The sequence below is a fragment of the Nematostella vectensis genome, chromosome 10 (assembly GCF_932526225.1).
Source record: "Nematostella vectensis chromosome 10, jaNemVect1.1, whole genome shotgun sequence".
NCBI lineage: Eukaryota > Metazoa > Cnidaria > Anthozoa > Actiniaria > Edwardsiidae > Nematostella > Nematostella vectensis.
The window spans coordinates 16,330,641-16,452,536 of NC_064043.1; the positions used below are offsets into that span (position 1 = coordinate 16,330,641).

The 121,896-nt window shown below is 41.7% G+C and overlaps 10 protein-coding genes across 14 annotated transcripts; 8 read left to right on the forward strand and 2 right to left on the reverse strand.

Moving 5' to 3' along the window:
* Positions 1–23,313: 23,313 nt before the first annotated feature.
* LOC116605169 lies at positions 23,314–28,831 on the forward strand. 2 transcript variants are annotated; one of them, XM_048733574.1, is made up of 6 exons: positions 23,317–23,775; positions 24,758–25,168; positions 25,346–25,537; positions 26,824–26,877; positions 27,342–27,458; positions 27,628–28,831. In XM_048733574.1, the coding sequence occupies exons 1-6, from the start codon at positions 23,697–23,699 to the stop codon at positions 27,657–27,659; spliced, it is 885 nt and encodes a 294-aa protein (XP_048589531.1). In that variant the 5' UTR covers positions 23,317–23,696; the 3' UTR covers positions 27,660–28,831. The 2 variants fall into 2 exon arrangements, with proteins under 2 accessions (XP_048589532.1, XP_048589531.1); XM_048733575.1 differs by lacking the exon at positions 26,824–26,877 and having other exon boundaries at positions 23,314–23,775.
* A 1,841-nt stretch (positions 28,832–30,672) lies between these two features.
* Positions 30,673–41,836, forward strand: LOC116607203. The gene is made up of 6 exons (XM_048733576.1): positions 30,673–31,165; positions 32,637–33,047; positions 33,225–33,416; positions 39,599–39,715; positions 39,885–39,910; positions 41,157–41,836. The coding sequence occupies exons 1-6, from the start codon at positions 31,087–31,089 to the stop codon at positions 41,427–41,429; spliced, it is 1,098 nt and encodes a 365-aa protein (XP_048589533.1). The 5' UTR covers positions 30,673–31,086; the 3' UTR covers positions 41,430–41,836.
* An 879-nt stretch (positions 41,837–42,715) lies between these two features.
* LOC125573320 (splicing factor 3A subunit 2-like) lies at positions 42,716–44,938 on the forward strand. Its single transcript, XM_048733877.1, has 2 exons — positions 42,716–43,732; positions 44,885–44,938. Exons 1-2 carry the CDS (start codon positions 42,716–42,718, stop codon positions 44,936–44,938), a joined length of 1,071 nt encoding a protein of 356 aa, XP_048589834.1.
* Positions 44,939–45,248: 310 nt separating this feature from the next.
* Positions 45,249–52,846, forward strand: LOC5501290. Of its 2 annotated transcripts, XM_048733578.1 has the most exons (8): positions 45,249–45,483; positions 46,192–46,602; positions 46,780–46,971; positions 48,717–48,770; positions 49,235–49,351; positions 49,649–49,673; positions 50,274–51,099; positions 51,463–52,846. In XM_048733578.1, exons 1-8 carry the CDS (start codon positions 45,405–45,407, stop codon positions 51,640–51,642), a joined length of 1,884 nt encoding a protein of 627 aa, XP_048589535.1. In that variant the 5' UTR covers positions 45,249–45,404; the 3' UTR covers positions 51,643–52,846. The 2 variants fall into 2 exon arrangements, with proteins under 2 accessions (XP_048589535.1, XP_048589534.1); XM_048733577.1 differs by lacking the exon at positions 48,717–48,770 and having other exon boundaries at positions 45,340–45,483.
* A 3,483-nt stretch (positions 52,847–56,329) lies between these two features.
* LOC5501288 (receptor-type tyrosine-protein phosphatase S) lies at positions 56,330–95,163 on the forward strand. Its single transcript, XM_048733373.1, has 34 exons — positions 56,330–56,516; positions 58,212–58,232; positions 58,530–58,828; positions 59,200–59,377; positions 60,317–60,496; positions 60,861–61,136; positions 61,311–61,607; positions 62,383–62,667; positions 63,094–63,399; positions 63,770–64,054; positions 65,042–65,350; positions 65,684–65,787; positions 66,471–66,666; positions 66,895–66,997; positions 67,249–67,519; positions 69,349–69,394; positions 70,329–70,446; positions 70,637–70,716; positions 71,942–72,081; positions 73,616–73,703; positions 80,222–80,298; positions 87,473–87,509; positions 88,492–88,589; positions 88,687–88,803; positions 90,095–90,249; positions 90,399–90,534; positions 90,646–90,795; positions 91,479–91,578; positions 91,678–91,754; positions 92,157–92,285; positions 92,679–92,834; positions 93,855–94,009; positions 94,132–94,267; positions 94,337–95,163. The coding sequence occupies exons 1-34, from the start codon at positions 56,438–56,440 to the stop codon at positions 94,409–94,411; spliced, it is 5,259 nt and encodes a 1,752-aa protein (XP_048589330.1). The 5' UTR covers positions 56,330–56,437; the 3' UTR covers positions 94,412–95,163.
* LOC116608369 lies at positions 76,028–78,109 on the forward strand. Its single transcript, XM_032369627.2, has 2 exons — positions 76,028–76,753; positions 77,009–78,109. Exons 1-2 carry the CDS (start codon positions 76,433–76,435, stop codon positions 77,060–77,062), a joined length of 375 nt encoding a protein of 124 aa, XP_032225518.1. The 5' UTR covers positions 76,028–76,432; the 3' UTR covers positions 77,063–78,109.
* A 1,239-nt stretch (positions 95,164–96,402) lies between the features above and the next one.
* On the forward strand, positions 96,403–99,599 carry LOC5505566 (substance-K receptor). The gene has a single exon (XM_032373896.2). The coding sequence runs from the start codon at positions 97,023–97,025 to the stop codon at positions 98,088–98,090; it is 1,068 nt and encodes a 355-aa protein (XP_032229787.1). The 5' UTR covers positions 96,403–97,022; the 3' UTR covers positions 98,091–99,599.
* On the reverse strand, positions 98,624–102,578 carry LOC125573321 (flocculation protein FLO11-like; the record flags this gene model as incomplete). Its single annotated transcript, XM_048733879.1, has 2 exons — positions 98,624–102,530; position 102,578. Coding segments are annotated over 2 exons (975 nt in total), but the record flags the coding sequence as incomplete, so codon positions are not given.
* LOC116613229 (golgin subfamily A member 6-like protein 2) lies at positions 99,715–101,070 on the forward strand. Its single transcript, XM_048733878.1, has 2 exons — positions 99,715–99,744; positions 100,159–101,070. Exons 1-2 carry the CDS (start codon positions 99,715–99,717, stop codon positions 101,068–101,070), a joined length of 942 nt encoding a protein of 313 aa, XP_048589835.1.
* A 2,043-nt stretch (positions 102,579–104,621) lies between the features above and the next one.
* Positions 104,622–121,234, reverse strand: LOC5505539 (putative ammonium transporter 3). 3 transcript variants are annotated; one of them, XM_048733257.1, is made up of 8 exons: positions 117,824–121,233; positions 116,666–116,722; positions 116,461–116,553; positions 113,450–113,794; positions 112,017–112,417; positions 106,760–106,819; positions 105,629–105,705; positions 104,622–105,413 (listed from the first exon to the last, which is right to left on the reverse strand). In XM_048733257.1, exons 4-8 carry the CDS (start codon positions 113,792–113,794, stop codon positions 104,704–104,706), a joined length of 1,593 nt encoding a protein of 530 aa, XP_048589214.1. In that variant the 5' UTR covers positions 116,461–116,553; positions 116,666–116,722; positions 117,824–121,233; the 3' UTR covers positions 104,622–104,703. The 3 variants fall into 3 exon arrangements, with proteins under 3 accessions (XP_048589214.1, XP_048589215.1, XP_001626321.2); XM_048733258.1 differs by lacking the exons at positions 116,461–116,553; positions 116,666–116,722 and having other exon boundaries at positions 117,824–121,234; XM_001626271.3 differs by lacking the exons at positions 116,666–116,722; positions 117,824–121,233 and having other exon boundaries at positions 116,461–116,645.
* Positions 121,235–121,896: the final 662 nt, after the last annotated feature.

Sequence of the window (121,896 nt, forward strand, 5' to 3'; positions counted from 1 at the left end):
CTACTGATAGAACAAACAAAAACTAATATCATCGTAATATCATTAGGCACTGCTTAAAGCTGTAGCCAGCATGATTGCATTTCAAATATTTATCACTGAATGCAGTTTATAATAATAAATATAATCAGTATAGTCAGTGTACTATCCTTGTAATTATGTAGATCTGGAAATCACTTTTTTATGTAAAAAATGTAAATAAGAAATATAGTGTAAGTGTAGGAAGATATATATGTATTTCAAAAACAAGGAAGAATGTTGAAATACAGAAAAAAAGGATGACATTACTTTTTTATAGATATCTATTTCCAACACTTATAAAGAAAAACAGCAAAGATGATTAGATGATTAGAATAGAAACATTTCACGTAAAAATCCTGTAACCTACACACAATGGCAAAATATGCAGTAATGTAATCGCAAAACTTGCCTTTCCATGTGACATAAACATGGATCTGAGAGGTGGAATCACAAAATCGAAGGTGGTGGCCTTGATACTCCATGTAAGAAAAAGGCCTGTGTACTGAAAGGTCACAGAGTCCACCAGGGCTTTCATTAACTTTCAGAGTAGGCGGTGGAGATTGATAAGTAGGGTTGGAAGTTATTTTATCTTTTTAGTTTTAAAAAAAAGCCGGCACTCCATGGAAAATAGATGGCACTTCTGCCAGCCACCGGGGCCTAATGAAACCCTGTTCACTAAAAAAAATTACACTCATTTCCTTCAACCAAATGTGCCAGGACTTATCTAAACTAAGACTTATCACAACTGCTTATACCCATTGCTTTAAACAAAAACTGATCAATGACACAACAGGTACAGCAACTTGCTTAGCTCCGACTTGACTTATGTTCATGTCTTTTCCACTCAGAAAAAAAGAGTTTACAATAATCAACCTTTACAGATCTTAGCAAACAAGAAACAAAGCTGGAGCTCCAAAGAAGACGTCAACTTTATACTTCAGTTGCATTTAGTACCAGATGAAGCAAAAATCACTGTCTCAGATAACAAGGACAAACAACTAGAGCAACAGTTGGGCTTAACCCAAACCAAATTGGTATCCACAATTGCCATGACTAGCATGATACTCCAAGGACAAAAAAAGAAAAGCGAGTGGATGTGGCCCTAAAAGAAAACCGATTTAAATAGACATGATCATGTAAGCAAAAGAAAGGGCAATTTTCATAGATATTTTTTGTTATTGAGATACATTTTCTCACCAAAGCTGTGTGAATTATTGTTATTATTATTATTAACATTATCTTTATTATTATTATATCACAGTGTTTTTTACCATAAATAATAAATTGCAATTATATTTCAATTATTCTCAATTTATAAAAGCACAGGATAATTGGAGGAGAGATGCTTGTTATTTTTGACATAACATTTTCAACCTTTCATCCTGTAACAGTGCGTAACAGTTCAACCACTATTTATCAAGAATAAAAAATAGAAATTGTTTACAAACATGTCAGCAAGGAAATTATTATGAGCATTGGAAAAAAAATGATTTGTGAGGCTGGAGCAAGCAGTGGTCACAATCTATGGAGTACATATAGAAAACTGGCCATTTGAGCAAAAATTGATAATTCATTATCAAAAACTACATTTCTGGTAAAATTTATAGAACAGACTGTACCTGTGAAGCAGATGATGTTTTGGAGATGAACCCTATGCAGGTTGATGCGAAGGGGGCTCTTGGTGTGTGAGTGTTGTGGACAGGCAGCGGAGAAAGGGTGACAGGTGGAGGCGGTGTGCCATGATGCAGTCTTTCAATCTGCAAAGAGTGTAATATATAGATTTAGTCAATGCCTAAAGGTGGAGCCAGCATGCATTCAATTTGAGCCATAACTTGTTTTGTTTGTTTAATCTGAAAAAAAACTTCTTTTGGGTGTTCAAAGGTATCATTCGATTAAGTAAAACTGAAGAATTGGAATTAAATTATAGATTCTTACAGCAAAATGTGTGCTTTTTTATTCTCTTTAACATTTAAAACAATATCACCGCACAACATGTTTCTATACATTTTAGCATATCAGGAGATAACACTATGTGTATATAGTATTCATCAGGTGAATATGCACCATACTTCCCTGTTCCCAATTTATTCTCTTTTATTCTCTTCTTTGATTTTTGGGCTAATACTGTACTCTTAACAAATATACACTTTGTCTGGGTGGTTCATACAAAACTTGAAGAGGTCCATGGACCCACTAGACCCCTATATGGAAGCATCAGGGCATTCAAGGGTTCAAGCAGAGCCAAAAAATGGCAAGTTTTCCCAAAATAAGGTCTGGTTAACTTTGGTTACCATGAATTTTTGCATAGAGGTTCCTTATGGTAGTGTGCGTTGGCCATGACGAAGAGACATCTTTATGCGAGCTCTCGCTTTATTTTACTGGTGCTCCTGCTTTCTAGCTTAAAATGGTTTGATAAACCAAATACATCCTTACTAAACCAAAGCTCATGGTTTTCTGCGTTCAATTTGGGTTGCAAAGTGTTCCCTTCTCGTAATTGTGGACTTCAAAGATCTTCTAGTGGACCAAGAATGCCGCCGTGTTTGAAACTGAGAGCAAGCATCTACATGACAAAAGTTGGCATTTGTGCTTTCTCACTCATAATTCTGAGTGGTGATATATCTCTCAATCCTGGTCCTTTTGGAAACAGTATGAATGTTTCTAGTTCAACGGCTTTTTCATATGCCTATACGGATGATAGTGATGTTCTCTCTGAGTCTTCAATCGCTGACTCAGATTTCTACGTTGATTCATCCACGTCAGATGTCTCTGACTCAGTGATTTCTGACTACTTTAATATTAATCTTGGAGAAAATGGTATTCGATTTGGAAGCTGGAATGTTGACTGTCTCACAATGCCTAAATTTGAACAGCTTAAACTATTAATGTTGGACAAGGACAGTCGACCGCAAGTTGATGTTTTATCCATCAATGAATCAGCTCTGAAGCCGTCGATCCCTGATTCTCTCTATTCGATACCTCACTTTGATATGTATCGTCGTGATCGTAAAGGAAGTAAGAAAAAGGGAGGAGTTTTGATGTATGTGAACACTGATTTAAAGCATAAAAGGAGAACTGATCTGGAGGACACAAATATCGAATCAATTTGGATGGAAATTTATCCCTTCAAATCTAACCGTCCAGTTTTATTCAATGGTTTATACCGTCCTCCGTCATATTGCAAAGAAGATGATATCGCCTTGGAGAATAACGTTGAAAGCGCGTATCTTTTAAATTTTGAAACGATCATTCTTGGTGATTTGAATATTAATTATCTGGCATCATCGAATTTCAAAAAACATCGACTTGTTCGTGCTTTCACAAGCATGAATTTCAAGCAACTGGTTACCCAGGTAACAAGACCTATTAGTGAAACTTGCCTTGATCATATTTTTAGTAATCGTCCCGAGAGAATTCATTCCATCGGTACCAGAGACTTTGCATTGTCAGATCATTTGCCTGTGTTTGCTGTCCGGCTATACTCCAAAACGAAAAATCCACGTGCAATTCCCGGTAAAATCACGTATCGTAGGATGAAAGACCTTGACGAGTCGCGATTCCTGAGCACTTTAAAAACGATCCCTTGGGATACCGCTTTTTTGTTTGACACCATAGATGACATTCTTGGCGCTTGGGAGCAGTTGTTTAATGGTGTTCTCGATAACCATTGTCCTTGGAGAGAGAAAAGGGTGGCACGTGTAAAACCGACGCCTTGGATAACTAAAGAGGTATTGCAATTAATTCAAAAACGTGATGCGCTGTTAAAGAAAGCTCGTCGTTCTTCCCTGGCTGATGACTGGGATTCTTATAGGTCAGTACGTAATAAAGCGTCTAATGCAATTAAATCTGCAAAGTATAAATTCTACAATAGCTGTTTTGAAGAAAATAAATCCAATCCTAAAGGAGTCTGGAAAATTATCAAATCGCTTATGGGTACTGATGAGAAAACAGAAAAACGCTCCACTTGTAATCTGAGTGCCAATGATTTTAATGTACATTTTACATCCATTGCTGATAGCTTGAGAAATCTACTACCAAGTGTACCGTTTGACATCTCAAAGCTGGAGCACTTTGTACTTTCCAGAAAGGACCCTGAAACTGTTTTCTCGATACCGCGAATCCCTATTGGTTTTACAATTAATTGTCTTCAAACTTTGAACTTAAGGAAAGCTATGGGTATCGATAAATTCAGTGCAAAGATTCTTAAGCTGGCGGCACCTATTATTGCACCCTCAATTTCAAAGCTGATGAACTACTCTATCGAAAGTTCCGAGTTTCCAAAACGATGGAAAACGGCCAAAGTTACCCCTTTATATAAATCTGGTGATCATATGGACAAGAGTAACTACCGCCCTATATCCGTCTTGCCCATCCTGTCTAAGCTTGTTGAGAGACATGTTCACAATCATTTTTATGATTATCTTGTCGAAAACAAATTATTATATGCAAGTCAATCTGGGTTCCGCAGGCATCATGGAACTGAGACAGCATTAATTAAAGTAGTAGATAATCTCCTCTTTCAATTGGATAAGAACTGTGTAAGTGGTATGCTCCTTATTGATTATCGAAAGGCTTTTGACATGGTTGACCATATTATCTTGATGTCAAAGCTGAAAGCCTATGGTTTAGACAAGAACACTACGTCATGGTTTGAATCCTATCTACGGGGAAGGCGACAATTTGTTTCTATTGACGGCGTGGACTCAGATCTTTCTGTTATACAACATGGAGTTCCTCAAGGAAGCATTCTTGGCCCTTTGCTTTTTGTTTTATTCATCAACGATCTTCCTTTTCATATTAGTTCACCTAAAGTGAAGATAGATCTTTATGCGGATGATACTACTATCTCGTTTTCAACCGATGTCAATAATACTTCCAATTTAGAGAACACTCTTAATTCAGTGATGAGGGATGTGGAAGTATGGACCAATTGCAACAAACTTCCAATAAATGAGACGAAGTCAAAATCACTACTTGTAACTGGTAAACGCCTTGGAGAGAAAGCACCACACAGTAAATTATCCATTTCGACATCTAATGGAAACACCCTTGAATCAGTGGAATCAGTAAGACTCCTTGGACTGGATGTGGACAGTAAATTGACCTTTTCGGATCACGCTGAAAGGACATACAAGAAAATTGCAGGAAGAATCGGCGTACTAAATAAGATCAAAGGTTGTCTACCCCTCAAACAAAGAACAAATTTCTATAATGCCATGATCAAACCTTTGTTTAGCTATGCTGGGACTGTTTGGCAAACAGCATCAACTAAGGATTGTTTGTCAAGATTTCTAACTCTACAAAAAGAGCTGCACGTCTAATACTCAACGCTGAACCCAGAGCACCCTCAGTACCGTTGTTTAATAGACTTCAATGGCTGCCTTTCTATCTGGACAATCACATCTCAATGTGTTCTATTCTCTTTAAAAGGCTACAACTGATGGTGCCCGAATATCTAATTGAAACTCTTAAGCTGAACAATACACTTCATAATAGAAATACTCGTTTCTCAGGACTGAATTTTATAACTCCAAAGTATACTAGAAAAACCGAAGGTGGGAAAACGTTTACAGTAAATGCCATCCATAAATGGAACAATTTAGAAGCCAGCATAAAGAAACTGCCTAATATAAGCTCTTTTAAGAACGCTCTCCGTCATAAATATCTTAATGAACAATTACTTTTAAATCATTTTAATATTTCGAATTAACTCATATTTTATTTTTATTTTTTCTCCTTTTGGTCTGGGTGGGAATAGTATTTTTATAATTTGTATTGTAAATAGAGATTTTATATATATATATATATATATATATATATAATATTGTATTATTTGTATGTATGAGTTTTGAGGGCCACAAGTTTACTAGTGTATTACACTATTAAGTGCCACCCTCTGTAAATAAAGTTATTATTATTATTATGTTATGTAAACCAACATATCAAAAAGTGTTTTTTTTTTCTAATAAATTCGTCTTCGAGATATGAGGCTTCAAATGCTATTTTTAAATGATTAAAGTATGAATCCTCCTTGTTTTTAGGGAGAAGTCAGACTATGATCAGAAATTAAGCCAACTGCCCGCTAATATCTAAATTTCATATCTTCTAAATTTCTTTAAAATTTGGAATTAAGCTTTTGGTCAGAGGAACTCCTTGTACAGTATGCGGAATCTTGGGCTTATATATTGACAATTGGAAATTTCATGCAATTTTTTGGCTCTGTCGGGTTCATACACCTGTAGTTTTATTATAATTTCACATTATGATAGGTCAAATCGTGCATACTATAAAACCATTTATTATATGGGACTAATAATGAGAGCACAGTGCTAGATGTTGATATTTGCAAATATAATCTCAGTATTTAGCTGAATTTGCACTGTTAATATCTTTCTATCTATTAGAAAATAGCTTATCACAAAATCTGTGGAGTTAACTAGTATAAATATTAACTAGATTTTGTTTTAACCAAAAAGCCTTTTTTATATAGAAATCCTATTTTCTTGGCTAGCGGGAGGTGTGGCAAGGGGTGGGAATTTAAACAGTTGAACTCGCCTGTAGGTAAAGATTTTGATGTTCATGTTTATCCCCAGGGAGAGGTTTATTGAATTAATCTTTTCCAGAGGTAAGGATCTATCTAATGTCCACTAATATGATGCACAGACTTGTATGGTATTATATAGTTCATGATACCTCTATATTTCTTCTAAAATATGCCCTTGGGAAGGCATATTTGATCACGATAATATAGCTCAAACTATTCTCTTTTTTGTAACTATTATCTTTTTGTTATAGTACTTAAGTTGTGTTATTGTTTTGCTTTGCTGCATCAATGCAATGCCTTAGGTACATCCTGCCATAGCATCATGCCTCTTGGAGTTTCTCTAGTAGTTGGGACTGATTAAATTCTACTAAGAATACTGAGTTTATAAATTTTATGCTGCACAAAACCTAAAACCTATAAAAATAAAAAAAATTCTTACTAGCATTTCCATTTTAATGATTAGCCAAAGTCTGTTTGATCCTTTTTTCAAGCTTAAGGTTATTCCCTTGAAATAGTTCTAAAACACAGAACTTTTTTAAACTTGGCATAAACAATATTGAAGTTAAGCTTTCAAAAAATGTAATAAAAAATAGGGGTTCCAAACTCGTTTTCACAACAGGGGGGCGTGAAGTTGACGTGTTTTTACTGATCGCGCAAGGAAAAATCCCAACTCTTAGTTTTCAAAAGAGTGCCTATAGGTTTAAGAAAATTAAGTTCTGTTTGTCAAGCTGCCAAATCCGATCTCCTAAACAATAACCCGTAGTAGCTAATGTTCAAAACAAATCACATTTTAAGAGATCGCACGAAAAGGCATTGTTTTCGCCACTATTCATACAGTAAAAAGAGCCATTTCCAAGTATTTTTACGGCTTTTAAGAGAAATAACAAAACTTCTACAACCCAACTTTTTTTCTTTTTTCAGTATATCATTTTTACATATATATTTAACTATTTGAGCAAATAAAAAAATGGGGGTAACTCACGTTTTTAAGTAAAAAACGCGCGCCTTTTGCTGTGTTTTCTTGTACAACTGTGGGGCGCGCGCACTTCCGGAAAATTCGAACAAACAGCGCACGCCACTATGCGCAGAAGGGGTGCGCAGTGCAATTCAAGGGAATTACCTTAATGCTTCCTACACAATAGCTGTCTTTAGTTTCCTATGAAATTTGTATTACACTAGGGCCTATAGTGGTATATATTCTAACAATTATCATAGGTATAAAGGGAATTGTGGTAGTGTAGTGTAGGTAATAAGTACCTAGTGTACCCCTTATCAACATTTTTTTTTCTAGAGTCAAACCAGAATTATTCCTTGTATAAGCTTTTAATTATAATAGATTTAGGCAGTGCCTAAAAGCGGAGCCAGCATGACTTTTTTTCAGCATAAACTTGTGTAGAACCCCCCTTCTCTGCGCTTTCATTATGCATCATGTTCCACCACCCACAAAAATGGCACCATATGTAAAACATATAAAGATTGCATGTTCCATAAATACTGCAATTATTATTAAAATGTGTCCCCCCCAATCCTCCTGGGGAAAACCTAGAACAAATATGTTTTTTTGTTCTAGGTAAAAAAGTATTTGTTGACATTACTTAGGATATCATTAACTAAACCATACTTGATAGACAACTGATACAGCAAAATTAGCAAAATAAAGGCTTTCAGGTGTGAAGGGAGGTCATAATTATTTTAAAATGGAATCAATTAAAGTTCCTCAAAAAAAACTGGGTGCTATTTTATTCTCTTCAAAATTAAAAACAATAAACAAATACATATTAAATTCCACATTAATAAGTATATCAGCAAATCACACTATCATTGTGGATTTGAGGTAAAAGTACTCATTCCCTGCCTGTTTTATCCCAATTCCTTTTACTTCTTTAAATAACTTTACTTAACTTGCAAAGATAGGGCTTTATCATTTTCTTTCTCTTGTATAAGTTTTAAAGTAAGCAATTCAAATATTGGAAAAATATCTTTATTAACCTTCTCTCTTGTGCTTTAGAATGTAACTTTGCTAAGGGTGGATTAAAAGCACTCCAACATATTTGAAAAAATTCTGAGTACATTATTTTATTATACAGTTAAGAACCACATATAAGAACCTAGAATGAACCTGTTAACCTAAAATTATCAAATTAGAATCCTTGTTATAAGCATCTATTAGCCTATAATTTGAAATAGGTTGAATTAAAATTGATTTCCTAATAGTTTTAAATATGATCTTAAGGGACCATATAGTGTTATATATTCAGATTGCTATTGTCCTGCACAGTAGCCCCTCCGACTGCTCATGCGCAGTTAGGAGAGGGCGAGCATGTGCTTTTTAGTTCGGCCATGTTTACGTTCCCGAGTTAAAGTTTAACAGTGTTACATACTGTCTCTTTTATTGGATTATTAACTTCAACCCGACTTCCCAATACACTACAATTGGCGACGAGGGAAAATGGAAGGTGTGCAAAGGAATATTGGTGCTTTGGAGCCTTTCGATGGTGGTGATTTTGCAGATTATAGCGAGCATTTGAACTCGTTCTTCGTAGCGAATAATATTGGACAGTTAGCAGCAGGAGCAACAGAAGCCGAACAACTAGCGGCTGACAAGAAAAAGGTGGCAGTTGCGATCTCACTCATTGGAAAAAACAACATACAGTACGTTAAAAGACCTGTGCTTACCAGATTTACCAGCGGACAAGACATTCCATGAACTGACGACCATTTTAAGCTGTTTTTACAAACCGAAGGCCCTGGAGGTGGCCGAAACGTACAGATTCCACCACACAGCACAAATGGAAACAGTGACTGAATATGCAAACAAAATAAAACGCCTCGCAGTACATTGTAATTTTGGCGCCTACTTATTCAGAGACCAATTTGTGGGGGGCATGAGGAGCCAAGCTACACGGAAAAAAACTCCTTTCTGAAGATAGAACATTCGACCAAGCGTTGAAGGTAGCTCAAGCAGACGAACTGGCCGAAAAGGAATCACGACACCTAGTTGACAAGCCTGGTCTCCTTGAAAAGGAAGTTCGCTTTGTAAAAAAGAAGCCTGTTGGATCTGATACAGGCAAGAAGTCTTCTTTATGCTTCAGGTGTGGCTCTGACAAGCATTTGGCAGATGCTTGTAAACACAAGGATACCATTTGTGGTTATTGTAGCAAGCCCGGGCACCGGTTCGAGTTTGTTTCAAAAAGAAAAGAGATGAAAAGTCTAGGCAAACCCACCAGATCACAACAGAGGAACACTCCAGGGAGCCAGACGTTGTTTCTGATTCTGAGCTTGCAGCTGACTCAATTTATACAGTATACATGCATCATGTTGGGGGATCAGGAGAGGGAAACCCCCCTCTATACAAGTTAGCCGTGGTTATTGAGGGCAAGAAAGTCACCATGGAAGTCGATATGGGCAGTGCAGTTACACTCATAAATGTTCAAGATTTTAAGAGTGTTATAATACTAGTTTGTTACTACCCTCCCCCCCCCTTAGGAGCCCATCGTACCGCGGGCTCACGTGTTGTTGTTGAACAGTCACATGGAGTTTTGCATGGAGTTTGTGTCAGAGAATTAAGAGATTAAATGTGTTGAATTGGCCGACAACCGTCTTATAACAAAGAGCATTGGAGGCAGCATCCAAACATTGAAACCACCTACGATTCTACTTAAAGGGTACACGAGAAATACCATTAAGTGCCTTGGGGAGAGTGACATGTGATCTGAAGATTCGAATCGTTGAGGGGCCCTCCCTTCTGGGGAGAGACCTAATGTCCAAGTTTACACTACCTTGGCAGAACATTTTTAGTGTCGTACCGACTACTACGGAGGATATAATACATCAATACCCATCTCTTTTTGATACTACTACTGTTGGAAAACTCCAGGGAGTACAAGTCTCCTTGCAAGTAGATAATAGTAATCCGGTGTTTGTGAAGCCTAGAACTGTACCTTTCGCGGTGCGAGACAAATATGAACAGTCCTTAGAAAAGTTGGAGGCTGAGGATATTATTGAGAGAGTTGAACACTGACTGGGCCTCACCGACAGTACCAGTAGTCAAACCCAATGGAGATGTACGCATCTGTGGGGATTACTCTGTCACTATCAACAAGCACTCTACACTTGAACAATACCCAGTCCCTACACTGGAAGAATTGTTGGGTAAGTTAGCAGGGGGGAAAAAGTACACCAAACTGGACTTATCTCAGGCTTACCATCAACTGGACCTCTACCCAGAGTCCCGCAAGTTTACTACCGTCAATACTACTAAAGGATTGTACCAGTACAAACGGCTAACTTATGGAATTAACTGCGCTGTTTCTATTTTTCAGCGCACCATTGAGAATGTCTTAAAGGGTCTACCCGGCTGCTGCGTTTACATTGACATTTTGATCACCGGAGAGACAGATGAAATCCACCTTGAAAATTGACACCGAGTTCTACAGCGTCTACAAGAATGTGGTCTGAAGCTTAAAGAAAGCAAGTTTCATTTTATGCTCGATCAGATTGTTTACCTTGGCTTTTGCATTTCTGCAGCAGGGATTTCGCCAACACCTGAGAAAGTGCGAGCTATTAAGGATGCGGAACCACCCAGAAATGTTGCAGAACTACAGTCGTTCATCGGCTCTGCAAATTTCTTACGGAAGTTTGTACCTGCCTTTGCTGAGTTAGCTTCCCCACTATACAAGCTTCTACGCAAGGATACAACATGGAAATGGGAGAAAGTTGAACAAGAGGCTTTTGAGTGCCTTAAGTCTGCTATGTGTTCTGATACAGTGTTACAACATTATGATCCTGCAGCTGAACTAGTTCTACACTGTGACGCTTCCTCAGTCGGGGTAGGGGCAACTATTTTGCAACCCGGGCCTGATGGAACCTTACAGCCTGTGGCTTATGCTTCGAGGACACTTAGCTCTGCAGAACGGAACTATTCTCAAATTGAGCGGGAGTCCTTAGCTATTGTTTTTGGAGTGACCAAATTCAGACAATACCTATTAGGTAGACATTTTAAGTTACTAACTGATCACAAGCCCTTGATTACATTGCTGGGAGAACACAAACCTGTATCCCAGTTAGCATCGGCTCGCATTAAGCGATGGGCTTTACTCTTAGCGGCATACAATTACACCATAGAGTTTATCCCAGGCAAGGACAATGTTTTTGCAGATTTCTTATCACGAAAACCTGTGGAGTGTGAACCCTCTTTCGAGGAACAAGTGACAGTAAATGTTATGTTTATCGAAGAGGAACAAATTGTAACCGCTTCTATGGTTGCAATGGAAACAAAGAAAGATCATGTTTTAAGGAAAGTACTTGATTACACTAGGAACGGGTGGCCTAAAACCAGAAAAGGAACTCCTCCCTTACTACTACAAGCGGTTAGATTTATCCTGTGAGGATGGAGTATTGTTATGGGATTCTCGTGTTGTTATTCCAGAATCATTACAAGGATTTGTATTACATTTTGGAATAGTGAAGATGAAACAACTTGCTCATAAATATTTATGGTGGCCAAAACTGGACCAACAAATTGAGGAGACTGTGAAGGCTTGCATCGCCTGTCAGGAAGCTGCTAAGGCTCCGCCTTCATCAAAGCAAGCTGCATGGTCATGGCCAGGGGGTCCCTGGAAACGACTACACATAGATTTTGCAGGACTATATTTAGATAAAATGTTCTTAGTTGTTGTAGATGCCTACTCTAAGTATGTAGAAATTGTACCTATGACTACCGCCAATTCAGCTAACACCATTTCAGCACTGAGACATATTTTTAGTCATTTTGGGTTGCCAGAACACCTAGTTTCTGACAATGGCAGCCAATTTACAAGTGATGAGTTTCAGAAATTTTTAAGGAGTAATGACATTTTACATACAACCACAACAAGGGGACACCCCACCACAAATGGGCTGGCGGAACGGTATGTGGGGGACTTTAAAGACAAAATAGGTAAAATTGGCAGCACTGGTGAATCACTTCAGACTAAATTAGATAGATTCTTGTTGACCTATAGGGCTACACCCAATGCTACAGGAAAATCACCCTCTGAACTGTTATTAAGCAGACAGCCCCGGATACGGCTTAGTGCTTTGCGAACAAGAAGGATGAAACAGGAAGTTAAGATTTTTCAAGATAATTTGAACAACAAACCCAAGTACTCTCAAGATCAAGCTGTGTTCGCTAGGAATTTTGGGAAGGGGGCAAAGTGGCTACCAGGTTTAATAGTTGGGACATTCAGCCCCCGAAATTTTGATGTACAAGTTGGTAATGTAATAGACATGAGGAACAATTACGCCCTAGGTATATTCCTTCCAATCAGTTAGCTCCAAAGCCATTGTATTAAACAGCACTGGGCAATACTTACCGGAAGCCCAATGGCTTTCCTACAGAGATTAGTCAAGAAGGTGAAAGTACACCTCAGGTGCTTTTACCGGATTTACCTGAGATGGGGTCTCCATTAACAATGGATACTGAAGGATTTGAGACTACAGAAGCTACAGAGCCTGTGCCTAGGCCTTGTGGGACACTTGAGACACTAGGGAGTATGGGTTCAGAAGTCATGACCCCATCTGGGATTGCCTCCCCTGTCAAGAGATACCCATCTAGAGACCGGAAACCCCCTGATGGATTTTATTGAACTGCGTAGCCTAGATAAGTTACTATTTAACTTGAGAGAGGGCAGTTGTTATATATTCAGATTGCTATTGTCCTGTACAGTAACCCCTCCGACTGCTCATGCGCAGTTAGGAGAGGGCGAGCATGTGCTTTTTAGTTCTGCCATGTTTACTTTCCTGAGTTAAAGTTTAACAGTGTTACATACTGTCTCTTTTATTGGATTATTAACTTCAACCTGACTTCCCAATACACTACATATAGGAGACCTGTTTTTGTTTTTTTATGATTAACTTACTACCTCAGTGAGTCATTGTAATAGAAAGAGACTATTTATGAACCTAAATAGCCTAAATGTCACTAACCACACATTATACAAGAACCTGTCAGGCTAACTTGGAAAAAAAACTAGGTTTTTTACTTTTATAACGCTGGTTCATTTTTTAGAATTTTTCCATTAAAATATTATCTTACTTTTTGTTACTTTATATGGTGTTTATTTTTGGTGACCTACTTATAATACCAATGCCTTATATGTACATCCTACCCTGGGTCATGCCTCTTAGCCAGCAGCTTGTGTCTCAGCTTGATTTCAGAATCTCTGGCTGAGATTAACCTAAAGAAGTTGGAAGAAAAGCATTTAAGAAAAAACTGGTAATTTCCTTACAATACAAATATTATACCACAAAAACCTAATTCATAAAACCTAAAACTAAAAATAATCCCAACTAAAATTTTCTAAAATGATACCCATTACAGAAAATGAACATATAAACTTTGCTGTCTCATAAAGCTCTATGATCTGATGAGCCAGAGGTTGAAAGAGCTTTTATAGGAGAAGCTGCAGAGGGAAAAAAAAAACATTGCTTTTGAGCAAATTGCTCCTCTACAAAAAAAAGCTGTCTTGGCTTTCTATGAAACCTGAGTTTTACTTTTTGACCACATTATATTGTGACATGAGAAAAAAAAAAGTTTTTTAAGGTTTGTAAGAAAACAATGAGGTCCAGGGTTATTGAAAATATTGTAGGTGGCTAAAAACAAGGCATATTTTTTTAGGTAATAACAGATCCTCAAGGTCCTAATATGTATGTGCACCTTTTTTTAAAATCAAACCAGAATACCAGATTAGTCAATTTAAATTTCAAGTGTTTCTCAAATATATGTTGTTTTTCACAAATTACTAATACTTAGGGTTTTAGGAGACCAGCTCTCAATTTCTTTAAGGTTTTAGGAAACTAGTTCTCTATTTCTTTCTCCAAAGAAAGATGGAGTTTACCCAAGTAATTCATTTAAGCCTTGCTCATCTTTGTGAGAATTTGACCAATCATTCATTGAAATGAATTAAAAATAACTTTTGGTTTTATTTCTAGTATATCATAGCTGTCAACCCAACTTGGACAGAAATCTTGTGAAATTGAATGAAATACAGCAAATATGTGAAGAAAAAAAACAAGAGAGCCAATGCGGATGAATACAGAGAATGTATGAACATTCTCACAAAAATTAGGTTTATGATGAGGTCCAAAATCTTGTGACAGAGTTGACAGCTCTGGTAACTTATATTCAATTTATTCATGAAAAGTAGTAATAATTTTTTCTATGATAGATGGTGAATGGCAGATTTAGAGATCGAATTTGATAAATACAGCCTAGAATATTTATTCCCTGAGGTAAGTACTTAACCCATTGACTCCTGGCTTTTTTTCAGTCTGTTTTTTTTTTTACAAAAAACAGACTGAAAACAGATACCTCCCCCCCCCTTTTCTGAGTTTTATACAGCCCGTCAAAGTTAAATACAGCTGCACTTAGTCAGCGGTATCAAAGCTTTCCAACAAGTGCTTTGCGGTCCCCACTTTTAATCCCTCGTCGTTGTGCTGAAGCCAGCACAAGTTGATGGTTGCTTGTATTTTTCATCAAAAATACAGCTATGAGCATATTAGGAGAGTGTCTCAGGACATCATGAAGTCTTTTGGGGCATAATTGAGTGCTTTGCTTATGGATATTTGCAAGCAAAGGTGGATTCATGATGATTTTTTCTTGTTTGGCTTTGCCTGGATGAGAAAATAATTTTCTAATGATCACCACAGCTCTCCTAAATACTGTCTTTTCTGAAACCAAATTGATTCCAAAATTTTTTACACTGCTATTCTGGGCATTCATGATGATTCATGGATTCATGGATTCTGGATTCATGATGATTTTTTCTTGTTTGGCTTTGCCTGGATGAGAAAATAATTTTCTAATGAATCACCACAGCTCTCCTAAATGCTGTCTTTTCTGAAACCAAATTGATTCCAAAATTGTTTACACTGCTATTCTGGGTCTGTATGACCTGGAATTGATTTGTTTGGCTTCGGGGTGAAAAGACTTGTAAAAAACCATCTGACTTTGGGGAGAGGAGTGTTGACTGGCCCTCTCCTCGTGAATTTTCCCCTGTATCTCCCAGAATGCTTTGCAATATGTAAAGACATCTTTGTGGTTGTACAATCCTTCAAGGAGTGGACGTGTTTTTAGGCCATGGAAATGTACCTGGAGGATCAGAATAAAGGTATCTATTTGTGTCTTGAGCTGTGTTTGCTGATCTCTCTCCCTTGTGTGGTATTTTGAGCGTTTTATTGAGAGGGGTGATTCTGCTTTTCTCTCCTTGTTCGATTTGAGATTTGTCAAAGAACCTGTGCTATTATTTGGCTTAAGAGTAGATGCCAACACCTTGGTTGGATGCATATCTGCAAGACCATTTATCCCTTAGACTGATGCCTGAGTATCTTCATCTTGTCGAGTTTATTTTGCATTTATGAATTTTTTGGGTTGTGGGTACTTCCCAAAGCCGGTACAGGCCGGTTGAGGGGTCAATGTGTTAAAGTATAAATTAAATTCAACAATGAAAAAGGTGTTCAAAGCTTGAAAAGAAAACAACTCCGAAAGATCGTTCCGCTAAGTACTTTAATACAATACGCTAACTTACCTACGTCTTCCAGTGCAAGAACAAATACATAGGAGCACTTGTCGGAGAAGGTGTCTAAATTAGCTTGTTTTTTTCTTTCTTTAACTTGTGGCTTACTCTGACATTTCAGCTGCTCTTGACTCGAGCACAAGACTTGACTCTTCAAAACTTTCAACCATGCTTTTACACAGTCTTTTGCACATAATTGGACAAGTTCATATCCGTGGTTAGCATTCCCATGAATGATTGTTTTCAAGCACTTCTTTTTCGACAATTCTTGGCTTTTCTGCAGTCAGTTTTCGTGTGTTTCTGAGAGAAGCAGAAATACTCATCCGCTATATTGTTTTGCGCACTCTGGAGGCCTGTGCCGAGGCAGATTGCGGCTGGCTGGATGGCTGGCTGGCAGCTTGTGACAATGACGTCATTGACCACAAAAACTGAGTCGCCAAGTTATAGACCATTTCTATACCTATGGGGCCGCGCTGGCTCCGCTATAAGTAAGTAAGTAACTTATAAGTTTACTTAATTTAAAAGAGCAATAAGGTTCTTACTTAAATAAAAACATTTTCTTTGATTGAAAAAGGAGACGTTTGTGTATGGACAATCAATCGGAGAATGACAACATGATTTCCATATCCTTTTCAAGGGATAATGGATGAACAACCCAACGCAAGGTAAAATAAAGCATCCCCTCGTGGCTTCAAGTGTTTTGAAGTACTTAAAATTATAGAGTGCTAGAAAACAATAAGTTTTCATACTGTAGCTCCGACAAGCTAATGAAATTAAAGTCTTACTTACCTCCTTTTTCCAAACCCATCGTTTGTACGTCTTTATATTATATTATAAGTTAAATGTTTAAAGATTTTCTTAATTGGTTTAGACACGACGAAAGTAATGAAAAAAAAAAAAAACTCTCAATAATATTCACCGTGTTGGCCGCGGGTTGCAAGAGCAAAAACGCGTGAAAAAAGTTGACGCAGGGTTACCGTGAGTTTTTCATACAAAACACTAAAAGAACAAATTAAGTTATTGTTAGTTTTGCTGCAACTTTCGGGGTTTTATTAAGTATGAAGCATTCTCGGATAGTGCAAAAATGTATTCTTGCATAATTATTGCACTGAAGGGACGGTTTTCGAAGTTATCGTGATTTGTGTTGGCGACTTGCTTTCCCACTGGCTTGTGGGAAGGTTACAACGATACTTTACTAAGGAAGTTCGAGCTTTCATTCCCAAACAAATTCGGGCCTTTCATTTTAAAAGCACACCCACCTTGGACTGTTCAACGATATCAGCGTCTCCCAACGGCTTATTCAAATGACTCGCTCGAAATTGGCTTTGTCATTCAAAGTACGATTAAAAAGATGCCAGTCTTAATTCACTCATTTCTCCTTCACTTATTTCTGCGATAAACGAGAAGAAGCTGCTGAGTATTTGAAGGAATGAGAACTCGCTCGCACTTTGAAACTTTGAAGGATCGCGCGGAAACCTCCTGACCCCAGTGACTTATGGGTAGACCAAGACACCCTCGGGCACAGGAAGCCCGCCTGGGAAGATAACCGCTGTTTAGATAATCGCAGGCGCTACTTAACCAGAACAATCAATCAAGGTATTTTTCACGTCTATGCGTATCTGCCCTCGGATATACTACGATGGCCTGTATAAATAATGCCTGATTAATAAGGGCTTCAAAAACTTTGTAATGAGTATTTTAGCTCTATGATATTACCGCCATTGTAGTTATCACAGCCAAAACAAGTATAAAATATGACTTTCTTTTAGGGAAGGGCCAAAATCTTTGCGTGTGCATGTTGTTGAATTGCGGCAGGATGAGAATGCTAGACATCAATAAATCTCTCTATTTATTGTTAAACCATTATTTCACAGTACAAAATGTCCGTGTGTGTTTTTCTCATTTCAACGAGTAGTAAATTGAAATCTAGCTAAATCCTGTTTATATCCGTCATTCCAGTTCTATTACCCGGTTTTTTGAGCATTCCAAAGCGCCCTCGAAATATTTGTACGAAAAGTCCGCGGAAGAAATAAAGTCGTTCTTCGAATGCAAACTCACAACATAACTTACTCTCCGTAAAGATATGCTTTGCTTTGCTAAAAAATATTTGCTAGAGCCGTGATAAGAGCGTTGCAACAAGCAGAGCAAATCTCAGTGCACGGAGTATGATGTTATCTGTCCGTAACTGAAAGTCATGTATAAAAATACTATCAAAAAATAATGTGATCTGCCTTCTCCTTTAACCGTCATTTCCCCTGGGAAAAACTGTACAATCTATATACAGTAGTCTGTTTCTAAAACGTTCTCTGATTGGCTACTGAGCTACTATTATCCTGGTATATACAATTTTTCTATACATATGGGGCTTCGCTAATAGTCTAATATAGTCTTGTGTGCTTCTTAACATAAAAAGTATAAGAAAATCATTAGAAAAACCATCAATCATATTTGAATGTTAATCTTGTGAATGGGTCTTCTCAGATTGCGGGTGTAAAAGCAGATTTGCAAGTGTTTCTGAAAATAAAATTGCTTTTAAGCTCGTTTTATATACTAAAACAATTATACTATTTCCATTGAGGTCGATAGTGGCGAAATATCTACCAAGAGCCGGAAAATCGGCTTCAAACTCCCTGGGTTTTTTTTTTACAATTTCCCGCCGAAATTATTTTGCAACGCGCGCGAGAAATTCAAAGTTTGCTGAAATTTTATTTGCGATAAACAAATAAAGCCCATCGTCACTTTATACAAATAAAACGACAAGTAACTCATAGTTTAAACACGAGGTTCTGCTATAAAAGGGAAAGCTCCTTCCACCCCCGGGCTCAAGAACAACCAGTTATCAATCAGCCGTCAATGAGTCAACATTGCTCTCAGCGCTAAATTCAAATTTTATAATCTAAACCTAATTAAATATCATTCCCTGACTTGTCCACCTAAAATGGTTCTATTTATAGTAAAACAATGCTATACCAAGCTGTGTGCGCTCTGAAATGCGAGCATTTTCATCACATCACGATAATATTTTATGCAGATGCGTTAGATTATGAATAGCGCAAAATTTAAACTTTTGCACCGAAAACGTGAGTGGAGAGCAAATCACTAATTTATCAATCTCTTAACACAACTGTCTTGTTGTCTGTGCAAAAATAGTTTTATTCCAGCCAACTAAGGCTCAGAGATAAGGAATATACAAGAGACATAAGTTGTGTAATCCTCGGAAACCCAGGGGTATTTTCCTCTAACGTTTCACTCGTGAGAAAAATAACCCCTTGGGAACAGTAAAGAACGAACTTCTCAGGCTAATGTGAAGGCGCTTATACGCGGATATCAAAGCATTTTTCTAAAATACAAGACTGCGATAACCTAAAACAACCAAATTTGGCTTGATGAATATCCATAGCAGAAAAACATGATCTGTTGCCATGGAAGCATATGTGCATATATTAATTGCATATTGATTAGCTAAAAACGGAAATGGGGAAAACTTATACAGTATAAATTGGTGTTCTAAGCACATATATATATTCATAGTCAAAAGCCCCATAATAAATAGCCTTTGCATCTGGTCCATCGACCCCGTAACCATAACAACGGTTACCGTGGTAACATAAATTTCTATATTTCGCAAAAATTAATAGCTTGACCAGGTGCAAAGGCTATTTCAGATCTATATAATGTCAATAAACAAATATATGCCTTAAGATTTCTAAATTGTTTTGCCTAAATGTTCCCCATTTTTACTTGAATGATTCTAGCTATTTAAAATTCTAATTTATGCAATTAACGCGTTTCCATTGCAACCACAATTTCAAATGTTGTTAGTTACCACGATCTACCACTATGAAAAGCTTTATTGCCATACCATGTATACATCGCGAGATATTCAAGAAAATCATTTTGTTCCGCGTATAAGCCCATGGTCAAGCCTTTATTAGCCTGAGTTGGCAAAAAAGCCGTCGCGACAGACGACTGCGCCTGGGTCCCTTGGAGATCAAACATGTCAAAAGCTGTCATCGATCAATCTTTCTTGGAGGCAAATCACTGGGAAATCTTATGCCTTTCAGAAATATTTTGCCGTTTCGCCAGCTCGGTCTTTACGAAAGAAAAATGGGCTAGCCTTGTCTCTACTCGGAAATGTAAGGCAATCGGGACTTATTGCCGCGTTTGCGGGAAATAGTCCCGGTTATTAAAAAAAGGTACAGGCTATTCGGATCGCATTTGCTTGGAGAACAACTCTCCTCGATTACTGGAAGGAATGTACCACAAAATATGGTTTTACCGACTTTATTTGCACATTTTGCAAGTCAAGGATATACGACATCCTCTCTGTAAGCTTAAGCTTTGGTGCCAAGTAATAGCTTCACCGCTTCACTGCCGAATGACTTGGGACTACCGGGCACGATCCTCGCTTTTCCCTTGTCTAGAATGTTAGTGTCCTTTGGGTTGGAAATATCGGCGGAACGTATCCCGACTGAGTTCAGATAGGCCAACTGGTCTCGGATTACCGACTGGAGAAGACAAGTTACAACAACTATCGGGTTCCCTGCTGAAATTGTTTTTTTTGCTTTCAAAATGTAGTACATGTTCGACATGGCTTGAAAAATCAAACTCTTTCCACACCCTGTGGGTAGTTTAGCAAAAACATCCTTTCGTTTGTAAAACCCCTTTCTAAACGTGTATTTTACGGCTGAAATGATGTCGGGAATTAGCCCTTCGAATAAGTAGTTGTTTAAAGCGAAATAAATTATTTATACGATTAAATTCGTGAAAACGACGTGTCAAACGGGACTGTTGGTCAATATTCGTATATTGTCTTTATTGGAGGTTCTGTATTTCGTGGTGGTTAAAAGCATTGTGTGGAAAAACAGAGTGGATTTGATTCGATGCCATATCAATGTTCAGAGCGAGCAAAATCCTTTAAAAAGATACGAACATCAACAACTCTCAGAAGCGACACCTCGTTTCGCGCGACCATTATATTAAAGGTAACTAAACAAAGTTGGAAATTCGATAAAATAATAACAGCAAAACGGCTCTCGATATTTCCCCACTATCCACCTATAATTGCGACGTCTAACTAGTTAATTATCAAGATTGCTATCTTTCTCAGGAGCCGATTCCATTGATTGAAATGAAACAAGTGAACCGCACCCCATTTGGCGAACAAATGGTATCACCTCTAGAGTGTACAGTGACGTCGCGGGAGGGTCCGATAACCGGTCACCCTATAACGTCAAGGAAGAGTGTAGTTACCGGTCACCACATAACGTCACAGCGGTTGAAACCAGTCATTACACAGAGCTATTAAGCCAGACATCAGACTACGAGCCGCTATACGTGTATGGAAACGTTGGAAGACAGAGCGGGAAGAATGTGGAGTATAGTGTGTGTTAAAAAGAGTTTTACCAAAAAAACATCTTAGAAATAATAGAAGCCATCTTTGGGTTGCTTTTGCTAACATACGAACCAAAGAAGTGAATATTTGAAAGCACATCAATAGGAAAGATGCAAACATTTAAGAAGAGACTAGACCCAAACGTCACTACAGAACACCAATAAGATGCGATAATTTAAGTTGAGGCTACACCAAAACGTCACTACAGACGACACGGACAGTAAGAGTTCATGAGCGCGTATTTTGATTCATCACCTGTATCAAAGCAATATGTTCCTTATTTAGAATGGTTTTATCAAGAATAATGAAATTAAATCGTGCAATCGTTGTATTCTCTTTATTCATTTTATCAATGAAACACATTGAAATGATTGAAATGAAAATGAAATGAAGTGAACAAAATCACGCCTCTGTGAAGCAGAGTAGTTGCGCTGACGTTTCGAACTTTTTTTCTTTTGCTCCGACCACTCATTTCACAGAAAGGTACAACATGCCATTTTAACCCTGTGCTGGTTTATAGCCTGTCTACACCTCGCCTACGCAGACTTCCTAGTTATTCTAACTGGACCTTTTTTAGTTAGCAATGTAACCCAATGTCAGAAAGATCCTTTATATTACCCTCGGGACCGTATTTCTTTTCTGCCGAGAGCATGTTTTTTTTAATCCAGCGTACTTTGCGGGCGCTCCAAAAGGTCATTACCGCAAAAGAGCCGCTGGAAAAGTTTCCTAGTTCTGAGGGCGTGATAAGTCGGAAGCTCAAGCCAATTTAAAACAGCCGATAAAATCAACATTATTCTGACGGAATTAAATGCAGTTTCTTTCTTCGAGATACCATAATGGAACGTCAGAAAAAAGTCTTATCGTACAAAACAAAGTATAACTTGATCCTTGAAACAGGCAAACAAGGAAACACTGCTCTGCTGTGATTGGGCCTTTTCACACCTAAAAAAAGGCCCAATCATAGCACAGCAGCTCCCAGCGTTTTGGAACTCAAAATTGTTATAAACTTTTCTAGAGGCTCTTTTGCGGTAATGAACAATGAATTTCTCAGCGGTTGCTATGGCATCGCATTCTGTTGAAGGCCGGCATTGCTTCGAAGAGTCGAAGGTGTGTTTGCCAGGGCGTGGAGCATTTCTAGCCTGTTGTATTTTATTACGAGTGGGGAGGAGGTGAACCGAGATGAGGGAGAAAAATCGCCTCAAACTGTTATGAATCACGGCTAAAACGGATCTATCTATGACAACAGCTTTAGATATTGGCTTTATTACATATATATTCGGTGAACAAATTAAAGATAATATTCGATACACGAACATCGTCTGGTTTGCCCGTGGTGTGAATGTCAAGTTGTTTGCCATAGCATCACGGGATTTATAGAGAGAGAAGCCCCTGCTACTTAAAACCGCACCCCCCACTTATCCCCTCTATCCCCCGTCGACATCACAGCTGTGTTTATATGCCAACAAGTTCCCGATAGCGAACCGCAAATCATCTCCTCTACTTCACTTGCCTTTTTAAGACTAACGAAAAACAAAAACTTACGAATAGCTAAAAGTTCCTTCGAGTGAGACGCCACAATTGCAAAGACATCGATAAACCAATTTTCATAAGGCTCAAAATAAAGAATTGAAAAATATTAATAAGAATATCTGTTTGCATTTCTGATAAATAAATTAATTGTAAGTTTGTTTTATAACGATTTATTTTCGGAGTGCAATCATCGGTTCATTCCATTTCCTACTTCCTGGTGGAATCATAATTTAGCGGAAAAATGCAGACCTGTAAACTGTATATTCAGACGGTGTTGACTTTCGTGGTAAATCCGTGCGTTCTCGTAGACCAACACAAAAAGCACTAATTAATAACATGTCAGCTTTTGAACACCTTATTAGATCCAAAATGCGCGTCCAATTTTCCAATTCCTTTATACAAAATGTTCGAGCTTTGAAGATGCTTCCGCTATCGCTGACAGCATAATTCTCATGCGAGAGTCGCACTATTGCCATGAAAATTAATTGGAGATTAAGCGAGGTGAGAGTATGACATAAAAAACAGCGGTTTTCTCTACATCCGTTTAAGCTCCGATCACTCTATTATTGGAAGCTCAGATCGAAAACCGAAACTAATTTCATCTCACATGACAGCTTGCGCTCAACGCTACAAAAATTTGTGACTTTTTTACTTAATTATGAACGTTACTCGAGGAAAATCAAGTGTGATAATTCTCAGATTGATTATCATCCTACAAGGAGCCTCAAGCATTTCTGGTAAGCCGAACATTATTTGGATAGTCTCTCGTCGACGATTTATTTCGGTTTGTGCTTATACCATCGCGTGAAAGTACGAGTCATAAAACGCAGGCGATATACTACGACGAAACAAGCACATAATTTTACAGGGCACATTCACGAGTAAAAAAATTATAACTCTAGCGTCAAAGATAACCAGAAACTTACACAGTTACACAGTCGTAACACATAAAGTCATAACACCTTAACACGTGTAGTTATAACACAGTAACACATGTAATCATAACACAGTAACACATGTAGAACAACACAGTAACACACATACAATCTTAACAGAGTAATAACACAGTAACACATATGTCATTACACATTAACACCTGTAGATATAACACAGTAACACATGTAGATATAGCACAATAACACATGTAGATATTCCACAGTAACACATGTAGTCATAACACAGTAACACATGTAGATATAACACAGTAACACATGTAGATATAACACAGTAACACATGTAGATATTCCACAGTAACACATGTAGTCATAACACAGTAACACATGTAGATATAACACACTAACACATGTAGATATAACACAGTAACACATGTAGATATGCCACAGTAACATGTAGTCATAACACAGTAACACATGTAGATATAACACAGTAACACATGTAGATATAACACAGAAACACATGTAGTCAAAACACAGTAACATGTAGACATAACACAGTAACACATGTAGATATAACACAGTAACACATGTAGATATAACACAGTAACATGTAGTCATAACACAGTAACACATGTAGATATAACACAGAAACACATGTAGTCAAAACACAGTAACATGTAGACATAGTGCAATAACACACATACAGTCGTAGCACAGTAACACCTGTTATCATATCACAGTAACACATACAAAATCTTAATCCTATGCAATTACCCGGCTATACTATGTATTGTTAAGCCCGTATACCTCTTTTTTGGTTTAGGTGTCGATAAAGAGTGTGAATCATGCTATTCCTTCCATGATGACATCATGACATGGCTTCTCAGCCGACAACAATGCTCGGTTGCTGGTGGCGATTTGGTTGTAATGGAGACAAAGGAGGAGTGGGCGTTCATCACGGAGCAAATTCAAACCAAGACGGTCCCAGACGGGTCAAACGAGTCGTTCATTGGGATGGAGATTCCTGACAATTGGAAGAAAGGAGAGCCTTTGAAGTGGAAAAACGGAGCTAATTTTACCCTCACAGACAAATGGCAATCAGGCAAGCCAACAGCGAATGAAGGAGAGCAGCGTACTTCAAGCGTGTTGATATCACGAGATTACATGTTTAAAGGATCTCTGAATTCTATAAGATATGATTTACAGAGAGGTCGCATCTGTGAATATAAGAAAGGTAAGATATTATGTTATGCACCTATTTTACAAAAACCTCAGCACAAACAGCGCCAATAGCGACTGGCTAATGGCAGTTCTCCGTTTGCATTGACAAGGTTTTTGTGAAACAGGTGTATATCCTTTTGTCAATGATAAATGCCTCGAACGATAACAGCAACAATGTCATGATTATCAGACTGTAGCCAAGCAGGTCGTGTGTCGCGATGTATCAGCCCAACTACAGAAACCCTTACGACTGAAACAATAGCAGCTTCACAATTAACACCGTCATCTTCAGCAACAACAACAACTCTACGTACAAATACCAAGACGACGGAGTCAGCAATAACAACAAGTTTATCGACCTCACTGCCAGTTATTCTGCCGAGTAAGTGAACCTAAACAATAAAGAAGATATATTCTTTGAGGAAAAAAATTAGAATTGAAAATGTCTATCTAACTTTGCGTTGGGTTTATTTTATCTGATGTGCTGGAGAGTGGTTGAAAGGTAAACACATTGGCCGGGTTTTTTTATTTTATCTGATGTGCTGGAGAGTGGTTGAAAGGTAAACATATTGGACGGTTTTTTTTTATTTTATCTGATGTGCTGGAGAGTGATTCAAAGGTAAACATATTGGTCGGGGGGGCTTTATTTTATCTGATGTGCTGGAGAGTGATTCAAAGGTAAACATATTGGACGGGGGGCTTTATTTTATTTGATGTGCTGGAGAGGTGAAAGGTAAACATATTGGACGGGGGGCTTTATTTTATTTGATGTGCTGGAGAGTGATTCAAAGGTAAACATATTGGACGGGGGGCTTTATTTTATCTGATGTGCTGGAGAGTGGTTGAAAGGTAAACATATTGGACGGGGGGCTTTATTTTATCTGATGTGCTAAAGAGTGATTCAAAGGTAAACATATTGGACGGGGGGCTTTATTTTATCTGATGTGCTGGAGAGTGGTTGAAAGGTAAACATATTGGACGGGGGGCTTTATTTTATTTGATGTGCTGAAGAGTGATTCAAAGGTAAACATATTGGATGGGTTTTTTTATTTTATCTGATGTGCTGAAGAGTGATTCAAAGGTAAACATATTGGACGGGGGGCTTTATTTTATTTGATGTGCTGGAGAGTGGTTGAAAGGTAAACATATTGGACGGGGGGCTTTATTTTATCTGATGTGCTGGAGAGGTGAAAGGTAAACATATTGGACGGGGGGCTTTATTTTATTTGATGTGCTGGAGAGTGATTCAAAGGTAAACATATTGGACGGGGGGCTTTATTTTATCTGATGTGCTGGAGAGTGATTCAAAGGTAAACATATTGGACGGGGGGCTTTATTTTATCTGATGTGCTGAAGAGTGATTCAAAGGTAAACATATTGGTCGGGGGGCTTTATTTTATCTGATGTGCTGGAGAGTGATTCAAAGGTAAACATATTGGACGGGGGGCACGGCGCATGCGCTTATTATCAACAACGCTATTGTCTTTTCTTATTGCTTATTTCCTTCCTCTCTGTTCATTAATATCTCATGGTTAATCAAGGGGTCTTCGCTGCTGCCAAGAAGCTCTGTTTCCCCATGTTATAATGAATATCAGAAATAAATGAATGGGTTGATATTTGGTGCATTTACAATGCCATGTAGAGTAAATTATACTTTTTCTTATTCAGAGGAGTCGTCGACTATCCAATCTCTATCAACTCCAAGAGATGATGCACCTCACGGTACATTACCCAATACTACGTGACGAAAGAGACAGTGTGCAGCTCCCCTCCTCTAATTCCAGTCCGGGGGCGGGAATTTCAGCGTTTGACCATTTAACGGACCACTTAATTCCATGGATCAAGGGGTGGGGGATTTCTCCCAAGTCCCCTTGATAGCCTACCTCTTTACCTAATGACACTTCTTCACTTCTTCTGGATAAAAAATATATGAATATGTTTTATAAAATTGCCAAAAAACTACTATAAAATTGTGCCATGTAACACAGTTTGCCAGTGGAGTATGATGCTGGTCCAATCTGAGCTATTGCAACATGGGTGAAAAGCAGTCACCAACAAGCACAAAAAATACATAATATCCCGCTCCCGCTAGAAATGAAGCATTATTTGCGTCTTGTGAGAACTGACTGCTTGTCCCTGATGACTCCACTATAGTTTTCTGAATCCTGTACTATTGGTTATTTCAGCGTCTTCTAAGTCATCTAGCGCGCTGTCCTTGGAGGTGCTGGTGGTCCTAGTACTCCTCTCTGTGGCATGCATCATACTCATCATCATCGTGTGCGTGTGGAAACACCAGCACCGCGGTAAGCCTGTGGTGTCCTGATCCTCAACATGGCTCTAATAGGGGACTAAGAGAAATGGTTCAGCTTTATTTAGAAGACCTTGATTTCTAGCATCTTGATTTCAATCTTACCGTAGATGTTATTAACTGATTACACAGTAGTACAATTTTCAATTTGTTTATATCCGCAGAAAAAAAGCGTCCAAGAAATTTCAAGGCATGAGGGTCAAGGTCAAGGTCAAGGTCAACTCTAATACTTACAAGAGGATATGAGCAGACGGGAGCATACGGGATATGAGCAGACAGGCCGCTTATCCGAGGGAGGCGCTTATTTAAAAGGACTTTTTCTTGTCCAGAGTCTTTGAGCTCCATTGCTTTCTTAGAACATGTATAATAGTTATTTTACTTAGTTACAAAAAAATCTTGGGGGGATGGGGGGGCGCTTATTCGAGGGAGGCGCTAATTCCAGTAAATTTGATATATCTTTGTTTAGACAACGACACTGGTAAATCGCGCGCTCTGATTGGTCAAAGTCCCGGTTATTAAAAAAGGCACAAGCTATTCGGATCGCATTTGCTTGGAGAACAACTCTCCTCGATTACTGGAAGGAATGTACCACAAAATATAGTTTTACGGACTATTTGCACATTTTGCAATTCGATAAAATAATAACAGCAAAACGGCTCTCGATATTTCCCCACTATCCACCTCAATGGAAATGGTATAATTGTTATAATTGCGCAGTCTAACATTTTAATTATCAAGATTGCTATCTTTCTCAGGAGCCGATTCCATTGATTGAAATGAAACAAGTGAACCGCACCCCATTTGGCGAACAAATGGTATCACCTCTAGAGTGTACAGTGACGTCGCGGGAGGGTCCGATAACCGGTCACCCTATAACTATAAGAAAGAGTGTAATTACCGGTCACCACATAACGTCACAGCGGTTGAAACCAGTCATTACGCTGAGCTATTAAGCCAGACGTCAGACTACGAGCCGCTACACGTGTATGGAAACGTTGGAAGACAGAGCGAGAAGAGTGTGGAGTATTGTGTGTTTTAAAAAGAGTTTTACCAAAAAAACATCTTAGAAATAATAGAAGCCATCTTTGGGTTTCTTTTGCTAACATACGAACCAAAGAAGTGAATATTTGAAAGCACATCAATAGGAAAGATGCAAAAATTTAAGAAGAGACTAGACCCAAACGCCTATACAGAACACCAATAAGATGCGATAATTTAAGTTGAGGCTACACCAAAACGTCACTACAGACGACACGGACAGTAAGAGTTCATGAGCGTGTATTTTGATTCATCACCTGTATCATAGCAATATGTTCCTTATTTAGAATGGTTTTATCAAGAATAATGAAATTAAATCGTGCAATCGTATCGTATTTTCTTTATTCATTTTATCAATGAAACACATTGAAATGATTGAAATGAAAATGTAATGAACTGATAAAAATCACGCCTCTGTGAAACAGAGTAGTTGCGCTGACCTGCTGACGTTTCGAACTTTTTTCTTTTGCTCCGACCACTCATTTCACAGAAAGGTACAATATCCATTTTAACCCTGTGCTGGTTTATAGCCTGTCTACACCTCGCCTACCGCAGACCTCCTAGTTATTCTAACTGGACCTTTTTTAGTTAGCAATGTAACCCAATGTCAGAAAGATCCTTTACATGACCCTCGGGACCGTATTTCTATTCTGCCGAGAGCATGTTTTTTTTAAGAGGGACAGCATGTTCGAGGATCCAGCGTACTTTGCGGGCGCTCCCAAGGGTCATTACCGCAAAAGAGCCGCTGGAAAAGTTTCCTAGTTCTGAGGGCGTGATACGTCGGAAGCTCAAGCCAATTTAAAACAGCCGATAAAATCAACATTATTCTGAAGGAATTAAATACAGTTTCTTTCTTTGAGATACCATAATGGAACGTCAGAAATATGTTCCTTTAAGGTCAGTACACACTAAATCGTTGTCTTGTTTTTAAATAGTTTGAACTTTTTGGGAAGAAACGTTGTCGTAGACAAAATGTGGAAAACTTAGCCTTTGTTTACGTTTTTTTCATGCTGCAGGCCGGCGCTCCAGCATGCGAATTTTCACTCGTAAGTTTACTTAAACTCAAGAAAGACTTCCTGTCTCAATATAGATATGGTCTTCAAGCACTTGGAGTTTGTTCGCTTGCAGTTGGACGATCGACTTCAGCGGGCAAACTAGCCTACTTGTAGGCGTTGATAGTTTTTCCAGCCTTAAGCTCGCATACAAGAAGTTCGAAGGAAGATCCACGCCCTCGCAAACACACCTTCGACTCTTCGAAGCAATGCCGGCCTTCAACAGAATGCAATGCCATGGCAACCGCTGAAAAATTCATTGTATTTTCTATTGTGTCCAGGCCCCGACCGCGCTCAGTGGACCGACTGTTTGTCAGCACCCTGGAAGAGCAATAAATTTCGATTTTGCAGCGAAAAATTGCAGGGAAATTCTGGTCTTGCGGATTATTTTCTTCGAAAGATGTGTTTAGAAATTATTATTTTATGGCATAGGATTCTGAAGGAAAAAGCTGTCCGTTTTCTGGGCGTGGAGCTTCCTACCCTGTATTTTATTACGAGTGTGGAGGAGTTGAACCGAGTTGAGGGAGGAAAATCGCCTCAAACTGTTATTAATCACGGCTAAAACAGCTTTAGAAATTGGCTTTATCACATATATATTCGGTGAACAAATTAAAGATAAAATTCGATACACGAACATCGTCTGGTTTGCCCGTGGTGTGAATGTCAAGTTGTTTGCCGTGGCATCACGGGACTTAGAGTGAGAAGCCCCTGCTACTTAAAACCGCACCCCCCCACTTATCCCTTCTACCCCCCGTCGACATCACAGCTGTGTTTAGATGCCAATTAGTTCCCAATAGCGAACCGCAAATCATCTCCTCTACTTCACTTGCCTTTTTAAGACTAACGCAAAACAAAAACTTACGAATAGCTAAAAGTTCCTTCGAGTGAGACGCCACAATTTCAAAGACATCGATAAACCAATTTTCATAAGGCTCAAAATAAAGAATTGAAAAATATTAATAAGAATATCTGTTTGCATTTCTGATAAATCAATTAATTGTAAGTTTTTTTTAGAACGTTTTATTTTCAGAGTGCAATCATCGGTTCATTCCATTTCCTACTTCCTTATGGAATCATAATTTAGCGGAAAAATACAGACCTGTAAACTGTATATTCAGACGGTGTTGACTTTCGTGGTAAATCCGTGCGTTCTCGTAGACCAACACAAAAAGCACTAATTAATAACATGTCAGCTTTTGAACACCTTATTAGATCCAAAATGCGCGTCCAATTTTCCAATTCCTTTATACAAAATGTTCGAGCTTTGAAGATGCTTCCGCTATCGCTGACAGCATAATTCTCATGCGAGAGTCGCACTATTGCCATGAAAATTAATTGGAGAGTAAGCGAGGTGAGAGCGGTTTTCTCTACATCCGTTTGAGCTCCGATCACTCTATTATTGGAAGCTCAGATCGAAAACCGAAACTAATTTCATCTCACATGACAGCTTGCGCTCAACGCTGGTGGGTTTTTTTCCTGTGACTGCGTTAGGTACATTTGCTACAAAAATTTGTGACTTTTTTTTACTTAATTATGAACGTTACTCGAGGAAAATCAAGTGTGATAATTCTCAGATTGATTGTCATCCTACAAGGAACCTCAAGCATTTCTGGTAAGCCGAATATTATTTGGATAGTCTCTCGTCGACGATTTCTTTCGGTTTGTGTTTATACCATCGCGTGAAAGTACGAGTCATAAAACGCAGGCGATATACTACGACGAAACAAGCACATAATTTTACAGGGCACATTCACGAGTAAAAAATTTATAACTCTAGCGTCAAAGATAACCAGAAACTTACACAGTTACACAGTCGTAACACATAAAGTCATAACACCTTAACACATGTAGTTATAACACAGTAACACATGTAATCATAACACAGTAACACATGTAGAACAACACAGTAACACACATACAATCTTAACAGAGTAACACATGCAGTAATAACACAATAACAGATATGTCATTACACAGTAACACCTGTAGATATAACACAGTAACACATGTAGATATTCCACAGTAACACATGTAGTCATAACACAGTAACACATGTAGAATAACACACTAACACATGTAGATATAACACAGTAACACATGTAGATATTCCACAGTAACACATGTAGATATTCCACAGTAACACATGTAGTCATAACACAGTAACACATGTAGATATAACACAGTAACACATGTAGATATAACACAGTAACACATGTAGATATTCCACAGTAACACATGTAGTCATAACACAGTAACACATGTAGATATAACACACTAACACATGTAGATATAACACAGTAACACATGTAGATATGCCACAGTAACATGTAGTCATAACACAGTAACACATGTAGATATAACACAGTAACACATGTAGATATAACACAGAAACACATGTAGATATAACACAGTAACACATGTAGTCATAACACAGTAACACATGTAGATATAACACAGAAACACATGTAGATATAACACAGAAACAAATGTAGTCAAAACACAGTAACATGTAGACATAACACAGTAACACATGTAGATATAACACAGTAACACATGTAGATATAACACAGTAACATGTAGTCATAACACAGTAACACATGTAGATATAACACAGTAACACATGTAGATATAACACAGTAACACATGTAGATATAGCACAATAACACATATAGTCATTACACAGTAACACATATAGACATTACACAGTAACACATGTAGAATAACATCTAACACATGTAGATATAACACAGTAACACATGTAGTCATAACACAGTAACACATGTAGATATGCCACAGTAACATGTAGTCATAACACAGTAACACATGTAGATATGCCACAGTAACATGTAGTCATAACACAGTAACACAATGTAGATATAACACAGTAACACATGTAGATATAACACAGAAACACATGTAGTCAAAACACAGTAACATGTAGACATAGTGCAATAACACACATACAGTCGTAGCACAGTAACACCTGTTATCATATCACAGTAACACATACACAATCTTAATCCTATGCTATTACCCGGCTATACTATGTATTGTTAAGCCCGTATACCTCTTCTTTGGTTTAGGTGTCGATAAAGAGTGTGAATCATGCTATTCCTTCCATGATGACATCATGACATGGCTTCTCAGCCGACAACAATGCTCGGTTGCTGGTGGCGATTTGGTTGTAATGGAGACAAAGGAGGAGTGGGCGTTCATCACGGAGCAAATTCAAACCAAGACGGTCCCAGACGGGTCAAACGAGTCGTTCATTGGGATGGAGATTCCTGACAATTGGAAGAAAGGAGAGCCTTTGAAGTGGAAAAACGGAGCTAACTTTACCCTCACAGACAAATGGCAATCAGGCAAGCCAACAGCGAATGAAGGAGAGCAGCGTACTTCAAGCGTGTTGATATCACGAGATTACATGTTTAAAGGATCTCTGAATTCTATAGGATATGATTTACAGAGAGGTCGCATCTGTGAATATAAGAAAGGTAAGATATTATGTTATGCACCTATTTTACAAAAACCTCAGCACAAACAGCGCCAATAGCGACTGGCTAATGGCAGTTCTCCGTTTGCATTGACAAGGTTTTTGTGAAACAGGTGTATATCGTTTTGTCAATGATAAATGCCTCGAAAGATAACAGCAACAATGTCATGATTATCAGACTGTAGCCAAGCAGGTCGTGTGCCGCGATGTATCGGCCCAACTACAGCAACCCTTACGACTGAAACGATAGCAGCTTCACAATTAACACCGTCATCTTCAGCAACAACAACAACTATACGTACAAATACCAAGACGACGGAGTCAGCAATAACAACAAGTTTATCGACCTCACTGCCAGTTATTCTGCCGAGTAAGTGAACCTAAACAATAAAGAAGATATATTCTTTGAGGAAAAAAAATAGAATTGAAAATGTCTATCTAACTTTGCGTTGGGTTTATTTTATCTGATGTGCTGGAGAGTGGTTGAAAGGTAAACACATTGGCCGGGGTTTTTTATTTTATCTGATGTGCTGGAGAGTGGTTGAAAGGTAAACATATTGGACGGGGGGCTTTATTTTATCTGATGTGCTGGAGAGGTGAAAGGTAAACATATTGGTCGGGGGGGCTTTATTTTATCTGATGTGCTGAAGAGTGATTCAAAGGTAAACATATTGGTCGGGGGGGCTTTATTTTATCTGATGTGCTGGAGAGGTGAAAGGTAAACATATTGGACGGGGGGCTTTATTTTATCTGATGTGCTGGAGAGTGATTCAAAGGTAAACATATTGGTCGGGGGGGCTTTATTTTATCTGATGTGCTGGTGAGTGATTCAAAGGTAAACATATTGGTCGGGGGGCTTTATTTTATCTGATGTGCTAAAGAGTGATTCAAAGGTATACATATTGGACGGGGGGCTTTATTTTATCTGATGTGCTAAAGAGTGGTTGAAAGGTAAACATATTGGTCGGGGGGGCTTTATTTTATCTGATGTGCTGGAGAGTGATTCAAAGGTAAACATATTGGACGGGGGGCTTTATTTTATCTGATGTGCTAAAGAGTGGTTGAAAGGTAAACATATTGGTCGGGGGGCTTTATTTTATTTGATGTGCTGGAGAGTGATTCAAAGGTAAACATATTGGACGGGGGGCTTTATTTTATCTGATGTGCTAAAGAGTGGTTGAAAGGTAAACATATTGGTCGGGGGGCTTTATTTTATTTGATGTGCTGGAGAGTGATTCAAAGGTAAACATATTGGACGGGGGGCACGGCGCATGCGCTTATTATCAACAACGCTATTGTCTTTTCTTATTGCTTATTTCCTTCCTCTCTGTTCATTAATATCTCATGGTTAATCAAGGGGTCTTCGCTGCTGCCAAGAAGCTCTGTTTCCCCATGTTATAATGAATATCAGAAATAAATGAATGGGTTGATATTTGGTGCATTTACAATGCCATGTAGAGTAAATTATACTTTTTCTTATTCAGAGGAGTCGTCGACTATCCAATCTCTATTGTAATAAGTTGACTTGAAGGCTTTTTATTCACCTATTTTATTAACACAATACAAAACATGGCGGACTACACGAGGAACTCAATCCGGATGCGCATGTGCGAAAGATATGCTAATTAACCGGAAGTAAAACTACAACATCCCCTTCTCTAAGCTGAAAAGCTGAAAAATTACATGAGTACAAATGTGACTGGTAGTGTCCAATTAGGGATGTAAAAAAAAACAAAGAACTTTGCAGTACTAATAATAACATAGTTCAATATCTAATGTTTGTGTAGCAAATGCTACAAGTCCAGTCTGTCTGGGGGCTTCACTGTCCGTGTTGATCTGCGTAATGGTGGACCACTTTGGGTAGGTGTGGACTTCGCAGGGGTACCAGGTGTAGACGTCCTTGGCTCTGTTGGGGGTTGGTTGCCGTTAGGTGCTGGTTCTGCTACAGGCTCGTAGTCATCAGTAGCTGAGGTATTATTCAAGCTTAGTTTTTCACCTGTGGGACGAATGTGTCTGCGGTTTCTGGTGAGAGTACTGCCATTGGCCATGTCCACAATGTGCGAGCGTGGGGTTGGCGCAGCGGCTCGAACTATTCCTGGCTCCCATTTGGAGTTGAGGGGGTTGAAGACTCTGACAGCGTCCTGAGGGTAGACAGGCTGTAGACACTTGGAAGTCCTGTCGTAATATGATTTCTGTCGGTCTTGTCTGGCTTGCAGCTTGACATTGGCATCATAGTCAGGTTTGTTCAGTAGTGCATGCCTGGAAGTAGCTGGCAGGTTAGACTGATATATTCTGGAATTTAGCAACTCTGCTGGTGATGGCAGGGTGTGACCCAAAGGGGTTGTTCTCAGGCACAGCATGGCTAGATGTGGGTCTTGCCCTGATTCCTTGCACTTTTGAAGGAGATCCTTGACAGTTTGCACATTTCTCTCTATGAAGCCATTAGCCTCCTTGTAGTATGGGCTTGTAGTTGTATGAATAAATCCATAGGTGCTGCTGAAAACCTTGAATAGAGCAGACGTAAACTGGGTGTCATGTCCTGTGACAAGTTTGTCTGGTATGCCATGTTCCTCAAATATTCCTTTGAGGTGAGCGATGACAGTAGATGATTGGATGTTAGTTAGCTTGCGCACAATTGGGAACTTACTGTAGTAATCAGAGAGTAGTAAGTATGGTGAACCGTTCCAGGAGAACAAGTCAGATGCTAGGGTGTGCCAGGGCCTTGGTGGAACATCATGAGGCATTAGCGGCTCTTTAGTGTTCATGGACTGATTATGCTGACAGGGAGCACAACTCTTGACCATGTTGTCGATGTCGGCATTGATGTTCGCCCAAAAGACTGATCCCTTGGCTCTGAGCTTGCATTTTTCCGCACCCTGGTGTGCATAGTGTAGCTGCTGTAGAACATCTGGTTGCAGGGTCTTTGGAATTACAATTCGTCACGATAGTTCCAGTATGGGTGTAGTAACTCAGGGCATTCAGCTCTTTTGTTTGGCCAACCTTGGGCGATGACGGCACGAAGTGAGTGAAGTGTTGTGTCCTTCCTCGTCTCCTCTTGGATCTGCGTTATCCTAGTAGGGCTAGCATTGAGGTGCAAGTGTAGCTCATGTATAGAGACATCAAGTCCAGCGATAGTGTCACCGGGACTTGGGTTAAGTCGTGAGAGGGCGTCGGCCAGGGGTATGTCCTTCCCTGGGACATATCGAATGTCGATGTCGTATTTCTGTATCCGCAGCATCATCCTGGCAATGCGGGGTGGCGCGCTGGCCAGATGCTTTTTGAATATTGCCTCCAGTGGCTTGTGGTCCGTGTGGACCTGGACGTGGCGTCCATAAGCGTAGTAGTGGAATTTCTCGAGACCATGGACGACTGCAAGCATTTCCCTTTCTATGTTGGAGTACCTCCTCTCGGTTTCAGTGAGTAGCTTACTTCTGTACTCCACAGGGCCTTTATCTTGGATGAGTGTCGCGCCGAGGCCACGTTGAGATGCATCCACCTGGATTACGACAGGCTTGGTGCTGTCGAAATACTGCAGCGAGGCTGGCGATGTGATGAGTTTCTTGATGTCATCTACAGCTTTCTGGTGTTCTGGGCACCACTGGAATTGACTACTTTTCCTTGTCAAGTCCCAGAGGACCGCTGCTGTTGAAGCGAGGTTGGGTATGAAACGGCTAAGGTATTGCGTCATACCTAGGAAGACTTGGAGATCTGTGAGGCTCGTTGAAGGATCCATGTTGTTGATGGCTTCAACCTTAGCAGGGTCAAGTTTCAGACCATCTGCACTTAGGGTGTGTCCGAAGAAGACAAGTTCCTTGCTGGCAATTTTGCATTTGTCAGCATTGAATTTCAGACCAGTTTCACGGGCACGCTCCATTACTGCTTTCAGGTTATTGTCATGCTCCTTACGGTTGCGTCCGTAAACAACTATGTCGTCTGTGATGCCTGTCACCCCAGGTAAGTCACCAAAGGTTTCATCGACCTTCTTTTGGAAGATGTCCTGAGCACAAATCAGACCAAAGGGTAGTCGTAGGAATCTGAATCTTCCATGGGGAGAGTTGAATGTTGTATAGAGTGAGCTTTCCTGGTCAAGCTTTATGTTCCAATAACCGCTGCGGGCGTCAACTATGGAGAAGTACTCGGATCCACTTAGCTTTGATAAGACTTCATCAAGAGTGGGTGTACGATGATGTGGACGTTTGATGGCGCAGTTGAGGTCCTTTGGATCAAGGCAGAGTCGTATGGAGCCATTCCGCTTTGTGGAACAGACTAGCGAGTTGACCCAGTCAGTGGGTTCATCAACCTTGGTGATGATTCCTTGCTGTACGAGGGATTCCAACTCCTTGCGCAGAGGCTCCTGAAGTGCTTCAGGGACTCGTCGTGGCGGGTGGACCACAGCGGGTACTGTAGGGTCAAGTGTGATATGGAACTCTCCGCTGAAGCATCCGATGCCTTCGAAGCAGTCAGCATACTGTCTTAGTAGAGCTGCCTTTGCCTCAGGGTCATCCTTGGGTACTTGAGCTGGTCGTATTTCGGCTGGCTCAGCCTGGTCTTTGCTTAGACTGTGGTTAAGGGTTACAAGCTTCATTGCAGTACATGTGGGTAGTCCTAGGATTGTAGGTCCTGTCGTGTTTACAACATGAAATTCATGAGGGCTGGACTGACCGTTATGTAGTAAAGTGAGGTTGCAGGTACCGTAGTGTTGTACTTCATGGCCTCCATATGCTGTTATCCTTGTATCTGATGGGGCTAAGCTGAGGGGCTTGCCGTCTATGTCGCAGAGTGACTCTGGATAGATGTGCTTGTAGTTGCTTAATGGGATCACATTTCCTTCAGCACCAGTGTCAATCTTGCATAATAGTGGTAGTGTCCCGTTACTCGAGTTAACCTGTATGTTGACGAGCGCTTGAGTGATCTGTCGAGACATACTATCAATGGTCAGAGAGTGAAAATATAACTGTGGGGAATCTAGGGGTTCAGGTTCAGTGCTAGCATTCTCATTGCTGAGGGTGTTTATCTGTTGCTTTGATTTGTTCCGGTTTCCCCGCCTGCCTCTTCCCCTCGGGGTGGGACCTGGGGGTTTGGTGGAACGGCAAACCTTGGCCCAGTGGTTTGGTTTCCCACAGTTGCTGCATTTTGTTCCGTTTGCGGGGCACAGGGATTTTTGTGTCACATTATGGCTAGTGCCACAGTTCCCACAAGTTTGTATTTGTTTATTTTCACGTGAGTGTGTCTTGGGATGTGAAGAAGGGCTTTTGTGGGTTGTTGCGTGTACAGGTATAGTGTTTGTGCCTCTAATATCTTGTAACTGAGCCGAAGTGGCTTCCTCAGTCCTGGCTATGTCTATTGCCTTAGCGAGCGTTAGAGTTTTGTCTAACTCGAGGAGTTTAGCCTGGACACGTGGGCGGCGAGACCCGAAAATTAGAGCGTCAATAATGTGTTCGTCTACATTATCATACCTGCATTCGCTGGCTAGCAATCTTACTTTCTTTATAAATGAATCCACTGGTTCATCGTCCTTTTGCTTCAGAGTGCGTAGTTTAAATCGTGCTAAGCGAGAATTGCTCTTGGGGGCGACGTATTCTTCAAACTTCTCCCAGTAAGTTGACAGCTTTTTCTTCTCGTCTGAGGTTAGCGACCACGTAGAAACTAATTCAATTCCTTCTTCTCCCGTCCATATCAACAGATAACTGACCTTTTCTTCCTCCGATTTGGACTTAAGCGGGCCAGAAAAGTACAATTCGACGGTTGCCTTGAACTTTTTTAGCGCTTGTTGAAGATCGGTTGCATTCCAGTCCATACGAGGGCTAGTGAGTCCAGTGAGTTCGGCCATTTTCCTTGTGTAAACTTGCTAGATTTCTCGTAAAATACCGACCTGGTATGTTTGAGAGTGATTTTCCTTCAGTTTGCTTCTGACACCATGTAATAAGTTGACTTGAAGGCTTTTTATTCACCTATTTTATTAACACAATACAAAACATGGCGGACTACACGAGGAACTCAATCCGGGTGCGCATGTGCGAAAGATATGCTAATTAACCGGAAGTAAAACTACAACATCTATCAACTCCAAGAGATGATGCACCTCACGGTACATTACCCAATACTACGTGACGAAAGAGACAGTGTGCAGCTCCCCTCCTCTAATTCCAGTCCGGGGGCGGGAATTTCAGCGTTTGACCATTTAACGGACCACTTAATTCCATGGATCAAGGGGTGGGGGATTTCTCCCAAGTCCCCTTGATAGCCTACCTCTTTACCTAATGACACTTCTCCACTTCTTCTGGATAAAAAATATATGAATATGTTTTATAAAATTGCCAAAAAACTACTATAAAATTGTGCCATGTAACACAGTTTGCCAGTGGAGTATGACGCTGGTCCAATCTGAGCTATTGCAACATGGGTGAAAAGCAGTCACCAACAAGCACAAAAAATACATAATATCCCGCTCCCGCTAGAAATGAAGCATTATTTGCGTCTTGTGAGAACTGACTGCTTGTCCCTGATGACTCCACTATAGTTTTCTGAATCCTGTACTATTGGTTATTTCAGCGTCTTCTAAGTCATCTAGCGCGCTGTCCTTGGAGGTGCTGGTGGTCCTAGTACTCCTCTCTGTGGCATGCATCATACTCATCATCATCGTGTGCGTGTGGAAACACCAGCACCGCGGTAAGCCTGTGGTGTCCTGATCCTCAACATGGCTCTAATAGGGGACTAAGAGAAATGGTTTAGTTTTATTTAGAAGACCTTGATTTCTAGCATCTTGATTTCAATCTTACCGTAGATGTTATTAACTGATTAAACAGTAGTACAGTTTTCAATTTGTTTATATCCGCAGAAAAAAAGCGTCCAAGAAATTTCAAGGTATGAGGGTCAAGGTTAAGGTCAAGGTCAACTCTAATACTTACAAGAGGATATGAGCAGACAGGCCGCTTATTCGAGGGAGGCGCTTATTTAAAAGGACTTTTTCTTGTCCAGAGTCTTTGAGCTCCATTGCTTTCTTAGAACATGTATAATAGTTATTTTACTTAGTTACAAAAAAATCTTGGGGGGATGGGGGGGGGCGCTTATTCGAGGGAGGCGCTTATTCCAGTAAATTTGATATATTATCTTTGTTTAGACAACGACACTCGTAAATCGCGCGCTCTGATTGGTCAAAGTCCCGGTTATTAAAAAAGGCACAAGCTATTCGGATCGCATTTGCTTGGAGAACAACTCTCCTCGATTACTGGAAGAAATGTACCACAAAATATGGTTTTACGGACTATTTGCACATTTCGCAAGTCAAGGATATACGACATCCTCTCTGTAAGCTTAAGCTTTGGTGCCAAGTAATAGCTTCACCGCTTCACTGCCGAATGACTTAGGACTACCGGGCACGATCCTCGCTTTTCCCTTGACTAGAATGTCAGTGTCCTTTGGGTTGAAAATATCGGCGGTACGTATCCCGACTGAGTTCAGATAGGCCAAATGGTCTCGGATTATCGACTGGAGAAGACAAGTTACAAGAACTATCGGGTTCCCTGCTGAAATTGCTTTTTTGCTTTCAAAATGTAGTACATGTTCGGCATGGCTTAAAAAATCAAACTCTTTCCACACCCTGTAGGTAGTTGAGCAAAAACATCCTTTCGTTTGTAAAACCCCTTTCTAAACGTGTATTTTACGGCTGAAATGATGTCGGGAATTAGCCCTTCGAATAAGTAGTTGTTTAAAGCGAAATAAATTATTTATACGATTAAATTCGTGAAAACGACGTGTCAAACGGGACGTTTGGTCAACATTCGTATATTGTCTTTATTGGAGGTTCTGTATTTCGTGGTGGTTAAAAGCATTGTGTGGAAAAACAGAGTGGATTTGATTCGGTGCTCTCAATGTCCAGAGCGAGCAAAATCCTTTAAAAAGATACGAACATCAACAACTCTCAGAAGCGACACCTCGTTTTGCGCGACCATTATATTAAAGGTAACTAAAACAAAGTTTGAAATTCGATAAAATAATAACAGCAAAACGGCTCTCGATATTTCCCCACTATCCACCTCAATGGAAATGGTATAATTGTTATAATTGCGCAGTCTAACATGTTAATTATCAAGATTGCTATCTTTCTCAGGAGCCGATTCCATTGATTGAAATGAAACAAGTGAACCACACCCCATTTGGCGAACAAATGGTATCACCTATAGAGTGTACAGTGACGTCGCGGGAGGGTCCGATAACCGGTCACCCTATAACTATAAGAAAGAGTGTAATTACCGGTCACCACATAACTGAAACCAGTCATTACGCAGAGCTATTAGGCCAGACGTCAGACTACGAGCCGCTACACGTGTATGGAAACGTTGGAAGACAGAGCGGGAATAGTGTGGAGTATTGTGTGTGTTAAAAAGAGTTTTACCAAAAAAACATCTTAGAAATAATAGAAGCCATCTTTGGGTTGCTTTTGCTAACATACGAACCAAAGAAGTGAATATTTGAAAGCACATCAATAGGAAAAATGCAAACATTTAAGAAGAGACTAGACCCAAACGTCACTACAGAAAACCAATAAGATGCGATAATTTAAGTTGAGGCTACACCAAAACGTCACTAGAGACGACACGGACAGTAAGAGTTCATGAGCGCGTATTTTGATTCATCACCTGTATCAAAGCAATATGTTCCTTATTTAGAATGGTTTTATCGAGAATAATGAAAATAAATAGTGCAATCGTTGTGTTTTCTTTATTCATTTCATCAATGACAGACATTGAAATGATTGAAATGAAAATGAAATAAAGTGAACAAAATCACGCCTCTGTGAAGCAGAGTAGTTGCGCTGACGTTACGAACTTTTTTCTTTTGCCCCGACCACTCATTTCACAAAAAGGTACAATATCCATTTTAACCCTGTGCTGGTTTATAGCCTGTCTACACCTCGCCTACGCAGACCTCCTAGTTACTCTAACTTGTCTGGACCTTTTTTAGTTAGCAATATAACCCAATGTCAGAAAGATCCTTTACATGACCCTCGGGACCGTATTTCTATTCTGCCGAGAGCATGTTTTTTCAAAGAGGGACAGCATGTTCGAGGATCCAGCGTACTTTGCGGGCGCTCCCAAGGGTCATTACCGCAAAAGAGCCGCTGGAAAAGTGTCCTAGTTCTGAGGGCGTGATACGTCGGAAGCTCAAGCCAATTTAAAACAGCCGATAAAATCAACATTATTCTGAAGGAATTAAATACAGTTTCTTTCTTTGAGATACCATAATGGAACGTCAGAAATATGTTCCTTTAAGGTCAGTACACACTAAATCGTTGTCTTGTTTTTTAATAGTTTGAACTTTTTGGGAAGAAACTTTGTCGTAGACAAAATGTGAAAAACTTAGCCTTTGTTTACGTTTTTTTCATGCTGCAGGCCGGCGCTCCAGCATGCGAATTTTTACTCGTAAGTTTACTTAAACTCAAGAAAGAATTCCTGTCTCAATATAGATATGGTCTTCAAGCACTTGGAGTTTGTTCGCTTGCAGTTGGACGATCGACTTCAGCGGGCAAACTAGCCTACTTGTAGGCTTTGATAGTTTTTCCAGCACGGGATCCACCCCACTCATACCCCAGGAACACAGAAGAACGGTATGGACCCTTGCGTGGACGGGATCCACCCCACTCATACCCCATGAACACGGAAGAACGGTATGGACCCTGGCGTGGACGGTGTCCACCCCACTCATACCCCAGGAACACAGAAGAACGGTATGGACCCTGGCGTGGACGGTGTCCACCCCACTCATACCCCAGGAACACAGAAGAACGGTATGGACCCTGGCGTGCTAGGGGTTCACCCCACTAATACCCCAGGAACACAGAAGAACGGTATGGACCCTGGCGTGGACGGGGTCCACCCCACTCATACCCCAGGAACACAGAAGAACGGTATGGACCCTTGCGCGGACGGGGTCCACCCCACTCATACCCCAGGAACACAGAAGAACGGTATGGACCCTGGCGTGGTAGGGGTCCACCCCACCACTCATACCCCAGGAACACAGAAGAACGGTATGGACCCTGGCGTGGACGGGGTCCACCCCACTCATACCCCAGGAACACAGAAGAACGGTATGGACCCTGGCGTGGTAGGGGTCCACCCCACTCATACCCCAGGAACACAGAAGAACGGTATGGACCCTGGCGTGGTAGGGGTCCACCCCACTCATACCCCAGGAACACAGAAGAACGGTATGGACCCTGGCGTGGACGGGGTCCACCCCACTCATACCCCAGGAACACAGAAGAACGGTATGGACCCTTGCGCGGACGGGGTCCACCCCACTCATATCCCAGGAACACAGAAGAACGGTATGGACCCTTGCGCGGACGGGGTCCACCCCACTCATACCCCAGAAACACAGAAGAACGGTATGGACCCTGGCGTGGTAGGGGTCCACCCCACTCATACCCCAGGAACACAGAAGAACGGTATGGACCCTGGCGTGGTAGGGGTCCACCCCACTCATACCCCAGGAACACAGAAGAACGGTGTGGACCCTGGCGTGGACGGGGTCCACCCCACTCATACCCCAGAAACACAGAAGAATGGTATGGACCCTGGCGTGGTAGGGGTCCACCCCACTCATACCCCAGGAACACAGAAGAACGGTATGGACCCTGGCGTGGTAGGGGTCCACCCCACTCATACCCCAGGAACACAGAAGGTAGGTGTCACTTTCGTTTGTACGCCATCGAAGTTGCTTTTATTATTTACTATTTCCGATTAAAAAGTGTGAACACGGGCAAACCAGACGAAATGTTCGTGTATTGAATATTATATTTAATTTGTTCACCGATATATCTGTAATAAAGCCAATTTCTTGAAGCTGTTGCCATAGATAGATATGGTTCCGTTTTAGCCGTGATTCAAAACAGTTTAGGCGATTTTCCTTCCTCATCTCGGTTCACCGCCTCCCCACTCGTAATAAAATACAACAGGGTAGGAAGATCCACGCCCTCGCAAACACACCTTCGACTCTTCGAAGCAATGCCGGCCTTCAACAGAATGCAATGCCATGGCAACCGCTGAAAAATTCATTGTATTTTCTATTGTGTCCAGGCCCCGACCGCGCTCAGTGGACCGACTGTTTGTCAGCACCCTGGAAGAGCAATAAATTTCGATTTTGCGAAAAATTGCAGGGAAATTCTGGTCTTTTGGATTATTTTCTTCGAAAGATGTGTTTAGAAATTATTATTCTATGGCATAGGATTCTGAAGGAAAAAGCTGTCCGTTTTCTAGGCGTGGAGCTTCCTACCCTGTTGTATTTTATTACGAGTGTGGAGGAGGTGAACCGAGTTGAGGGAGGAAAATCGCCTCAAACTGTTATGAATCACGGCTAAAACAGCTTTAGAAATTGGCTTTATCACATATATATTCGGTGAACAAATTAAAGATAAAATTCGATACACGAACATCGTCTGGTTTGCCCGTGGTGTGAATGTCAAGTTGTTTGCCGTGGCATCACGGGATTTAGAGTGAGAAGCCCCTTCTACTTAAAACCGCACCCCCCCCCCCCCCCACTTATCCCTTCTACCCCCTGTCGACATCACAGCTGTGTTTAGATGCCAATTAGTTCCCAATAGCGAACCGCAAATCATCTCCTCTACTTCACTTGCCTTTTTATGACTAACGCAAAACAAAAACTTACGAATAGCTAAAAGTTCCTTCGAGTGAGACGCCACAATTGCAAAGACATCGATAAACCAATTTTCATAAGGCTCAAAATAAAGAATTGAAAAATATTAATAAGAATATCTGTTTGCATTTCTGATAAATAAATTAATTGTAATTTTTTTTTAGAACGTTTTATTTCCAGAGTGCAATCATCGGTTCATTCCATTTCCTACTTCCTTATGGAATCATAATTTAGCGGAAAAATACAGACCTGTAAACTGTATATTCAGACGGTGTTGACTTTCGTGGTAAATCCGTGCGTTCTCGTAGACCAACACAAAAAGCACTAATTAATAACATGTCAGCTTTTGAACACCTTATTAGATCCAAAATGCGCGTCCAATTTTCCAATTCCTTTATACAAAATGTTCGAGCTTTGAAGATGCTTCCGCTATCGCTGACAGCATAATTCTCATGCGAGAGTCGCACTATTGCCATGAAAATTAATTGGAGAGTAAGCGAGGTGAGAGCATGACATAAAAAAACAGCGGTTTTCTCTACATCCGTTTGAGCTCCGATCACTCTATTATTGGAAGCTCAGATCGAAAACCGAAACTAATTTCATCTCACATGACAGCTTGCGCTCAACGCTGGTGTTTTTTTTTTCTGTGGCCGCGTTAGGTACATTTGCTACAAAAATTTGTGACTTTTTTTACTTAATTATGAACGTTACTCGAGGAAAATCAAGTGTGATAATTCTCAGATTGATTGTCATCCTACAAGGAACCTCAAGCATTTCTGGTAAGCCGAATATTATTTGGATAGTCTCTCGTCGACGATTTCTTTCGGTTTGTGCTTATACCATCGCGTGAAAGTACGAGTCATAAAACGCAGGCGATATACTACGACGAAACAAGCACATAATTTTACAGGGCACATTCACGAGTAAAAAATTTATAACTCTAGCGTCAAAGATAACCAGAAACTTACACAGTTACACAGTCGTAACACATAAAGTCATAACACAGTAACACATGTAGAACAACACAGTAACACACATACAATCTTAACAGAGTAATAACACAGTAACACATATGTCATTACACATTAACACCTGTAGATATAACACAGTAACACATGTAGATATAGCACAATAACACATGTAGATATTCCACAGTAACACATGTAGTCATAACACAGTAACACATGTAGATATAACACAGTAACACATGTAGATATAACACAGTAACACATGTAGATATGCCACAGTAACATGTAGTCATAACACAGTAACATGTAGTCATAACACAGTAACACATGTAGATATAACACAGAAACACATGTAGTCAAAACACAGTAACATGTAGACATAGTGCAATAACACACATACAGTCGTAGCACAGTAACACCTGTTATCATATCACAGTAACACATACAAAATCTTAATCCTATGCAATTACCCGGCTATACTATGTATTGTTAAGCCCGTATACCTCTTCTTTGGTTTAGGTGTCGATAAAGAGTGTGAATCATGCTATTCCTTCCATGATGACATCATGTCATGGCTTCTCAGCCGACAACAATGCTCGGTTGCTGGTGGCGATTTGGTTGTAATGGAGACAAAGGAGGAGTGGGCGTTCATCACGGAGCAAATTCAAACCAAGACGGTCCCAGACGGGTCAAACGAGTCGTTCATTGGGATGGAGATTCCTGACAATTGGAAGAAAGGAGAGCCTTTGAAGTGGAAAAACGGAGCTAATTTTACCCTCACAGACAAATGGCAATCAGGCAAGCCAACAGCGAATGAAGGAGAGCAGCGTACTTCAAGCGTGTTGATATCACGAGATTACATGTTCAAAGGATCTCTGAATTCTATAAGATATGATTTACAGAGAGGTCGCATCTGTGAATATAAGAAAGGTAAGATATTATGTTATGCACCTATTATACAAAAACCTCAGCACAAACAGCGCCAATAGCGACTGGCTAATGGCAGTTCTCCGTTTGCATTGACAAGGTTTTTGTGAAACAGGTGTATATCCTTTTGTCAATGATAAATGCCTCGAACGATAACAGCAACAATGTCATGTTTATCAGACTGTAGCCAAGCAGGTCGTGTGCCGCGATGTATCAGCCCAACTACAGAAACCCTTACGACTGAAACAATAGCAGCTTCACAATTAACACCGTCATCTTCAGCGACAACAACAACTATACGTACAAATACCAAGACGACGGAGTCAGCAATAACAACAAGTTTATCGACCTCACTGCCAGTTATTCTGCCGAGTAAGTGAACCTAAACAATAAAGAAGATATATTCTTTGAGGAAAAAAATAGAATTGAAAATGTCTATCTAACTTTGCGTTGGGTTTATTTTATCTGATGTGCTGGAGAGTGGTTGAAAGGTAAACACATTGGCCGGGTTTTTTTATTTTATCTGATGTGCTGAAGAGTGATTCAAAGGTAAACATATTGGTCGGGGGGCTTTATTTTATCTGATGTGCTGGAGAGTGATTCAAAGGTAAACATATTGGACGGGGGGCTTTATTTTATTTGATGTGCTGGAGAGTGATTCAAAGGTAAACATATTGGACGGGGGGCTTTATTTTATCTGATGTGCTGGAGAGTGGTTGAAAGGTAAACATATTGGACGGGGGGCTTTATTTTATCTGATGTGCTGGAGAGTGGTTGAAAGGTAAACATATTGGTCGGGGGGGCTTTATTTTATCTGATGTGCTGGAGAGTGGTTGAAAGGTAAACATATTGGTCGGGGGGGCTTTATTTTATCTGATGTGCTGGAGAGTGATTCAAAGGTAAACATATTGGACGGGGGGCTTTATTTTATCTGATGTGCTGGAGAGTGATTCAAAGGTAAACATATTGGACGGGGGGCTTTATTTTATCTGATGTGCTGAAGAGTGGTTGAAAGGTAAACATATTGGACGGGGGGCTTTATTTTATTTGATGTGCTGGAGAGTGGTTGAAAGGTAAACATATTGGACGGGGGGCTTTATTTTATCTGATGTGCTGGAGAGTGATTCAAAGGTAAACATATTGGACGGGGGGCTTTATTTTATTTGATGTGCTGGAGAGTGGTTGAAAGGTAAACATATTGGACGGGGGGCTTTATTTTATCTGATGTGCTGGAGAGTGATTCAAAGGTAAACATATTGGACGGGGGGCTTTATTTTATTTGATGTGCTGAAGAGTGATTCAAAGGTAAACATATTGGACGGGGGGCTTTATTTTATCTGATGTGCTAAAGAGTGATTCAAAGGTATACATATTGGTCGGGGGGGCTTTATTTTATCTGATGTGCTGGAGAGGTGAAAGGTAAACATATTGGACGGGGGGCTTTATTTTATCTGATGTGCTGGAGAGGTGAAAGGTAAACATATTGGTCGGGGGGCTTTATTTTATCTGATGTGCTGGAGAGTGGTTGAAAGGTAAACATATTGGACGGGGGGCTTTATTTTATCTGATGTGCTGGAGAGTGATTAAAAGGTAAACATATTGGACGGGGGGCTTTATTTTATCTGATGTGCTGGAGAGTGATTCAAAGGTAAACATATTGGACGGGGGGCTTTATTTTATCTGATGTGCTGAAGAGTGATTCAAAGGTAAACATATTGGTCGGGGGGGCTTTATTTTATCTGATGTGCTGGAGAGGTGAAAGGTAAACATATTGGACGGGGGGCTTTATTTTATCTGATGTGCTGGAGAGGTGAAAGGTAAACATATTGGTCGGGGGGCTTTATTTTATCTGATGTGCTGGAGAGTGGTTGAAAGGTAAACATATTGGACGGGGGGCACGGCGCATGCGATTATTATCAACAACGCTATTGTCTTTTCTTATTGCTTATTTCCTTCCTCTCTGTTCATTTATATCTCATGGTTAATCAAGGGGTCTTCGCTGCTGCCAAGAAGCTCTGTTTCCCCATGTTATAATGAATATCAGAAATAAATGAATGGGTTGATATTTGGTGCATTTACAAAGCCATGTAGAGTAAATTATACTTTTTCTTATTCAGAGGAGTCGTCGACTATCCAATCTCTATCAACTCCAAGAGATGATGCACCTCACGGTACATTACCCAATACTACGTGACGAAAGAGACAGTTTGCAGCTCCCCTCCTCTAATTCCAGTCCGGGGGCGGGAATTTCAGCGTTTGACCATTTAACGGACCACTTAATTCCATGGATCAAGGGGTGGGGGATTTCTCCCAAGTCCCCTTGATAGCCTACCTCTTTACCTAATGACACTTCTTCACTTCTTCTGGATAAAAAATATATGAATATGTTTTATAAAATTGCCAAAAAACTACTATAAAATTGTGCCATGTAACACAGTTTGCCAGTGGAGTATGACGCTGGTCCAATCTGAGCTATTGCAACATGGGTGAAAAGCAGTCACCAACAAGCACAAAAAATACATAATATCCCGCTCCCGCTAGAAATGAAGCATTATTTGCGTCTTGTGAGAACTGACTGCTTGTCCCTGATGACTCCACTATAGTTTTCTGAATCCTGTACTATTGGTTATTTCAGCGTCTTCTAAGTCATCTAGCGCGCTGTCCTTGGAGGTGCTGGTGGTCCTAGTACTCCTCTCTGTGGCATGCATCATACTCATCATCATCGTGTGCGTGTGGAAACACCAGCACCGCGGTAAGCCTGTGGTATCCTGATCCTCAACATGGCTCTAATAGGGGACTTGCGATAAGAGATCACGTGACTGTTTGTTTGGCAAACTAGCGCGCGCTCAGGCTTTTAGCGGCAAAATAACAGTAACAAAAAGCAACTTATTCAGCACTTACAAAAAAGCCAGAATTCTTTTTTTAGAAACGGTTTAGCTTCATTTCAAAGACCTTGATTTTTAGCATCTTGATTTCAATCTTACCGTAGATGTTATTAACTAATTAAACAATAGTTAAATTTCAATTTTCAATTTGTTTATATCCGCAGAAAAAAAGCGTCCCAGAAAATCAAGGTATGAGGGTCAAAGTCAAGGTCAATACAGACCTCTAATACTTACAAGAGGATATGAGCATACCGGCGCTTTTTAAATTTGTCCACTCTCAGACGGGGCGCTTATTCGAGGGAGGCGCTTATTTAAAAGGACTCTTTCTTGTCCAGAGTCTATGAGCTCCATTGCTTTCTTATAATAACATGTATAATAGTTATATTACTTAGTTACAAAAACAATCTTGGGGGGGGGGGGCGCTTATTCGAGGGAGGCGCTTATTCGAGTAAATTTGGTATATTATCTTTGTTTAGACAACGATACTCGTAAATCGCGCGCTCTGATTGGTCAAGGGTCCATGTGTTATTTGAGGACACACAGACGCTTGGCGTTAGTATACACATATCTTATTGTTTTGTGCGTCTGTCTCGACTCCGTCTCGTTGCGTACTTTTTGTTCATGACACGCCGTGGCGTGATCTGTGCATTTATAAGAGGACAGACGCACGCAAAAATAGATCTATTTGTAAAGTATATCTTTTCTCAGGCTGTTTCCGAGAGTACCTAACATTTAATCGGATCCCCCACTGCATGGCATACTTTTAATTTACATTTGTTTTTGTTTAAGCACAAGTAGAAAAAACGCCATTCCAGTAACCATTATCCACCACGCGCATCGTGAGGCTTCTGAGGACGAGAACACGCGCGGCGCAGACTACATCGATACGCATGAGCATATGGAGCTAGCTGCTGACCCTGGAACGCAGCCTTGCGTGACAAATGCAGTGATTCACCCTGGGTCCTCCCCCGGAACCACTGATCAAAGTTATGAGGATATAGCTGATGCAAGCGGGGGTCACGTGTACGATGGTATCGCGGGCGCTTCCTGTGGCGTCGTGTATGATTCCGCGCCTGACCTGGAATCCCAGGGATCTTCCTACACTAATAGCTGCACTGCCTCGTATAGCTCGCTCAATGAGCTAGTTCACCGCGCCTTCGCCACAGGCGACCCAAGCAGCCGGGAGACCCCACCTGAACCAGTTTACGCTCGGGTAAATAAAAAACAAAAAATCGCTAGAAACCGCAATTACGGACAGTCTGGAGACTGCACAATGCATCAATCAAACGCCGTCACTGGACCTCGGCGTTATGTTAATCTGAACATCGACCCATCCATGTTTCCGAATTCCATTGAAATAGAACAAAATGCATCTGAGATCTGCAACCGGCTGCCTGTGGATATCTTAACCGCGCCAGGCTCTGAGAGACCTGTGTACGCGAGAGTGCATGTCGGCGAGGAGCCTCAGCTGATTACCGGGGAAGCAATTGTATCCAAGCAACAGCCAATGAAAATAGAGCATGCGCCCCAAGTGCTGGACAGCGGACCAAGCGACGACGAGCATGCGCTTTCGATCGGTGACTATCTGTATGCAGTTGTCGACAAGAGAAACAAGGTACTCCATCTGACGAAAATATGTCAAAGACTAGGAATTTGAAGTGGAATTGCACTTTTCTTTCTCTGTATAGAAATCTTTAATTCAAAAGAAGCATTATTCATGAGTAGGATTTTTAAACTAAAAGGTTTCCCAAACGTTATTTAGTTGCCGTTTTTTCTCCATCCAGAATATTCTCATAAAATATGGGACACAGTTTAATTAGTATTAGGTATTATGGTTTATTTTCAAAACGCTTTTCTTGCTCTTACACCGTCACAGTGATAAATTTCTATTGGATTCACTATTATCATAAAATTGGGGACATTATATAGCTCTGGGAGATTGGTTTAAGCGCACATTATGTTTGTGTTCTTATTGCAGACGCCTCGTGTCGATCCCGCGGGAAGTCCCGCGAATACTAACGGGTATTACGCGGATCTTGCCGACCTTGATGACGTGGATGATACGTCACGTGACGTCATCCTGCCACCGCGTTACGAGCCCACTGACTACGCCGAGATCGTGAGTTGCCAGGTGATGGATGAAGGACCTCATAAATAATGACAAGGCCCAAAAGGGGTGTGTGACGATGGCAGAAAAGCAAGCAAGTACCAAGTAGTAAATCAGGGAGAATGGAATAACTGTCCGTGGAAGGCTTTAAACCTTTAAATATGATAACTGCCATTAGCGAGCTAATCCGGCGATTGGGGTGTGGACCCCAACCACCAACACTTAAACAGTCACGCGACGAGGAAACTGACAGGTGAACGAAAGCAAAGAAAGCAAATAACAAGCACGCGTTTGACGTGTATAGGTTGGTAGTGGTGGAGGAGGTCATGCCGGACTAGCTCGCCAGCGACTGCTGCCTTGACATTTTTGAGCTGTTGATTAATGGAATGGGGGTTGTATGGGTGGATATTCAAGATGAGCGACTAAGTGAATATTGGGATAGGCGTGTGTGTATAGTAAAGACAAATGAAAAAGGAATAATATGTTAAATCCTGACAAGGACCAAAGATGTAAACATAGATGTTTAATCCGCCGTTTTAGTGATATCAAGTGGAGGAGCAAGAGACCCGAGAGCTTTGTTAATATCTTTGCAAGGGGTGTGTATATAAGAAGGATATAACCATAAAAGATAAACGAATGAGCGCTAGAGAGTAAAGGACGAATGAAATAGTAATTATGACCCTTCATCAAGGACGAATATACCGGGAATTAAACAAAAGGAGTAAAAAGACCAACACACCTCGGAAGTTTGCCACTCGTACTTACGATAATAGTAAAACCTTTAAAAGATAAAGTCGACAACAACCCAGATTTATCTTTTTTTTTAGAACGATATTTCGGCAGGCCAATACCTGCCTTCTTCAGATTATAAATGAGTTACAGTGGCATGTTACAGTTAGTATATGTACAAATTTCATTAGTGATTAACTAACAAAAGATAAAAATAGTAATTGAGTAAGGAGTAACTTAAGAAAGATGGGTGGTGTGGATTACTAAACGGTTTCTTCACGCCGGTTGAGGCCACCAGGTTTAAGAGTGCCAGCCAAGTAATAAAAATCGTAGTCTAAGGCTACGCAGTGTACGAGATCAACGCGCGCTCCCCTCTGGCTCTGGTATCGCTGGAGTTTATTAATAAAATTCATTCTTAGATATATTTTGTTGGCATGATGGCTGCTACAGCTATTTGCTTCACAAAGCTTGTAGAAAATGATAACGTTTTAAGGACTGGTGATAATAAAGAGGGTTGGTCAAAGTACCCAAGATTTCTCGCTCATTACCAAGGAGTCACATCAAAACTTTCCATCGGCTAGCTCGGGCGAAAACACTCTTTTTATAAGAATGTCTAATTTTCAGTTGAGGCTCTGGGGCTTTCTTATTTTTGGGACATTTTAAGGCTGAATATGTTCTTAATGATGTTCTTAAATTTTAGTGTATATAAGAATATAATACCAAATAAATTATTAGGAAGACACTAACGATCAATAGCAATGAGCACGTGTTACTATGAGCACAATTTGATTCTGATTTTTAGAACGCACCAGGACTAAAAAAGAAAAAAAAAATGCTATCTGAGCCTCGGCATGTTCTTAGCATGTTTTTAAAATTTGGTGAAATCTCAGGCTGGACGTTCTTATAAAAAAGGCTCTTATAAAAAAAAGAGTGTAATATTATTTTAGGATAGTAAGAGCGCCACCACAAAGACGAGAAAGGAACATTTTCAAACAATGATGCAGCACTAGTTTATAATGAAGATTAAACCCGCAATTTCAAACGTCAACACGAAAAAAGAAGATTTTATTAGTTTTTCTCAGCCCTCTAACGTAGTGCGTCTCTCTGAAATAAAGTTGTTTCGCTGATAACTTGAGCATTAACCCTCCGTCGGTGACAAAAAAAAAATGGAAAAGAAACGTCTTTAAAAGGACTGTTTTCATGAGACTCTGTGATGATTTGTTACCACAACGCCGACGCACGCCACTTTTAATAATTGTAATTACCAGGACTCCTAGACGGACAGTTGGAAGTACAGTGGTTAAACTTCACCAAAAGAGAACAAATTATACTATTTCAAACCCAATTATCTCAGAAGATTATCAGTTTTTTCTCCGTAATCTCTAATTTCGGTCGTCACAGTGACGTAAGGGAATTCCTCCGAAATTCCTAAATAACACGCGCCAAATGGAGCACTACTTCTGGAAAAACCTTTAAACGGGAAATATCACCTGTGTAAAATAGGGCAAGAAGGAAAACACCGAAAGCTATCACACAAAGATTTTTCGAATGAAAGATAGTCATTTCAGGATGACTAAGACAAGATTGGTCAAACGTGTCTAGTATTGAAATGATAAGAAGGTCGGGCGGCTTGTGGACAAACTGTGCCCCCCCTCCCCCTCCTATTCTTGGAGACCCAGCGCTCTTTGTGGGCGCTCCTAAGGATGGTTTCAGATTTCCAATGACGCCGGAAAAATAAGTGTACAAAATCTTCTAATCGACTGAGACCTTATAATGGCGGAAGGTGGGAGAGGGGCGGGCCGTAAAGCCGTTTTTGCAAAGCCATGGATCGGTTTGGTAAAATAAACCGTTTTGTTACTTGTTGATATTAATTTTTTTCGATCTGATCTTAGCAAAATAGCCAATATCAATATTTGAAGATCTTTTAATAAGAAATAGTAAATTTGTTGACAAACAAGGGGGAGGGGGTGCGCGCCCCCTGTGTGTAATAAGATGCTATGGTCTGGCTATAGAAGAACACGATAGAGTTTTAAGGTACTTTATTGAGTTGATGCTATAGAAGCACACGATAGAGTTTTAAGGTACTTTATTGAGTTGATGCTATAGAAGTACACGATAGAGTTTTAAGGTACTTTATTGAGTTGATGCCATAGAAGTACACGATATAGTTTTAAGGTACTTTATTAAGTTGATGCCATAGAAGTACACGATAGAGTTTTAAGGTACTTTATTGAGTTGGTGCTCCGGTCGTGCAGGGCTGTAGCAGGGGCACGTGCCCCCCCTTGATGTTTCTGTATTGTCCCTCCCCCCAATCTTTCGAGGTCTGCTACGGCTATGGTCCATGTCTATATTAAGCGGGGCTTAAGTCACGCAATGGTCGTGCCGTCAACGACGGCATCTCGTCACACTGTGCACCTCTAGTTACGCGCCTGGCGGCACAACACATACATGCATGCCGTCTATGAGTGGAGGATCTAGAGAGAAGCGTTTCAGAAACGCAAGTTCATATTAAGCCAATCAACTCGTAACATAATAAATCACACGCGTATTTACAAAATTACAGTACATGATATGATAGTGAATGCTGGTCAGTTTGTACACAGGAGTTGCTGAGTTCCCTAAATTCTGTAATTATCACGGTTTGCTTATCTATAGAAAGGTCTTTTATCTCTGTAGCGACGCAACACGTCACACTCTAACACAGCTCAAACCCCTAACCTGATAAACTCCGATAAGAAAAAAAAACCCGCTGTTGGTGCTGATTACGTCGCAGCCGAAAGAACAGACAGCTTAGTCGCTTGAGACTCATCTCTGACGAGATTTCCTCTAACGCGACCACCTTGGTTGTTATAATAATAATTTATTACATTTATATTGCGTAATTATCAATATATAAAAATTTTCAATTGCGCAATTACAGTAAGCCCTCAGAATTCCTTTTATAGATTTTAATAAAAATTCCTCTAAGTGTCGACCAAGGTCTGATGTATAATATCCTATAGCTTTTTTTGTGAAATACTTCCTTGTAGCGAACAGCACTTCGCGAATAGGGAATTTAACGGGCTCACCGTTCCGTTGCCATAGAAACAGCAATGTAAACACATGTTACATTTTTATAAAGTTCATCCCTAGCTAGATGGCGTGGCCAAATAGTTGGATGATCGGATCCCTGTAGCAAAAGATACGAGTTGTGATTGAAAGGATGGTTGGAAATTCGGGAAACTGTATCGAATCTCCGGCGTGACGGAATGGTGTGACGCTTCATCGTCATATCACACACGTAGGGCGTGGCAGGCGCGTGACACATCATCATCATAATATCATAACACTTAATGCGTGACAGAATAGCGTGACACAAGTAGGGCGTGGCGTATCATCATCATATTACACTTGAAGGCGTGACGGAATAGCGTGACACGAGTAGGGCGTGACGCATCATCATCATATTACATATCGGAACACTCTTGTAGAAAACGCTCGCTTACAGGCCCTAGCAGCTGTGTTGTTGATTGTGTCACACAAAGTCATGCGATGGTTATGCGTGGCTACTACGACTACTCGTGGGAACGAGGTTGTGATATGGCCATGACCACGCAGCGAGAAAGAAGTTGACGAAATTTACATCTAAATATTAAATGATTCAAAATTTCCATTCGATTGTAGTAATGCATTTGTATTCATTTCCTAACCCTGATGTCGCTTTTTTATCAGATCTTTGGTAAAAAAAATTATCTTTGGTAACATTCCATAGTTATTCAATAGAAAGACAATTCCTGTTTGTTTAAGCAAGAAACCAAATGTTTCCCAATTGAACTCGAACCCCTGTCGTTTCATTAGGAATTATACGCCTTGGCATATCATTGGATCAGACATTTTTTTCACGAAATTGCTAACATTGCACGACCTTTTTTTTGGCCGAATACATAGTCACTTCCGGTTTAACCGCGCCCGATGATTTCATCATATGACCTGATTGGTCGAGAAGGGGATGCTCATTTCAAGTCACGTGTCCAAATACAGCAAACATTCTCTCGGGAAAGATCATGCAGTTCAAAGGCCTCCAGATGGCTGGAAATCACTTAATTCGATAGCCTATTTCACCTCTATTTTCTACAACATGGGCTCCAGGGACAATTCTGTACTGTGTATGGATTTTCTAATTATCATGTGCACAGCTTTTCTGGTTAAATATGCCGGTAAGTTCATGTGTTTGGCGCTGTGTGGGTTGAATGATTCATACGTCCATACGCGCCAAGTTCGCGTTCCTGTTGATTATTGGCTTATTTTGTTGACTTGCTCATGATAATGGCTTCTCTTCTTTCTAACAAGAAAGAAAGTCAACTTGAAGGCTTTAAAATTGGCCATTAATTCAGCATGATTTCGGTCTGTTTCCGTGAAATCTAGAAACGAAGCTTTGAGTTTTGTCTGGTGCCGGTTTATCAGCGGTCTGTCCATTTATAGTATTCTTTGGCAGATAGCAGGACAACAATGTATGTGCCCGCTTCCTCATTGTTTCGACTCCTTTTATCCCCCGTGCTGGTCCATTGAGCAATACCTTAGTTTATTTTAGTTTAGTTTTCATTATGTTATTGCGATAGTTGTAAAATCGCCGAATCGTGAGCTTGAAACCAAACATTAGTCTTTCACATTTCCCCCACATCACGCTAAAGCAAGAAAGTGAAACATTATTGACTCAAACGTTACATTCTTTTGAGATCTTAGAGTTTATTATTCCTAAGTAAAAGGCCCTAAGCGATTATGTTATACTTGTTGAAGCTTAAGCTGCGGCTTTTGTACAGTGATGGGGGAAATTTTGCGTTGATAAGTTGAGTGCCAACCGCTGTTTACTCTGAAGGATGCAAAACCCGTTCGATTATACTCAGTATTATTCACGCGAATTGACACGATAAACATCTGATATATTCTGAATTCAAAATAGATTGGTTTCCCTTCTTCCCAGCCGTTAACAAGAGCGTCTCCTACTCGTTTTCAGAACCCTTATTTTGAGCTATATCATTGATCGATTCAAAGTTAGGTTTGCAAAGGTTGATTATAACAAATTGTTTCCTACTGCTGTCATCCCCATCATATACTCGACTGCTGGTTTTACCTTTGCTCCTGTTTAGAGGTCTGATTTTAAACTAACCTTTAGTTCCGATAAAATGCTGCTATAACGTCGTATTGGTAGAAAAACGCATTTTTACCCCAGTATTTATGGCTATTAAATATGCCCTGATGTGATAATCCTTTAACAGATTAACAGAAATATTGTATTCGATTACATTCCTTCACTTCATTTATGTTTTACCAAGCAAGGGCAGCATTTTGAATACAATTATTTGTTTAATCGTTATTTTGCTAGATATAGCGCGACAAGTAAGATTCTAGTGAGCTGTCAGAAGATAATAAATGCTAAGTTGCTCTTATTCTATATTCACTGTAGGACATTCTAAATTATTAAAATTTGAACTTAAGAAAAGTATGATTATCAAGTAAGCAGACAAGATAAGAATCTGGTAAAATAAAGATAACAACAAATTAATTATTATTCTACTACTCCTAGACATTCTTTTCTGTTAGAATGATGTTTGGTATAAATAGCCTGGCATAAGTAGCATAGGTTTCAGCAGGAAATTTGACCGAGTAAAGAGTTCCCTGAACAGCTACAGTAGTATTTACACCATATTCTACACATTCAAACCTGAAACCCTTGGAAACGCTTGCTACGCAGTCATCAAATTATTGGTGGCTAGTTCATGACTCACTTGTACTCCATGATTATGCAGGGATTTTATTTGAATTGAAGAGATCACATCTTTGTGGCTTTGAATCTTGAATCAATCAATTCAATTGTGCATTTATTTGACTCTGCTTTTTTTTTTACTCTGCAGAAAGTCAAGCCCAAGGAGTTGGTAAGTGATGCAACTTTGTTCTTTTCCACATGGATAAAGGGAGAGTTATAATATAAATATTTCCATTCACCACATCATATAGTATAATTGTTTACACTATTTAGAATTGTAACACACTAAAAAGTGGTAGTATGTGTACGGACAATGGCATTCCTGAGCTATAATCAGCTGTAAGCCTGCCACCCAAATTTTTCAAATAATGGTTATCCGGCTGAGATGGAGAAGCCTTAAGCGCTTATCTTAGCCATATAATAAATGTCATTGGTGTAACTCTAAAAGCCTGTGATATTTTAACAGACTGCACCCATGAGGTTGCACTTGGCATGGAGAGTGGAGCTATTTTGGATCAGCAGATCGCTGCGTCATCTATGCTAGCCCCTCAATATGCTGGAACCAAAGCAAGACTTAATTATGTAGGTGCTTGGTATGCACTCAAGACAGACAATCAGCCTTGGATTCAGGTGGACTTGAGGAGACGGACAGCCATCACCAAACTTGCTATTCAGGGATATAGTGCGTTTGTTGGTGAATTTTATCTGTCATACACTGATGATATTACTAACTGGAGTAATTATACAGAAGCAGGGACAACTAAGGTGAGAATCTTTATTTTTTTTTATGGTTTTTAGAAGAAAATAAATTACTAAACACTAAATTACTAAACCACCCCCTTCCCCTGAAAAAAGAATGTCAGTGAAGGTAACAGTATATTAGAAAATTTGGCCTGCTGAAATCATACTAAAGCTATCTTTCCTGAAATCCTGGCTTCAAGCGTGTAAGAGAACCCCCGTTATCAAGTGTGCATATGGCCACAGAAGAAAGAGGGGAGAAGTTTATTACAGCCCGACCAGTGAAAACACTAACAGATATGTGTGGAATATATATATGTTAGTCTCCCACAAAACATTTAATGTTATTGTTATTTGGGACGCTTGATGCACTGAAGTTTTTTTCTTGGTTTGCTTAGATATTCCAGGGAAACACAGATGGCAGAAATACCAAGAACATTACCATCAGCCCTCCTATAGTTGGCCAGTTTTTTCGGTTTTATGCCACCAAGTGGCAACAGTACTGTGCCCTGAGGATGGAACTATACGGGTGCAACTACACATCAGTGACGCTACCCCCATTTTATACTACTCAAGGTGAGTTGACTATTACACGTCAGTGACCCAACTTCTATTTTATACTTCTCAAGGTGAGTTGACTATTACACATCAGTGACCCTTCCTCTATTTTATACTACTCAAGGTGAGTTGACTATTACACATTAGTGGCCCTACCTCTATTTTAAACTACTCAAGGTGAGTTGACTATTACATAAAAGCGGCACTACCCCCATTGTATACTACTCAGTGTGAGTTACTGTAAGTACACAGAGACACTACCTCTATTTTATGCTACACAAGGTGAGTAAGTACAATTAAGCACATCAGACAACAAACAAAGTATTATCAAGGAGACAATTATTGGTTGAGTCAGTTCTTGGCTGTGCTCCAAGAGTTTTTCTCTATGTTCTCTGGTTTTCCTCCATCCAACAATCTTATCCAAGCTGTTTCAGTGGTCAAATATGAGTCACATGATCCCTTGGCTTGATCACATTGGTTTGTATTTGTGCATACATGTATATTACAGCTTCACATAGAGTGGTTATATAGCTTGCAAATTCTTTATTTATTTATTATATGTACATACTTAAGAGTTTGGTTTCTGACAGTTTGTGTTTAGACATGTATTTTATAAGATTTCAAAATTCCTCCTGATGTTGGGGTTGGGGTTCTTTCAACGTTTGGGCCAAATGTTCCTTTTTCTGGAATTGCCATATATTTCACTTTTGTGCTCTTCTTGGATCATTTTCCAAATCAGTCCCATTTAAAATCTTAGTCTTTGCTCTCTGCCTGTGCCTAATGCGTCAGAAGGGAGATCAGTGAAGTGCCTCTCTGTCTCTGTTTCACTGACATACATACATACTCTTCTAACATTCCTTATTAACTGTAGCTTTGAAAATAATCTTGAATGATATAAAGTTGTCTCATATTCAGTTTGATTACCTATTACCGTAACACTTTTCTGTCACGTTTCAGCACCAGCATCTTGTAGAACTTTACAGACGCCCCAGGGAGGCAGCATGAGCTGCAAGAATGGATTCTTAATCAACAGCATTTGTAACTTCTCATGCCAGGCAAGCTATACCCTAGGGGGGAATTCTCTACTGATTTGCCAGAGCGACGGCAAGTGGGATGAGAGTGAGCCTGTCTGCTACAGTGAGTATAACGAGCTTAAAATAACTGTCAATTCTTTATCCTATAACTTTTATTAAATAACACACTTAGACAAGTAGTAGTAATTTGTAATGTACTACAGTAGTAGTAATTTGGCTCCATTTTTGACAGATTCAATATGTAATTATTTTTCATCTGAATTTGAAAGACTCCCTAATTAGTACAAATAAAATAAATGTGAAATTTTTTAAGTACATTTCAGTTGTTGACTTAAATTCATGAATTCACATTTTCTTTTCTTTAACTTTGTACTGTATGTACATTCAGTAAAGTGTATTTCTGTAAAGCTGAACTTTTGCATATTTGCACTCCATTCCACAACTTGAAATCCTTTGCGGTTTTCTAGGACTACCAAGCAAAATTAGTAGTGTTAACCTCACTGAAGCTCTTTCCAACCTGATCTCTATTTCCTGGTCAAAACCAAGCGATGGAAGCAGTCTAATCACTGACTATGAAGTTCAGTGGAAAACTGGAGAAATTGTTTCACAAAAATTGACAAGCAAAACTTCTGCAAGTTTGGAAGTGAGGCCTCACACAAGTTATGAGATCCGAGTACGAGCTTCCAACTCTTATGGGAGGGGTTTATGGTCTGAATCACTGTCAGTGAGATCAGATGAAGCAGGTATGAATTTAGCTCTATACAAACAAGCTTCATAAGACATTTAGAAAGCCTTAGCAGGATTACCTCATTTGTCAGTCATGGCTTTATCATTTATTTCATTGCGTTTCTTTTAAACTTATTTCTTTTCCACTTAGCTTGCCATCCAATAAACCATAGCTTAAACTTTCTTTCCAGCACCTTCTATGACACCTCCCGACTTCCAAGTAACTTCTGTTCGCTCTCTGGAGCTGACTGTCTCATGGCAAGCTATACCACCAGACGGCTGTAATGGGGTCATACTTGGCTACTACCTTGACTATTACCAGAGTGACCGTCCGGAAGTTGTGAACAGACTAACTCTGGATGCTAATACACTCTCTACAAAACTCATTAAGCTAGATTATGCTCCTTACTATGTGAGCGTTGCAGGGTATACACGCGTTGGAGAAGGACCTTTCACCTCTCGTGTCAAGAAAACCCCAAATGAGGGAGGTATGTGCTTTTATATAGTCTTTCTTAAAGAAGTAAAACTCATTAATTTTTAGTTTAATCTGAACATCCTGTAGCCTTGTGTCAAACAACTTTGCATGGATCAAATGTAAAATATATACTGCAGCCCATAAGGATAGACTGTTGCTAGTGTCATTAATATTGTATTACTGTAGTAAGTATAGTAATTTTAAGTGTTAATTGTACTGTTATCAGTTCAGAGCCTTGTTTACCTCAACTACATAAGCCATCTTAGTTTATGCCATGTTATTCTATTATTTGTTAACTTGATAAAAGTAAATAAATAAAACAAACTAATTATACAATCAATCAATCAATCAGTTCAGCTTAGTTAAGGAATTAACAATTTGACAGAATAGAAGAAACGTCACAGATTTGCTATAAATTGTCCCCTAGTGTCCACCATGTATGAATTGTTAAAATGAAGGTCATGCTAGAACCCTCTTGCATGCTTCTACTGTGTACCAGCCAAACAGACCACAAAGTCACCCATGATACTGTATGTATAAGCAAAATCATTTATTAGTGCAATATACTGCATATTCTACTGTTTAAGCTCTGATGAATATCTTAAAGATACAATCCCATTGATGCATCCTAAAGATGGGAGTATAGCCCCAGTACATAATATGGTATATATGGTATAAAGATGTGTATAGTGCAGTACATAATTTTACTTTTGAGAAAACTCTGCAGTGTTATTTATTAATTTTATAAGAATTAAAACCAAAACCAAAAAATCATTTTGTCTTACTAGCTCCAACACCTCCCCAAAATCTTCGAGCATCAGTTCAAGGGTCGACTGCTGTCCTCCTGACATGGGGTCCCCCTGCAAAAGCTAATGGCATTATCCAAAGATATGTGGTGAAGTTTGGCATGCATCAAGATCAGATGACCAGGTCCCAGTACACAAGTGGCCAGACAAACTCAACACTGGTAGCAGCACTGGAAGAGTACTCTACTTATCACTTCAACGTGTTTGCCGAGACCTCTGTCACAGGGCAACCCTCGAATATTATATCAGTAACTACAGCAGATGATGGTATGTACAGAAAATCTCATCCAGGGGCAAGGCTAAGGAAAATGCTCTAGGAACACCTTCCTTGAATGGAAATATAAAATGCATTGCAAGGGACATTAGTTCAAATACAGGAGAAAAATGTCTTAACAAAAAGCCCTTATACTTTATGTAGTTGCACTATCTGTGACAAACGTTTTCTCGCTATAGTTTTTCGTATGTATGTATTTGTCCTTTCTTTTTTGTATGTATGTACTGTATCTGTCCCTCTTCAAGTTAATAAGAAATGCTTGTACACAACTGCTGAAAATGCTTGAGACATGTATTGGGTTGTGGTTTAAAAAAGAAAATTTCAATAAATTTAACTTAAGCCGAAGGTACTGTAAGCTAAAGACTTAACTTTAAGGATTGAATGTTTGCATCATTCCAACCATCCAATTTTTTTTTCAGCACCTGATGCTGCTCCAGCTATCACCTCAATAGTACCTCGTGATGCTTATACTATCTACGTAGCATGGACTAGAGTTCCTCAAAAACAGTGTAATGGAATCATTCTGGGTTATACTGTGTTCTACTCTATTTTGGGTCAACCCACAAGAAATGTGACATTCCATGACGAGACTAAACTCAGCACAGAGATCACAGGTCTGCACCCTTATGCAGAGTACTGCATCAAAATGGCTGCATTCACTCGCGTGGGACTCACCAAAAACTGGAAAAGTAATGGTTGTTCATGGATAAAAACACTACAAACAGGTAGAAAATCTAATGTGTCTTATTGTTGCATTATCAGTTCATTATGAGTAAATGTGTAATTGCTGGCATTGTCTTTTTTCTTGTTTTTTTTTTTTACTTATTGAGTAAATTTTGCACACCACTTTTTTTTTCTTTCTTACTTATGTCAGTCTAGAATATAAAAATGAACATTTCCTTTAAGAGAGTTTATCTGAAATGTTTGAAAGTTTAAAAATTCTCCTTCCTAGGGCCAAGTTCACCTGTAAATGTGAAAGGGCATGCAGAAAGCGTTTTTCTTTCTTACTTATGTCAGTCTAGAATATAAAAATGAACATTTCCTTTAAGAGAGTTTATCTAAAATGTTCAAAAGTTTAAAAATTCTCCTTCCTAGGGCCAAGTTCACCTGTAAATGTAAAAGGGCAAGCAGAAAGCTCCATTGCCATCCGTATTGAATGGGATAAGCCTCTCCAGCCTAACGGCATTATCACAGAGTATATAATCTATTATGGACCAGCAGAAGGGAACCTCCAGTTCAGGAAGAATGTGACCAGTAACACACTCAGCGCCGTCATAACAGGTCTCAGGAAATTCACCAACTACTACTTCCAGGTCAGAGGAAAGACCAGCAAACCTGGAAATGCGTCACACACCATCATGGTTCAGACAAAGGAAGATGGTAAGTCACATCTGGTGGTACGACTTGCTTGACGCAGGGATCTCTTTGGCTAAAACCCCATGAAATTGAGATAATAATTTCTGAAGCAACAATAATAAAGAAATAGCATTTGGCTACCATTTAGGGAATTGAATTATTGTGGTCTTTATCAGATCTTATATTTGATCTAAATACTTTTATCAGATCTTATTATTTGATCTAAATACTTTGAAACACTGTATACTTTTTGTTACTGTCTTTTTCTTTGGTTTGTCTATGTACTGTACAAAAACATTTCTAAAAACAAAATAAGCTCAAAGATGATATAATTAATCAGGGCTTCTGGAATAATGTGCTTGTGTGGAAGCACATAGTTTGGCTTTCTCTGTGTAATATGCAGAATTCACAAATTTAAGTGCACAGCTGTCATTCTTTTAGGGTTCTTACCTCTATTTCTTGTAAAAAAAGATAGCTACTTTATTCTTGGTAAGAGTGCGATATTTCAAACTGAATTTAAAAAACAACAAAAAACAGAATACCTAAAAAAATGAATGCTAAACCGCAAAGGCCTAGGACTAGGAGCCAATTAAAACTCGCCTAAGATATTTTTGCGCGAAAAATAAACTCTTTCAAGTTATTTCGTACTTTGCTTACAAAATGTAGTTTTGGTTATATGAAATGGATAGATTCATTAAGAAAGTGTCTAAGGAAGACACTAGACTCAAGAAGCTCTTGGCTTGAATATATCTACTCATGATCACTGATATTCCTTGTAATTTAGCACATAATTCAGTAAAGAATCCCTCAAAATAATTTAGCCCAAAATCATTTATTTTCCACATTTAATTTAGCACATGATTTAGAAAAAAATGCTTAATTTTGACCTTTTTTTTCTGCGCAATTCCAAATACTCTGTTAAATGCCTTACATGTTGTGTGTCATTGTATACTCAATATTTTTTGTTATTGTCAAAAAGCTTGTGCTGATTAATATTCTCTTTCTCCCAAGTTCCTGGTCCGCCAGTTGCGTTCACTGGAGAGCCCGCCTCACCTGATAGTACCCTACTGATATGGAACAAGCCAAACAATGTCAACGGCATCCTGCGCTCTTATGTTATCAGAACCTATGAGAAGAGCACAGGAAAGCGAGTGGGTACAGTAATGAACCGGACAGCGTACCCCCTGGACAACCCCAAAACTCCCATCACTACCCTTGTCATAGGGCTGAGGCCATACAGGGCCTATGTTCACTCACTGGCGGCGTATACCATTGGCGAGGGGCCGGCTGTCAATTGCACTGTGACAACTAAAGAGGGAGGTAAAAACCTTGGTTATGGTGGACAATACATTTATTTTGTCAAAATGTAGCCATTTTAAACTATAAATTACATATGTTTGGCCAACGAGAAACATTCAAATACATCTTACACTGTAGCATTTTTTTCACTTGTTTGTTTGGATGAGTATAAAATATGTTACGGTCAAGTGTAAATGACTGCAACCTCATTGTCTGATTGGTACTGTTTTGATCAGGTTGGATTGCCTTTTCCATCCTACAATGCCCATTTCCTTGTAGAGTGTGTAGACATGTTATGTGATGTTCTATTACACTGATCCCAGTCCATTTATTGTTTTCTTCAATGCCTTTCAGTACCTAGTGCCCCTCAGAGTGTGCAAGCGAACCTTGTGGATCTCATCATCACAGTGGAGTGGAAAAAACCACAGGAGATGAATGGAGTTCTTAACGCTTACACAGTTAGTGTCCATTGTCTTGCTCTTAACAAACTTTTTTTTTACTCATGATAATATGTGAACAAGTTTTTTCAGACTCTGAAGGATTAATGTACTGTAGATTACTGGGGATCACAACTCTAATATGTGTATGCATACTGTATGTATGGTTTTCCAATATGCTTTAAGTGTATGCACTGTATCCTGTGTAGCAAGAGTTGTTGTTTGTTCAATAGGGAACTTGCGCTAAGAGATCATGTGATTTACTGGATGGCAAATTCAAATCAAAATAATCACAGGAATTACTGTGTGTGGAATTACCATAGATCAACGAAAGAGTAAATCCATAAATAAAACTAAACCCTTTTGAAAAAATAAAAATATGGCTTTTTTCATAAACGCTTAATAGATTTCTTGTTGCTGTTATTTTGCCGCTAAAAGCCTGAGCGTGCTAGTTTGCCACCCAGACAGTCACGTGATCTCTTAGCGCAAGTCTCCTATTGCACCCTTTGTGCCATGCCCTAGTCTACATAAAACACAAACAATTTTATGCAAACCCATGGCTACAGAAGCTTAGTGGAAAACAGGTTGGAGTGACTATTTGGTGGTTGTGTTTCTTGACATTAATGTTAAGTAAAACTCTGAATTACTTTCCCGTTTTGCTGCATGGTAATTTATGAATTACGTGGCATTTTACACCTCTTCAGGTATACTGCATGGGGTCACGCAAGTACCAACCCATGTTCAGTGACCCCAAGATCGCATCAGTGACTCCTGACACATTCACATACCAGCTGTCCCGGTTGGAGCCTGGTACGAGCTACACTGTGTATGTGACTGGGAGCACAGTGGTAGGCGAGGGGGACAAGAGCGAGAAAATTGTCATCATCACTGCCTCACAGCGTAAGTCACCAAGAAAACACCTATTTCTGGTGTAAGTAATGCCTCTCTTCAGGAACCCTTCCCAGTTGTTTTTACACCTCTCAGGTAGTAATGTAATACCACTGTTAGTAACCTTTATCCCGTTAGGAAACACTTATCACTGTTTGGTAACACTTATTTTGTTTGGTAACACTTTACCTGTTTGGTAGCACTTTACCTGTTTGGTCTGCCATTTGTCTTGTTCTTCAGCTCCTCCTGCCCCTAAACAGCCCGAGTACAATACAAGAACTGTCACCTCTACCACCATCACAATCTTCCTCACCGCCGCCTCTTCAAGTAACGGCGAGGTCATGTAAGTGCATGTTTTTTGCTAGACTTGCAGTTCACTTGCAATTCCTTGCCATGCTATAGCTTGTACAAAGGCGCTAGGAGTTAGGAAATGCTACAGTATGCAAGAAATATTTGTGGAAAACAATTTGGACTGCTTGTAAGGCATGCCAAAAAAATTCCTCTCCATTTTTTTGTGGGGATTAAACTCCTCGCTCGGTTACACATACTTCAAACCCAGACTAACCCTACACATGATACATAATTTCCTTTTAGAGCGCACCAAATAATTGTGAAGAAGCTTACCCGGCTAGCGCGCCGCAGTCGTCGCCGCCGTAGTTCAACCCTCCCAGACTTCATTGGCAGCTATGAAGATGCTAAGAAATCCCGCTCACCATTCTATGTGGCAGCAGAGTTCCGCCAAGAGTTGCCCACAGAGTTTGTTGTCGGGGATGACAAGTTTTACACTGGGTATCACAACGCCCCTCTGGAACCCGAGACAGAGTATGAAGTTTTTATCAGGGGGGTCACTGCTGACAAGAATGGGGTAGGTACAAAACCCACCACTATGCTTGTTATTTGAGGTGAGGGGGGATGTTGATATAAGGGTGGATGTTGGTAGAAAGAACACAATGGGACCATGTTCTTGAAAGCAGATGGATTCTGCTTATGCAAATAATGGTGGGGGGAGATAGATTAAAGGTTGTAACTCTAACTTTTTGTCAAGGGGAGAATCTTACTGATCATTTGTTTCTGTGGAGGGGGCATTCTATGGAATGGTGAGGTGTGAGTGGGGGCATTCTATGGAATGGTGAGGTGTGAGTGGGGGCATTCTATGGAATGGTGAGGTGGGGGTGGGGGCATTCTATGTATGGAATGGTGAGGTGTGAGTGGGGGCATTCTATGGAATGGTGAGGTGGGGGTGGGGGCATTCTATGGAATGGTGAGGTGGGGGTGGTGGCATTCTATGTATGGAATGGTGAGGTGGGGGTGGGGGCATTCTATGGAATGGTGAGGTGTGAGTGGGGGCATTCTATGGAATGGTGAGGTGGGGGTGGGGGCATTCTATGGAATGGTGAGGTGGGGGTGGGGGCATTCTATGGAATGGTGAGGTGGGGGTGGGGGCATTCTATGGAATGGTGAGGTGGGGGTGGGGGCATTCTATGGAATGGCGAGGTGTGAGTGGGGGCATTCTATGGAATGGTGAGGTGGGGGTGGGGGCATTCTATGGAATGGTGAGGTGGGGATGGGGGCATTCTATGGAATGGTGAGGTGGGGGTGGGGCATTCTATGGAATGGTGAGGTGGGGGTGGGGGCATTCTATGGAATGGTGAGGTGGGAGTGGGGGCATTCTATGGAATGGTGAGGTGGGGGTGGGGGCATTCTATGGAATGGTGAGGTGGGAGTGGGGGCATTCTATGGAATGGTGAGGTGTGAGTGGGGGCATTCTATGGAATGGTGAGGTGTGAGTGGGGGCAATGTATGGAATGGTGAGGTGGGGGTGAGGGCATTCTATGGAATGGAGAGGTTGGGGTGGGGCATTCTATGGAATGGTGAGGCGTGAGTGGGGGCATTCTATGGAATGGTGAGGTGGGGGTGAGGGCATTCTATGGAATGGTGAGGTGTGAGTGGGGGCATTCTATGGAATGGTGAGGTGGGGGTGGTGGCATTCTATGGAATGGTGAGGTGGGGTTGGGGCATTCTATGGAATGGTGAGGTGGGGGTGGGGGCATTCTATGGAATGGTGAGGTGGGGGTGGTGGCATTCTATGGAATGGTGAGGTGGGGGTGGGGGCATTCTATGGAATGGTGAGGTGGGGGTGGGGGCATTCTATGGAATGGTGAGGTGGGGGTGGGGGCATTCAATGGAATGGTGAGGTGGGGGTGGGGGCATTCTATGTATGGAATGGTGAGGTGTGAGTGGGGGCATTCTATGGAATGGTGAGGTGGGGGTGGGGGCATTCTATGGAATGGTGAGGTGGGGGTGGTGGCATTCTATGTATGGAATGGTGAGGTGTGAGTGGGGGCATTCTATGGAATGGTGAAGTGGGGGTTGGGGCATTCTATGGAATGGTGAGGTGTGAGTGGGGGCATTCTATGGAATGGTGAGGTGGGGGTGGGGCATTCTATGGAATGGTGAGGTGTGAGTGGGGGCATTCTATGGAATGGTGAGGTGGGGGTGGGGGCATTCTATAGAATGGTGAGGTGGGGGTGGGGGCTTTTTCAGCCTTTCATGATAAGTCCTCTGTGATAAGGTCATCTTAGGATTCTTTTAAAGTATTTTATAAGTAAGTTGTATAGGTATTTTATTATTTTTCTTGTCCTTGATTTTGTCAGTGGCTACAGAGCCTGTTCTGACTGATATCTTTCATCACAGAAATGGGTGTATGGGGAGCCCTCTGCTGTGACACTACCTGCAACTGGTAAGTAGTGATTACCCTATACATACAGTACCTTACAGTAGGTGTATGGGGAGCCCTCTGCTGTGACACTACCTGCAACTGGTAAGTAGTGATTACCCTATACATACAGTACCTTACAGTAGGTGTATGGGAGCCCTCTGCTGTGACACTACCTGCAACTGGTAAGTATTGATTACCCTATACACACAGTACCTTAGGTATATGGGGAGCCCTCTGATGTGACTCTACCCACAACTGGTAAGTATTGATTAGCCTATACAAACAGTACCTTATTCTTTTTATTTTCGCGCAACTTAAATTTCGTGAAAATTTTCTTGGCTTTCTTGGTTTTTAATTTCCCGAATTGGGAGTGGATACATGAAATGGATGATACACCAAGGACCAGGGCGATTATGGAAGATAAAAGACGCTTGTAACTGCACACTACAAAGAGCTGTGACAGGATGGTTGATTCATGTGCAAAGGACATATTGGAGAAACTTTACGAAGAGAACTATTCAGATGAGGCGAATCAAATTAAATTTAAAAAAGATTATAAGATGATGGCTCTTGTACTAATGCCTGTACATACGTTGTTTAAGAATTTTTACAGGGCCTTTGGAATTACAAATATAATATTTTTCTATATCCATTAAATACATATTCACGGTCTATATCTATATCCACGATCAACGTTCTTGGTCTTTATTATTTGTGAGTATTTAGATTGAGAAATTGCAAATTTAAGTGAGCACGAAAATTAAGCAGAAAAATGTGTACATTTATTACAGGAGTAATATTGATTAGTCTACTTACAAGATCAATCAGGAGCACCAATAATTACGCTGTTAGTAGCAGTAGCAGTTTTTTTATTAGTATAGTAGAAGCAAAAGTTATTACTAGTATAGCAAAGTAGATAAGTTGGCAGCATTATAACATTTTGTGTTCATCATAGCACGTGCCGTGAAGCCCTCTGATACTGGAAGTGATAAGAATGTTGGACTGATAGCTGGCGTGGTGGGAGCCCTAATTCTCATTGCCATCATTATCATTGCTGTCGTGCTGTACAGAAGGTGAGATGGGACAAACCAAGCGTGGGTGAGTTGGTGTTAGCTTCACAGAAAGCATCCATTTTCATTGGCTAGATAAGGACAGTAACTGATATAATTCTAATGTATTGTATATCAATAAAGCACCAGATTCCATTTGGACTTATGATCGTATAGCTATGTTATACATACCAGACTTTGTTCTGCTCTTTAGGGCAAAACGTCTACACAAGCCCAACTTGAATCAGACCAAATCCAAGCGACGTTTTCGTGACCTTGAGCTGATGCGATTAGGTGAGTACCTGTCTTTTGAATCCAAGATCTGAGATTGATACATTGTTTATTTGAGACTGCATCTTCTTTTTCCAAGACAATTTGCAACTAATAAACTCTCATTGTTTAGAGAGACTTAGAGATAGATCTCAGTCATCTACCTTTTTCCATTAAAGAGATTATACAATAGAACCCTGAAACCCAGTCTCCTCTTTAACTCAATTTAATACTTTAAGCTCCTTTTCCCTTGAGGGTTCGTGTTAACTGGATTTCTTCCCTTGAGAGTTCGTGTTAACAGGGTTCCTTTCTCTTGAGTGTTCTTGTTAACAGGGTTTCTTTCCCTTGAGTGTTCTTGTTAACAGGGTTTCTTTCCCTTGATGGTTGGGGGTTAACAGGGTTTCTTTCCCTTGGCGGTTCGTGTTAACAGGGTTCCTTCCCTTGAGTGCTCGTGTTAACAGGGTTCCTTTCCCTTGAGTGTTCATGTTAACAGGGTTTCTTTCCCTTGAGGGTTCATGTTAACAGGGTTTCTTTCCCTTGAGTGTTCGTGTTAACAGGGTTCCTTTCCCTTGAGTGTTCATGTTAACAGGGTTCCTTTTCCCTTGAGTGCTCGTGTTAACAGGGTTCTCTTCCCATAAACGTTCATGTTAACAGGGTTCCTTTCTCATAAGGGTTCGTGTTAACAGGGTTTCTTTCCCTTGAAGGTTCGTGTTAACAGGGTTCCTTTCCCTTGAGTGCTCGTGTTAACAGGGTTGTTTTCCCTTGATGGTTCATCTTAATGGGGTTTCTTTTCCTTAAGTGTTCGTGTTAACAGGGTTTCTTTTCCTTGATGGTTCGGGTTAACAGGGTCCCTTACCCTTGAATGTTCGTGTTAACAGGGTTTCTTTCCCTCGAGGGTTCATGTTAACAGGGTTTCTTTCCCTTGGCGGTTCGTGTTAACAGGATTCCTTTCCCTCGAGGGTTCGTGTTAACAGGGTTCCTTTCCCATGAGGGTTCATGTTAACAGGGTTCCTTTCCCTTGACGGTTCGTGTTAAAAGGGTTTCTTTCCCTTGAGGGTTCGTTCTAAAAGAGTTCCGTTTCGGTCCCGTTTTAAGCACATCTGTACATGTCGTCAATAATTTTGTCTGCTTTAAGAGTGCAGTTTGGCAATAAAAACAATGTGCGGGTTTGCCTAGTTGTGATACAAATGCGAGTAAACTATTACTCCCAGCCAGGGCCTATTGCTGAGGTGTATGTTTCGTGTTTCAGCTGGCAAAAAGCGCCCTCTGTCAAATCCCGGGGAACTGACTAACGACCCTGAGCATCCTCCCGTTCCTGTCGACAACTTCGCCAAACACGTCCACAAACTGCACAAGTCGGACGACCGTGGATTCATGATCGAGTATAACGTGAGTCTGTTGTCTTAAACAGACAACTGACTTTGCCACTGCGCATAGGTTGCCAGAAACTAATTATTTTGTAGTAATCTATTTGAACATTGCCTTATGTACATGCGGTATGGTCTGTTTTGAATTGCTACATTAATGTCGACAGGGAAAAGCTATATTGCATCAAAGTGCCAAATAGAGGTGCTAATACAAATAGATGGTATACTATTTTGGTCACCTCATGTGATTTGCTTGCACTATATGTTCTTCCCTCATGGTCATCGCATCTGATTTGCCTGTGCTATATGGTCTTCCCATATGGTCATGTCATCTGATTTGCTTTGCGCTATATGGTCTTGCTGCATGGTCATCTCATCTGATGATTGTGCTATATGGTCTTCCTGCATGGTCATCTCATCTGATTTGCTTTGCGCTATATGGTCTTGCTGCATGGTCATCTCATCTGATTTGCTTGTGCTGGATGGTCTTCCTGCATGGTCATCTCATCTGATTTGCTTCCGCTATATGTTCTTCCTGCATCGTCCCCTCATCTGATTGTCTTGTGCTATATGGTATTCCCATATGGTCCCCTCATCTGATTGTCTTGTGCTATATGGTATTCCCATATGGTCCCCTCATCTGATTGTCTTGTGCTATATGGTCTTTCCATATGGTCCCCTCATCTGATTGTCTTGTGCTATATGGTCTTCCCATATGGTCCCCTCATCTGATTGTCTTGTGCTATATGGTATTCCCATATGGTCCCCTCATCTGATTGTCTTGTGCTATATGGTATTCCCATATGGTCCCCTCATCTGATTGTCTTGTGCTATATGGTCTTTCCATATGGTCCCCTCATCTGATTGTCTTGTGCTATATGGTATTCCCATATGGTCCCCTCATCTGATTGTCTTGTGCTATATGGTATTCCCATATGGTCCCCTCTTCTGATTGTCATTGTCATCTCATCTGATTTGCTTGTGCTATATGGTCTTCCTACATGGTCATCTCATCTGATTTGCTTTTGCTATATTGTTTTCCTGCATGGTCACCTCATCTGATTGTCTTGTGCTATATGGTCTTTCCATATGGTCACCTCATCTGATTGTCTTGTGCTATATGGTATTCCCATATGGTCCCCTCATCTGATTGTCTTGTGCTATATGGTATTCCCATATGGTCCCCTCATCTGATTGTCTTGTGCTATATGGTATTCCCATATGGTCCCCTCATCTGATTGTCTTGTGCTATATGGTATTTCCATATGGTCCCCTCATCTGATTGTCTTGTGCTATATGGTACTCCCATATGGTCCCCTCATCTGATTGTCTTGTGCTATATGGTATTCCCATATGGTCCCCTCATCTGATTGTCTTGTGCTATATGGTATTACCATATGGTCCCCTCATCTGATTGTCTTGTGCTATATGGTCTTCCTACATGGTCATCTCATCTGATTTGCTTGTGCTGGATGGTCTTACTGCATGGTCATCTCATCTGATTGTCTTGTGCTATATCTGTATGCTGCTGATTTTTGTCATTTTGCCGCCCACAGAAGCTGGACGCCGGTCGAGAGTTCCCTTGTGATGTTGCGTATAACTCGGATAACAAGGCCAAGAATAGATACGGGAATATTGTAGCATGTGAGTATAACCACACATCAGGCCGCCGTGTAAATAAGGGGGAGCTTTTACCATCAAAGTATAACCAGAGAACAAGTGGCTGGTTTATTTCTTTTTTATCAACCCTCAGTCTGATTAATTAAATAGGAAAATGATAAAGATTAGCTAAAGAAAGGGGGACTGGAGAGTGAAAGATAAATATATTTGTTGACATATATTCTTGTTACTGAGAACTTTGACTGTGATGATATTTCATGTGAAAAAGTGATTGTTTAAGAAATATGAGGCAGTTTTCCAGAGAATATACATTTGTATAGCAACTATGGTTAAGCGATTAAGAGCGCTACTCCGTAAGCTTCAGACTATGGCCGGACAGGCAGGTTCACGGATTTCGCTCAAATTTTATTTTCTAAGGTAGTTTAGGGTCCTATTTGCAAAACTGGCATTTTTGGCTCAAAATATGTTTTTCTCTGGAAATGCCGGCCAGCGGCCATTTTGGCATATTTTCACTCATTTTTGATACTCGCTCGGCTCAAAATCGACAAGTTTGCGCCTCGCCCTGTGTCTTGCATCAAAATGTTTGCCCAAAATGATTATATTCGTCGGAAAGCATGTTATCTAGTCTACCTTCAGACCAAAAGCCAGTGTCAGAAAATAAATTTATCCACTTTGAATCGTCTTCGCAAATACAGCGATTTGGGGGCTTTGACAAAGTGCTCAAAATAGGCAATATTGACAGGATAATATCTCCAATGCGAGGAGGGCCCACACATCATACTAACCGGGAAATTAAACCTTTTTCCTAGTAGATTGAATAAATAAAGTAAAATTGCTGGGGACTGATGATGCACGCCGAGACAAGGCTATCCAGTTTGGGTTGGTCGGCGATGCTTTTGCATGTTAATTAGGGTATATGCTAATGAGGGGACATAATTCAGAGGGAGTTTCAATGTGTTTTAAACTTAAGAAAATAGGATTCTAATCTTTATTTTGTAATGTGATGATGGCTAAAGAAGTATATATATTTTATAGAGTGAAGAAGTTTATCAAGGGAGTTATTTCTAATACAATATACAATATATACAATATATTCCACAATATTGTCCTTTTTGGTCGCCGCCCGCCTCCAGAACTGGTACCGCATGTTTTTTGTATTCATAGTCTCTGACAGTAATACCACTAAAATTTAGTCAATTTACGCGCCAGCTCAAAATGAAGCAGCGCTTGGAAACCCTTTCAATTCTCGTGCAGTTCAATTGTCTGAGTGTGTGAATATTTTTCCCACCCGCGAAAAATATTATCGCACGCATTCTCTGATTGGCCTAAGTTCGTGAGCAACATATTATTTTATTTCTTGTTATAGCTTGAGTATGTCTCAAGTTTTATTTTATCGAAATCATGAAGAAAAATTCTCCCAATGCAGACTTTATGGCGTCTAGTTTTTAGAATATATTTAGCATTCTAGAGCTTGACTAATTTTCATACTAATTAGCAATCTCAACATCCCAAAATGACTTTGGGGTTCTACGTACAATTAAATCACAGCATTCTCTTCTTATATAAACCCTTTTTAAAAGCTAACCCCGAAGAAGTCTTAGTAAAGACGAAAATTTGTCAGAGTCGAATTCCAATTTTTGGTGTATTGTGACCTTTTTAATAAGCCATGTATTGGAGGAAACCCATAGCAAAATATACATTTTGTAATAAAAAAGGACTGCAATGAGATGAAAGAATCAAATTGTTTTAAAGGTGGTTTTGACGAGACGTACATACGCCGACAAGTTGTTTGTCATTTTTTAGCTGAGTAAGAAGATATTGTGTTTTTTTTTTTTGCGCGAAATGAATAGTGCTTGTGGCTTCAGTTCGCTTGTTGGTAGCGCAGACGAATGTGGATCCAGCTACGACATAGCTGAGTATGTGAGGCTAGAGTCTTGTAACAGGGACCTCAGGGCCCATCTGAGAGAATTACAAGTGGGTCAGGGGAACAGCGATCTGATGGAATTTCAGCTTATACTAGCAAGAGCGGGTAATGTATAAATCCGTAATGGGACTCGTTGGTGAAAGCCAGGCGCAACGCGTTGTAGTGTACCATCTGATTTGAGTGGCCATACCCGAGATAGCACCAAGGGAGAGCGAGGAGTGAATGTAGAACAATCCAAAAAAGTGTATGAAGCAACGGGAATCCTTGTTGCCGTAGGCTCCCTTAAGTAAAAAAAAACCGTAATAAATGAAAATGAATATAAATAATATATGAAATGTCACCATATATATTGTACAATCTATAATAAATATGTTCCACACAGGTATTTGCCGAGATTGTAGGACTGCTATCGACAGAATTGGCGATTAATGCTGCACCGAAGAAATTGAATTCGTGACACCGGTGCGTATAGACGTTAAAACTTTTTGCATCGTGTGTGTCTTGGGGGGAGCTCTGGAAGGCAGTAGTGCAGTCAGACAAACTCTGAGTGAACACAGAGTGCAAAGAGAGCGCAAACAGTGAATATCTACGAGCGCTTGCAGAGGCGTACACAAACGCCCCGACTAGTAATGTAAGACGCCAGGTTTTGTCGATCATTGCCGACATCTTCACACCCGCAGATCAGAAAGTTCATCCCTGGGCTATCCAAATACATGTTTTGTAAGGCAAGGGAACATTGTCTGATGTGTGGACGCGGAACTCTGCAGAATCCTGAACCGAATACCCGAGTCCTTATGTCATACAGGACGTGCCATTCGGTCAAAGAGAGATGAAATTATCGTCGGGAGAAGTTCTTTCTGCCCCAAATGTGATCCGAGTCTCTGTGAATGAGAAAATCGAGGAGCAGTACCTAGCCTACAGTGAGGAGTGCAAAGTGGACACGCTGAGTAGGAGCATCCTCAGGCGGGTGCTTACGACCTGCAGCGCATCATTCAGCTTGCAAGGGCTAGACAACTTTGCCGCGGACGGGAATAAGGGATTTGATGACCTCTTGCAAATAGTAGACAAGCTGGATGAGCTAGGAGCAGTAGATGGACAACTGAAGAGGAAGCTGAAAGAAGGACGAAATTACCTGAAGGGGGACTACAAGGTAACACCGATACGTATGTACATAAAGGACAGACCATTAGACAAAAAAAAAATGCTGTATGGGAAAAAGCAAATAAAAAACACATGCACACTCAATCCTTGGCAAATTTCTCCTCCAAAATCCGAAACCACCTGGCACCCGTGGAACCCCTCTCTGTCTCGACATGCTTTCCACACTCACACTCAAGGGTCAACCTGTTTTATATTAAAGGTGTACTAACCTAACGCTCAGCATTTTATTTGTTTTGGTGTACAGATCCACTGCACACCTAGCTCAGATATCCTGATCACTGCAGTCATTACACGTTAAGGACTCCGCATTCCAGACTACATGAAGCCACGACCACAATTTGAGGTGTGAACGTTGTGAAGCTCTAAAAAGCACTCTTATCGAGGTTGAAAATGCCGTCAAGCAAGTAGGCCTCGACTCCTAGTATGAAAAAGACGACCTGCTTATCGGGAAGCAATCAACTCAATCAACAATTGGAAGGCTCACTAATTGCGCATGATTCACCAAGACCAAGCGCGTCTTGACATATTAGACGAATTAGACGAAACGTGCGCTTTATTGTTACAAGACTAGTCGATGAAATTCCTGCCAAGACAGTACTACGAGTCGCAGGGAGAATGGTTCGCTAAGAGGGCATTGTCTTGGCACATCACAGTACTAAAAAAATGATGAACAGCTGCAAACGCAAACGTTTGTCCATGCAGTAGATGAGTGTGCCCAGGACAGTGCTTGCGAGGTGGCCCTGATGGAGCACATTCTCACTACCATCCACAGAGAGAATCCTGAGACCAGGCATGTGTTTTACCGTCAAGATAACGCAGGGTGTTACCATACCCTCACCACGATCGCCGCCTGCCCTCTTTTCAGCAGACAGACCGGTATTACGATACGGAGGATGGACTTCTCCGATCCACAAGGGGGCAAGGGTTAATGCGACAGGATGGCTGCAACCGTGAGGAATCACGTGCGGGCTTTCATCAATGAAGGTCATAACGTAAGCAACATGACAGAGTTCAAAGCTGCCATGCTATCCCACGGAGGTATGACATGATCATTATCGTTTCAACTATCCATGTGAACCACCATCCATCATTCACCATTCCAAGAGGAAGGTAAAAAACCCTTAACTCATAACATAAGCGCCCACCATCCATCATTCACCATTTTTACGCTAAAAGCGCACATACATGTACTCGTGCTTATTTCATGTGATTCATGCATTTATTTCAGAACTGCAGGTCTATAACACACATGGTAGCAGTGATAAGCATGTAATCGCTGTATCGAGTAAATCACGTGATGAAGAGTTTGGCAATGAGGAGAGCGACAAAGATGTTAGTGGAGAGCGACAAAGATGTTAGTGGAGAGCGACAAGAGTTGGACGATGCGCAGAGCGACGAAGATGGTAGAGTGGAAGAGGTATGCAAACCTAAGCTGTTTTCATGTGGTAATGATGGTTGTGTTAAAGTCTTCCAAAGATACTCGTCGATGGCCAACCACATGGCGTACGAGAAATGCCAATACAAAGAAGCAAGGGAGACTCTGATCGATAGAGCGAAGATAGGCTATACCGAGAGGCTTGTGGGTAACCAGACCAGCACCCTGACAGGCACAGAGAATGCAGGGGAGCGGCAGCCCCCCATAGGCGTCCAGACATGGGATGGGCCCTCAGAAAGAAGAAGCCTACCAAGCCGTTTAGTGATCAACAAAAGGCGTTTCTCGAAGAAAAATTCCAGATTGGCCAGGCAACAGGGCGGGAACAGGACCCCGCGACGGTGAGTCGTCAAATGAGGCTTGCCAGAAATGACGACGGTGTTCGGGTATTTTGCCCTGACGAAGTGCTCACATGCTCACAAATCCAAGGCTACTTTTCCCGAAGGGCGCGCTTCTCAAACCAGAACGGAGAAGATTATCAGCGGGAACAGAGGATGCATTGGTTGCTGTTACCCGATGTGCTGAGGACGCAGCCACGCCAGCCCATCCGCTCGAATATGCAGGACACAATCTATGTGACCTTGTAGCCAAACAAAAACTGACAAAACTAAAACTTTCGGAGCTTAAAAATGCTTGCGCATTTTATGACATCGAGGTCGTCGCATCAAGAAGTAAGTCGCCATACATGATTGCTATCGAGAAACTGGCTCCAGGCTGCAAATGTGAGGCTTGTGCAAAAGAACTTTAGGTACGCTTAGTATTGACAGTCAGTGCTTTATCTACATGTTTCACCTCACGCGTTAGAGGGTCCTTAGCGAAGGCGAGATGGCACAATGGGTCGGGTCTGCATATAGAACTGGAAATCTGGAATATTTTTGGTTTGTGCGAGATCAATGTGGTCGGATGGCCAGGAAGAGGGCGGATGGGCGGATGGCCGCAAGGAAGAGGAAATTGACCCATTTTTCTCTTAAATCTTATCATGTAAGCCTGTCGTTTTCGCTTTGATATCCCCTCGACTTTAGAAACTTGCATTATATGCGTTCTGGCCGCAGTGTGGAGATCTTGTAAAGACAGCACAGAAATGAAGTAAAAATCTCATTGCTTTTCTGTTGGGCTCTTAATAGTTAAATAACAATGCTCTACCCCTTTAAAATATGCCATTCGTTATCAGTTTTGGCTAAAACGAAAAATATATTCTAAATTTGAAGTTTAAAATACATTGAAACACCATCTGAATAATTTCCCCTAATTAGCATATGCCCTAGTTAATATGCAAAAAAAAAAAACGCCGACCAACCCAAACTGGATAGCCTTGTCTCGGCGCGAATCATCAGTCCCCAGCAATTTTACTTTATTTATTCAATCTACTAGGATAAAGGTTTAATTTCCCGGTTAGAACGATTTGTGGGTCCTCCTCGCATTAGAGATATTATCCTGTCAATATTGCCTATTTTGAGCACTTTGTCAAAGCCCCCAAATCGCTGTATTTGCAAAGACGATTCAAACAGGATAAATTTATTTTCTGGCACTTGCTTTTGGTCTGAAGGAAGACTAGATAACATGCTTTTGCCCATCATTATGGGCAAACATTTTGATGCAAGACACAAAGCGAAAACTTGTCGATTTTGAGTCGAGCGAGTATCAAAAATGAGTGAAAATATGCCAAAATGGCCGCTTGTCGGCATTTCCTAAGAAAGATTTTTTTTGAGCCAGAAATGCCAGTTTTGCAAATAGGACCCTAAACTACCTTAGAAAATAAAATTTGAGCGGTATCCGTGAACCTGCCTGTCCGGCCTTAGCGCTCTTAACATTTAAAATCCTAATATAGACAAAAATTTTTATGTTGGAACTGAACAACAATAGCTTCTAAGCGCACAAACGTTAAACAAATCAAATGGAATCCATCGATATCACTTTGTTCTTAGCCAAAAATTGCTATATTTTGCCATTTAATTCTTTAGAAAGCCTGCCTTTTATTTAGTACATTTTATAAATTAAGATTGCTTCGAACATTGTTTTTAACAGATGACCACTCAAGAGTTGTACTTAACGAAATCGAGAATGTCCGTGGATCCGACTACATCAACGCCTCTCACATTGACGTAAGTCTTACAACGACTTGAGTAAGGCAAAAGCATATGTCACGCAATAACATCAGTGAAGCAAAAAACGTGTGTAAACATGAAAGAATGTGTGTTATACAATGACTCACGTGTCGCTAGCCACGATATATGAATAACGTGTCAGTCACGATGTTGTATGAATAACGTGTCATTAGCCACGATGTTGTATGGATAACGTGTCATTAGCCACGATGTTGTATACATAACGTGCCGTTAGCCATGGTGTTGTATGGATAACGTGTCATTAGCCACGATGTTGTATGAATAACGTGTCATAAGCCACGATGTTGTATGAATAACGTGTCATAAGCCATGATGTTGTATGAATAACGTGTCATAAGCCACGATGTTGTATGGATAACGTGTTATTAGCCACGATGTTGTATGAATAACGTGTCGTTAGCCACGATGTTGTATGGATAACGTGTTATTAGCCACGATGTTGTATGGATAACGTGTTATTAGCCACGATGTTGTATGGATAACGTGTCGTTAGCCACGATGTTGTATGGATAACGTGTTATTAGCCACGATGTTGTATGGATAACGTGTTATTAGCCACGATGTTGTATACATAACGTGCCGTTAGCCATGGTGTTGTATGGATAACGTGTCATTAGCCACGATGTTGTATGAATAACGTGTCATTAGCCACGATGTTGTATGCTTAGGTGCTTAGGGTGACTACTCCCCACGGCTCTGGTCACCTAATTCCTGTATAACTACCTTCACGTGGTGCACCTGTCTTAGACAAAATGTTATACCAGGGACCGAACCAGGGACGGTATATTCCCTTCTGGGCAGATGGAGCCTGTCAGCCTTGGTAGGCAATCCATCTAGGGATTTGCTCACCCGAGTCACAGAAAAGACTGCTATGGCGGATCAGGCAGAAGATGCCCACTTTGGGTTAAATGGCTGAGAAGGCGTTGCAGCAAGGCACCGTGGAATGCTTAGGGCGTGACAGAGCACTACAGACGTCACGGCCATCACACTGCGGCCAAGGAGGTCACCAGCCGTGACGACTCTTCGTACCACTGGATTCTGGCTTCTGCGGCAGAGAGAGTGGGATTGCCCCTGTGCAACGGCTTTTCCACTATAATATCTTTCTCGCACAGGTTTCGTTGTACTTTCATCTTATTATCTTTCTTCATCTTACTTCTTCAATAAGCCCTACGGCGATGGGGGATTGGCGAAAGCAACAGGTGGAGGTGAACACTGGGAGTTGTAGTCAAAAACCTGCACGTAGGCGGCCATGGACAGATGGTCGCTCTTTTTCTGTACCCAGGGCAGCAGACAAGTTCGGCAGCATCCATGGCGACTGAGCAGCCCTCTTCAGGACAGCACTGCTCACCCTAGTGAGGGAGGGACCTAGAAAAGTTGGTCTAAACATTGCCTGCCCTACTGCATCTGGCCAGCAAGCCGCGGCTGGCAGATCATCCATCTATGCGGTCGAAGCGATAGAAGAAAAAATAAACTACTCTTAGGAGCATGGAATGTCCGTACCCTTATGGACAGAGGAATCATAAGACCCCAAAGGAGAACAGCTCTAGTTGCCAAAGAACTAGCACGCTACAACATCGACATCGCAGCTTTGAGCGAGACCCGCCTCGCCGATGAAGGTTCTCTTACAGAACAGACCAGCGGTTACACTATCTTTTGGAAAGGGAAGGCCGCACACGAAGACAGGATCCACGGGGTTGGACTGGCTATTAGGACAAGTCTACTGAAAGAACTTCCAGACTTACCTACAGGTGTCAACGAAAGGCTGATGAAGTTACGTCTACCTCTCTGTTACAAGCGCTATGCAACAATCATCAGCGCATATGCTCCCACCCTCACGAGCCCAGAGGAGACAATCGAGCAGTTTTATGACGACCTCAGTTCCATCCTGAGCTCTGTTCCCGTCGGTGATAAGATCATCCTGCTCGGAGACTTAAACGCCCGAGTTGGTCGGGACTACGAACGATGGGATGGAGTGCTAGGAAGACACGGCGTTGGCAAGATGAATAACAACGGCCTCCTACTGTTAAGCAAGTGTGCGGAGTACGATCTGGTCATCACCAACACTGTGTTCAGAATGGCAGACAAGTTCAAGACGACCTGGATGCATCCAAGATCAAAACAGTGGCATCTCATAGACTTTGTTATCGTCCGCCAGCGTGACATCCAGGATGTCCACGTCACCAGAGCCATGCGAGGAGCGGAATGCTGGACAGATCACCGCCTAGTCCGCTGCACTCTGAAACTTCACATTGCGCCACGTCACCCAAAGCGTCCAAAGCTTGTGCGCACGCCCTTCAACACAGCCAGACTCCAACAGCCTTCCTACCTACAGAAGTTCCAGAACAGCCTGAATGAGAAGCTGACTGCAAACGGGCCTTTGTCTGGAGATCCAAAGGAGAAGTGGAACCAGTTCAGAGATGTAGTCACCGAGACAGCAAAGACAGCTCTTGGCCCAAAGACGCGGAAACACCAGGATTGGTTCGACGAGAACAACGAAGCAATTGAAAATCTACTTGCCAGAAAGAACAAGGCATTCATGGAATGGCAAAACGATCCGAGCTCCGCTGCAAAGAAAGACAGATTTAAGTCCTTACAGTACTTGGCTCAGCAGGAAATAAGAACAATGCGTGACCAGTGGTGGAAGAAGAAGGCCGAAGAGATTCAAGGCTTTGCAGACTCTAACAACTCGAAACATTTCTTTAGCTCCCTCAAAACAGTCTGCGGTCCATCGAAATCTGGTTCCGCTCCCTTGCTGTCAGCAGACGGAGCCACGCTCATCAAGGACAAAACTGCAATCAACATGAGGTGGAGGGAACACTTTAGTCAACTTCTCAATCGCCCGTCGTCAGTAGACCAGTCTGCACTTGACCAAATCCCTCAACAGCTACTAATCGAGGAACTCAGCGATCCCCCATCCATGGAGGAACTCACGAAGGCCATCAAGCAAATGTCATCTGGGAAAGCTGCAGGCAAGGACGGTATACCAGCGGAGGTATACAAGGCCCTTAGCGATGAGGCCCTGTACGCTTTTCACAGCGTCCTGATCAGCATCTGGGACGAGGAAGTAATGCCTGCCGACCTACGTGATGCATCAATAGTCGCCCTGTACAAGAACAAAGGCACTCGCACAGTGTGCGAAAATCACAGGGGTATATCCCTTCTCACAATCGCCGGAAAAATCCTCGCCCGCATCATGCTGAACAGGCTGATTCCATCCGTTGCAGAGAAAAACCTCCCTGAGTCACAGTGCGGCTTCCGCCCTGGTAGATGCACAGTTGACATGGTATTTACAGTAAGACAGATCCAGGAGAAGTGCCTTGAGCAGAATATGAACCTCTACGCAGTCTTCATCGACCTCACCAAAGCTTTCGACACCGTCAACCGCGAAGCATTGTGGATTATCCTCAGTAAGCTTGGATGCCCTGCAAAGTTTACAACCTTGATTAGGCTGTTCCACGACGACATGACGGGTGAAGTCCTGTCCGATGGTGAGCCCTCTGAGAGCTTCAGTATCTCCAACGGTGTGAAACAAGGCTGTGTGCTTGCTCCAGTGTTGTTCAATCTCTTCTTCACCCAGGTACTGCTTCACGCTGTGCGAGACCTTGACCTTGGTGTCTACATCAGGTACCGGCTGGACGGCTCACTGTTTGACCTGCGACGTCTTACGGCCATGACAAAGACCATGGAAAGGCTTATACTTGATGCCCTGTTCGCCGACGACTGCGCGCTGATGGCTCACCAGGAGAATCATCTACAGACTATCGTGGACAAGTTCTCTGAAGCATCAAAGTTGTTCGGTCTGAAAATCAGTCTTAGTAAGACGGAAGTTCTCCTTCAACCCGCACCAGACAGTATCCCCCAGCAGCCATGCATAACCATCGATGGCACACAGCTGAAGAATGTCGACTCATTCGTGTACCTGGGCAGCACCATCTCCAACGACAACACACTGGACAAAGAGATTGCGGCCAGGATCCAGAAAGCGAGCCATGCATTGGGAAAACTCCGTACCAAAGTCTTACAACATCAGGACATTCGCCTGTCAACAAAGCTGAAGGTTTATAATGCTATCGTCCTCCCGTCACTACTATACGGCTGCGAGACCTGGACCCTTTACTGTAGACATATCAAGAAGCTGGAGCGATTCCACACACGCTCTCTGCGGGCAATCATGCGCATACGCTGGCAGGACCGCATTACAAACCTCGAAGTCCTAGACAGAGCTGACACCACAAGCATTGAAGCCAAGATACTCCAAGCCCAGCTTCGTTGGTCTGGCCACGTCATTCGCATGGAGGAGTCAAGAATTCCACGGCAGGTGCTTTACAGTGAGCTAGCGTCTGGTTACCGCAAGAAGGGTCGCCCAAAGAAGAGGTACAAAGACAACCTCAAATCCAACCTCAAATGGACAAGTCTCCTACCTCGACAGCTCGAGGCGGCGGCGTCCAATAGAACTTGCTGGCGTGCCCTCACAAGTAATGCGGTGCAGTCCTTTGAGGGTGACCGTCGTAGTCGCCTTACGGCTGCACGTCACCGGCGTCACCGAGCTGCTTCTGCCTCTGTCCCGACAACTGGCGTCCCATGCCCCATCTGCAACCGCATCTGTGCATCGGACTTTGGTCTGCGTAGCCACATGCGTGTCCACAAATAAGATGAGATTCAACGTATCGTCTTCCTCGGCTCGAGAGACAACCATGATGATGATGAACGTGTCATAAGCCACGGTGTTGTATGAATAACGTGTCATTAGCCACGATGTTGTATGGATAACGTGTTATTAGCCACGATGTTGTATGGATAACGTGTCATTAGCCACGATGTTGTATGAATAACGTGTCATAAGCCACGATGTTGTATGGATAACGTGTTATTAGCCACGATGTTGTATGAATAACGTGTCATAAGCCATGATGTTGTATGAATAACGTGTCATAAGCCACGATGTTGTATGGATAACGTGTTATTAGCCACGATGTTGTATGAATAACGTGTCATTAGCCACGATGTTGTATGGATAACGTGTTATTAGCCACGATGTTGTATGGATAACGTGTCATTAGCCACGATGTTGTATGAATAACGTGTCATAAGCCACGATGTTGTATGGATAACGTGTCATAAGCCACGATGTTGTATGAATAACGTGTCATAAGCCACGATGTTGTATGAATAACGTGTCATAAGCCACGATGTTGTATAAATAACGTGTCATTAGCCACGATGTTGTATGGATAACGTGTCGTTAGCCACGATGTTGTATGGATAACGTGTTATTAGCCACGATGTTGTATGAATAACGTGTCGTTAGCCACGATGTTGTATGGATAACGTGTTATTAGCCATGGTGTTGTATGGATAACGTGTCATTAGCCACGATGTTGTATGAATAACGTGTCATAAGCCACGATGTTGTATGAATAACGTGTCATAAGCCATGATGTTGTATGAATAACGTGTCATAAGCCACGATGTTGTATGGATAACGTGTTATTAGCCACGATGTTGTATGAATAACGTGTCGTTAGCCACGATGTTGTATGGATAACGTGTTATTAGCCAGGATGTTGTATGAATAACGTGTTATTAGCCACGATGTTGTATGGATAACGTGTCATTAGCCACGATGTTGTATGGATAACGTGTCACTAGTCGCGATGTTGTATGGATAACGTGTCGTTAGCCACGATGTTGTATGGATAACGTGTTATTAGCCACGATGTTGTATGGATAACGTGTCATTAGCCACGATGTTGTATGAATAACGTGTCATAAGCCACGATGTTGTATGGATAACGTGTTATTAGCCACGATGTTGTATGGATAACGTGTCATTAGCCACGATGTTGTATGAATAACGTGTCATAAGCCACGATGTTGTATGGATAACGTGTTATTAACCACGATGTTGTATGAATAACGTGTCATAAGCCATGATGTTGTATGAATAACGTGTCATAAGCCACGATGTTGTATGGATAACGTGTTATTAGCCACGATGTTGTATGAATAACGTGTCATTAGCCACGATGTTGTATGGATAACGTGTTATTAGCCACGATGTTGTATGGATAACGTGTCATTAGCCACGATGTTGTATGAATAACGTGTCATAAGCCACGATGTTGTATGGATAACGTGTCATAAGCCACGATGTTGTATGAATAACGTGTCATAAGCCACGATGTTGTATGAATAACGTGTCATAAGCCACGATGTTGTATAAATAACGTGTCATTAGCCACGATGTTGTATGGATAACGTGTCGTTAGCCACGATGTTGTATGGATAACGTGTCATTAGCCACGATGTTGTATGAATAACGTGTTATTAGCCAGGATGTTGTATGAATAACGTGTTATTAGCCACGATGTTGTATGGATAACGTGTCATTAGCCACGATGTTGTATGGATAACGTGTCACTAGTCGCGATGTTGTATGGATAACGTGTCGTTAGCCACGATGTTGTATGGATAACGTGTTATTAGCCACGATGTTGTATGGATAACGTGTTATTAGCCACGATGTTGTATGGATAACGTGTCGTTAGCCACGATGTTGTATGGATAACGTGTCATTAGCCACGATGTTGTATGGATAACGTGTTATTAGCCACGATGTTGTATGAATAACGTGTCATTAGCCACGATGTTGTATGAATAACGTGTCATTAGCCACGATGTTGTATGGATAACGTTTCATTAGCCACGATGTTGTATGAATAACGTGTCATTAGCCACGATGTTGTATGGATAACGTTTCGTTAGCCACGAAGTAGAAAGTTATGGAAAGACTGTCTACACGAGCAGATTGTCATTGCCAAATTTTCTTTGAGAACAGACCTTGAGCGTGTAGCACTAGCAATTTTTCATTGACAATTGTTGATATTTTCCCTGGGAATTGAAAATATATTTTAGTATTTATAAGTGTCCTTGGCCTTAGCCCTGCTTTCAACATAATAGTTTTTGATTTGTCAAGTTAATATTTTAGTTTATTTGTTTATAGTCACATGGTGACAGGTCCACTTCTTGTATGTTATAACACATAAAGAAATGCCAGATCTTTTAAAATGTAGCTTTATATTTATTGCTTGCTTATGTCGTGACCTGCTGTTCCCTACTGTTAACTAACATGCATAATTATGTTTTATAGGGATATAACAAGCCGAACGCTTACATAGCAACACAAGGTAGGTTGAAACAGTGGATTCTTGGTATCATGGACAAGTGGTTATCATGGGCCAGTGGGTATTATGGGCCAGTGGGTATCATGGGCCAGTGGGTATCATGGAACAGTGGGTATCATGGACCAGTGGGTATTATGGGCCAGTGGGTATCATGGACCAGTGAGTATCATGGGCCAGTGGGTATCATGGGCCAGTGGGTATCATGGGCCAGTGGGTATTATGGGCCAGTGGGTATCATGGGCCAGTGGGTATTATGGGCCAGTGGGTATCATGGAACAGTGGGTATCATGGACCAGTCAGTATCATGGGCCAGTGGGTATCATGGGCCAGTGGGTATCATGGGCCAGTGGGTATCATGGGCCAGTGGGTATCATGAGCCAGTGGGTATTATGGGCCAGTCAGTATCATGGGCCAGTGGGTATCATAGGCCAGTAGGTATCATGGACCAGTGGGTATCATGGACCAGTGGGTATCATGAGCCAGTAGGTATCATGGGCTGGTGGGTATCATGAGCCAGTGGGTATCATGGGCCAGTGGGTATCATGGTCCAGTGGGTATCATGAGCCAGCTGGTATCATGGACCAATGGGTATCATGGGTAAGTTGGTATCATGGGCCAGTGGGTATCATGGGCCAGTTGTTATCATGGACCAGTGGGTATCATGGACCAGTGGTTATCATGGGCCAGTGGGTATTATTGAACAGTGGGTATCATGGGCCAGTGGGTATCATGGACCTGTTGGTATCATGGACCAGTTGATATCATGGAACAGTGGGTATCATGGGTCAGTGGGTATCATGGACCTGTGGGTATCATGGGCCAGTGGGTATCATGGACCAGTGGGTATCATGGACCAGTGGGTATCATGGGCCAGTGGGTATCATGGACCAGTGGGTATCATGGACCAGTGGGTATCATGGGTCAGTGGGTATCATGGACCAGTGGGTATCATGGATTGCAACTTATGCACATGCAATTTTTTTAGGCCCCATTCCTACGACTTTTGATGACTTTTGGCGAATGGTGTGGGAGCAGCAGTCTGCGTCGATAGTGATGTTAACAAATTTACAGGAAAGACATAAGGTAAATTGAAAACACCAGACAATTGGTCTTCCTGTGGTGCAAACAAGTCCATGGTGTTCTGAATGGATGATCGCATTGTCTTGTGATTTCGTAACAGCTCAAGTGCCACAAGTACTGGCCGGATGAGACCGAGGAATATGGGGACATCGGTGTACAGTTGTTGCGCTCTGAGCATTATGCTGATTACTCCATACGAACATTCAACGTCAAAAGGGTAAGGATCAGGGTAAGGGTAAGGGTAAGGGTGAGAAAGGATGAGGATGAGGTTAAGGGTAAGGAAGGATGAGGGTGTGGGTAAGGAAGGATGAGGTTAAGGGTAAGGAAGGATGAGGATGAGGTTAAGGGTAAGGAAGGATGAGGATGAGGTTAAGGGTAAGAAAGGGTGAGGGTGTGGATTAAGGATGAGGATGAGGGTAAGGAAAGATGAGGGTGTGGGTAAGGAAGGATGAGGGTGAGGAAGGATCAGGATGAGGGTAAGGGTAAGGAAGGATGAGGATGAGGTTAAGGGTAAGGAAGGATGAGGTTAAGGGTAAGGAAGGATGAGGATGAGGTTAAGGGTAAGGAAGTATGAGGGTAAGGCTAAGGAAGGATGAGGGTAAGGAAGGATGAGGATGAGGTTAAGGGTAAGGAAGGGTGAGGGTGTGGATTAAGGATGAGAGTAAGGATAAGGAAGGATGAGGGTGTGGGTAAGAATGAGGGTAAGGGTAAGGAAGGATGAGGGTGTGGGTAAGAATGAGGGTAAGGGTGAGGGCAACAATGAGTTTGAGGATGAGGGTAAGTGTGAGGGTAAGGGTAAGAGTGAGGGTAAGAATTATGGTGATGATGAGAGTAAGGGTTAGGATTAGGCTAAGGATGAGGGTGAGGGTGTATGGATGAGGGTGAGGGTGTATGGATGAGGGTGAGGGTGTATGGATGAGGGTAAGGGTAAGGATGAGGGTAAGTATTAGGATAAGGATGAGGATAAGGGTAAGGATGAGGGTAAGGGTGAGGGTAAGGATGAGGGTGAGGATGAGGGTAAGGATGAGGGTGAGGGTAAGGATGAGGGTGAGGGTGTATGGATGAGGGTAAGGGTAAGGATGAGGATGAGGGTGTATGGATAAGGGTAAAGATGAGGATGAGGGTAAGGATAAGGATAAGGGTGAGGGTAAGGATGAGAATAAGGGTTAGGGTAAAGACGAGGGTAAGGATGAGGATGAGGGTAAGGGTGAGGATGAAGCTAAGGGTAAGGGTGAGGATGAGTGTGAGAGTAAAGGTAAGGATGAGGGTGAGGACGAGGGTAAGGCTAAGGGTGAGTATAAGGATTAGGATGAGGGGAAGGTCGATCCTCTTATTTTCATACACATGCAAGCACCGTACGTCTCCATATTTTCTTCTCCATTTTTTTGCAATAAAAATAGGCTTTAGGATTCTGAGTAAAATTAAGTGGCATGCACATGGTAGTATTCACACACAGCTTACTTAGTGCTTAAAGGGTCAATTTGGAGTATACTTGTTATGTTGTGTAGGACGCCGAGAAAGAGGAACGGGAAGTAAAGCAATTCCATTTCACCGTGTGGCCTGACCATGGCGTTCCTGAGTACCCTACTGCTATCCTAGCATTCAGGCGGAGGGTGCGAGCGTATAATCCCCCTGACGCAGGACCTGTTATCATACACTGTAGGTAAGTGTAATGGATTGGGGGGTACCCAACTGCTATCCTAGCATTCAGACGGAGGGTTCGAGCCCATAACCTACCTGACTCAAAGGACCAATTATCAGACACATTTTCCGCAACTGTTTGTTTATTGACTACTGTGTCTGTTACTCCAGCGCTGGTGTGGGAAGGTCAGGGACGTTTATTGTTATTGATGCAATGCTCGACCGTGTAAACGCTGAGAGTTCATTGGACATCTTCAACTACGTGGCCTATTTACGAACGCGCCGGACAGCCATGGTCCAGACAGAGGTATGTGTTTCTGAGTGATTGGCAAGCCACTTCTAATGGAATCATGTAATAGGGGCAGAAAACGCCGGTTTGTCATGGTGTTGTAATTGATGTGGCGGTGACTGTCTGTAGGAGCAATATACCTTTTGTCATGACGCGGTGCTGGAGGCAATTCAGTGCGGGAACACGCAGATCCTCGCACACGACCTGCGCATTACGCTATCGCGCATGGAAGATGTTGACAAGGAGCTCAAGATGACGAGGTTCGACTCAGAGTTCAAGGTCAGAAAGCCACCAATTGTGTGTGTTTATTTGCTGATGTGCGTGTAACCACGTGTGTTATCAATTGCTTGTGTGCGTGTTACCACGTGTGTTTATGTGCTGGTGTGCGTGTTATCACGTGCTTGTGTGCGTGTTACCACGTGTGTTTATGTGCTGGCGTGCGTGTTACCACGTGTGTAATCACGTGCTTATGTGCGTGTTATCAAGTGCATATATGCGTTCTATCACGTGTTTTATCACGTGCTTGTGTGCGTGTTATCACGTGCTTGTGTGCGTCTTACCGCGTGTGTTATTACGTGCTTGAGTGCGTGTGCATATGTGTAACACGTGTGTTTGCTTGTGGGCTCTCGGTTAATCGTCCTCTTGGACCATTAATGATAACGACGCGAAAGAACCTCTCCTTTCTTGTAACCTCTCCTCGGCCAACGTGTATTTTCGCTTTCCCACATTTCTGCGAGACCGCTCAAATTCAAGAGGGCGTCCGAATAGCCAATGTGTCGAGTTTCCGCTATGAAACAAATCCCGCAAGTAGGCTATGTCCTTTTTTTGCAACATTTGTGCATGTGTGTGGTTATGTGGTGCGTGCCTGCTTTCTTGCATGTGCTGTTGACATGGTCTACCCATGGTATATTTTAGATGCTGATGTATTACGTATTTTCTTAACGCATCTCATCTTTTTTCAGACATTGAACAAAGTGAGTCCTATCCTACCGAAGGCGTGTTATATCGTGGCGTCTTACCCAGAAAACAAGGACAAGAACAGATATTCTGATATCCTAGCATGTGAGAAAATATGAATAAAACCATTAATGAAATACTGGACAAATACTGGCATGGTGACTTCTAGAGGTGGATAACATGAACTGTGTTGATATTTTTCAGCTGATTTCTCGCGAGTTGTACTCACGGCCATTGACGACAACGAAATAACTACGTACATCAACGCCGTGCATATCTCGGTATGTGTGAGTGGGGGGGGGGGGGACGAAATAACTACGTACATCAACGCCGTGCATATCTCGGTATGTGTGAGTGGGGGGGGGGGAGGACGAAATAACTACGTACATCAACACCGTGCATATCTCGGTATGTGTGAGTGGGGGGGGGGGAGGACGAAATAACTACGTACATCAACACCGTGCATATCTCGGTATGTGTGAGTGGGGGGGAGGGGGACGAAATAACTACGTACATCAACACCGTGCATATCTCGGTATGTGGGGGGGGGGGGGAGGACGAAATAACTAGGTACATCAACGCCGTGCATATCTCGGTCAGGCGGTCGGTCGTTCTGAGGGAGGGAGGGAATTTGTTGGAATACTTGGCTTTTCTATTTGCCTAATACTGAGCCACGTTTTCAGGGTTACAAGCAACAACACGCATTCATTGTGACGCAGTATCCGCTGACCGCCACTGTGTCTGACTTCTGGCGCATGCTCAGTGAGCAGGACTCCGCATGTGTGGTTCTTTTCCAGCCAACGGAAGAAGGGGTGAGCTGCTTCGTGTTTACATTTGTTCCTTTTCTTTGCTCACATCCTTGGGACAAAAATCCAAGTAACTGTCTGTAAATGTGTATCTGCTCTTAGAAAATATCATGATAACCAAGCTTAATTTTTGTTGCGAGTCATACTAGTGCATTGTTATTTTATACAGCAAATCCAGCTACTCGAAAGCTGAACTAACATTAAGTCATTTCTCCTCGCTTAAGGTTTGTTCGTCCCAAGTCATTTAAGTCATTCCATTGCTTAACAGGGACCTTGTTAATCAGGACACGGCTGGCAAAACTTACATCATTGAGAGAGCGCCTGGGATGGCTTTCTACCATTGATGACAAGAGTCCATTGAGAGTTTCTGTACTTTTTAATAACCACTTTTTCTTGCAGGATTTCCCTCAATTCTGGCCGGAAGTAGGGAAGGAGACGTATGACATGATCAGTGTCGAGTGTTCAGACGAGAGGTCGAGCAGCGTTGATAACCTGAGGGCATCCTACGACCAATCAGAGATCGCTCAGCTCCGATTTAATGTCAAAGATCTCAGGGTAAGTACCACAAAACCCACAAACATACCAGGGCGATCTGAAAGACATTAGGGTAAGATGCCTCGCCCCAAATTCACCCATTCGGCGCTGGCGGACACGTGTTTTGTCAAGTAGCCAAATTTGTAAACAACCCGCGAAAGTCCGAACAACGCTACCCTCGGACAACGAAAACCCTTGTTGAACCCCCTGGATGCTCCCCTGAGGACACCTGGGGAAGGACACCTGGGGAATGGGGAGGACACCTGGGGAAGGTCACCTGGGGAAGGTCACCTGGGGAAGGTCACCTGGGGAAGGTCACCTGGGGAAGGTCACCTGGGGAAGGTCACCTGTAGAAGGACACCTGGGGAAGGTCACCTGGGGAAGGTCACCTGGGGAAGGTCACCTGGGGAAGGTCACCTGGGGAAGGTCACCTGGGGAAGGTCACCTGGGGAAGGTCACCTGGGGAAGGACACCTGGGGATGGTCACCTGGGGAAGGACACCTGGAGAAGGTCACTCAGGTTCACGCACAGGTTAGCCTACAACCTCCACTCCCCCCTGCACAAGCAGGAATACCAGTGGTTTTGTATTACAGTTCGGAAATCCCTTAGAAGCAAATTCAAGGATGGAGATGTAAGGGCAAGATATATTTTTGCTTCCAAAAAATCCCGGAATTCCATGACCGTATCACATCTTTGCAATGCCTCCCGCTTTGCCTTTGCACCCGAACGTCCAGCACTAAATAAACACATATCCTTAGAATGCCTCCCCCTTTGCCTTTCCACTCGAACGTTCAACATTAAATAAACACATATCCTTAGGATACCTCCCCCTTTGCCTTTGCACTCGAACGTTCAACACTAAATAAACACATATCCTTATAATGCCTCCCCCTTTGCCTTTCCACTCGAACGTTCAACATTAAATAAACACATATCCTTAGAATACCTCCCCCTTTGCCTTTGCACTCGAACGTTCAACACTAAATAAACACACGCCTTGCTTTTTTAGTGAATTAAACTTGCCGCGTTTTTACTTCTCAGACCCCAGAGAACTTGCACAAGATCAAGATGTTTGTAGTGAGTGGATGGACGAGCGAGGACGAGACCCCGCCCACCTCCTCCATCATCACCTTGATCGCCAAGGTCGAGCGGTGGCAGCAACAGTCCGGAAACGGGCCAATCACTGTCGTCTGCAGGTACGTCATCACGTGTGTTTCCATAGTGACGGCATTTGCCCCATGTCTGTTTCCATAGTGACGGCATTTGCCCCATGTCTGTTTCCATAGTAACGATATTTGTTACGTGTCTGTTTCCATAGTGACGGTATCGGCCGTAGCGGAACGTTCAGTGCACTGTACTCTGTGTTGGAGCGGGTGAAGATTGAGCAAGTGATCGACGTTCTCCAAGCGATCAAGGCCATGAGGATCCCGCGGCCAGGACTCGTCAAAACTACGGTAAACCGAAACGATCGATGTTTTCTGTCTTTCAATCTCTGTAAATCATGTGTTAATTCTCACTTACAGGCAGAATACAAGTTCATCCACTACGCCGTGCAGGAGTACCTCGCCGCGTTTGACGACTACGCGAACTTTAAATAGAGGGCAATTTATAAACTACACAATATAGTACTTCATCGTTACTAGCCACGTGGAGAAATCTAAACATTCAATCGCTGGTCTACGCATTATCGAAAATAGAACACTTGATCATTCGTATTGAACTGAAACGCTTCCGGTGACATCTTGCGCAGAGAACCTGAACCGGGGCTACTGTGAAACGGCTACACCCAGTCTAATAGCATCAGTGAAAGGGCATTAGAACACTTGATCATTAGAACACTTATTGATCTCGACACTGGGTCGAAATGAAAGCTATCGGGAGCAGCACTGGACGTAGAAAAGTCAATGATAAAAAATATTCAAAAGGGCTAATGCTTGTTAAACGGGTAAAATTGCTCTGAAATGAACATAACGTGTCAATCGAACACTTGATCGCCAGATCAGAACGTTCCTCAAGTGAATTAGTATTGTTATAAATAATATGATCGTCTTAATATCAAGTTGAGGCGGCATTTTATAAATACGTTAGATATGTCAAAAATTTAAGAGTTATTAGCGAAAAAAGAGTTACTCGACTAAGAGTGCTTTTATTATTAAACAAAATTTATAGTTTTCTCAAAAATCTTACATTTATTACTATTCCTTGTAACATATACGAGATTTTAATTACGTATTTCTCGAAATATTGCGAATCTATCTATCTATAGATAAACCATCCTTCAAATGTAATAAAATGCAGTTTATTGCTTCTCAGAAAGGCCAATTTTAATTAAAAGTGCTCTTCCATAACACTTTGACTTGGAACACTTACATGGCTTTACTAGTCTTGAACTTATTAGTAACGTCCTTATAACCTTGAGCCATTCATGTTGAACTTACGGTCTTAAAACTGTTCTCGAAAATACTTTTTCATTATTGTGGAAATAATTATAAGAGGATTTAATAATCGAAGATGTGGGCTTGTTTTGTCTTTTCTATTTCCTGCGGAAATTGACAACTAGCCATAAAGGTCCTAGAGACTTGTGATGATTAAATCAAGATTAAACACGAGGTTCCGCTATAAAAGGGAAAGCTCCTCCCACCCCCGGGCTCAAGAACAATCAGTTATCAATCAGTCGTCAATGAGTGAACATGACAGGACAATTGCTCTGAGCGCTAAATTCAAATTTCACATTCTAAAGCAAAATAAATATCATTCCTAGAGTTGTTCATCTAAAAATGTTTCTATCTATCGTAAAATAATGCTATACCAAGCTGTGTGCGCTCTAAAATACGAGCATTTTCATCACAGCGCGAGAATAATTTATGCAGGTGCGCTAGATTATGGATAGCACAGAATTTGAAATTTTGCACCGAAAACGTGAGTGGAGAGCAAATAACTAGTTAAACAATCTCTTAACACAACTGTCTTGTTACCTGTGCAAAAATGGTTTTATTCCAGCCGACTGAGGCTTAAAGATAAGCAATTTTGCAGGAGGCTCATTATTTGTGACTGCTAGCGTTGCAGTGTTATAATTATAATTGCAAATTCGAGCCCGGGGGTGGGAGGAGCTTTCCCTTTTATAGCGGAACCTCGTGTTTAAGATCTCGTTCATCCCCTAATTACGTGCACTTGCTGTCTTCCTCTCTCATAAACTCTTGTTAATTGGAAATAAATCTGTGAAAGTGAAGTTTTTGCGGCTACGCTCCAGCGCTCGTGCTTAAAACTGCGAATCGGATAATTCCAAAAAAAACGTAAATAAGGTGATAAACCATTTGTTACTAGCGCAGTCATGTCGTAACGAAGGAAAAAGGGATGTTCATATTCATATGATGTTTTTAAAAGGGAGTATTAAAAGAAGGCGTTCCTCCAGCCGAGGGTCTAAGCAAAGCTCCTCTCGCCTGTGTACCCCTCGACCACCAGAACACCTTAATGAAGATGGTTCATTATACTCTTCCATATGATCTCTTAGCTGAAAAATAACCTTAGTCGAGGATGGACCAATCTTAGTGACGAGGAATTTTACTGTAAATAGTGCTAACAATAATATCAATAGATGAACACAATTTGATTCTGCATTTTAGAACGCATCACTCTAACAACGCAATATTTTTACTGCTACCTGAGCTCGGCAGGGACTGTTACAAATTCGTAATCATCCACATGAAAAACAAGGCTTCCGTGCTATCAGGAAATGGAAAACAGCAAATTAAATAGCATTATGAGCGTCGAAAACAAAATGGTTTATTGCCCCACACGATTCCGCCAGACTTGATTAGTTCCCTCGGATTATTGCACACCCACCGGGGGTGCTGGTAACTTGGTGAATAGAGTGTTGGCGGCAGCTTTTCCCAATCAAGCAATCCCGCTTATGAACGACTGCATTGCAAACTAATTTTAACCATATTCGAAAAGTAAGGGCATTTATTTTATAGGTATGTCCTATTGAGTTCAACGACCAAACAATTTAATAGCCGAGAAGGAAAATAGTTCTTCCGGAGAGTATGGCTCCATATAAAAGGAATTTAGAGGGTTCAACACAACTTCTCACATGGTCTCGCCTGATATACCGTGCTAGACTGGCTTTAGAAGTCTGATATACCGTGCTAGACTGGCTTTAGAAGTCTGATATACCGTGCTAGACTGGCTCTTGCAATAACGAGTACAAGTATGAACAACTCGACGACGGGATGCAAAATAGACCCTGAACAGCCATGGAAGCGGATAGTAAAGATCACAGTTTACGCGATCATCATGGTAGTGGCGCTGATCGGGAATATCTTAGTCTGCCTGATCGTGCGCAAGACCAGCAAAGCCACGCGGACCGCCCTTCATTACTTCTTGTTTAACATGGCTCTGAGTGATTTGGTCATCCCTATAGTGGCGGTTAATAGACTGCTGGTGGAGTTATGGACCGGTTCTGATAGCTGGCTAGTGACCGGTCTACTCGGGAGCTTCCTGTGCAAGTTCGTGTTCTTCATCTCTGACGTATCCCCGATGGTCTCCATTCTCAACCTCCTCTTCATCGCTTGTGACCGTTTTGTTGCTATTGTGCTGCCCTTTCAACTGAACTTACTGCGCTCGTGGGTGTGCCACGAGATCGCGTTCTCGTGGATCCTCGCGTGTGCGTACTTTGCGCCGTATTTCTACGCGTTTCGCCTCGTGGAGGGCAAGTGTGTGATGGACTGGCGACCGGTATTTGACCACGCGAAGACGCGCGAGCATTACACGGGCGCACTTTGCGTGCTGTTCATCCTCGTGCCGTTTGCTCTGCTCTTCATCATGTACTCGTGGATCACGTATAAGTTACGTCAATCCGCGAAATACAAGCATAACGCTGGGTGTGGTCGCCACGCGCGTCGCAGGAAATCCACTCGTCGCATCACCATCCTTTCCTTCCTCATTGTCTTGTCCTTCGCCATGTGCTGGGGGGCGTACTTCGCACTTCTTGTCACGTTGAACTTCGCATGGCGCTGGGATGCGAGCCTGTTGCCGTGCTACTGGGGGACTTTCGTGTTCGTCGCTCAGTTCTTAGCTTACTCTAACTCCGCAGTCAACCCCGCGATTTATTTCATGTTAATGAAGGATTTTAGATCGTGTCTGAAGGCGCTTGGGTATCATCCTGTCAAACGAAAAGGTCCACTAGAAATGGAAAGGATTAGGGATCAAAATATCGTACTTCGTAATCATCAGCGTCGTCATCCCGCCCTGAGTAGGGTGCAGACCACACGACTATAGCGGGCGGTTACCCTCTCCTTTAGTTACAAATATTGCACAATAAAGCAAATTAAGACAACTTAATCATGACCAACAAGCGGATAAATCATGACCAACAAGTCGGATTAACACAGTTAAGAACGGAAATTATCAAGCGATCGGTCACTTTTGCAGGTGCAAAGGCTGTACGCCCTATCGAACGAGGCCCGCACTATTGAGACACAAGGCTTTTTCAAAAGACAGAGAGAGTAAATGAGATGTCCTTAAGGCAGGAACTAGACTGCCAATCTGCTAGTTAGCAAGCTAATCTCAATTAAAAGTCAGTTTATTTTTGTTAGATAATTAACGTATTATAGATAGGTAATCCAATAGCTTTTCGTGAGATAGAAGTAAAGTTTATTGTGCAATTAATTTGAGGTAGAGAGTATTACACGACCACATAAGCTGTAATTTCTCTTGTGTTTAAAATGCATTTATTTATTCATCATTTAGAAGGATCTGGTTTGCAATATATAATGGATCACTTCAGAAAAGTAAAGCGTTTTTTTTCTTTATGAAAGCTATTTATTTTCACCGGTAATTGCATGAATGTGCGCGCGCCGGTTAATGTCACAATGTGGTGGCGCCCCTTCCCATGACTGTTAACCACACGGGTGTGTTTGATTACGATTAGGAGATTGCAATACTGTTGTCAGGCCTTGTTAACCACACGGGTGTGTTTGATTACGATTAGATTGCAATACTGTTGTCAGGTCTAGCGAGACTAGCGAGAGGTTTGCGTCTTATCGTGTTCATTATCTTTGATGGAGATCTCTCAAAACTAATGTGCTGACATGTGAAACTAAATCCCGTGCCCAGAATTATTAGATATGAATGAAAGTGTGCTTAAAAAGTTTCATTTTAAAGATGTCTTTTATTAGTTGAACTCTGGGAAATGCTCGTTTCTAGGCATGATAATGAAATTATAAGGAAGCAGAAATGATATGTTCTTTGTTTTCGTGGCTGAACTTATCGTTTTATTCGTCATTACTTCTGCCGTCATTATAAGACTTCACCTTCATTATAAGTCTTTACCGTCATTACCTCTGCCGTCATTATAAGTCTTAACCGTCATTACATCTACCGTCATTTTAAGTCTTAACCGTCATTACTTCTGCCGTCATTATAAGTCTTAACCGTCATTACTTCTACCGTCATTTTAAGTCTTAACCGTCATTACTTCTACCGTCATTTTAAGTCTCTGGATTCAGTGTAGCTACACAATCACTACAGCACCAGGCCCAACGCAGTGACGGTGACGTTGCTTAGCAAAGATTGGGAGGTGATTGTGCGCAGGTGATTGTGCCCCATGGGACCGGTTTCACAAAGCCTGGATCAGTCTTATCCACCGGTTAAATCTTTATCCAGCGGATAAAAGTTATCCGAGTGGCGTGACTCCGTTGCACAAAGCCCGAATAAAAGTTATCCAGCGGTTAAAGTTATCCGAATGATAAAGGTCGGATATAATCTTATCTACTGAATAAATGTGAAGAAAAAACAAAATGGCGTCTTGTTTTAAAATTTATTGCCAAAATTTAGATTCATTTTAGACACAGTGAAAGTAAAAACACAAGCAAGCGACTCTTTTACAGTTGATATATTCACAATGAACTACGAGAACTTACATGCAGCTCTGGTAGGACTGAAATCAAACTATATAGTCCGTTCTGTCGGGAAATGTGACTCCCGAAGACAGGAAGAAGCTAAACCCTATCCCCTTTGATCATTCCGTGATTTACATGCACTTTGCCTCGATAAACTATTTGTTATCTGGCACTTTTAATAGCTTTTTAAACGGTCGCCATTTTGTTTGAAGGAAAAACAACGCGCGCTTTGTATATTTACCATGGAAACGGGAAGCCATTTAGTGGTAATGATGGCTATTCATCGGATAGTTATCCAGCCTTCTATCCACGCTTTGTGCACCGCTATTTTATCCGCCGAATAACTATCCGCTGGATAGGGATTTTATCCGGCGGTTAGCGCCTATCCGGCGGATAACTTATTCAGGCTTTGTGCCCCAAATGTTTTTTGTGAAGTTTATTGTAAGGGAGTAGAGACTGATGATGAAGGAGTAGGGACTGATATTAAAGTAGTAGGGACTGATGATAAAGGAGTAGGGACTGATGTTAAAGTAGTAGGGACTGATGATGAAGGAGTAGGGACTGATTATGAAGGAGTAGGGACTGATGATGATAGAGTAGGGACTGATGATGAAGGAGTAGGGACTGATATTGAAGTAGAAGCATATGATAATGGTGTAGGGACTGATATTGGAGTAGTAGGGACTGATAATAAAGGAGTAGGGACTGTTATAGAAGTAGTATGGACTGATGATGAAGGAGTAGGGACTGATTATGAAGGAGTAGGGACTGATGATGATAGAGTAGGGACTGATGATGAAGGAGTAGGGACTGATATTGAAGGAGTGGGAACTGATTATGAAGGAGTAGGGACTGGTTTTAAAGGAGTAGGGACTGGTTTTAAAGGAGCAGGGACTGATGATGGAGTAGGTACTGATGATGAAGGAGTAGGGACTGGTTTTAAAGGATTAGGGACTGATGATGAAGTAGTAGGGACTGATGATAGAGGAGTAGGGACTGGTTTTAAAGGAGTAGGGACTTATGACGGAGTAGGTACTGATGATGAAGGAGTAGGGACTGATTTCAAAGAAGTAGGGACTGGTTTTAAAGGAGCAAGGACTGATGATGGAGAACGTACTGATGATGAAGGAGTAGGGACTGGTTTTAAAGGATTAGGGACTGATGATGAAGTAGTAGGGACTGATGATAAAGGAGTAGGGACTGGTTTTAAAGGAGTAGGGACTGATGATGGAGTAGGTACTGATGATGAAGGAGTAGGGACTGGTTTTAAAGAAGTAGGGACTGGTTTTGAAGGATTAGGGATTGATGATGAAGTAGTAGCGACTGATTATAAAGTGATAGGACTGATAATGAAGTAGTAGGGACTGATGATGAAGAAGTAGGGACTGGTGATAAAGGAATAGGGACTGGTTTTGAAGGAGTAGGGACTGATGATGGAGTAGGTACTGATAATAAAGGAGTAGGGACTGGTTTAAAAGGAGTAGGGACTGGTATTGAAGGAGTAGGGACTGATGATGAAGGAGTAGTTACTGATGATGAAGGAGTAGGGACTGGTTTTAAAGGATTAGGTACGGGTTTTGACGGAGTAGGGACTGGTGATGAAGGAGTAGGTACTGAAGATGAAGGAGTACGGACTGGTTTTAAAGGAGTAGGGACTGGTTTTAAAGGAGCAAGGACTGATGATGGAGAACGTACTGATGATGAAGGAGTAGGGACTGGTTTTAAAGGATTAGGGACTGATGATGAAGTAGTAGGGACTGATGATAAAGGAGTAGGGACTGGTTTTAAAGGAGTAGGGACTGATGATGGAGTAGGTACTGATGATGAAGGAGTAGGGACTGGTTTTAAAGAAGTAGGGACTGGTTTTGAAGGATTAGGGATTGATGATGAAGTAGTAGCGACTGATTATAAAGTGATAGGACTGATAATGAAGTAGTAGGGACTGATGACGAAGAAGTAGGGACTGGTGATAAAGGAATAGGGACTGGTTTTGAAGGAGTAGGGACTGATGATGGAGTAGGTACTGATAGTAAAGGAGTAGGGACTGGTTTAAAAGGAGTAGGGACTGGTATTGAAGGAGTAGGGACTGATGATGAAGGAGTAGTTACTGATGATGAAGGAGTAGGGACTGGTTTTAAAGGATTAGGTACGGGTTTTGACGGAGTAGGGACTGGTGATGAAGGAGTAGGTACTGAAGATGAAGGAGTACGGACTGGTTTTAAAGGAGTAGGGACTGGTTTTGAAGGAGTAGGGACTGATGTTAAAGGAGTAGGGAATGAAGATGAAGGATTAGGCACTGATGATGAAGGAGTAGGGACTGATGATAAAGAATTAGGAACTGATAATGAAGAAGTAGGGACTGATGATGAAGGAGTAGGCACTGATGATGAAGGAGTAGGCACTGATGATGAAGGATTAGGGACTGATGATGAAGGGGTAGGGACTGATGATGAAGGAGTAGGGACTGATGATGAAGGAGTAGGGACTGATGATGAAGGATTAGGCACTGATGATGAAGGAGTAGGGACTGATGATGAAGGGGTAGGAACTGATAATAAAGGAGTAGGGACTGATGATGAAGGAGTAGGCACTGATGATGAAGGATTAGGGACTGATGATGAAGGAGTAGGGACTGATGATGAAGGAGTAGGGACTGAGGATGAAGGAGTAGTCACTGAAGATGAAGGATTAGGGACTGATGATGAAGGAGTAGGGACTGATGATGAAGGAGTAGGGACTGATGATGAAGGAGTACGGACTGATGATGAAGGAGTACGGACTGATGATGAAGGAGTAGGGACTGATGATGAAGGAGTACGGACTGATGATGAAGGGATTAGGGACTGATGATGAAGGAGTAGGGACTGATGATGAAGGAGTGCGGACTGATAATGAAGGGATTAGGGACTGATGATGAAGGGGTAGGGACTGATGATGAAGGAGTAGGGACTGATGATGAAGGAGTAGGGACTGATGATGAAGGAGTAGGGACTGATGATGAAGCGATTAGGGACTGATGATGAAGGGGTAGGGACTGATGATGAAGGAGTACGGACTGATGATGAAGGAGTAGGGCCTGATGATGAAGGATTAGGGACTGATGATGAAGGAGTACGGACTGATGATGAAGGGATTAGGGACTGATGATGAAGGGGTAGGGAATGATGATGAAGGATTAGGGACTGGTGATGAAGGAGTAGGGACTGATGATGAAGGAGTACGGACTGATGATGAAGGATAAGGGACTGATGATGAAGCAGTAGGGACTGATGATGAAGGAGTACGGACTGATGATGAAGGGATTAGGGACTGATGATGAAGGAGTAGGGACTGATGATGAAGGAGTACGGACTGATAATGAAGGATTAGGGACTGATGATGAAGGGGTAGGGACTGATGATGAAGGATTAGAGACTGATGATGAAGGATTAGGGACTGATGATGAAGGAGTAGGGACTGATGATGAAGCGATTAGGGACTGATGATGAAGGATTAGGGACTGATGATGAAGGGGTAGGGACTGATGATGAAGGAGTAGGGACTGATGATGAAGGAGTAGGGACTGATGATGAAGGAGTACGGACTGATGATGAAGGAGTACGGACTGATGATGAAGGGATTAGGGACTGATGATGAAGGAGTACGGACTGATGATGAAGGAGTACGGACTAATGATGAAGGAGTACGGACTAATGATGAAGGATTAGGGACTGATGATGAAGGAGTACGGACTGATGATGAAGGAGTACGGACTGATGATGAAGGAGTACGGACTGATGATGAAGGAGTACGGACTGATGATGAAGAGTACGGACTGATGATGAAGGAGTAGGGACTGATGATGAAGGAGTACGGACTGATGATGAAGGGATTAGGGACTGATGATGAAGGGATTAGGGACTGATGATGAAGGGATTAGGGACTGATGATGAAGGGGTAGGGACTGATGATGAAGGATTAGGGACTGATGATGAAGGAGTAGGGACTGATGATGAAGGATTAGGGACTGATGATGGAGGAGTACGGACTGATGATGAAGGAGTAGGGACTGATGATGAAGGAGTAGGGACTGATGATGAAGGAGTACGGACTGATGATGAAGGAGTACGGACTGATGATGAAGGAGTACGGACTGATGATGAAGGAGTACGGACTGATGATGAAGGAGTACGGACTGATGATGAAGGAGTATGGACTGATGATGAAGGGGTAGGGACTGATGATTAAGGGGTACGGACTGATGATGAAGAAGTACGGACTGATGATGAAGGAGTACGGACTGATGATGAAGGAGTACGGACTGATGATGAAGGAGAACGGACTGATGATGGAGTAGGGACTGATGATGAAGGAGTACGGACTGATGATGAAGGGATTAGGGACTGATGATGAAGGGATTAGGGACTGATGATGAAGGGATTAGGGGCTGATAATGAAGGGTTAGGGACTGATGATGAAGGAGTACGGACTGATGATGAAGGGATTAGGGACTGATGATGAAGGGATTAGGGACTGATGATGAAGGGATTAGGGACTGATGATGAAGGGGTAGGGACTGATGATGAAGGATTAGGGACTGATGATGAAAGAGTACGGGCTGATGATGAAGGAGTACGGACTGATGATGAAGGAGTACGGACTGATGATGAAGGAGTACGGACTGATGATGAAGGAGTACGGACTGATGATGAAGGAGTACGGACTGATGATGAAGGAGTGGGGACTGAGGATGAAGGAGTACGGACTGATGATGAAGGATTAGGGACTGATGATAAGGGAGTACGGACTGATGATGAAGGAGTACGGACTGATGATGAAGGAGTACGGACTGATGATGAAGGAGTACGGACTGATGATGAAGGAGTACGGACTGATGATGAAGGATTAGGGACTGATGATAAGGGAGTACGGACTGATGATGAAGGAGTACGGACTGATGATGAAGGAGTACGGACTGATGTTGTAGCGACTAGTGGTGTGCTGGTAGTGCTTCACTGCCCAAATGAGAGGGACTGGCATCCAGGCTCTTCACTAATGGATGCTGCTCGCCTCGTCCCTCTCGTCTCTAGAGCTCGTCCCGCATGCACACCGCCTATCCCTTTCTTGACTTGACCTGACTCTCCCTCGCAACTAACGTCTATCATGTTGTCTGCGGTACTAGTGTCCATGTTAGCGGTGTGATAACCCCCCGCTGGTACCCCTTCGTCTTGAGTCAAGGCGTGGTTGTCAACGCCTTTCTTGGTCGCCGCTTCCTCTGTCGCCTTCTGCTTGACTAGCTCTTGATCTATATACTGTTCCTCCTCGCTTCGAATCCCATGCTCCCATTTATCCGCCCCCTCGAGCTCCATGATCAGCGGCATCCTTAACTTGACCACGCGGTCCACCCCGCAGAGCATCACAAAGGTCATGACCGCTGACCACACACTGATGCAGACAATAGCCAGGAGCTGTGCCCCTAAGAGACGCCAGCTGCCTCCCTTGAGCACGCCGTACTCCTTGGACAAGTCCATGAGAGAGTCTTTCTCCACGAGGAGTCCGACTACTATTAGCCCCCAGACCGAGGCGAAGAAGTGAGTGGGAACGCACCCAACAGGGTCATCAATACGAAGTCTGTTCAGCAGAGAGCAGCCACCACAAGCGATGGCGCCACCGATAGCACCAATCAGAATGGCCTCCCATGGGCGAACAATAGCGCAGATAGCTGGGGAGAATAAGTGAGTCTCGGTTGTATTAGCAGGAGCGGATTGGAATTAAAGCCGATGGGGATTTGAGTACGAGGGGATTAAAGGGAAGAAGGGGGGAGGGAGATTCAAGTGGTGGGGTTGGTGGAGGGGCTTCCTGGTTGTGGTCAAGACAGGCTTTACGAAGGGAGGAGAGGGTGGGGATGATAGTTGGGAGGGTGGCTATAGGAATTACCTGTAATGCTGACTAAACCGCCCAGGATTCCTGTGGCAAATGTGTCAATCAGCAGCTTGTTCTTATGGAAGAGGTAGCTACAAGAAACAAGAATAAATTCGAAAAAAAATACTACTGATGACACATGACTGTCTCCTTAAACTACACGATGGGTTTCTTTGTTTGGTTGTCTGACGATGATTCTCGTTGAGTATAGAGTAAAATTCAAGGTATTATTACTATTGACGTACAAAGCTTTTCACGGACTTGCATCAGGATATTTAAACGAACTTGCTAAAATAGTAGTGGAGCTATTCAAGCTCCAACTACCTAGAATAAAGTCCTTTGTTACTCCTTGGTGGCCACTCGTTTAAACTAGCCGCGCCAAGGCTATGGAATAAGTAACAGTACAAATACGTCAGATTTTCAACTTAATTCAACTTAAAACTTTCCAATTCAAGGAGGCTTTTAACTTTTAAGTACTTTTATCGTTATCATCTTCTGTAGTTATCTTTAATATTGTTACGAGAATGAGTCCTTGCAATTAAGCGGAATTAGTAGCATTGGTTCGAGTCTAATAGGAATACCTAATTGAACTATCAGTCAGTCAGTCAGTCAGTCAGTCAGTCAGTCAGTCAGTCAGTCAGTCAGTCAGTCAGTCAGTCAGTCAGTCAGTCAGTCAGTCAGTCAGTCAGTCAGTCAGTCAGTCAGTCAGTCAGTCAGTCAGTCAGTCAGTCAGTCAGTCAGTCAGTCAGTCAGTCAGTCAGTCAGTCAGTCAGTCAGTCAGTCAGTCAGTCAGTCAGTCAGTCAGTCAGTCAGTCAGTCAGTCAGTCAGTCAGTCAGTCAGTCAGTCAGTCAGTCAGTCAGTCAGTCAGTCAGTCAGTCAGTCAGTCAGTCATTGATGTAAGTCAGTCAGTCTATCAGTCAGTCAGTCAGTCAGTCAGTCAGTCAGTCAGTCATTGATGTCAGTCAGTCAGTCAGTCAGTCAGTCAGCCAGTCATTGATGTCAGTCAGTCAGTCATTGATGTCAGTCACATCAGTCAGGTTTCACGCGGTACATATGCAACCGACAACAAATTTGATGAACAGATTAAAATCCCGTGCATAAAATGTTATCCACAACGTTCTTGCGCTTAAGAATTTGACACTGACCTATATACCATCCCGCTTATACCACCTCCTATAGAACCATTCAGAGTAACCACTGCAGACCTGGGGGAAATAATACGCATCAGATCACGGCAAAAACATATAACAAGAAGTGTGTATGTCTTTATCTTAGTTAGGAGTAGAGTTTAAATGTTGCGAAGAAGGTAGTAGTGATTCTTGATGGTGACTTAAAATGATTCCTTTGTAGACAATATGTGGCTACCATAGCATTTAGATCTTTACCTATGTGAGATATGTTAAGGATATGTTTGACCCTTGCTATCACACTCATTAGAACCTTAGCCATGGTAATACCATGATCCCCTCATCAGAACCATGGTAATACCATGATCACCTCATCAGAACCATGGTAATACCATGATCCCCTCATCAGAACCATGGTAATACCATGATCCCCTCATCAGAACCATGGTAATAATATGATCACCTCATCTGAACCATGGTAATACCATGATCACCTCATCAGAACCATGGTGATACCATGATCACCTCATCAGAACCATGGTAATACCATGATCACCTCATCTGAACCATGGTAATACCGTGATCACCTCATCAGAACCATGGCAATACCATGATCACCTTGGATTCTTTTGTTCTCTGAGGGACGATCACCTCTACGGTTTTAAATTGCCCTCATGCATAAATGATGACGAAGGTTTAGTTTCTAAATTACCCTCATCCATTAATGATGAAGGAAATTTAGTTTCGCCAGTGGCGTTGGGACTTCAGCTAATCATCCCTTGGTTGCGGGGACACTTAATCACTAAATTTCCCTTGTGCTACCCAATTACTTTTTATAATCACCCCCTATCCCCTAGTCATGGTAATCAGCCCCTATCCCCTTGTCATGGTAATCAGCCCCTGCCCCCTAGTCATGGTAATCAGCCCCTACCCCCTAGTCATGGTAATCACCCCCTACCCCCTAGTCATGGTAATCACCCCCTACCCCGTAGTCATGGTAATCACCCCTACCCCCTTGTCATGGTAATCACCCCCTATCCCCTAGTCATGGTAATCACCCCCTATCCCCTAGTCATGGTAATCACCCCCTACCCCGTAGTCATGGTAATCACCCCTACCCCCTCGTCATGGTAATCACCCCCTATCCCCTAGTCATGGTAATCACCCCCTATCCCCTAGTCAAGGTAATCAGCCCCTACCCCCTAGTCATGGTAATCACCCCCTACCCCCTAGTCATGGTAATCACCCCCTACCCCGTAGTCATGGTAATCACCCCTACCCCCTTGTCATGGTAATCACCCCTATCCCCTAGTCAAGGTAATCAGCCCCTACCCCCTAGTCAAGGTAATCAGCCCCTACCCCCTAGTCAAGGTAATCAGCCCCTATCCCCTAGTCATGGTAATCACCCCCTACCCCCTAGTCATGGTAATCACCCCCTACCCCGTAGTCATGGTAATCACCCCTACCCCCTTGTCATGGTAATCAGCCCCTACCCCCTAGTCAAGGTAATCACCCCCTATCCCCTAGTCATGGTAATCAGCCCCTATCCCCTAGTCATGGTAATCACCCCCTACCCCCTAGTCATGGTAATCACCCCCTACCCCGTAGTCATGGTAATCACCCCTACCCCCTTGTCATGGTAATCAGCCCCTACCCCCTAGTCAAGGTAATCACCCCCTATCCCCTAGTCATGGTAATCAGCCCCTATCCCCTTGTCATGGTAATCAGCCCCTGCCCCCTAGTCATGGTAATCAGCCCCTATCCCCTAGTCAAGGTAATCACCCCCTACCCCCTAGTCATGGTAATCACCCCCTACCCCCTAGTCATGGTAATCACCCCCTACCCCGTAGTCATGGTAATCACCCCTACCCCCTTGTCATGGTAATCAGCCCCTATCCCCTTGTCATGGTAATCAGCCCCTGCCCCCTAGTCATGGTAATCAGCCCCTACCCCCTAGTCAAGGTAATCAGCCCCTACCCCCTAGTCATGGTAATCACCCCCTACCCCCTAGTCATGGTAATCACCCCCTACCCCGTAGTCATGGTAATCACCCCTACCCCCTTGTCATGGTAATCAGCCCCTACCCCCTAGTCAAGGTAATCACCCCCTATCCCCTAGTCATGGTAATCAGCCCCTATCCCCTTGTCATGGTAATCAGCCCCTGCCCCCTAGTCATGGTAATCAGCCCCTATCCCCTAGTCAAGGTAATCAGCCCCTACCCCCTAGTCATGGTAATCAGCCCCTACCCCCTAGTCATGGTAATCAGCCCCTATCCCCTAGTCATGGTAATCACCCACTACCCCCTAATCATGGTAATCACCCCCTACCCCCTAGTCATGGTAATCAGCCCCTACCCCCTTGTCATGGTAATCACCCCCTACCCCCTAGTCAAGGTAATCAGCCCCTACCCCCTTGTCATGGTAATCACCCCCTACCCCCTAGTCATGGTAATCAGCCCCTATCCCCTAGTCAAGGTAATCAGCCCCTATCCCCTAGTCATGGTAATCAGCCCCTATCCCCTAGTCATGGTAATCACCCCCTACCCCCAAGTCATGGTAATCACCCCCTCTCCCCTAGTCATGGTAATCACCCCCTACCCCCTAGTCATGGTAATCAGCCCCTACCCCCTAGTCATGGTAATCAGCCCCTACCCCCTAGTCATGGTAATCAGCCCCTATCCCCTAGTCATGGTAATCACCCACTACCCCCTAATCATGGTAATCACCCCCTATCCCCTAGTCATGGTAATCACCCCCTACCCCCTTGTCATGGTAATCACCCCCTACCCCCTAGTCATGGTAATCAGCCCCTAACCCCTAGTCATGGTAATCAGCCCCTATCCCCTAGTCATGGTAATCAGCCCCTATCCCCTAGTAATGGTTATCACCCCCTACCCCCTAGTCATGGTAATCACCCCCTATCCCCTAGTCATGGTAATCACCCCCTATCCCCTTGTCATGGTAATCAACCCCTATCCCCTAGTCATGGTAATCACCCCCTATCCCCTAGTCATGGTAATCACCCCCTATCCCCTTGTCAAGGTAATCAGCCCCTACCCCCTAGTCAAGGTAATCAGCCCCTACCCCCTAGTCAAGGTAATCAGCCCCTATCCCCTAGTCATGGTAATCACCCCCTACCCCCTAGTCATGGTAATCACCCCCTACCCCGTAGTCATGGTAATCACCCCTACCCCCTTGTCATGGTAATCAGCCCCTACCCCCTAGTCAAGGTAATCACCCCCTATCCCCTAGTCATGGTAATCAGCCCCTATCCCCTAGTCATGGTAATCACCCCCTACCCCCTAGTCATGGTAATCACCCCCTACCCCGTAGTCATGGTAATCACCCCTACCCCCTTGTCATGGTAATCAGCCCCTACCCCCTAGTCAAGGTAATCACCCCCTATCCCCTAGTCATGGTAATCAGCCCCTATCCCCTTGTCATGGTAATCAGCCCCTGCCCCCTAGTCATGGTAATCAGCCCCTATCCCCTAGTCAAGGTAATCACCCCCTACCCCCTAGTCATGGTAATCACCCCCTACCCCCTAGTCATGGTAATCACCCCCTACCCCGTAGTCATGGTAATCACCCCTACCCCCTTGTCATGGTAATCAGCCCCTATCCCCTTGTCATGGTAATCAGCCCCTGCCCCCTAGTCATGGTAATCAGCCCCTACCCCCTAGTCAAGGTAATCAGCCCCTACCCCCTAGTCATGGTAATCACCCCCTACCCCCTAGTCATGGTAATCACCCCCTACCCCGTAGTCATGGTAATCACCCCTACCCCCTTGTCATGGTAATCAGCCCCTACCCCCTAGTCAAGGTAATCACCCCCTATCCCCTAGTCATGGTAATCAGCCCCTATCCCCTTGTCATGGTAATCAGCCCCTGCCCCCTAGTCATGGTAATCAGCCCCTATCCCCTAGTCAAGGTAATCAGCCCCTACCCCCTAGTCATGGTAATCAGCCCCTACCCCCTAGTCATGGTAATCAGCCCCTATCCCCTAGTCATGGTAATCACCCACTACCCCCTAATCATGGTAATCACCCCCTACCCCCTAGTCATGGTAATCAGCCCCTACCCCCTTGTCATGGTAATCACCCCCTACCCCCTAGTCAAGGTAATCAGCCCCTACCCCCTTGTCATGGTAATCACCCCCTACCCCCTAGTCATGGTAATCAGCCCCTATCCCCTAGTCAAGGTAATCAGCCCCTATCCCCTAGTCATGGTAATCAGCCCCTATCCCCTAGTCATGGTAATCACCCCCTACCCCCAAGTCATGGTAATCACCCCCTCTCCCCTAGTCATGGTAATCACCCCCTACCCCCTAGTCATGGTAATCAGCCCCTACCCCCTAGTCATGGTAATCAGCCCCTACCCCCTAGTCATGGTAATCAGCCCCTATCCCCTAGTCATGGTAATCACCCACTACCCCCTAATCATGGTAATCACCCCCTATCCCCTAGTCATGGTAATCACCCCCTACCCCCTTGTCATGGTAATCACCCCCTACCCCCTAGTCATGGTAATCAGCCCCTAACCCCTAGTCATGGTAATCAGCCCCTATCCCCTAGTCATGGTAATCAGCCCCTATCCCCTAGTAATGGTTATCACCCCCTACCCCCTAGTCATGGTAATCACCCCCTATCCCCTAGTCATGGTAATCACCCCCTATCCCCTTGTCATGGTAATCAACCCCTATCCCCTAGTCATGGTAATCACCCCCTATCCCCTAGTCATGGTAATCACCCCCTATCCCCTTGTCATGGTAATCAGCCCCTATGCCTTAGTCATGGTAATCAGCCCCTATCCCCTAGTCATGGTAATCACCCCCTATCCCCTAGTCATGGTGATCACCCCCTATGCCCTAGTCATGGTAATCACCCCCTATCTTCTTGTCATGGTAATCAGCCCCTACCCCCTAGTCATGGTAATCAGCCCCTATCCCCTAGTCGTGGTAATCACCCCCTAAACCCTAGCCATGGTAATCACCCCCTATGCTCTAATCATGGTAATCAGCTCCTATCCCCTAGTCATGGTAATCACCCCCTATCCCCTAGTCATGGTAATCAGCTCCTATCCCCTAGTCAAGGTGATCAGCTCCTATCCCCTAGTCAAGGTGATCACTCCCTATCCCCTAGTCATGGTAATCAGCCCCTATCCCCTAGTCGTGGTAATCACCCCCTATCCCCTAGTGAAGGTGATCACTCCCTATCCTCTAGTCATGGTAATCACTCCCTGTCCTTATCCTTTAAATTAACGAAAAATTCCTCCCTACCTAGAAGCGAGTTTCCACTTCCCTCCTGTGATCCCAAACGTGCTTCCGCAGTTGAATCCAAGCCAGCCCCACCACAGCATAAACGTACCGAGGAGCACGTTTGTAGGGGATGCCATCTTGAGGGGCTTGGGCCGCCCCTGATCATCATACCTCCCTGTGCGTGGCTTCAGCATGAGCGTCGCCACGAGACCGCTGACACCCCCTACCAGGTGCACGGGCCCACATCCTGCCACGTCAATAGCTCCCATCTTCTTAAGCCAGCCTGTCTTCGCCCAGATCCAATGCGCAGGGAAGGAGAAGCTCAGCGTGTTGATGAATGAGAAGAGAGTGTACGCTTTCAAGTTTACGCGCTCGGCCATTGCGCCGGACACAATGGTGGTAGAAGTGGTTGCGAATGAGAGCTGACAGCAAATGGATGGGTGTATGAGTTAAAGGGATTAGACGTGAATAGGGAAAACAAATTGATTTTGATGATGGTAGTGTTGGTCAAAATCGTCAAAATGTCGTTGATGCTGATGATTGTGATGATGGTGGTGTCCTTGATGATAACTATCGTATGTATGTTTCTAGTTATGACAATTATATTTTTGACGTAGTAATTGTGGTGATGAGATGATGGTGGTGGTGACGATAATGATGATGATGATGGTGATGAGATGATGGTATGATAAGATGATGGTGGTTATGAGATGATGGTAGTGATGAGATGATGATGTTGGTGGCGATGTTCATGATGATGATGATGATGATGATAATAATAATAATACGTTTTGTTTAAAATCATAATAATCATAACCAAAATAAAGATCAGATTAAGAAAAAAGGATGATGATGATGATGATGGTGATGATGATGATGTATATCGAGAAAATTCAGCCAAAAATTGTCGTTTTTGCCAAACGCGGTCACTTCTATATAAGGAAAATAATATATTCCTCATTTGGAAAAACGGCATGATTCTTGTAATTTTTAAAGTTACCGTACCGCAGGTGTTTCGTAGACTTTATGTCTTGTAATCAGAAGAGAAAAATAATGACCGTGACCATCTTTGGTCAATGGAAAAAGTATCTGAAAAGAAACTTAAGAGTCCTCGGTACCAGTCCCTCAAAACAACGTTTTCTTCATATGGATGATAATGATGGTGATGATGATGATGGTGATGATGATAATGCTGATGATGATGATGATTATGATAATGATTATGATGATGACAATGATGGTGATGATAATGATGATGATGGTGCTGTTGAGGATTAATAGACTCACCTGGTTGTTATAACAATGATGCCGCTATTTTGAATAATTTGTAATGATAATATAATATAATATAACATAGCATAGCATAGCATAGCATAGCATAGCATAGCATAGCATAGCATAGCATAGCATAGCATAGCATAGTAAGTATAGTATAATATAATAATTATTATCACCTGAAAGAAATATTTGGCGAAGACATCTCCCATCTCGTACTCGTCGGCGTCTGTCAAGAAGTATCCCACCCCGCAAAACGCATTCGTGCCCTCGCCTTCTCCAAAACTAAACGCGAACCCGAACAGCCAATAGGATAAGCCACCGTAGATGACGTCAACAGCGTTCTTGACCATGATGTTGGTTTCGTTTTTCTTGGAGACCATTCCCGCTTCCAGCAGTCCAAATCCCGATTGCATGGTAAAGATGATAAATGCGCTGGTCAGGATCCATGTGGCATCATCCGGGACGATGATATCTCTCTGGTCCGCGGGCGGCGACGCGGATGTCAAGTTGGACTTATTCATCTGGGGATTCCAGTATGAGCTGTTTAGAGGCCGAGTTGAACAATATGGAAACCATCTGGCTAGAAACCAGCTCACAATTGGCTAGAAACTAGCTCTCCACTGGCTAAAAAGTGATCACAATTGGCTAGAAACCAGCTCAGAACTGGCTATAAACCAGCTCACAATTGGCTAGAAACTAGCTCTCCACTGGCTAAAAAGTGATCACAATTGGCTAGAAACCAGCTCAGAACTGGCTATAAACCAGCTCACAATTGGCTAGAAACCAGCTCAGAACTGGCTATAAACCAGCTCTCAACTGGCTAGAGACCAGCTCTCAACTGGCTAGAAACTGTTCAAAACTGGCTAGAAACCAACTCATAACTGGCTGTGAACCAGCGCTCTACGGGCTAGCAACCAGCTCACGTCTTAGTAGAAACAAGCTCACATCTGGCTAGAAACCAGCTCACATCTGGCTAGAAACCGCCTCACAATTGGCTAGAAACTAGCTCTCAACTGGCTAGAAACTGATCAAAACTGGCTAGAAACCAGCTCACAACTGGCTATAAACCAGCTCACAACTGGCTATAAACCAGCTCACAACTGGCTATAAACCAGCTCACAACTGGCTATAAACCAGCTCACATCTGGCTAGAAACCAGCTCACAATTGGCTGAAAACCAGCTCACAACTGGCTATAAACCAGCTCTCAACTGGCTATGAACCAGCTCGCAATTGGCTAGAAACCAGCTCACAATTGGCTAGAAACCAGCTCACATCTGGCAAGAAACCAGCTCACAATTGGCTGAAAACCAGCTTACAACTAGCTAGAAACCAGCTCTCAACTGGCTAGAAAACAGCTCACATCTGACTTGAAACCAGCTCACAATTGGCTACAATCAGCGACAAAACTGTTGAAAATTTTAACGCATCAAACGCAGTTTCAGATGGAAATCTAAATAACGTAGCATAGTGACTTTGATATCCTCCTCTCCCTCTCCCAAACCCCCCTCTACCAAATCAATGTTGGATTCTTTTACTGACAACCCTAGACAGCAATTCTGAATAGGAGGGGGGGGATGTTATTAATAAAAAGTCCCCATATTGTAAATTATTTGAGTAAGACTACTTTTTAGATGTCATTTTCAACAGGTTTTGTCGCTGATTGTAGAAACCAGCTCTCAACTGGCATTTAGTCAGATTTTATTGAACTCTGGAATTATTATTACTCTTCTAACTTCTACTCTTTTCAGAACGACCTCCTCCCTGCGACACCGCAACAACGCTTGCAACTTTGCATGTTATATTTTACGCTGGACTTTCTCATGTAACGAGATCCTTTAAGACAAAGAAAAGGCTAATGATAAATACAAATCACAAGAAATTACCCATTCAGAACTAGGATTCACAGATCTAGATTGCTTTTTTATTGATCCATTAAGTGATCTTATTTGAATTAAGAAAAAGTTAGCCCGAACGGACGCCTCCAAAAAGGAATTTCACACTATGCTAGCACACTTTTTGCTGTAGTTATGTTTCTTCTTTTTCTTTCTTTTTTATATAAAGCTTTATAATAAGAGTTTTTAGGCAAACGCTGCGAGCTGGCCGTTTGAAGAGATTATTACTAGATATGATTTACCTTCAACATTATACCCAATATTTCTCGTATATTTTTTAAATGTCTTGAAAGAATAAAGAAATTCATTGTGCGCATTCCTCTATTTCTTTTAACCAAAATGCTCGGATCTCGCAAATAAAAATCTCTCTAAGGTTTCTCGTACTTTGAAGAGCGACCTAAAACTACCCTGCGGCTTCTTGCTTTCGGTAACTAAGACCATCCAAGAATATGTAAAGGAAACTGGTGCGATATCTGTCAGCGTGCGATATATCAACTAGCAAAACGAATAAATACATTTGCACTTTAATATTTATGGAAAATTGTAAGTTTTCTCTCTAAGACATAAGGTTTCTCGTACTTTGAAGAGCGACCTAAAACTACCATGCGGCTTCTTGCTTTCGGTAACTAAGACCATCCAAGGATATGTAAAGGAAACTGGTGCGATATCTGTCAGCGTGCGATATATCAACTAGCAAAACGAATAAATACATTTGCACATATGCATTTGCATATTTATGGAAAATTGTAAGTTTTCTGATTTGCCGTCGGTGTTCCGTGAGAGGTTAACAATGCATGTCGCCATCAAGCCTTATGCGAAACTCTTCCAAAAAATACAACCCCTGGTGTGAAACAAATGTTTTATTTCACAAAATAAATAATGGAGTCTGTAATGAGATGATTAATGTAAGGAACTCCTCGTATTTTCGACGTCAAAAACACTTCTTTCTCGCGGTTCTACATTATAGACTTTAGACAAATTACTATTTGCTTTTAAGACAATTTGAGCAGTGGATAAACGGTGTCGAAATTATATTTGTTTGCCAGTTTGCGCAAATGAAATATGCCTGAGAAAAACTAAATGGAATGTGACTCTATGTTGTTCTTTCCTCGAAGTGTGTACTAGAATACTAACTTGAACATATAAACATAAGTGCTTTAGATTTGGGCATTGTTTACAACCACACAGAAATAGTTTTTTGGGAGAAAAAAAAAGGAAAATAAATAAGATATGATAACTATTAGGTCTAGAGACGACAAAATTGTTAATTGTGGCAATAAATAATTATCTTACTTTTTTGCATGGGCTGATACTGTCTGTTCTCTCTTCTCTTCTCTCGGAGATGAATGAGAAGTGCGCCCACCTCACAAGGCTTTGCAAACTTAGCTAAAAAATTTGCATAACAAACCGGTGAAGTGAAAATAGAAGAGAACAAACATATCATTACCATTAAGATCGCAATTCAATTCATTACATACAGCACCCTCTGTACTGTTACCTGAATAATTCGTTATGAGCAGGTGATTGCTCCAACTCACCAAGTGCAAATAGCGTCCTGAAATATAAGACTAGTCAAATTATGCCCCGAAAGTGGTTATCCCTTCATTTTTTGTATCTAGCTTGAATTCTCAAGAAATTTCTATGAACAGATGGTGGTTACAAATCGCGAAGGCCACAGTGCAAATAGCCCCTAAAAACATTAGGTCCAAAGGCCCTCCCATCTCATATATATGGATTCTCAAGACATTTCTATGGAAAAGGTGATAGGATTGCTCGCCTTGTTTAAGTAGTACCATAAAAAATTTTAGTCAAAGAGGCTGTAAAGAAGGCAAACCCCTCCCCTTAAAAAGAGCCTGGGTAGGTAAATTCGGAGGACAGATTCTCTTCCACTTCTATCTTGAGGGGAAGGGGGAGTTGAGTTGGATCGTCTTACGTAATTCTATAGAACCAGTAAAAAGTTTCTGTTGATGAAACCTCAATGGATTGGAGATTCGAGGTATTATGTAAAAGCTGTTTTTAACATTGTACACATATGAGCTTTCGCCAAGGCCATTTGTGATACGTGTAATACAACAACATAAAGCTTGTGGCTTGTAACGCTTAATGTCGATGATAAAAATTATTATGTCTATTATATGCCCGATGACAGTAAGTAATCTAATAGATCTGCATGCTGTTAAGTTTGTAGGACTCTTCTCAAATTGATTGTTTAAGATTTAAACAAAATAATTTTAACTGGCGTTAAGAAAAATGACAGTCTAGCAAAGTGATTGCAAACTGGGCAGATGGTTGAAATGTGCTTAGATAGTCTTTGAGGGTTTTGGTAAACACGATTGAGAGGGTTACGGGAAAGTTATAAAGTTATATTTACTTTTATTTCTTCAAGGTATTTGGCGGATTCGATACAGTATTTCTGTGACAATATTCCTGTATTGGTATTACTATATTATTATATCTTGACATATGGTCAAAAGTTAATGCAACAATTTATGAATGTACGATATACGTTTTATTTTCTTATCATTGCATGATATAAAATTATCCAAGTAACAATTTAAATTGAAAATAGCGCAGAGTAAAAACAAAATGAAACTGCTTTTATCTGATTATTATTTATCAAGCAATTGTAAGAAAAGAAATAATATACGCTCTTTACCTTAATGTTCAGAGGGAAGTAGAAAAGATCTGTTATTAGACTCTACGTTTTCTCTTAACAAAAACACATCCTCACATAGCTGCTTAGGAGTCTCTTCGACACTTCACACTGTTGCAGCGGTTGCCATGGGAACCTCTTTAGGCACGGATCACCTGCATTGATTTATTTCAGGCAAAGTTTGAACAACGCTGATTGCCTATTTTCACTTTTCGTTTGATTGTTATCAACACCTTTTTCTTGGGCTTTCCCTTAGCGACCAAGAGACGTGTGTTTTTAGTTTTTTACTATTTTATACTATTATAATACTGATGTCTGGAAAGTTGCCAACTTGTCATCCACTTAGTATCTGTATTAAATCGGCAAATTTATTACTGGTCCATTATTATCTGTACTAAATCGGAAAATTTATTACTGGTCCATTATTATCTGTACTAAATCGGCAAATTTATTACTGGTCCATTATTATCTACTAAATCGGAAAATTTATTACTGGTCCATTATTATCTGTACTAAATCGGAAAATTTATTACTGGTCCATTATTATCTGTACTTAATCGGAAAATTTATTACTGGTCCATTATTATCTACTAAATCGGAAAATTTATTACTGGTCCATTACTATCTACAATATCGGAAAATTTATTACTGGTCCATTATTATCTGTACTAAATCGGAAAATTTATTACTGGTCCATTATTATCTACTAAATCGGGAAATTTATTACTGGTCCATTATTATCTGTACTAAATCGGCAAATTTGTTACTGGTCCATTATTATCTACTAAATCGGGAAATTTATTACTGGTCCATTATTAGCTGTACTAAATCGGAAAATTTATTACTGGTCTATTATTATCTACTACATTGGAAAATTTATTACTGGTCCATTATTATCTACTAAATCGGGAAATTTATTACTGGTCCATTATTATCTGTACTAAATCGGAAAATTTATTACTGGTCCATTATTATCTATTAAATCGGAAAATTTATTACTGGTCCATTACTATCTACTAAATCGGAAAATTTATTACTGGTCCATTATTATCTACTAAATCGGGAAATTTATTACTGGTCCATTACTATCAACTAAATCGGAAAATTTATTACTGGTCCATTATTATCTACTAAATCGGGAAATTTATTACTGGTCCATTATTATCTACTAAATCGGGAAATTTATTACTGGTCCATTATTATCTACTAAATCGGAAAATTTATTACTGGTCCATTACTATCAACTAAATCGGAAAATTTATTACTGGTCCATTATTATCTACTAAATCGGGAAATTTATTACTGGTCCATTATTATCTACTCAATCGGGAAATTTATTACTGGTCCATTATTATCTACCAAATATGGAAATTTATTACTGGTCCATTATTATCTGTACTAAATCGGAAAGTTTATTACTGGTCCATTATTATCTACTAGATCGGGAAATTTATTACTGGACCATAATACCTCATGGTCGCACTAACCCCTCATGGTCGCGCTTACACCTCGTGGTAGCGCTAATCCTCATGGTCGCTACATGTCGGAAAGTCTTACACGTCTGTATGTAAATTGTTCGCCAGCCCTTGTTACCAAGAGCGTAGGTTCAAACTAGGAAATGTACCAAGACCATAGGTTTAAACTAGGAAATTTACCAAGAGCATAGGCTCAAACTAGGAAATATACCAAGAGCATAGGAATAAACTAGGAAATGTACTAAGAGCATAGGTTCAAAGTAGGAAATGTACCAAGAGCATAGGAATAAACTAGGAAATGTACCAAGAGCATAGGAATAAACTAGGAAATGTACCAAGAGCATAGGTTCAAAATAGGAAATGTACCAAGAGCATAGGTTCAAACTAGGAAATGTACCAAGAGCATAGGAATAAACTAGGAAATGTACCAAGACCATAGGTTTAAACTAGGAAATTTACCAAGAGCATAGGCTCAAACTAGGAAATATACCAAGAGCATAGGAATAAACTAGGAAATGTACTAAGAGCATAGGTTCAAAGTAGGAAATGTACCAAGAGCATAGGTTCAAACTAGGAAATGTACCAAGAGCATAGGTTCAAAGTAGGAAATGTACCAAGAGCATAGGTCCAAACTAGGAAATGTACCAAGAGCATAGGAATAAACTAGGAAATGTACCAAGAGCATAGGTTCAAACTAGGAAATGTACCAAGAGCATAGGAATAAACTAGGAAATGTACCAAGAGCATAGGAATAAACTAGGAAATGTACCAAGAGCATAGGTTCAAACTAGGAAATGTACCAAGAGCATAGGAATAAACTAGGAAATGTACCAAGAGCATAGGAATAAACTAGGAAATGTACCAAGAGCATAGGTTCAAAGTAGGAAATGTACCAAGAGCATAGGTTCAAACTAGGAAATGAACCAAGAGCATAGGTTCAAAATAGGAAATGTACCAAGAGCATAGGTTCAAACTAGGAAATGTACCAAGAGCATAGGAATAAACTAGGAAATGTACCAAGAGCATAGGAATAAACTAGGAAATGTACCAAGAGCATAGGAATAAACTAGGAAATGTACCAAGAGCATAGGAATAAACTAGGAAATGTACCAAGAGCATAGGTTCAAACTAGGAAATGTACCAAGATCATAGGAATAAACTAGGAAATGTACCAAGAGCATAGGTTCAAACTAGGAAATGTACCAAGAGCATAGGTTCAAACTAGGAAATGTACCAAGAGCATAGGAATAAACTAGGAAATGTACCAAGAGCATAGGTTCAAACTAGGAAATGTACCAAGAGCATAGGTTCAAACTAGGAAATGTACCAAGAGCATAGGTTCAAACTAGGAAATGTACCAAGAGCATAGGTTCAAACTAGGAAATGTACCAAGAGCATAGGTTCAAACTAGGAAATGTACCAAGAGCATAGGTTCAAACTAGGAAATGTACCAAGAGCATAGGTTCAAACTAGGAAATGTACCAAGAGCATAGGTTCAAACTAGGAAATGTACCAAGAGCATAGGAATAAACTAGGAAATGTACCAAGAGCATAGGAATAAACTAGGAAATGTACCAAGAGCATAGGTTCAAAGTAGGAAATGTACCAAGAGCATAGGTTCAAAGTAGGAAATGTACCAAGAGCGTAGGAATAAACTAGGAAATGTACCAAGAGCATAGGTTCAAACTAGGAAATGTACCAAGAGTATAGGAATAAACTAGGAAATGTACCAAGAGCATAGGTTCAAACTAGGAAATGTACCAAGAGCATAGGCTCAAACTAGGAAATGTACCAAGAGCATAGGTTCAAAGTAGGAAATGTACCAAGAGCATAGGAATAAACTAGAAAATGTACCAAGAGCATAGGTTCAAACTAGGAAATGTACCAAGAGCATAGGTTCAAAGTAGGAAATGTACCAAGAGCATAGGAATAAACTAGGAAATGTACCAAGAGCATAGGTTCAAACTAGGAAATGTTTCAAGAGCATAGGTTCAAAGTAGGAAATGTACCAAGAGCATAGGTTCAAACTAGGAAATGTACCAAGAGCATAGGTTCAAACTAGGAAATGTACCAAGAGCATAGGTTCAAACTAGGAAATGTACCAAGAGCATAGGTTCAAACTAGGAAATGTACCAAGAGCATAGGTTCAAACTAGGAAATGTACCAAGAGCATAGGTTCAAACTAGGAAATGTACCAAGAGCATAGGCTCAAACTAGGAAATGCACCAAGGGCATAGGTTCAAAGTAGGAAATGTACCAAGAGCATAGGAATAAACTAGGAAATGTACCAAGAGTATAGGTTCAAATTAGGAAATGTACCAAGAGCATAGGTTCAAACTAGAAAATGAACCAAGAGCATAGGTTCAAAATAGGAAATGTACCAAGAGCATAGGTTCGAACTAGGAAATGTACAAAGAGCATAGGAATAAACTAGGAAATGTACCAAGAGCATAGGAATAAACTAGGAAATGTACCAAGAGCATAGGTTCAAACTAGGAAATGTACCAAGAGCATAGGTTCAAACTAGGAAATGTACCAAGAGCATAGGTTCAAACTAGGAAATGTACCAAGAGCATAGGAATAAACTAGGAAATGTATCAA

Excerpts from the sequence above, each read along its gene's own strand:
- LOC116608369 (XM_032369627.2), top strand. The coding sequence starts at position 76,433 with ATGAAATTATCGTCGGGAGAAGTTCTTTCTGCCCCAAATGTGATCCGA. Across the intron at positions 76,754-77,008 it reads ACCTGAAGGGGGACTACAAG|ATCCACTGCACACCTAGCTC; the intron begins GTAACACCGATA and ends TTTGGTGTACAG.
- LOC5505566 (XM_032373896.2), top strand. The coding sequence starts at position 97,023 with ATGAACAACTCGACGACGGGATGCAAAATAGACCCTGAACAGCCATGG.
- LOC125573320 (XM_048733877.1), top strand. The coding sequence starts at position 42,716 with ATGGACCCTGGCGTGGACGGTGTCCACCCCACTCATACCCCAGGAACA. Across the intron at positions 43,733-44,884 it reads ATACCCCAGGAACACAGAAG|AGTGCAATCATCGGTTCATT; the intron begins GTAGGTGTCACT and ends TTTTATTTCCAG.
- LOC116605169 (XM_048733574.1), top strand. The coding sequence starts at position 23,697 with ATGAACGTTACTCGAGGAAAATCAAGTGTGATAATTCTCAGATTGATT. Across the intron at positions 23,776-24,757 it reads AGGAGCCTCAAGCATTTCTG|GTGTCGATAAAGAGTGTGAA; the intron begins GTAAGCCGAACA and ends TTTTTGGTTTAG. Across the intron at positions 26,878-27,341 it reads AAGAGATGATGCACCTCACG|CGTCTTCTAAGTCATCTAGC; the intron begins GTACATTACCCA and ends TGGTTATTTCAG.
- LOC116613229 (XM_048733878.1), top strand. The coding sequence starts at position 99,715 with ATGAACTACGAGAACTTACATGCAGCTCTG. Across the intron at positions 99,745-100,158 it reads AGAACTTACATGCAGCTCTG|GGAGTAGAGACTGATGATGA; the intron begins GTAGGACTGAAA and ends GTTTATTGTAAG.
- LOC5501290 (XM_048733578.1), top strand. The coding sequence starts at position 45,405 with ATGAACGTTACTCGAGGAAAATCAAGTGTGATAATTCTCAGATTGATT. Across the intron at positions 48,771-49,234 it reads AAGAGATGATGCACCTCACG|CGTCTTCTAAGTCATCTAGC; the intron begins GTACATTACCCA and ends TGGTTATTTCAG. Across the intron at positions 49,674-50,273 it reads AAGCGTCCCAGAAAATCAAG|CACAAGTAGAAAAAACGCCA; the intron begins GTATGAGGGTCA and ends TTTTTGTTTAAG.
- LOC116607203 (XM_048733576.1), top strand. The coding sequence starts at position 31,087 with ATGAACGTTACTCGAGGAAAATCAAGTGTGATAATTCTCAGATTGATT. Across the intron at positions 33,417-39,598 it reads ACTGCCAGTTATTCTGCCGA|CGTCTTCTAAGTCATCTAGC; the intron begins GTAAGTGAACCT and ends TGGTTATTTCAG. Across the intron at positions 39,716-39,884 it reads GTGGAAACACCAGCACCGCG|AAAAAAAGCGTCCAAGAAAT; the intron begins GTAAGCCTGTGG and ends TTATATCCGCAG.
- LOC5505539 (XM_048733258.1), bottom strand. The coding sequence starts at position 113,794 with ATGAATAAGTCCAACTTGACATCCGCGTCGCCGCCCGCGGACCAGAGA. Across the intron at positions 112,418-113,449 it reads TCGCCAAATATTTCTTTCAG|CTCTCATTCGCAACCACTTC; the intron begins GTGATAATAATT and ends ATTTGCTGTCAG. Across the intron at positions 105,706-106,759 it reads ATAAGCGGGATGGTATATAG|CTACCTCTTCCATAAGAACA; the intron begins GTCAGTGTCAAA and ends TGTTTCTTGTAG.
- LOC5501288 (XM_048733373.1), top strand. The coding sequence starts at position 56,438 with ATGGGCTCCAGGGACAATTCTGTACTGTGTATGGATTTTCTAATTATC. Across the intron at positions 87,510-88,491 it reads CGCTTACATAGCAACACAAG|GCCCCATTCCTACGACTTTT; the intron begins GTAGGTTGAAAC and ends CAATTTTTTTAG. Across the intron at positions 94,010-94,131 it reads CCAATCACTGTCGTCTGCAG|TGACGGTATCGGCCGTAGCG; the intron begins GTACGTCATCAC and ends CTGTTTCCATAG.